The sequence below is a fragment of the Bufo bufo genome, chromosome 6 (assembly GCF_905171765.1).
Source record: "Bufo bufo chromosome 6, aBufBuf1.1, whole genome shotgun sequence".
Taxonomy (NCBI): domain Eukaryota; kingdom Metazoa; phylum Chordata; class Amphibia; order Anura; family Bufonidae; genus Bufo; species Bufo bufo.
The window spans coordinates 162,576,224-162,720,402 of NC_053394.1; the positions used below are offsets into that span (position 1 = coordinate 162,576,224).

A 144,179-nucleotide genomic window follows, 5' to 3' on the forward strand; every position below is an offset into this window, starting at 1 on the left:
TTTAGGTGTTGCACAAGAGTTAATGGCAAATGGAGATAAAATTTCAGAATTTCGATTTTTTGGGCAAATTTTCAATTTTTTCAAGTAACAAAGCAAGGGTTAACAGCCAAACAAAACTCAATATTTATTGCCCTGATTCTGTAGCTTATAGAAACACCCCATATGTGGTCATAAACTACTGTACGGGCATATGGCAGGGCGTAGAAGGAAAGGAGCGCCATGTGGTTTTTGGAAGGCAGATTTTGCTGGACTGGTTTATTTACACCATGTCCCATTTAAAGCACCCCTTATGCACCCCTAGAGTAGAAACTCCATAAAAGTGACCCCATCTAAGAAACTACACCCCTCAAGGTATTCAAAACTGATTTTACATACTTTGTTAACCCTTTAGGTGTTCCACAAGAGTTATTGGCAAATGGAGATGAAATTTCAGAATTTAGATTTTTGGGCAAATTTTCAATTTTAATCCATTTTTTCAAGTAACAAAGCAAGGGTTAACAGCCAAACAAAACTCAATATTTATTGCCCTGATTCTGTAGTTTATAGAAATGCCCCATATGTGGTCGTAAACTACTGTACAGGCACACGGCAGGGCGTAGAGGGAAAGGAGCGCCATGTGGTTTTTGGAAGGCAGATTTTGCTGGACTGGTTTATTTACACCATGTCCCATTTGAAGCCCCCCTGATGCTCCCCTAGAGTAGAAACTCCATAAAAGTGACCCCATTTTGGAAACTACAGGATAAGGTGGCAGTTTTGTTGGCACTATTTTTAGGGTACATATGATTTTTGGTTGCTCTATATTTTTATATTACATTTTATGAGGCAAGGTTACAAAAAAAAGAAATTTAGAAATTTCATCTCCATTTGCCAATAACTCGTGGAACACCTAAAGGGTTAACAAAGTTTGTAAAATCAGTTTTGAATATCTTGAGGGGTGTAGTTTCTTAGATGGGGTCACTTTTCTGGAGATTCTACTATAGGGGGGGGGGGGGGGGGGAACAACCGGGGGGCTTCAAATGGAAAACGGTGTAAATAAACCAGTCCAGCAAAATCTGCCTTTCAAAAACCATATGGCGTTCCTTTCCTTCTGCGCCCTGCTGTTTAGTCATACAGCAGTTTACGACCACATATGGGGTGTTTCTGTAAACTGCAGAATAAGGGCAATAAATATTAAGTTTTGTTTGGCTGTTAACCCTTGCTTTGTTACTTGAAAAAATGGATAAAATGGAAAATTTTCGAAATTCTGAAATTTTATCTCCATTTGCCATTAACTCTTGTGGAATACCTAAAGGGTTAACAAAGTTTGCAAAATCAGCTTTTACTAGAAAAGATGGATTAAAATGGAAAATTTGCCAAAAAATAGCTGTTTTGGCACCGTTTTTATTTTATTTTTTTGACTGTGTTCATTTGAGGGGTTAGGTCATGGGGTATTTTTATAGAGCAGATTCTTACGGACGCGGCAATACCTAATATGTCTAGTTTTTTTTATTTATTTAGGTTTTACGCTATAATATCCTTTTTTAAACAAAAAACAAACATTTTAGTATCTCCATAGTCTGAGAGTCAGTTTTTTTTGGCCGATTGTCTTAGGTAGGGGCTCATTTTTTGCGGGATAAGAGGACGGTTTTATAGGCACTATTTTGGGGGTGCATATGACTTTTTGATCGCTTGCTATTACACTTTTTGTGATGTAAGGTGCCAAAAAAAGGCTTTTTTTTTACACCGTTTTTATTTTATTTTTTTGACTGTGTTCATTTGAGGGGTTAGATCATGGGGTATTTTTATAGTTCAGGTTTTTACGGACGCGACGATACCTAATATGTCTACTTTATTTATTTATTTTAGTTTCACAAAATAATATCATTTTTGAAAAATAATAATTTTTGTTTTAGTGTCTCCAAAGTTGGAGATATACATACTGTATATATTTTTTTGGGTGATTAAAAATTGAGTACTCCATGGAAGTGTGGTACTCCCTGAAGCAACCGTCAATGCAGAGGCCCGGATGATCGGGGCATGTGTCACACTGAGTGGTGGTATCCTTCTGTATCCCCTTCCTGTGACACCCTCTGCACCTTTTTTGGATCCGTCCCTTCTTTCTAGTATGGGGGACCACACCTGGAAAGTGTTGGCCAGGGACGATCCGGGCACCTCCAGTTCCCGAGGTACTCCGGCCTGCTCTTTCCTGGTCAGAAAAGATCAGGTCTTTGAGGACTGCCTCATAGAACTGCAGGAATCTCCCTGTGTTGCCAGCGCTCTGGGACAGCACAAAAGAGTTGTACAAGGCAACCTGTACCAAGTAGACTGCAACTTTTTTTGTACCATACCCGGGTTTTGCGCATGGCGTTATATGGCTTGAGGACTTGATCAGAGATCAACTCCTCCCATATACCAATTGTAGTCAACGATACAATCGGGCTTGAGGACCGTTGCCACGATACCTCGCACAGGGACAGGGGTGATGCAGTTACCGTAAATTGTGGACAGTACAAGGACATCCCTCTTGTCTTTACATCTGACCAGCAACAGGTTTCCACTGGTAAGGGCATGGGTATCACCCCTGGGGATAGATACCTGGAGGGGGTAGGTAGGGAGGCAGCGTTAATTTTTCCGCACGGTCCCGCAAGCAGACGTGGATCTGGCGGCGAGGGACTGGAACAAGGAGATACTAGTATAAAAGTTATCCACGTACAGGTGGTAACCCTTATCTAGCAGTGGGTGCATAAGGTCCCACACAAGTTTCCCGCTAACACCCAGAGTGGGGGGACATTCTGGGGGTTAGATACGGGAATCTCGCCCCTCGTACAAACGAAACTTGTAAGTGTACCCTGAGGTACTCTCACAAAGTTTGTACAGCTTCACGCCATACCTCGACGGAGCTTAGAGGGAAAATACAGGCGGAAAATGAGTCTCCCCTTGAAAGCAATGAGAGACTCATCAACAGCGACCTCCCTTCCAGGTACATAGGCCTCCAAAAATTTGGCCCCGAAGTGATCGATGACCGGCCTGATTTTGTACAGGCGGTCATAGGCAGGATCACCTCGGGGGGGGGACATGCTGCATTATCTGCATAATGCAGGCATTTCCGAATGGCCTCGAAACGGGAACGTGTCATGGCCATACAGTAGATTGGGGTCTGGTAGAGGACTTCCCCACTCCAGTACTGCCTGACACTGGGTTTTTTGACTAGGCCCATGTGCAGCACAAGGCCCCAAAACGTCCTCATCTCGGCTGCACTGACCGGAGTCCAGCCACCGGACCTATCCAAAAAGGAGCCCGGGTGTTGAGCAATGAACTGTTGGGCGTACAAGTTCGTTTGCTCCACCATCAGATTCACAAAGTGGTCACTGAAAAAAAAACTAAAATAGTCATATTCAGTGAAGCCCACTGTGGGAATCTGGATTCCTGGTTGGCCAACAAAATCAGGAATCACGGGCTCAAAATCCTCTGGGGTACACCATGCAAGTTCACTGGTAGGGGGCTCAGGTGGACTTATCTGGTGAAGTGGGGTCATCCTCGTCCTCACTGGGGCTCTCGGATTCGGAGACAAGCAGGGCGTATGCCTCCTTGGCCGAGAACGTCCGGCGGGCCATAGGGGAGTGTGTGTGGAAAACTTTATTTAGTGTGCATGTGTGTGGGGGGACGGCCCAAAAAAATTCAAACTCGCTGATCAGCGGTGGGGTGGGCGATGCGCTAACAGTGGCTGGACGCTAAGAGTGCCGGACACAGTCAGCGTACGCACACAAAAAAAAAAACCGCTTGCGCCCCAAAAAATTTGTGTGGGGGGGAAGTGGGGCAAGCTGCAGCACTCCTGGGGGGGTCTAGGGTCACACAGCTAAGTGTGGACCCCAGACACCCGATCAGGGTGATGCTGAAAAAAATATATTTTTTCCCCTAAACTTTCCCTAAGTCTCCCTGCTTAATCTAAGCTGTCCCTAAACCTGTCCCTAGGTACCTTTTTAGTGCCAGATGGCACTGTGGTGGCTCAGATGGGGGGTGCTGGGCACAGATGAGGGGTGCTGGGCTCAAAGATCCACGAGGCTCCTCTCTCCACGGCTCCAGGACGCAGTGTGGAGAAGAGCAGAGCTGGGGGAAGTTAACCCCCGCCCACCCGTGCAGCCAATAGGAAGCGATCCTGGGAGGTGATGTCACCGCCACCTCCCAGGATCTAAGGATGGTGATTGGTGGTGTATTATCACACCACCGATCACCATCCTATTCCGGGTTATCGGAGACCCGAATAACCCGGAAACGCAGCAAACCGCAGGTCTGAATTGACCTGCGGTTTGCTGCGATCGCCAATACGGGGGGGGGGGGGGGTCTGAATGATTTCAGCAGGCACTCTGTTCTGGTCACTGCCCGCTGCGCAGCTGTGATTGGAAATACACAGGGCGTACCTGTACGCCCTGTGTCCTTAAGTACCGGGACATCAGGGCATACGCCCTGTCTCCCCAAGAGGTTAAAGAAAATCTGTCACCAGGATAATCGCAATTGAAGTAAAGCCTAATAGCACTTAGTACCTTATTTCAAGATGTGCCTTTGTTCCAGCAATAGATGTTTTTATCCTCTGAAAATTCAGTTTATTTGGTATGCAAATGAGGCAGTAAAGGTGCCCAGAGGGGTGTCACTCTTGCAGGAAGGTGCCCAGACACGCCCCCTGCCACAATGTGTCCACCCTCAAAAGACGAACTTAAAACCCGCCCCCAGGTCCTGGTAAGCCACACCCCTGATCCGGTTAAGCCACCCCCTTCACACCCCTGAGCCAACGGGGATTAAAAAAATGAAGGTAAAAATCAACTTCTGTCAGCTGCAGGGGTGGGAGGAAGGGTGACTTTCTCCCTGCAGCTCATACATAGACAGCACATTGAAAAATGGAAATACGGAAACGGAAGGCATACGGAGTACCTTCAATTTTTTTTGCGGATCCATTGAAATTAATGCTTCTGTATATGGAACGCAAAAAATGGAACATAAACGGAAAAAAAAATGTTAGTGTGAAAGAGGCCTTAGAGTAAGCTGTTCAAAAGGCCACGCCCCCTCCCACTCCTTAGCCGACAGGGATTGAAAAAATGAAGTTAAAAATCAACTTCTAGGTCCCACTAAGCCACTCCCCAGACCCAGTTAAGCCACGCCCCCTCCCACTCCTTGGCCGACAGGGATTGAAAAAATGAAGTTAAAAATCAACTTCTAGGTCCTGCTGAGCCACACTCCTGATTTGTGTAAGCCATGCCCCCTCCCACTTCTCAGCCGACAGGGATTGAAAAAAATGAAGTTAAAAATCAACTTCAGCTGCAGAGATGGGAGTGAGGGTGTCTTTCTCCCTGCAGCTCACACTCAGACAGCACAGTGCTGCTGTCTTAGAGTGAGCCGTTTAAAAGGCTAGGCCCCCGCTCCAGTAAAGGCCACTGTTAAGGGGGCCTGTCCCTGTGGAAGTCACTATCAAGGGGGTGGTATGCTGTGAAACTCACTGTTAAAAGGTAAGGCTGCTGTAAAGGCCAAAGTTAAGAGGATGGGCTGCTGTGGAAGTCCAATTTTAAGGAACGAGGCAGTGTTAAGGGGTGGGGGGCTGTGGAGGTCACTGTTAAGGGGGCGGGGTGCTGTAGATGTCACTGTTATAGTGGATAGTGTTGATATCTTAACGACACACACAAACATTAAATGAAATAGATTAAATATACCCGAGTGAAGCCGCTAGTAGATAATAAAATCACAAATGTAAATAATTGTTATACGTTTTTATTTCCTCTGAGAATTCAAGACACAATCATCTTGCCAGCTTCAAGCGCAGGATATAAGACTGTTAGTAGTCATTATATGCTACCCTTTCAAACAGGTCATCATAGTTTCATCTTCTAGTATCGGATTCCATAATACATGACAGAGTTGTCCCATAGAATACTATAGGTAAAGCCTTGCATGTTGGAGTATGGTTAAAGTGGACAGTCTTATGACACTTTGACATGGCAGTCGTCTGGGCAGCATTTTTCATCAGGAGTGGATAAACATAAACAGGAACAAAGTTTAAAGGGTAACTGTCATATTTTTTTATATTTGCTAGTTTATTAGAGCTAGATACCTGAGTTAGTCTGTCAATGATTGTCAAAAGATCCGTAATTACCTTATAATAACAGCTTTTATTAATGTCCTCTGTCCCTTTCCACTGCTCCCTTAAAAGACCGTTGCTATGCCTTGTCTGTCTTCCCTTTAGTGTAAACAGAAGACAGAGGGGCGGTCCTTCACACTGCATGCCTGCATTAGGCTTCAGAGTGAGGAGGCGTGTCTTTCAGTAATCCAATCTGATTGGCTGGAAGGAAGCTGTTGGCTACAGCAAGTGTGTATGGGAAGTGAGGGAAAGCAGTTTTGGCCTCAGAGAACTGGCAGAGGAGCCATCTTGAGAAGGTCATCATATTGTAAATGTTTAAACAGCCGTAACTAAGGGAAAAACTCAAGGAAAACAGTGGTATGTGAAGAAACTAAAGATTGCTTTATGCATAATGCTGCTGCAGCAGTAACATATGCTAAAATAGATTTTTTTTATGAAAACATGACAGTTACCCTTTAATGGAAAGATTTGCGTTTTGGAGCCACTTCTGATTTTGGATTACAAATGCTGAAGCAAAATACTGACCAGGATACTGCCGTGTGAGGGTGGACTTAGATACACATTAGTATCAAAATTATGTTAAAGGAAACCTGTGAGGTCATTTTACAACCCTAGATCGCCAATATATGTCTTATTTTACTACTTGACCCGATAAGCTTTCCAGCCGTGCCACAGGGAGCAAAACAGATAACTTAAATTTTTAAAACAGCACACAACGTAAGCTAATGAACTGTAAAGAGGCAAGAAGGCATTCACACTGTATGGAAGAGTCATAATGTCCAATGTCCAACCCTGCCCCTCCAGTTTTGATTGACATCCTCCTAGTTGCTGTAGCCACCACTATGTGCCTTCAAATCTTGTACTGTAGCATTGTACTTCCTGTGCATGTGCAGAGCAGCGAGATGTACTGTGATGAAGCTGGGCACTGTTCACATTGCTGGTCTGCGCATGCCTGGGCAGTACAAGGCAAAAGATTTGAAGCCTGGAGGAAAGATTGTGATGTCAAATAATAAGGCAAAGAGGTGTTTTCAGGTGGTAAAATGACCTGATAAGTTTCCTTTAACATAAGGCAGACACTGGTGGGTAATGTTTTAACACTATAATATAACAGACAATACTGTGGTACAATAAATATATATATTACTTTATAATCAGCAGCTTGGCCATGAGCATACTGCCATTTATATACCCACCTATAGCATATTCCGAGTGCAAGTTAGTCCACAGCTCTACTGAAAAGATGATGACATCTTTTCAGTTAGCCATTAAAAGGTATCAACTTAGTTCTGAGGACTTCCAATTTTTAAATCTCTTCTCATTTCTGACTTAACATGGCACAAAGATTTTTTTTCCCTTATATAAATAGCACTAATTTGCGTTCATAATGCCTTATAGCAAGCACCATATTCACATTTGGTGACTCTTCCACCAAGCTAGGAGGCTTTCATTTCCGCTTACTGCTATATGATGCTATATGATGGGAGGATAGTGACCTTTTCCTACTTTTTTGACCTTCGACAACAATCACCTGATCGGTCTACTGCAGTTAAGTACTATAGACCAAAGGACATGAAAAAGTGCTACAGGAGGGACAGGGCAAGCCAGAGGAGAACCAAGAGGCTCACCTGCACAGCAGTTTTGAACACCACTATTGCATTTCATCTACCCATTACAAAGTGGCAGATCATTACTTTCACTAGATCAAAGTTATGCTCTTCAATAGACATTATGGTATCTGATCTGGTTGATAACCATGCTTAGTGGTCAAACACCCTATTTCAGATACTGGGGTAGCCCCATGTTCCATTAAATTTCCCCCGGCACACTCATCATCACCCAAGAGGCCCTGGAACATTTGACATTTACGTGTCAAAAGGGTTTTCCAAGATGTTCTAACTGACGACCTATCCTCTGGATAGATCATCAGTATCTGATTGGTGGGGATCTGACACCCAGGAGCCCCGCCAATCAGCTGGTTGAGAAGGCACTGGAGCTCCTGTGAGTGCCGCTGTCTTCTCGGTACTCACCAAGCTTGGCATCACAGCTCAGCCTCATTCACTTCAATGTGGCTGAGCTGCTCCTAGGCCATGTGACTGATGAACATGTTGTCATTGGCCTAAGAAAAGAGAAGGCCACAACACTACTGTGAGCACTGGTGCCTTCTCAAACAGCTGATCGGCGGGAGTCCCTGGTGTCGGAACCCCACTGATCAGATACTGATGACCTATCCTGAGGATAGGTCATCAGTTTTAAGGTCTTGGAAAACCCCTGTATAAAGCTTTATAGACCTTTAGCAGGGTTATACAGGTTAGGTCATTCTCCCATTGAAAGCTGAAGTAAATAAATGGCTTAGACCATTTCCTGCAAGGAAGACTACCTGTGGGCACTGTGGACATGGCTGTTTTAGTAAATATTTGCATTCTCCATGAAATTATCCAGGAGCATCTTTTTTTACAACTGGGTTATGACATTCTTCGGTTATTCCTCCTGGACATTTATGAATTAACACCTGGGTGTTACCATTTAACTTGACAATGGGGTGTCTCTACAAAGTCTGGATAGTCAGTGTGTAGAGGGTGCTCTAAGGGTGTTATACTTCATGAGCAATACATGTATTCACTACAACAAATAATGTAAGGGGAGGTGACAATTCGTCTGTAAGTTATAGTATTTTCTACTGAAGGCGTACTTTTCCCTGAGTGCTCTTACACAGAGCTTGGAGGCATCTCCAGCTGCTATTAGCGTTAAAGGTGTTATGTAGAAGCTGCCGGCTCATCTCAGTGTCATGTTTTGGAGGTTAGTGTGGCTCATACACCTCGTCGCCCTTTAGTTTTCCGTCCTTTTGATGAAATTGGAAGTGGCTGAGAGGATTCTTGGGACTTCATCTCATTCTGCGGAATGGAAGGATGACTTCCTGGACTGTAATAAATAAAAATAAAAAATCACATATTATTCTTCATGATGTACAGCATACAGTGTACTAGCACATGACTTCTGTATCCTTTTTTCATCTTTTCGAACCAAACCTAAGCTGGTTTTTTATGCGTTTCTGGTCCAGAAAATGTGTAAGGCTCTGTTCACTTTTTATAGAACTTATGACTAATCTAGAGAGAGGCCATTAATGTAAGATCTCCTTTTGAAAAAAATGTAAAACCTTTGCGTTGTGTTGCTATATTCTGACACCAGTAATGTTTTTAATTTTCAGTCGAGCTGTGTGAGGGCTTGCTTGTTTTTTGTTAGGCGAGCTGTAAATTTATTGGTATCATTTTGGAGAACATGTAACTTTATGATAATCTTATTCAATTTTTTGTGAAGGTGAGGTGACTAAAAATGGCAATTCTAGCAATGTTTTTTCTACCACGTTCACTGTGTGCGGTGAATAACATGATATTTTAGTAAACTGGACATTTTTGGATGTGCCAATACCAATTATGTGTATTTTTTTCTTCTTCAATTTTTAATATGATAAACGTGATTTTTTTTGTTTTAAATTTGATAATTTTTTTCTTTAACTTTTTAGAAACTATTCAACTGTTTTTTTTTATGTCCCTTTGAACCAGTTACCTCTGGGTGCTCTTAAGTGTTAAAAAAAAATATCTACTGTACCTGAATAAAAATTACCCCCTTAACCATCTAGCTGTTGTGCCGGAGCTGAGCTCGGGCTGTGGGAAGAGTACTTAACTTTTCTACCCGAGTGGAAGGGGGGAGAAAGGGGCTGCTTTAGTTGTTGATATTTCCTTATTCCAGGCTTTCATACAAGCCCAAAATATCACTGTTAGAAATCGAGTCAGGAATAATTCTGGTAAAACCTGCTTTTACTTTCAGCTGCATTCACTGCATCCTGATTTCTAACAGTGATATCTTCCCATGTACTGAAGATAATGCTGATATTCTGTAATTGCTTGGAATGCTAGCTTTCAAACAATACAAAGCCCATATCTCTAGCTGCTACCAAACCAGAGATATGGGCAGCTAAAGCAGCTGCCCCTTCCCTTCAGTCTGGATGAGGAGGGGGAGCGGAGCTGACACCCTGCAGGAGGAAGGAAAAAATATTAAAAAAAATATATAGAAATGTGGCATTATGATTATTGTAGTGACCCACATAAAAAAGTTATGTTATTTTTACCACAAGGTGAATGCCGTAAATAAAATTCCACAAAATAATGTAAAAATTGCAGTTTCTTTTATCTTTCCCCCTAAAAATAAAATAATAAGTTATTTAAGACACTATATATACCCCCATAATGGTTCCTAAAAAACCTGTAACTTTATCCAGCAAAGAAAAAAAAAGAAAGAAAAAAATTTGAAGAAAAAATGTAAAAGTTATGACTGCTGGAACACAAAGGGCTGAAAATATTTAAAAAGTTACATTTTGGGAGGGTTTTTCCAATTTTAATGTGACTGTTAGGAGATCCACGTCTATACTATTTATGGCCTACCCACAAGAGCTTGTAACTGCAGAGCTGCTCCCATCAACTTCAAAGAGAGCAGTGCTGCAGTGACCAGCTCTGTCTACTACACAGAGCTGTATGGTTCCAGTGGTGACTTCCAGTGCCAGAAAGCAATTGCAACACAAGAGGGACATGTAGTAGTGAAGCCTCTCTTCACACCGTTCCCAAATGAAATGGCAGCATGCAGAGAGGCTTCACTATTCTACATGTCCCTATTGTCATGGCTTGCTGGGATTTCTGGTGGACCAGTGTTGTCCTTGGCAACTGCTGCCATGATATTAGTATTACATTGGTCATCCCTTGCAGCAGTTCCAGGATCCCTGAACCTATCTCCTAAGTCCTAATCTCTGTCCCTACCCTTCTCCCCACCCTCCCCCTGTGCGGTTTTCCCAGACGCCAAGCCATCCATGAATGCTTTTAGTCCCAATTTTTTTTTCTTCCTCCACCCCTGCACAAATGTTTTGTGTGTGCACTGACCAGCATCTGTGCTCAGTTTTGGGCGCAGGGGGTATTTTTTTTCCATCAGTGCTCATTTTCTGGCAGTCTTTTTTTGTTTTTCTGTACCCTGCACCAACTTTCCTGTGTGCATCACGCAGCCACTGAGCACTGACCAGTACATTTGCAAATCTCATAGACCCATATTTTATTTCAAACTTGATGCCAGTAACACATCTTAAAGAAGCAGAGTCTCTCAAAAGCAAAGATCTGCAAAACTGCATTTTAAAATTGTGGAATATCTCTTCATCTACAGTACATAATATCAGCAAAAGACTCAGAGAATATGTGCACAAGAGACGAGGCTGACAATCAATACTGAATGCTTGTGATCTACGGGCCCTCAGGCAGCACTGCATTAAAACAAGGCATGATTCTGTATTGGAAATTACTGCATGGGCTCAGGACCATTCCAGAAAACACTGTCTGTGAACACAGTTCATGCAATCCACAAATGCAAGTTAAAGATGTATCATGCAAAGAAGAAGCCACGTTACCACAATCCAGAAACTCTGCCATCTTCTCTGGGCCAAAGCTCATTTAAAATGGACTAAGGCAAAATGGAAAACTGTTCTGTGGTCAGATAAATCAAAATGTTATATTCTTTTTGGAAACTATGGACGCAGTATCCTGCAGACTCAAGAGGAGAGGGACCATCCAGCTTGTTATCAGAGCAAAGTTCAAAAAAACAGAATTTCTGATGGGATGGGGATGCAGATGCATTAGTGCCTATGGCATGGGCAGTTTACACATCTGGAAAGGCATTATCAATGCAGCCAGACAGTGGGGGGAATTTTTCATGATGGAAATATTTAAAGTCAGTTTTGCTTGAGCCTGTGTTAATGTACTTTATGACACATTTATCAAATGTCACAAGTTGTTTGATAAAATTTGTCTTATCCTTGAACGTAACTATTTTGTCTAGAAAAGCTATTCAAGTTTTCCTACTCCACCCTCCTACTGGATTGAGATTGCGACTTTTTAAATAAGTGGCAGTAATAATCTGGAGTGAAAGTCATTAACAGTTAACCACACCCACTTCCCCACCCATATTTCAAAACTGGAGGGAGTGGTATAAACATGTAAAAATTATACTTACCTATACTTAAATGGATTATCCCAAGAGTAATGTAAAAAATTAAAATCAGACATCATGTAATATATAATCTCTTTCTAACAAAACTAGAAGCAGCCCTGTACCTCACATGAATCCTGAGATCTCCCCAGTCATTGCTCTGCTAGATTTATATCAAACTGACATCTCAAGGGGAGTGTCTTTTCTGTCACAGCTCAGGGGGTGTGTCCATTCTCTCCCCATCACAACTCAGGAGGCAGATAAAGGATGAAACTGAGCATGTGCGGCCATCTCAGTGAGCAGGACAAAGAAATAAGAAAAAAACAGTAGGGGGTGCTACACAAATCCATTTTATTGAGTAACTTGGTGGCTATTCCATATTTTTAATTACATACAATTACAAAAGTATTCAGATCCAGGTGCTGGTTTGAAAACTGTAGAATATTTTTCGTGGGACAACCCCTTTGAGTCTTCCCCAGGAAGGCAGTTTCTCCCCTTCCTGTGCAGATGGAAACTACTAGCAGATTCTGAAGGAAGATCATCTCCATCCCCCAGTTTTCTTTCCTCCCACTACCTCCTCCTCTTCCACATCACCATAGAATGCTTAGAATCACTAAGCTGCAAGGTCATATGAGCAGATCAAGTCACATGGGTTACACTTAGCAGATAAATGAAACAACCAGCAAATGCATAGATCTATGTAAGCTATTTTATAAGCCCTTTTATATTAGGAAATTAAACATAATTTGAAATTTGGACGGCTGAAAACCAGGACAGAATAACCAGAAGGCAGAAAGAAAACTTGTAGCAGTGATAAAGCAACAATAAGAACGGTTTTGACTTGGAGATATCTTTAGGTTTTTCTTTTTTTATACTTCCATAATAAAAACACTTGTTTTTACAAAATAATCTTTTTTTGTGTCGCCACATTCCAAGAAGCAGAACATTTTTATCTTTCTGACAACATAACTGTGTGAGGGCTAATATATTAGATATTCTTCTCAAGTGGTAATCATTATCGCTATTACTATAGCACGTAACTCATATCACTAGTGAAACTACATTGTGTGGTATATTGGTGTGACTTATTTGACCCAGTGATCCGAACACTGGTAAACGTCTGGGTCATGGAATCAATAAAATGGCAAGCGTTCATCTTCTCACTCAATTGTTGGAAAAAAGATCCCATATGTAACAATCAGAGATCAAGTATGTCTCTGATTGACGGAGGAGAGGGGGATAGGTAACATGCACAGATATACCCCTTCACCTGAGGACAGGAGAACAGAATTTTTTCTCTCCTCCCTGCAACCTGTCAGCTCCCGCACTGCCACTTCTTCAAAGTGGCTGATTACAGCCAGCTGAATGGGGAGGACTGCTTTAATCCCTCATATCTCAGGCTGTAAAGCAGCTATAGATGTGCGCCTGCTTGAAAGGTGAGCTTCAAAACCTGCTTTCAGCTGCTATCACTCCCAACCCGATTTGTAATGGCTATATCTCCTGATGTGAGAGGAGATAATTCTGCAATCCTAGTCTTGTTTTAAAGCTTAGATTGACAGCTTTTAAACAAGACTCACAAGCTCAACAAGGCTCATACCTCTACCTTTTGCAGAGCCAGAGATATTAAGGATTAAATAGAGACCTCACTCTGCTGCCTGTTGGGCTGAACGGTTAGTTCCTTTTTTCAAAGCCCGAGCATTACTCAGGCAAAACTGTTAGAGGGTTAAAGGGTCAAACAGAAGGTGGCCCAGCAAAGCACAAGAGATGCCCCCAACTCATATGAGAAAGTTATAGTCTTGGGGAAAAAAATGATAGAACCTTTTTTATTATGTGATAGTTTCTATGATGTTGTTCCCATACATCAGTAACATACACATTTTAAACATTTTATACCTACAACGATCAGCCATATCATAAAACCATTGATTATCTCATAGCAAAATTATCTATCAATGGGTGGGATATATTAGGCGGCAAGTGAATGGTGAGTTCTTGAAGTTACTGGAAGCAGGAAAAATGGCAATCATAAGGATCTCAGCTACTTTGACAAGGGCTAGTCGACTGGGTCAGTGCAGTTCCAAAACATGTCTTGTGGGGTATTCCTGGTATGTTGTGGTTAGTACCTACTGAAAGTGACCAAAAAAAAAAAGGGACATCTGATGATGTGGCAAACAGGGTCACGAGCATATAAGGCTCACTGATGCATGTGTCAGAACACATAGTCCATTGCAGCTAGGTTTTGTACTGGGCTGCATAGCCGCTGACTGGTCAAGGTGACCATGCTGACACCTGTCCACTGTTGAAAGCACCTAGAATGAACATATGAACTGGACCATGAAGCAATGGAAGAAGGTGACCTGGTCTGACGAATCATGTTTTTTTTTTATATGATATCGATAGCCAGATACATGCGTGCCACTTACCTGGAGAAGAGAAGTCACCAGGACACACTTTGGGAGGAATATAACCTGATAGAGGCAGTGCGATGTTCTGGACAATATTCTGTATGGAAATCTTGGGTCCTGGCATTCATGTCCATTTTACTTTACTCCTTCATGACAATATATCTTAAAGGAAGTGGCTTCTCATAGCAGGGTAATGCCCCTGCCACAGCAAATATTGTTCAGGAATGGTTTGAGGAAATGGTTTGATGATGACATTGAGTTCGATGTGTTGATTTGGCATTCAAATTCCTCTGATCTCAATCCAACTGAGCATTTTGCCTCACCTTGGACTTTCAGACTTGTTTTCCCACTAAACCAACTTGTAAAAATCAAATGTCCGCTACATGCAGAATCTAACTGACTAATAAAGTACCATTTTTCAAGTAGATAACTTTTCATCTCCCCATGTGATCTGTTCCTGGTATTTATTAAGAATTGTGGGCAGACTGTGCACTGTACGACATGCAGCCACTGTTCCACAATCCATCTTGCCTGTCGGTCATAGATTTACCTTTGTGCCAATTGACTGGAGCGGAACAAGAACAAAGGAACACTAGAGGGTCTGATGCTCTCTGCTGCTCTTGCACAGTGGTCTGCAAAGTGTCAGTGGTGCTTGCCCGCGAGCAAAGGCACAAAGACGATGCCGACAGTTCTGGGACTGACACCAGGAAACTGTGATGAAACAGTTCAAGTGTGACCAGCTCAGTGGGCTGCATAAGGTGGACATAACCAAGTGCAACAGATTTTCAAAACAAAGGAGGCACATGAGGGTATAGTAAGTACATACGTCTTATTTTCAAAAATGCTCAATTTAATATTATGCATCAAATTAGCCCAATTTAACACACTTGGAAAACCCCATTTAAAGGACCTGCTGTTAACATCTAGTTACCAGATACCACAAGGCATCTTCAGAGGTCATGTGGGGTACATACATGGGCAGGTCACAGCTCCTTTGATGGCATTATGGGGACCTACACGATACTAGGCAGGTTCTTTTAATGTTGTGACTGATCTGTATATTTCAAGTAAAGACACAAAAACATTATTCAATGAGAAAAATAAGAACCAAAAAAAGACTAATATTTTAGTCGGTTGCAGGAAGGCTTAACAACAAGCAGTGCAGGAAACTGCATACCACCACTAATACCACACAGAGGCCTGAAGAAAGCAAAGGCACACAGGGGAGGCGACTGGAAACTTGCTAACTGTAGAACAAAACAAATAGAAATATACTGAAGGTGAAGTCTACGCTATTACCAGCAATTCCAGGAAGGAAATAACACACTGCTGTGCAGCCAAAAATAATTAATGTTCAGTCACTTAACTCCTTAAAGGGGTTGTCTCAGAACAGATGTTGATAGCATATCATTAGGATTTGCCACCGATGTTCAGACCCTGGCAAAAATCTGTAACCTTCTTCCATTACTCAACTGACATTCTGAGCCTCTGTGACAGATTAACCTTTTATGCCACATCTACAGAACAGAGATCACCCTTCATGACCTTATCTTTATTTAGAAAAAAACAGGTTTCATTTTGTGGGTATAGCAACTATGCATACCCATGTGTCTCCGTGGAAACAGACTACAAAAAAATCCTGTGTAGTCTGATCCTGTTAACGTACTCTGTCCTCCTCTTCCCACAAACATACAGTGCCTTGCAAAAGTATTCACCCCCCTTGACTTTTTTCGTATTTTGTTACATTACAGACTTAAGTTCAATGTTTTGTTAATCTGAATTTTATGTGATGGATCAGATCACAATAGTCTAAGTTGGTGAAGTGAAATGAGAAAAATATATAAATAAAACTATTGTTTAGAAATAGAAAACAGAAAATTGGCATGTGCGTATGTATTCACCCCCTTTGTTAGGAAGCCAATAAAAAGCTCTGGTGCAACCAATTACCTTCAGAAGTCACATAATTAGTGAAATGATATCTACCTGTGTGCAATCTAAGTGTCACATGATCTGTCATTACATATACATACCTTTTTTGAAAGGCCCCAGAGGCTGCAACAGCTAAGCAAGTGGCATCACTAACCAAACACTGCCTTGAAGACCAAGGAACTCTCCAAACGAGTAAGGGACAATGTTGTTGAGAAGTACAAGTCAGGGTTAGATTATAAAAAAATATCCAAATCTTTGATGATCCCCGGGAGCACCATCAAATCTATCATAACCAAATGGAAAGAACATGGATGTGACGAATACCACCCCTAATGCCCGTTGGACGTCACCTACGTCAAGCTCACGAGGTGCGGTATGGTCACGGGTTACCAAAGCGTGACGTTGCGCCCTCCAGAGAAGCAGGTAAGGTCAGCTTGGTACAGTTTACACAGACACCTCCTGTCTACGCGGGCACAGAGAGGCAACAAGCTCAGGGAGCCTTTTCACTGCCGCAGTGAAAACAGCGCCTTCTCAGCCCGGGTAACTGCCACCAGCTTCTCGTTTGATATAAGCCCGGTCCGATAACGGGATTATATAGGGTGAGAAATCAACCCGCGGTAGCTTATAACTAGGCTGAAACACGGACGTGGTGATTCGTGATCGAGATACAAGATAGCACAAGATTAAATTATATATTTAATCGCCTTAAGGGCACACTAGAAGAAACACAATATACACAGAGAATATATACAGTAGTCTGAGGTTACAGATACAGGTGATATAGGTACAACAGGGTTAAGCAGAACAAAAGTCAGTTTACCAGATGGATGAGTCCTTTTGGGCTGTGATGAGTTCTAAGCTGTATTCACATGGAGGGCAGTGATGTCAGCAGGTTGCAGGTCCCTCTAAACACATGGCACGTTGTGACCCTCCTTCAGAGAAAAGGCACGCCCGCTTGCTGGCACAAGCCTTTTAACCTGTAGCTGGTCCCTCCCCTCCCGGCCTTTGGGAGGGGTCCACCCCCTCTTGCTGAGCTGGCGACAAATGACCCACAAAATTCTTTAGGGTTCATAGCTCCAGGCCAGGTCACAGGGAGATGGATCTGGGACCACAAACGGATCCGCCTGGGTTCCGGCTACAAGTAGAGTCCAAACATGGTACCGTTATTGGGTTTCTGTGGGGAGATATGGATATCTCCCTTCCCTGGCATCCCACCATCAAACCAAGAACATGGGGCACGTTCCTCGTTGCCACCGGGGCACAAATATGTATCCGGTTTGCGCCTGCGATGGCCGGGTGATTCATAATTCCTTATGAAATGTAGGTGCCAACATGTCTGGGAGGTATCATTGATCCTGGCAAGGGCTGATACCTCCTGCTGGGGGTTTTCCTGCAGGATCCGTGCTGTCTAACCGGAGGTGTGAAATGTAACAAAATGTGACCTGCTAGGAGTTTTCTGCTATCTGGCTGTGGCTTTGAAGCAGGGCCCCCCTGTGGAGCTTGATTTCCTCTGCCATCTTTCAGCAAATGGTGGGTGTGAGGACATGGCTGACCATAAATATTAATCTATATTCCTCACAATGGCACAACAGCACACTTACCAAGAGATGGCAGCCCACCAAAACTCACAGACCGGGAAAGGAGTGCATTAATTTGAGAGGCAGCAGAGAGACCTAAGGACCTAAGGTAACCCTGGGGGAGCTGCAGAGTTCCCCAGCATAGACTGGAGTATCTGTACATAGGACGACAATAAGTGTTGTGCCTTTTCATAGGTAAATGCATTGATATCCAATTCATTCTACTCAAGATGGATGTTCATTACCTTTAAGAGCCATACTCTACTATATTTACAATTTTGTAGAAAAAATATGGATGGGCACTCGTATATGGAAATATAGGACACAATTTATTCATAAAACTTACAATAAAATCACAATAAATCACAATATAAAAATAAGCAATATAATAAAAAACTGTGGAATAAAATACAATGGAAAAATTAATAGATATACCGTTTTGGGCTGAGGCTGATAGCTCAAAAATCCTCACTATTTCCTATCCATATTTTTTCTACATTTTTATCCAATTTTGAGGGGTGTTCTCAAATTTTGGTTGGTGCACCTGCTTTGAGGGAACAGAGGTGAGCGGATCTCTCAACTTTCTTTATATTTACAATTTTGTTTGTCTTGAGTAGGCCAAAAGTAAGGTCGCACAAAGGTTTCTGTGTAAAAAGGTTTCTACTCTTCAGTGTTATTCTTCTCATTAATATACCGATCTGAGAAGTCTCCTTGTCTACTTATAAATTTATGACGGGAGATAAAGATAAGGTCTATGCAGCTGGTGATAATTACCTATACAATTAGGTATTTATTAATGAAGCAAAATATATAATATTCATGTATTCATTTAATGAGCCTTAGTTAGTCTTTAGCATAAGACAATCAGTAGGACATATATTATATATTACTTTATATTATATTGTTATATGGTATGAAGACAACATGTATCCAGTATATTATATATATTTCTCATTAGGAGAATATTCGTCTCTAAAAGAGTGTCTGTAAAGATGTGTGTTTTGTAACAATTAATCACATCTTTGGTATGACAGGAGGTACTGATATCTCTGTGAGAAAACAAGGCCATTCATATCATTACGGTCCATAAATCAACAGTGTTAGAAACATTTAAAGAGACGCCTAGAGGTCTGTCTCTAATTGCTACAAGTGTCAGAATTAACCCTATAGCTTTGAATTAAAGCTTCTAAGGTCAAATGTATAGAATACGTTTTAGTCAGACTTACATAAGTTAACCCTTTATACTATCATACCTAGGTGGCAGACAGTGCCACCTAGGTATGAGTACGTGACATTACAACAGTAGCAAAAGTGCATTCTGGGTAAGGTTATAATGTCACATTTTTAATCAATAGTCACGCCCATCCGACAATGATTGGAAAGTTCCAAACTAGGAAGGTGTGTATAACTGATAAGTTTGTGATCATAAACCACACAAAGAGTTTAGAGAGAGAGGGGGGAAGTTGAGCTCTCTAGAGGGGTCTATCAAGATTAAAGCCATGATGAGATGCGCTATGATGGACCACCCAGCTTTCCTAGGAGCAGAAGTGAGATTCCTACTAGGACTTGGTAAGACACACAGAAAATGATATTTCATTTTATTAAGACTAATTTGATACTGTGGGTGAAATTATACCATCTAGATTGGCGAATAAATAAATAAATAAATTAATTGATCATCTCCATATTGAGATGTAGTCTTAGGATATTGTGAGACTTTATTCTACCTGCAGAAGAATCAAGACTCATAATCTAGTAAAGCATAATATGATTTTATATATTATATATATATATATATATATATATATATACACATATATACAAAAAAGGAAGAATATATATATATATATTATATATTTTTTTTGATAGAACATTCTTCACCAAGCTAAATGATGGGTTCCCACAGGAAAGACTTATTTCAAGTCCTTCCCATTTAAGATATGATCTAGCAAAGATCCTAGATGCCTGTTATTTGTCTTAATATTCTTACCAAAGTTATATGTGTGAAAATAGTCCAGGAGGATGGGGCGGAAGGATACAGTTATCTCTTCTAAGTTATATCCTTGAATGGATTTGCCCATTCTGGAAGTCATGTGATGTGTAGTTGGTTAGGGGGGGCGGAATGTATTTAGCATTCTATATTGATGTCTAGGATTAGACATGCTCATCTTGATATTATGAGGTTTTCTCTGAACAGAAGTAATGTATATAACTTATGTTCCTACTTTGATATCCTAACCTAATAATAGCTTGGTTATAATGTGACAAGTTATTTCCACTCATGTATTGTTAAGCTTGTAATGCTTTATATTAACGCTATATATATTCATTTGCATGTATCATTGTGTTTATTTATTTATATATGTTTATAACCTTGTAACCAATAAATCTGCATATTTTTACACCTGTGTATTATTGTATAATGCAGAACTACACCTTTAATCATTAATGCGTCTCACGTCAAAAATAACTTATTTATCTGAGGAAATAGTCGGACTCAGATGTGAATTGTATCAATTAGGTTGTCTACAATTCACCAGGTCATGATTTTAAGAATTTATGACAATTTTTTTTTTTTTTTTTTATGGTTAATTATTTTTAGGACTATAATTAATAATTCTTAATTGAATTATTACTTCCCGACATAAGCCGTAGGCTCCATAGAATTGGGCTTTATGACAGAGTGGCCAGAAGAAAGCCATTACTTTCAGCTAAAAACAAAAAGGCACGTTGTGAGTTTGCGAAAAGGCATGTGGGAAACTCCCAAAATGTATGGAGGAAGGTGCTGTGGACTGATAAAACTAAAATTGAACTTTTCGCCCATAAAGAAAAACCGCTATGTCTGGTGCAAACCCAACACATCACATCACCCAAAGAACACCACAAACATGGTGGTGGCAGCATCATGCTGTGGGGATGTTTTCCAGCATCTGGGACTGGGAAACTGGTCAGAGTTGAGGCAAAGATGGATGGTGCTAAATACAGGGATATTCTTGAGCAAAACCTGTACCACACTGTGTGTGATTTGAGGCTAGGACGGAGGTTCACCTTCCAGCAGGACAATGACCCCAAACACACTGCTAAAGCAATACTTGTGGGGAAACATGTAGATGTGTTGGAAAGGCCTAGTCAAAGCCCAGATCTCAATCAAACAGGAAATCTGTGTTCAGACTTAAAGATTGCTGTTCACAAGTGCAAACCATCCAACTTGAAGGCGCAGGAGAAGTTTTGCAAGGAGGAATAGGCAAAAATCCCAGTGGTAAGATGTGGCAAGCTCATAGAGACTTATCCAAAGCGACTTGGAGCTGTGATTGCCGCAAAAGGTGGCTCTACAAAGTATTGACTTAAAGAGGACCTTTCACTTGTAAAAACTATGTGAATTAAGTATGCTGCCATGTAGAGCTGCGCCCAGGGATCTCACTGCACTTACTATTATCCCCGGGCACCGCTCCGTTCTCCCGTTATGCCCTCCGGTACCTTTGCTCCTTAAGTTATAGTAGGCGGGTCTTCCCTTGTCCTGTGGGCGTCTCCTTCTCCTAGGCTGCAGCGCTGACCAATCGCAGCGCACAGCTCACAGCCTGGGAGGTTTTTTTCTCCCAGGCTGTGAGCTGTGCGCTGCGATTGGCCAGCGCTACAGTCTAGGAGAAGGAGATTAAATGATGCAAATCCTCAAACAATCCATGTTAATTTCAGGTTGTGAGGCACCAAAATATGAAAAAAGTCAAGGGGGTGAATACTTTTGCAAGGCACTGTAGATTTGCTAGGTTACAAGAAGTAGGGTGGCAGATGGAAGTGAGTATGGGTGCATAGTTTCACTACACAGGTGCTGTCTTTAGAGTTACTACGGAGATGCATAGGAGCCGTACACGTAAAACAGAAGGGCATTTTTCACAAGACTAATCAACTGGTTCTGTCCATCCTTCCACTATGAGAAGGCAATTCAAAACTAGGTGCTGTAAAGGATGTGCTGTTCTTAGGAAGCCATTACTGAGAAGAGATTAAAGGGGATCTGTCATCATAATTCTTAATAAATGAGTAGTACTTCAGATAAGGAGTATAGATCTCAATTTTTTTCATATTGGGGGTAGAGGGGGGTAGGAAAATAAAAAATTTGATCTGGACTCCTTATCTGCAGTACTACGACAGATTCCCTTTAAGAAAAAAAGCTGCACTAGAACATAGGAACTGTATATGAGATGTGGAGTAAGGATTTCATTGAACTGATGTGTCTAAGGCCTCATGCACATGGCCATTTTAAAGCTCCGTACAGACTCAGAATGACTACTTTTGTGTGTGACTGTGTTCACAAAGAGGTTCTATTGCCAAGTCCGCCCCTTACTTCTTCCTTCTAGCCATATGGCGGAGACTTGGTTGGGACAAGTGGGACAGCTCCTTTCTTACAAATAGTTTTACTGGGATGTTGTCTGATAGTCCAAATGGATGGACTTAAGTCTGACTTATGGACCCAAGGATATCCAAAAACTCATCATAGCCAATCAGTATGAGTCACTTTCTGAGCTCCCTGATGCCACTATGGAGAATGTATGGACTAATCTAGCCTGTAGCAGGATAATGAATGAGCATAAGAACTGGTCATGGATGGTAGATCAATGGAGTCTTCCTCTGAGGTTGTTCATACATTCCCGCAACATATGCAAAACTCTGTACTGCCTGAGCAGCTCAGGCAGAAATTAACTTTGAACCTCTTGCGGGAGTGTACTGTAAAACGAATCAAAGACTTTGCACCCATGAACAGCCTATAGTTCTATTCAGGACTTTATGGACAATTTCCTGGGACCCAAACTGGACAGCCCAGGAAGGCTTATGATCTGCTTGAAGGATGCTTTGTGGTATGCCAGAAACCATAAAAAGGAGGGTATGTAAAGCCATTATGGACAGTACAGAATTTCAAGAAGCGAATTAACATCCTATGCTTCTTGTGCATGGAGGGGGTGGAGAGAGCAGGAAGTCTATGAGGTGCACCTTCAGAAGACAGCTGCGGGGCAGTAAGTGATGTCTGGAAAGAGGGTGTTTTGGCAACTGCTGGCGTTCCATCCAGGAACACACAGCCATTTTTAAATTGCCTATGGTGTTAAGGACCTACTGTGTAAAAAGACCATGAAAACTTGTATTTAACCACCTCCCATCCGCACGTTGACTATAAACGTCCGGGAGGTGGTTCTCTATTTCTGAATGGATGTTCCAGAACGTCCGTTCAGAAACTGCAGCTGCACGCTAATCGTGCAGCTCGTGATCGGGTTGCCCGCTGTCAGGGACAGCAGGGCAACCCAGAGAGAAGGCAGGGACAGTGCCCAGGTGTCCCTGCCTTCTAGATCGATGTATACACAGCGCTCACCGAGAGTGCAGGAGCTGTGTGAGGTCTTTGACAGACCTCGATCAGCCCTCCACTGAGGCTGTACAACGCTGTACAGCCTCTCTGGGGGGTGTATTTCTCCTGTAACTGGGGCTACTATGTCAGCCCCAGTTACAGGAGAAATCAACAGTGAAAAACAGACGAAAAGTGTAAAATAAAAAAATAAATAAAGTGTTAAAAAAATCAAAAAGTTTCACATGTAAAAAAAATAATTCCCCAAGTAAGGAATAAAAAAAAATGTTAAAAATAGAAAAATAAATAAATAAAATAGACTAAGGCTACTTTCACACTAGCGTTCGGAGCGGGTCCGTCTGATGTTTCATCAGACGGATCCGCTCCTATAATGCAGAAGTTTGCATCCGTTCAGAACGGATCCGTCTGCATTATAACTTAGAAAAATTTCTAAGTGTGAAAGTAGCCTGAACGGATCCGTCCAGACTTTACATTGAAAGTCAATGGGGGCGGATCCGTTTGAAGATTGAGCCATATTGTGTCATCTTCAAATGGATCCGTCCCCATTGACTTACATTGTAAGTCTGGACGGATCCGCTCGCCTCCGCACGGCCAGGCAGACACCCGAACGCTGCAAGCAGCGTTCAGGTGTCCGCCTGCTGAGCGGAGCGGAGGCTGAACGCCGCCAGACTGATGCATTCTGAGCTGATCCGCGTCCACTCAGAATGCATTAGGGCTGGACGGATGCGTTCGGGGCCGCTTGTGAGACCCTTCAAACGGAGCTCACAAGCGGAGCCCCGAACGCTAGTGTGAAAGTAGCCATATTTGGTATTGCCGCGTCCGTGACGGTCGGCTCTATAAATATATCACATAATCGACCCAGTCCGATAAACACCATTAAAAAAAAATTAATAACTATCAAAAAAAGCCATTTTTGTCACCTTACATCACAAAAAGTGCAACACCAAGTGATCAAAAAGGTGTATGTCCCACAAAATGGTACCAATAATACAGTCACCTCATCCCGCAAAAAATGAGCCCCTACATAAGAAAATCTCTCAAAAAATAAAAAAAAATATAGCTCTTAGAACATGGAGACACTAAAACATAATTTTTTTGGTTTCAAAAATGCTATTATTGTGTTAAAGTGAAATAATTTCCAAAATGATGCCAACATAAAGTAGACATATGGGGAATGTTAAGTAATAAATATTTTATGAGGTATCACTTTCTGTTTTAAAAGCAGAGAAATTGAAATTTAGAAAATTGCGAATTTTTCAAAATTTTGGGTAAATTTGGGATTTTTTAATAAATAAAGGTGAAATTTATTGACTCAAATTTATGACTATCATGAAGTACAATGTGTCACGAGAAAACAATCTCTGAATGACTTGGATAAGTAAAGGCGTTCCAAAGTTATTACCACATAAATTGAGATATGCCAGTTTTGCAAAATTAGGCCTGGTCAGGAAAGGGGTAAATGGCCCAGATGGGAAGTGGTTAAAGAACCATAATAATGAAAATATGGTCCTGGCTACATGACCCTAGAAGATTTATTTTACTAATTAGAAAAAATTGCTACATGTTTTGCTTCAAAGCTGGAATTACACAACTCATATTACAAAACAGTAAAAAAAGAGGGAAATACTTGCCTGTGTGGTTGAGGGTGGGGTGATTGATGCCAAGACTGGAAGCTGAAGACGTCTCGAAGACTGTCCAAAACAGATGGAGCTATGTATGTGAAACCCTACAGCAATAGAAATTAAACAGGAAATAATAAGAATACCTACAGAAAAGGGCAACTTGGCCAATTCTAAGTCAATTACATACCAAGAATGCCTGGTTTGCGCTCTCACTGATGATTGCATCAGGACTGTCTATAGGTGTCTGCCTGGTGAAGTGAGCACCAAAGTGACTTGCATCATCCTCAGAAATCTGCAAGAAAACAAAAGATTATTTTTCACCTTTCCCATCCGTGCAAAAAATAGTATCCCTCTTTACTTTTTGAGATCAGTATAGCTCTTGAGCATGTTGTGCACTGATTATAAGAGAGACACACCACTTCCATCATTTATACACCATAGCAAACCGATAACATTAGCAGACATTACAGGGTTTAATCCCACAATTAAGAAAACACCCAAAGTCCCATATTGTATTACTGACTGCTCTGATCTACACATATTGAGATTCATCACCCATTAAAGGCTATGTACACCTTTGGGGGCATTTTTTTTTATAAGTGCATTGTACTCATTATGAGCTAAAACAAAATTGTTTTCAATTAGTCATTAAAAATATGGACTCCTTTTCTCTGTACAGAACGGAGATGCTTTACTAGCAGGATCTGAATTTTCTCTCTGCTCCGTCAGATAGGGAGCTGAAGGGTTCCTTATCTCTGCTCTCAGACCTTATAAACATTTATCAAAGTTCAATCTTTATCTTACTGGTAAGAATGTGGCTTAAAGGGAACCTGTCATGTGGATATTTGATTATAATCTAACTAATTATATACAATCATTAACTACTAAAAAGTGCCTTAGATGTATTCACTTACTGGTGTGACAGATGGTTACATCATAATATACACACAAATATGCCACATGCTGCATGCTAATGAGCTGATTTGAGTCTAGCATGATGTCAGTGAGTCCAGCGTTTTTTTAATTCAGAGCTATAGCCACTCCCCTGCCCACCTGCTGCTGATTCATATGGAAAATAACTGTCAATCAGCAGCAGGTAGGCGGGAAGAGTCAGGAGCTCATGAATATTCAGGACTCATCATTATGAGATGGAGCTTTTCAATACAAGATGTTGGCAAATTGACTGGGTCAATTAAATAAAGTGACCCAGCATTTTGCTAAGAGAATCAGTCACTTATTTATATTGCCCATAGTTAGGACACCATAAAACTGGTGACAGGTTCCCTTTAAATAACAGTTTATGACCCTTAGAGACAGGGTGGATTTGATTTAAATCACAATTTAAATCACTAGTCAGTAAGGCTTGATTTAAATCATATTTTTCTACATAAAGACTAATTCTTGCTGGTATAACTTATAATATGCAAGTAGATGAAGATTTTTAGAATAACAAACTTATCATATTAGTTTGATTATGTTGATTCTGTATTCATAGGTTTGTAGAAGTTAGGATTAAGGTCTTTTTCTCAACTCTGTTCATGTTATAACATTTTTGCTGTGAAAAAGAGGCATGTGATCTCTGCTGAGTCAAATTCAGTTTTGAGAACTGCAAAAGTAAACCAAGCATCTGTGATAATATCTTGTAGGCAGAGAAACTGCCTAATAATCTTACAAAAACCTCTGGAAGAGCATGACATTGTGAATGGATTAATGGAATTTATTTACCAAAAAAATTTAACATATACAGCCTTATTCTACATAATTAAAAGACTAATCTTTATTTCATGATGGAATAACCTTTGGTTGGTAATATATTTTCCTCAAAAAGCATTTTATATAAAAAAAATCCGATTTAAATAAAAAAAAATCCGATTTAAATAAAAAAAATCTAATTTTTTAGATAAAAAAATAAATAAATCATAGATTTTTATCCACCCTGCTTAGAGATAAGGGTTATTAGATGACCAGCATCAAGTGACAGTAGGATTCACACAGATAGAAAAATAGTTAACCCTTTGTGACAGAACAGCTCAATATTTTCAATAAAGACCAATTGAAAAAAAGGTTTTTTTTAGCCCCAATTGAGTAAAATGCAATCATAAAAAAACTATCCCAGAAGGTGTACATAGCCTCTAAGTAAAGGGCTACAGACAGCTCTTGTTACGGTTCCATTACAGTACAGTAATCACACCTAGTCATACACTGCAAGTTGTGCACTTATTAAAAAAGGGGCTGTTTCATGGAGACAACCCCTGTCCATATGAACATCATGGTTGGGGCTCCCCTCTGTAACAATGGCTCCCACTCTGATGGACTTTAAAAGGGCTTTCCAAGATTCAAATTCTGATGACCTATCCTCCTAATAGGTCATCAGTATCTGATCAGTGGGGCTCTGACACCCAGGACCCTCACAAATCAGCTGTTTGAGAAGGCACCGCTGCTCCTCTGAGCACCACAGCCTTCTCCATGCTCACCAAGCACAGCGCCAAACATTGATGGAAGCTGTGCTTGGTATTGTACAGTCCTGATCAAAAGTTTAAGACCACTTGAAAAAAGGCAAAAAATCATATTTAGCACGGATCTGGATCTTAACAAGGTTCCAAGTAGAGCTTCAACATGCAACAAGAAGAAATGGGAGTGAGACAAAACATTTTTTGAGCATTCAATTTAATGAAAACAATGAATAAACTGAAACAGGCTGTTTTTCAGCTGATCAAAAGTTTAGGACCACACCTCCAAAAAAATAAAATAAACCCCCCCAAAACAGAAATCCAACTTCCAAACATGAACTCAGTAACGAGTAGCTCTGCCGTTATTGTTTATCACTTCAAAAATTCATTTCAGCATGCTTGATGCAAGCGTTTCCAGTGGGAACATTTCTCCAAGTGGTGAAGACGGCCGCATGAAGGCCATCTACTGTCTGGAACTGTTGTCCATTTTTGTAAACTTCTCTTGCCATCCATCCCCAAAGGTTCTCAATTGGATTTAGATCAGGGGAACACGCAGGATGGGTCAAAAGAGTGTTATTCTCCTGGAAGAAGTCCCTTGTCCTGCGGGCATTATGTACTGTAGCGTTGTCCTGTTGAAAAACCCAGTTGTTACCACACAGACGAGGGCCCTCAGTCATGAGGAATGCTCTCTGCAACATCTGGACATAGCCAGCGGCCCGTTTGACGCCCCTGCACTTCCTGAAGCTCCATTGTTCCACTGAAGGAAAAAGCACCCCAGACCATTATGGCGCCCCCTCCACTGTGGCGCGTAGAAAACATCTCAGGTGGGATCTGCTTGTCATGCCATTAACGTTGGAAACCATCAGGACCATCAAGGTTAAAAAAAATTCTCATCAGAGAATAAAACTTTCTTCCACCTTTGAATGTCCCACGTTTGGTGCTCTCTTGCAAAGTCCAAACGAGCAGTTCTGTGGCGTTCAAGGAGACGAGGTCTTTGAAGACTTTTTAGTTTTTGGAGCCCTTCAGTCTGTCTGATGGTTATGGGGTTGCAGTCAGCACCAGTAAGGGCCTTAATATGGGTCGAGGATCGTCCAGTGTCTTGACGGACAGCCAATTGGATCCTCCGGCTCAGTGCTGATGACATTTTTTTGGGTCTTCCACTTGACTTTTTTGTTCCATAACCCTCAGGATCATTTAAGAAATTCCAAATGACTGTCTTACTGCGTCCCACCTCAGCAGCGATGGCGCGCTGTGAGAGACCCTGCTTATGCAGTTCAACAACCCGACCACGTTCAAAAAGGGAGAGTTTTTTTGCCTTTGCCATCACAACGTGTGACTACCTGACAGAAAATGACAATGAATCCACATCTTTGCACAGATTTGGCCTTTTAAAGGCTTGTAGTCCTAAAATTTGGATCAGCTGAAAAACAGCCTGTTTCAGTTTAATCGTTATTTTTTATTAATTGAATGGTCATCAGTATTTAAGTCTCAGAAAGCCCCTTTAAGCTGTCCATGTAGACTGCCATTCACCTGAATGGCTGCCATGTAAGGCCTCTTTCACACGAATGATATGGATAGGCTGAGGACGCGTTCAGGGTGCGTTCAGTGAAACTCGCACCATTTGGCAAGCAAGTTCCGTCAGTTTTGTCTGCGACTGCGTTCAGCTTTTTCCGCACGAGTGCAATGCGTTTTGATGCTTTTTTCACATGTGAAAAAAAAATTAAGGTTTACAAACAACAGATCCTAGCAGCCATCAGTGAAAAACACATTGCACCTGGACTGCATCCAGATGCAATGCGTTTTTCACTGAAGCCCCATTCACTTCTATGGGGCCAGGACTGCGTGAAAAAACGCAGAAAATAGAACATGCTGCGATTCTCACGTAATGCAGAACTTATGCATGAAAAAAAAACGCTCATGTGCACAGACCCTTTGAAATTAAAGGGTCAGGATTCAGTGCGGGTGCTATGCGTTCACTTCATGCATCGTACCTGGGCAGAAAACTCGCTCGTGTGAAAGGGGCCTGATACTACCTTTTCTTGCAGTCTATACAGCTGATTGTAGTTTACCTTACAAATTTGAAATTCTTTGGCAGGTCAGATTTGGACAGCCATGAAGAATGATGGGGAATAAAAAATTACTTCCTATTGGGATACAGTAGGCTTTAGTCCATCCATCCGATGGGCACCCCTGGCTCTTTCAGTGGGCAGCCAAGGCAGACTTGCTCACCTGTAGGGAGTTCGGTGGCACAATCATTCATGTCCCCCAACTAACAGTAAGTGTGGCTTATGCCACTAAATGTTTGCCATACTTCAGTTGGAGGGGTAGGTTGTTTAACATACATACCTTAAACAGGTGGTATCCATGGCACCACTCTATTTTCACCAAACTGCCTCACTCTACCCCTCTAAACTTACCAGGTTAGGGTTATATGGTGGTTCTATTTTACACTGTAGAAGATCCTCCCAATGGATATGTCTGAAAAACGGGTGTTTCTGCACATTAAAAGGAATAGAAAAAAACAACATGAAGTAACATCTCCAAAGTCAAGCAGCCTAAAAAGTAACATCATGGCACCTGAATGTCCGCCACATCAGCTTGTCCAGATCCCAGCCTTTGAGATGGATTTTTCTTCAGAAGCTGAAAAAAGTCACTATTGAGTAAAGAGAAGAATCAATAGCATAGAAACAGTCAAGAGTAAAGGTTGATAGGACCTGTTACCTTCTTCAAGAGATCGCAGGCATCTGGTGTAAGATAAGGCGGGAATGATGGTTTTCCTTTCAGAATCTTGTCGATGATCTTCTTCCTGTTGTTTCCAGTAAAGGGGGGCTGGAATTAGGGGAAAGGTGGGGAGACAAAAAAGGACATAACATGTAAGAGTTGTACCATATCACACACCAGAGACAAGGCTTGGTGGATTCCACCATACAATCAGTCTGGAGGTCATGTATAGACTTACGTGGGATTCAAACAACAGGTTCCCTATTCTTTCAGCAGTGGTACTACAGTAAAATTATTCATATTCCAATAAATCAAAAACTTTCATTAAAACACTTCAAATATATCAGAGTAATGGGGTAGCCAATCATGCCACCCCACGATCATACCTTTGAGGGACTAGTAAAAAATTTTTTAAAGCCACTATTGTCTATACATGGCTACCAGACTGAACATATGAGCTCCCTTCATTGCTATGGGAGTTTCAAAAAAGAGCCAAGCTCCCGGACACCTATAGAAGTGAATGAAGAACGCACCGTGCAACCAATCACTGGGAATTCCAATGATTGGCTGCAGTGGTACAGTTTAGCGATGGAAGCGGTGGAGAGAAAATGGGTGAGAATTGATTATTTTGTTATTTTACCACATTCACTGGGGCTGCCCAAGTTTTTGTTTAACTCTGGTAACCCTTTTAATGGGCCTCATTCTACTGCTTTGTAGAATAAGGCTTGCACAGGTACCTGTGCCATCGTAGAACAACAGCTTCACTATCTAATGACAGCCTAAATCCTGTTATAATGACTGGTATTAAAAAAGATTTAAAGGGTTTGTCTCATCTCGCCGTTAGTAAGGCGAGATGAGGCACAGTCCTGACCACTTCCTGGCCGGGAAACAGCAGAGTGCTCCGGCACTCTGCTGTTTCAGTAGCTCTCACTACCATGCATAGTTTTCTGTGCTACGCTGTTTCCGTAGCTCTCAAGTGCTCTGCTGTTTCCTGGTCGGGAGTTGGTCTGGACTGTGTCTCATTTCACCTTAGAAATAGCGAGATGAGATAAACCCTTTAATCACTCTTGACTGTGGCCTGATCAAAGGTGGCTCCCCTTCGATCAAGTTATTGGGTTTTCCAGTGACACCATTTAGGATTGGAGAACCCCTGTGCAATAAGCCTTGAAAGGGACTGTCTGTGTAATAAGCGTGCTGTTAAAAAAGACTGTGTCACAGTAACACAGATCACAATGTATTAGCATACAGACTATAAGAAACTTTCTAATATATCTTATTAAAGAATTATTAAAAATGCTTTGCTCTTCGCTAGATGACACACAAACTGCAGTTCCTTAGCTCTGCTACACTTAGCAATTTTAACTCTACTTTTTCTAGTAAGATAAGGCTCTGCTACTGTTGGCTGGCAGCAACCTCCTCAGCCCTCCATAAACTTTTGTGTGTGAGGCTGAAGATGGAGAGTTAATTGATATAAGAGGCTGAGTGAAGGGAAACAGTAAAACCAGCCTGAGAAGCCCATGAGTAAGGATCATTTTTTAATAAGGTATATTGCAAAGTTACTTATATTCACCTGTACTATTAATTTCTGAAAACTTGTTTATAACTCGAGGTACATGTTAATAGGTAAAAACAAAAGGTAATAAAAAAAAGCCCACAATAATTCATATGTACACCCAAATAGTGCCAAAAAAGACAATTTCTCTGACATAAAAAAAGGCCCGATACAGCCATGTCTATGAAACAAAAAAAATCATATGGTTGCTGCAGGAGAAGCAATAAAATGTAAGTGGGTATTTAGGTCCAAACAAACTTGGGTCTTTAAAGGTAACTTGTCAAGAAAATGCACATTAAACCGCCACCATTACCTTATAGAAGTCTGTAGTTCACAACGGCAGAGTGCAATACGGGAATGACAAGGGCAAGCCGTATGTGCGAGTATGCTTCAAGACTCTAATTTACATATCACAAGCAGGGGAATAAAAGTATTTTTTGCGGCATTAGGCGCATCTGACACCAAGAACAAAAACAACTGTAGAATCAATCTACTGGCTTCTATAATGTAATGTTGGCAGTTTAATATGCATTTTCCAGGTGACAGGTTCTGTTTAAGGGGTTAGTCAAAAACCTGAAACAAAAACTAGAAAATGACACAATGTGAGACAACACTGGACACTCACTGAACCAGTCAGCATATCGTACAACAGAATCCCTAGACTCCACCAGTCCACTGCCCGGTTGTGTCCTTTGCGAGCAAAAATTTCAGGGGCCCTGGAAGACAGAAAAGGCAAGACTTTGATAAATGATACTATGTTCAATGTTTCGCCTTAAATCCTTATGTGTAATATGTCTCTTGTGAGCTCAGACGTTTCTGCTCCAGACGACATTACCTGCCTTTAATTTATTCGATGAGAAGTAGTTGTCTAACAGCTACCCTTGTCAGCTACTTCAAATCTCATACGGCGACTTTTTCTGTAAGGCAGAGTCACAACACGCAACAGATTTCCCTTGTTCTACTCCTTTAGAGGAGAACAATAGAAATGACAGAAGTGCAGGATAAGGCACATACCTGACCTGAACAGACTACAATGGAGTCCGTTCGGTTTTTCGTTCGGAATCCTGTTTTTTTTACCGGCCAAAAAAGTCCTGCATGCAGGAATTTTTTGTCCAGTGTTTTTGACGGAATCTGCGACAGAGGCCTTGAATGGAGCCTCTCCCTTCTGGTCCACTGAGGCACATTGAAACCTTCTTCTTTGACTACAACTTACTCTACAAAGTCATGCCTTACTGAATCTATGTGTGAACATTTCCTGGCATCAGTGACAAATGTTCAACCAACAAGTTTAATGCTGGGAAATGGAGCTCAAAAGTGATATACATACTCTTGAGTATAGTAGAAACACCTATGCAAGTCTGTATTATATGCACACAGGAGTTTATATATCCCTGAGCTCCATTTTCGAAGAGACAGCATGTTTTACAGGGAGCATCCACTGAGCGCAGAGCTTGCAGCTCCAGAAGCAGCAAATCCAAGAACGCACATAACACGCTTTAAGACATTGCACGTTTAGTCTGCACATTTTGCAATTGTGACTAAAAATTTCAGAGAAAGAGAAAGCCTACCGTTTATATTTTTGGTTTGTGTATGTTCAACAGTTTTATGCCAAAGTTCAGACATATCTTGTCAAATACCTTTTCTTTGTTGATTCTCTAAGTGAAATTGATTCCCTAAGTGCAGACGATGGAGGTGGTTACTCCAGCGGTGGTTCCATTTATTTCAATAGGAGCAGCACGGCAGTAACCAGCTCAGTCCACTAGACAATAGACGGAGCTACTGCAGAACAGTTGTGGGGTGTCGGACCCCCACTGATCAGATAGTGATGGCCTATCCTGAAGATAGGTCATCACTTGTAAGATCTTTAAGATCTTAGAGTTGTCTAAGAAGCTGAAAATAAAAGATAAATGACTCAAATCCCCCTTATGCTACATAGCGCTTGGTTATTAATGAGATGGGACTGACACGGTGTCAGCCTGGTCCTCCAGAAGTGACAGGGACCAGAAATGATCAACTTCCTGTCTTAAAAAAATCCTAAACATAGTGTCTAAGCATTAGGACCCCAAAGCAGGTAACATCTTTGCAATGGAAACCAGTGACATTGTGATGACACCACAGGCCTTCAAATGTCACAAAGGAAAGGGAGGATGGTGAGAGAACATAATCTAATGTCTAGCAGCCTTGTCCTCTATCTTCTACTAAAGCTACAATAAAAACGTCTGTACATGGGTGTGGTGTTTCTGTTCACAGATCCTGCATACCTCCTAAAGGCTGAAAGTTCACTAAAAGAAAAATGGAGGCCTAAGACATAACCACTGTGTTATTGGATGAATGGTATATGTTGTGGCACTCATTTGATTAAACTAATTACATGAAATTTAAAAAAGAAATTGGCCTTTTTTTCACTAGTTTTATCCATGCAAAACTTAAAGGGTTATTTCCATTTCAAACATTGGGGACCCACACCTGTGCCAGCAAAGTCCCAGAGGGTGCACCAGGCATTCGCGGCCACCTTCCATTCATTTCCATAAGAGAGCACCAAAAATAGCCAAGCACTGGCTCAGGTATTTCTGTCAGCCCTATAGAAGTGAATGGAGCGGGGGCCATGCTTGCAGGGTGCGCCGCCCATTCATTTCAATGGGACCTTCGAAAATAGCATGTGTCCTGCTCGACTATTTTCGGCGCTCACATACGAATGAAAATCATATTTCTGTTTATTTTCTTAAGAGGGGTTTTCTGGGATCAGAATATTGATGGCCTATCCTACGGCCTATTCAATATTCACTTCGAGCAATCTACATACAGATAGGAGGTAATGAGGCTTCTGTCCCATTCAATACCCTGCACTGACGCAGTAGACAGCATTCAGGTCAATGGTCTGAAGTAAACCTTGAAGAGACTAGCACAAGCACACTGGCCCCTTCAAACAACTGATCAGCAGTACCAAGAGATGAGAAGCCACCAACCTGATACTGATGCTAGGATAGACTATGAATATGCTAATTCTCCCTTAATATCTTTTCATTTAGAATGAGGGGGAACACAAACTTTTGTATAAAGACTATACAGTCTTTTACTCTTGCAAGAACAGGACATACATATACTCTACGGTTCCACAGAAGGTGTGTGTCATGCTGTCTCCATGAATTGACTCCTTGCACAGTCCAAAGTCAGTGAGTTTGATGTGACCTAATGAATAAAACAGAAGAGTCAGGTTGTAAGCCACAATGCTGCTACTGTATACATAAAGGATAACTAAAAACAACTGTATCCTTCACCACTGCATACAGATTGACATACACGACAGCAAAAACAGAACGCACACAGATGTCCAACTGTCACTCACTTACCATGGGCGCCAAGCATGACATTTTCTGGTTTCAGATCCCTGTATATGATCCCCAGAGAATGCAGGTGTCCTAGAGCAAGGGTAATCTCCGCCAAGTAGAAGCTATGTGACAAAATACATACCAGGAATCAAACAGAAATAAAGCCACACTACTGCACCCACAGCCAGCAGGACATACCAGGCTGTATCCTCCATGAAGATCCCTTCTCTTTCCAAGTGCAGGAACAATTCCCCACCTATAGCAGAAAGCAAATTTGTGGAAGTTATAATTCAAGCTTTGGCCAAATGTGACATGTTAGGGAACTGAAATAGTGTAACTATTAGTGCTTATGGATGTACAGGTAGATGCAAATGATCCTGTGGGCATCGCTGCTGTGCCTACGGGAGGATTAGCTGGGGTTGTCAACTATAACCCCCGGGTAACAACCAGCTGCCCTGATTGCAGCTGTTAAATTTCTGTGATGTTTCAATCACTAATGAATGTGACACCCACAGGAAAAAAATAAAAAAATGCGACAATCACTAGGGCGGTCAGCTCTATATGGCAACCTGGGATAAAAGGTATACTCTAGGTATGTCCAAGAAGATTCCTGTGAGTATTATTTATGCACACGTAAGTATTCCAATGCATTACAATAAAAAAAAAAAATTGTTAAAAGTTTAATAAATTACCATAAAAGAAAAAAAAAATTAAATAAAACATAAAAACAGACACAGAAATCAGAACAATGCATGTCATTTACAAACATAAACAGGGTTTTGTTGCAAAGGAGTCAGCTTAGAAAGTGTTGCAAAAAACAAGCACTCATGCATCTGCTTTAGCCTAAAAAAAAAAAAAAAGCATAATTGCTCGAAGGAGGGAAAGCAAAAAAACAAAACAAATTGCTCAACTTCAATTCCTCAATAGTGTATATTCTTTTCTGCCTAGGGAAAAAAAAATGCGATATCATGGACAACTTTGTCACATTGTCTGATAGGATCTTTACATGACGAGATTTTACAGTCTCCTCAAGAGCAGTTAGGGCCTGAAATACTACCGACAATTCTCTCTGATTGGAAGAGGTTAGGCTTCAGCTCTGATCCCAAACCCCCTGGACCATGTTGTGTGTCTAGTGTGTGATCCCCAACCAGCTGATAACCACAGCTGGTGTCTGTGGTTATCACTTTCTGATTTTCAAGGCACCAGGGAACACCTTATTGCAGATTTCTCTTAATCATCCGCCAACTGAGAGTGCATTTTACTAGATCAGGGATTAAAAAAAATTTTGTCTAAAGAGGATTGACTTTTGTCCCAGGAGGATAACAGGAAATTTTAGCGGATTCCTGTATGGGCTTGAACCCACCTGACTGAAAGAATAGAGGATGTAAGTAGTCCTGGAATGGTTATAACATCTCTTCTTGAGGTCGTAGAGACCACGAAAGAAGGAATATTTTTAAATTACATTTTTAATGAGGGAGATAAGATGTCAACTGATGAGAATCCAGGAGGACTCCCAAATAGACTTTTTGTTGCCGTGGAGATAGATATGATTTTTCCACCAGCCATCCCAGGGAGGAGAAGGTCTAGAGGACTATTTGCAAGTGGAGAAGTACCTCTTTTAAAGATACAGGAAGTCGTCGAGATACAGGACCACCAGGATCTCTTTAAGATGAAGAGTATTTGAGACTTACGCCATCATTTCTGAGAAGATCCTGGGGGTTGAAGACAAACCAAATGGCAGAGCCTGGAACTGAAAATGTAGTAGTTTCTTACAAAAAAAAAAAAAAAAGGGCAATTATCAGATACTTCTGATAATCTTGAAAAATTGGAACATGATAATATGCATCAAAGAGATAAAGAGTTATCATATCGCAGACTAGAGAAAGCAAATTTATTGTAGTTTTTAAGCAATTAATTTTTTGTAATGTTTGTACCGATTCAGGAATCTGACATCTATAATTAATCTATAAGTCCCATTCGGTTTTTGAACTAAAAATACTGGAGAGTAAAAGCCTTGACCTTTTTGTTCTAAAGGGATGGGGACCAGAACCTGTTTTTGCAGAATGATTGACTGTATGTTAGTTGACTGTATGTGTGTAACAGACATTTGATTAACAAAAACCTGTTGAGAGGGACAAATTGCAGTTTGTAACCTGCCTTTATGGCACTAATAATACAGGGAGAAGAAGTTATCTCTCCCCTGGTTTGATGGAAGAATTCTTATCGCAACAGGAAGGATGGCATCATTGCGGCTGACAGGTGGAGTTATCAGGATTGAAGAGGAAGCCTTTGTATATATTCTTCTGAAACTGCCATTTCCCATATGCCTTTTTCTTTTGGTCTGTTTTACTTCTCTTTTGGTTACAAAAGGAACATTTCTGATGAAATAACCTTGATTAATAAGGAAATAATTTTTTTCTCATCTGAGGCATTATCCAAGATGTCATCTAGGATGGACCCAAAAAGTCTATCTCCTTCACATGGTATGGAGCAGAGCTGACTGTTTGATCTAGCCAGACAGTCCTATGAGTGGCATTGGCTAAAGCGGCTGACCCGACTGATAGCTTAACCACATCAGTGGAGACTTCTGCTAAAAAGTTAAAGCTTGCAAGGAGGAGAGAATCTCTTCTCTAAAAGTTCCTGCTGCTAGATGGTCCTCCAGCTCATTCAGCCATACTGATAGAGATCTAGCAGTACAAGTGGCTGCAATACTAAGCCAAAACATAGCTGTATTTGTCTCCCAAAAGACATTCACACTTTTTATCCATCAGATCTCTGAATAGACCCATTTCTTCAAGCTGTAGGGCAGATTTTTTTTTAGAAATTTGGGCTACCAGAGCATCAATTTTTAGGGTTTTATCCCAGAGCTCAGTATCCTCTTCAGCAAAGGGATATTTTATTTTACTGTAAGTGCTCTAGAAGTTCCTGTTCTTTTCTCCAATTCCCTCCATTCTTTAGAAATTAGTTTACCATTATTATAGATGGGAAGAACACCTCTCCTAGGACATGGAGATGCTGGTCTTGAATTGATTGGGGTTCTTTAATGTCCTCAATCTTCATAGTTTCTCTTATGGTTTAAGGGGACAATCAGTGTCCCCGGTAAAACAAAACAGATGGTCTGACCCATCCTCAGAAGAATCAGGATCACCCTCTAAGAGAACTTCACCCTCATCTAAATCAATGTGGAAACTGGACAGATCAAGGTTGTTTTTTTAACCAGAAGGCTGAGGAGATGAAGGAGTCAATGACCGAATTTATTTCCTATTTAATAAGACTGTATATCTTAAAATAGTCCTAAAAGAAGGGGGCCTCTTTAATCACTATATTTCAACAAAGCACATACAGTATGTGAAAAAATGTCAGGTGCAAAATAAACTCCTCACCCCCCGTTAACCAACCCACAGAATACAGGAGGGATGGATCTCTCCAGAATTCGCCATGGCGGGAAGTAGAATACGCTGCATGCTGAGCCAACAGTTCCATGGATCCACTACCTGCATCTTATGCCGAATATCTGGTTCTGCCCCAAGCCACATGAAGCTCGGAAAAACTGGAAGTCCTGAACCAGAAGTGCATCCCCGGAAGACCAGACCGCTCACTACCTGTGCCAGCCCTCCCATAGAACCCAGGGAAAAGAACAGGCTGGACAAGGAAATAATAATTGTCCAATGATGAAATTGACAGAAGCACTCCTACACCTTCCCGTCGGACAGGAAACAATTGAAGCATGTAAAGGCTTTTATCAGCTGCTCTTATGTTGTTTCCTATCCTTGGGGAAGAGGGGAAACCCTCCTGTGAGTGCCATTGAGGAGACACTTGGGAAAAATGTCTGAATGTTCTGTGAAATCTTAAAGGATAACTGTCATATTTTCACTCAAAATTCAATTTTCATATATGTTGTTGCTGCTGTGGTGATAATCCATAATCACTAATTATTGTGTTCACATACCACTTGTTTAATAAGATTCCGTCCATAACAACCGCTCCTCACAAGACTTCTTTCTGACTATCTTCTCAAGATGGCCACCGATGCCCTTACCCTGAGGCTAAGACCTCCCTCCCTAACTACCCAGAATTAATTCGGCTCATCTCGGGAACACGCAGCCTCACCCCAACCAATCGGCTTTCTCCAGACCTAAACACGCCCTCTTCCTCCTGAGTAGTTGATCGCGAATATTCTAATCGCGTATTTTTATTATGAATATTGGCACTATCCCGATCCGACGGGAGCGCGCACGCAGCGTTCGGGACTGCCCACTACTACGTCCTCCGTCTTCTGTATATAGAAGATAGGAGACGGAGGACACCTAGCAACGCTGTAGCCGCACCACTGAAATGCCTGGGGGAGGAAAGAACATGCTGCAATTACTAGGTAATTCAATACCTATACAAAAGTATTACTATGGAACTAAGGTAAACTTAGTCAGACCAATCCAATGACATTAAAAAAAATAATAGGACAGTTACCCTTTAATAGAAATCTGTATCAGTTATCGCTAGAGAAGTCGTCTGCATACCTAAAAATTAGGTATGGACAGGATAGGGGAAGTGTAAAATGGAAAGTTTATTGATGTTTGTGTGTGCGGGGTGCAAGTGTTTAGTTTGGCTTATTTGATGCAGTGATTCAGATGCTGGTAAACACCTAGATTGTTACATCAAAGAGTATCTAGTTAGATGCAGGGGTTACAATCATCTAGATTCCCTATCAGTATGTCTTTAGGCGTTTCATACGAAATCAAAATACCCAGAGGAAACCCCTGCAAACACGGGGAGGACATATAAACTCCAAGCAGATGTTTCTCTTGGGTTTGAACTGAAGACCCCAGCCCAGTACTAACCACTGGGCCACCATGTCATCCCAGCCCAATACTAACCACTGAGCTACCATGTCACCCCTTTTCTAGGGAGGGAAAAAAACTTTTAAAAAAGTGACATTCATAGAGCAAGTATCTTCTGTAATTAATAGGGGGAAGGGGTTGATAACATGCATAGAAGTTCATGTGATTCTCTCCCTGGGGTCTTTGACAGTTATAAAGGGAGATGGTGATTTATTCTCTCATCTTCTGCCTGCAGCCTGTCTCCCACTGCCCCTCTCTTGCTCCAGGCTGAATGAGATCATACCAGGTTGAATAGGAGGCTGTTTTAACCTGGAATATCTCAGGCTACAGTTGAGCTACAACTGTAAATGTTAAATTTTTGCTTTAAAACAAGACCAAGATCAAGCCGCCATAAAACTGGAGATACAACCTGTGGGTTTATTCAGTTCTCACTGGGACCTGTTTTTACAGGTTGTATATACAGTTTATGGAAGCTAGAAACAAGTCTTGTCCAATGCTTAGATTGTCAGCTTTAAAACAAGACCAAGAACGCGGTTTTAGCTCACTTAATTGTAGCATAAGGATGACCAAGGCTCCCCTGACCCAAACTGACCACATCATAATGATTTATGATACAATCAGTTCCTATGTGATTGCGGATCTAATTTACTGTACTCACATCATTATGTGAGTACAGTATAATAGACCAACAGTCAGACAGGAACAGACTGCACCATAAATCACTATAATGCACTCAGTTCGGTTCAGACTGAGGAGCTGCGGTTGGTCCGGGAGATGCAGCCGACACATGGGCGATGTTTACCAGGCCTTTCACGGTTGTGTAAATCACCCCTGAGATGCGTCCCTCCTCCTCCTCCTGCAGCCACATATCCTAAACTTCGTTAGTTCAAAACCGTATTATCCTTTTCTGATTGAACAAGCGGTGTTCAGGCTAATCAGTAGAGGAGTTAAAGGAGTATTCCAGGATTTTTATACTGATGGCCTAGCCTCAGGACAGGCCATCATTATCTGAAAGAAGGTGATCTGACATCCAGCACAGGAACTGAATGGTGAAGTGAATGGGAACAGCACTGCAGTAACCACCTCCATGGCAGTTCTTGCGCAGACTTCTGTCACTGGAGCTACTTCGGAACAGCTGCAATGGGCAGAGGTGTGGTTGTCAGACCCCTGCCGATCAGAAGTTGATGGGTTATCCTGAGAGGCGCTCAGTATAAAAATCCTGGACAACCCCCAGGTGTATTGAGCTATTTTGAGGAAGGAAAAATAGGGCTACAATAAAAACAGCCTTTGCTTTTTAGGGTGTTGTTTTTACAGTGTTGCTGTGGTAGTACGTGGGACAGTACATCATTATGCCGATAAGAATTTCTATATTTTTTTAATGCTTTGCTACTTTTGCACAATAAAAACACTTTTTACAAATCTTTTTTCTGCCACATTCAAAAGCTATAACAGGTTTTTTTTGTTGACCAAGTAGTGTGAGGGCTTTTTTTTATTTTTTTAGGACGAGCTATAGTTTTTATTGCCACCATTTGACACTTCATAAAATGCATTAATTTTTTGTACTGTTTTCTGTGGGATTAACAAAACAGCAGTTATGGCATTTTTTACCATTTCACCATGCACGTTGTTACAGATGTAGCAATACGAATTATGTATTGGCATCAGCAGTGCAAGGTCTGTTTTTTTTTTTGCCAGTGACATACCGGGCTTTACATCACCATGCTAGGCAGAGACTTCCGCCTAGCAGTGAGCCCGGTGATGTCACAGATGAGTTGGCTATGGGCGTGTTCACTGCTAGGACAGTCGACAAGAAGGTTGGCTATGCAACTGCAACGCCAGGATGGCCGACCGGAGCCTACCCAGGGAACACAGGTCACAGTGACTTTTTTTTACTATGTATATGAGTTATTTGTTTTATCTTTTATGTATTTAATCGCACTTACTAAACTTTTTAATTCAACTAGGCTGTGTAATCTTATTCCCAGATGTCAGAATTCACAGTAAAACAGGGGCTAAAATCTTAAAGGGGTTCTGCAGTTTGTTTAAACTGATGATCTATCCTCTGGATAGATTATCAGCATCTGATCGGCAGGGGTCCGACACCCAGGACCCCCGCCGATCAGCTGTTTGAGAAGGCAGCGGCGCTCCAGCAGCGCTGCGGCCTTCTCACTGTTTACTGCCTGCACAGTTACGTCACGACTACTATCAACTGGCCTGGGCGCGGCTAAGCTCCGTTCACTTAAAGGGAACCTGTCACTGGGATTTTGGGTATAGAGCTGAGGACATGGGTTGCTAGATGGCCGCTAGCACATCCGCAATATCTAGTCCCCATAGCTCTCTGTGCTTTTATTGTGTAAAAAAAACGATTTGATACATATGCAAATTAACATAAAAGAGTCATATCTTACTTGTGTGACCAGAGAAGAGTCATATTATCAAGCGCTGACTCATCTCAGGTTAATTTGCATATGTATCAAATCGGTTTTTATACACAATAAAAGCACACAGAGCTTTGGGGACTGGCTATTGCGGATGTGCTAGCAGCCATCTAGCAACCTATGTCCTCAGCTCTATGCCCAAAATCCTGGTGACAGGTTCCCTTTAAAATGGAGCTTAGCCCCGCCCCCAGCCCAGTTGATACTAGTCGTTACGTCACTGTGCCAGCGGTGAATGGTGAGAAGGCCTTGGCGCTGCTGGAGCGCCGCTGCCTTCTCAAACAGCTGATTGGCGGCGGTCCGGGGTGTCTATCCAGAGGATAGATCATCAGTTTAAACAAAGTGCAGAACCCCTTTAACCTTAATAAAGGCATAAAACTGAATGTTATGGAGATTTCTTTACAGGCAGTTATACAAAGCACTGAATGGGCCGTTGTTTAGCATGTTGTTTCAGGTTTTCAGAAACCTCTCTGTGCAGTTCATGGGCCATGATGGGCTAGTAGCGCTCCAAGACTCCGGATCCATGACATATCGGAAGATTAGAATTTTGAGTGAACTCACCACTCAGACACTCCAGAATCAGGTAGAGTTTTCCGTGGGTTTGAAACGCATACACCAAGTCGACAATGAAGGGGTGTCGGACGGCCTCCAGGACACTGCGCTCTGCTGTTGCGTGCTCAGTATCTTTAGCATGACAAATTAGCAGCGCCTAAAGAAAGACCAAGTCACAGTTCAATGCAGGAGGTGTCTGGAAAAAACTCATGTTACAAGATCTAAAGGACAGAAACACGTCAGATCTAGGGCCATCTGTCCAACTCCCTGATCATCTAGAGAAGTGTTCCTCAACTCCAGTCCTCAGGGCCCACCTGCTGGTCATGTTTTTAGGACTTCCTTAGTATTGAGCAGGTGATATAATTAGTGTCAGTGCATCAGGACTTACCGCAGGTATTCATTCTGTGGGATATTCTCAAATCATGACCGGCAGGTGAACCCTGAGGACTGAAGTTGAGAAACCCTGATCTAGAGTATTTGTACCCTTATAACAGTAATTTACTTCACTAGTTTAATTTGGAATCAGAGTCAGATGGGGGTTTCTTGGGCCAATCAGATGACAGGAATGGTTTAATCGGCTGGCGAGCTGGGCCCAGGGCCCCGTTTCCCAGGAGAACGCTAAGCATTGAGCCTTCAGGAGCAAACTGAGAATGGAACATGTAAACCTTCACTGCCCTGAAATACCAGGGACAGTAACATTAATCCCTCCACAGCCCTATCCAATCAGGAAATCTGCAAGTAGTTCCTTTACTATTTAGACATTCTATGGCAGCATTATTTGTTTTATTTAAAAGCAGCCAGTCACATCTTATATGCAGTCCTGTCTGCAGGCACCATGTTAGAGAGCAAAGCAGACCGCTATAAAATTTCAGTAGAACATGTAATGTATTCTTGAAATTCCTGTTCATTCTTGGCTTGGGAGAACAGTGAGAGGTCCCGTCAGTGACAGACAGACTTTCCTGTTTAAAGGGGTTGTCTGAGATGAATACTATCTGTGTGAGATGCCCGTGCTTATGGGGGAGCATTATAGGTCTCATCTCAGGGACAGGACTCCTCTCAGGTTAATTTGCATATGTATCAAATAGTTTTTTTACACAGAGCTATGGGGACTGGGTATTGCGGATGTGCTAGCGGCAATCTAGCAACCCATGTCCTCAGCTCTATACACAAAATCCCGGTGACAGGTTCCCTTTAAGTTCACGTATAGAGATTGTTGTTAATCACGGACAGACCGCCCACCAGACTCCTAAGTCGAGAATGAGCGGGAATTCCAATTTAAGCACTGAATGGCACTATTGTGAGAAATATAAGGCAGTGTTATGTGTGCACTATATAGTAGTTTTATTTGTATATTGTATGTACAGTTGCAAGAAAAAGTATGTGAACCCTGTGTAATGATATTGATTTCTGCACAAATTGGTCATAAAATGTGATCTGATCTTCATCTAAGTCACAACAATAGACAATCACATTCTGCTTAATCTAATAACACACAAAGAATTAAATGTTACCATGTTTTTATTGAACACACCATGTACACATTCACAGTGCAGGTGGAAAAAGTATGTGAACCCTTGGATTTAATAACTGGTTGAACCTCCTTTGGCAGCAATAACGTCAACCAAACGTTTCCTGTAGTTGCAGATCAGACGTGCACAACGGTCAGGAGTAATTCTTCACCATTCCTCTTTACAGAACTGTTTCAGTTCAGCAATATTCTTGGGATGTCTGGTGTGAATCGCTTTCTTGAGGTCATGCCACAGCATCTCAATCGGGTTGAGGTCAGGACTCTGACTGGGCCACTCCAGAAGGCGTATTTTCTTCTGTTTAAGCTATTCTGTTGTTGATTTTCTTCTATGCTTTGGGTCGTTGTCCTGTTGCAACACCCATCTTCTGTTGAGCTTCAGCTGGTGGACAGATGGCCTTAGGTTCTCCTGGAAAATGTCTTGATAAACTTGGGAATTCATTTTTCCTTCGATGATAGCAATCCGTCCAGGCCCTGACGCAGCAAAGCAGCCCCAAACCATGATGCCCCCACCACCATACTTCACAGTTGGGATGAGGTTTTTGATGTTGGTGTGCTGTGCCTCTTTTTCTCCACACATATTGTTGTGTGTTTCTTCCAAACAACTCAACTTTGGTTTCATCTGTCCACAGAATATTTTTGCCAGTACTGCTGTGGAACATCCAGGTGCTCTTGTGCAAACTGTAAACGTGTAGCAATGTTGTTTTTTTGGACAGCAGTGGCTTCCTCTGTGGTATCCTGCCATGAAATCCATTCTTGTTTAGTGTTTTACGTATCGTAGATTCGCTAACAGGGATGTTAGCATATGCCAGAGACTTTTGTAAGTCTTTAGCTGACACTCTAGGATTCTTCTTCACCTCATTGAGCAGTCTGCGCTGTGCTCTTGCAGTCATCTCTACAGGACGGCCACTCCTAGGGAGAGAAGCAGCAGTGCTGAACTTTCTCCATTTATAGACAATTTGTCTTACCGTGGACTGATGAACAGCAAGGCTTTTGGAGATACTTTTATAACCCTTTCCAGCTTTACGCAAGTAAACAATTCTTAATCGTACGTCTTCTAAAAGCTCTTTTGTGCGAGGCATCATTCACATCAGGTAATGCTTCTTGTGAAAAGCAAACCCAGAACTGGTGTGTGTTTTTTTTATAGGGCAGGGCAGCTGTAACCAACACCTCCAATCTCATCTCATTGACTGGACTCCAGTTGGCTGACACCTCACTCCAATTAGCTCTTGGAGATGTCATTAGTCTAGGGGTTCACATACTTTTTCCACCTGCACTCTGAATATTTACATGGTGTGTTCAATAAAAACATGGTAACATTTAATTCTTTGTGTGTTATTAGTTTAAGCAGACTGTGATTGTCTATTGTTGTGACTTAGATGAAGATCAGATCACATTTTATGACCAATTTGTGCAGAAATGCATATCATTCCAAAGGGTTCACATACGTTTTCTTACAACTGTAAATACTTTTTATAACATTTCTATATTTTTTTCCAGTTTCAATGGCAGTATTTTTTGGGGTATTATATGGATGTATTGTAAAATGGGTGTAATGTGTAATATCTGTAAAAATATGCGATTTGCGTGTATATATATGCAGGCACATACAGTATGTTACAAATGGGAAGAGTGGGGTGGCGGTGACTAGTTTCATTGTTGCCCAAGTGCCCATTTTCTGTAAAACCGATCATACCAGAGAAAATGACCTCTCCATCTAGACGTGCAGGTCCACTTACGATAGGAATGTAATTTTTGTTAGGCTACTTTCACACTAGCGTTAAAGTTTTCTGGTATTAAGTTCCGTCATAGGGGCACAATACCGAAAGAAAACGCTTCAGTTTTGTCCCCATTCATTGTCAATGGGGACAAAACTGAACTGTGAAGAAAGGAATGCTCCAAAATGCATTCCGTTCCGTTTAGTTGCGTTCCCAGACCGGAGAGCAAGCCGCAACATGCTGCGGTTTGCTTTCCGTCTTGGGATGTGGAGCAAGGGAATGACCCCCAATGAAAGTCAATGGGGACGGATCAGTTTTCTCTGTCACAATAAAAAATGGATCTGTCCCCCATTGACTTTTAATGGAGTTCATGACGGATCCGTCTTGGCAATGTTAAAGATAATACAACCGGATCCGTTTATAACAGATGCAGATGATTGTATTATCAGTAACGGAAGAGTTTTTGCTGAACCCTGCTGCAAAAACACTAGTGTGAAAGTAGCCTTACTATTGTACACACTGTCTACATCACCACTAAGGTCTATAGGTAGTGGCAAGTGACTGGCTCCAAAGTCATCTGTCTTCTGCTGGACCTTGGGGGCCCTTTTGTATGAGGGGCCTACTATTGGGTTAGCGCCTGGGCAGAACAATCCTGTCTGCAACATTTTACAGAATATTCATACATCCAATAAGCTCACCTTTTGCAAAACCTTCATAGCAAAAATTCTTCCCGAATTTGAGCCGGTCACCTTCCTCACCTGAAAGACCTTAAGAGAAAGAGTTAATAAGGAGAGAACAGCCAGATAAACTGTACCTGCTGTTATTTTCTATTCACATGAGCACTATTTTCTTACACTGATCCCAGGTCCTACTGCACTGTCCTGCTGCCACCACTAGGTGGGGCCTAATCTGTTCCTATTCCAGTCAATAGGAGATTTACACAAGGGCATATGGATTTCACTCACTAGTGATGGGAGTGTACCGAAAATACTTTTTTTTTTTTTTTTCCCAGTAGGGTGTCAGCTCTGATTGGAAGGTGTCATCCTACTGACAATAGAGATGGGAGAACCTAGTTGTCTATTTATTACTTCATCCTAGGAGTGATAACAGAGGAATCATTATTACCTCCAGGGCATGTTGAACATTTTGAACATATTCGCGTAACTACCTCATTACAACCACATCCTTTGGTGTATCAGCTGCACTTTATATATAGGAGAGGAGTATGTGACATGATGATCTTCCCATACCAGTTTGACAGGAATGCGACAACTGGTAGTTATAACTCCATAGTGGCTACACGTCATATACTGGAGCAGCTGAGTCATAAGATACAGTGGAGGTGATGAACTGTAGCTCAGGTCTCATTACCAGTAACTGTGCTACATAGTGATTTCATTCTTAATCTATTCTGGACGCCCCAAGCCTTACTGAATGGAACAAATATGGGTTGTCACTTTTAAGCTTCTAGACCTAGTGGAGGCTTTGAGGGCGGGTAAAAATCTAAAAAGTTATCCGCAGCATTAAAGGGCAAAGGATGTGCACGGGTATTAGAATTAGCATAGTTACCTTTCCATAACTGCCTCGTCCCAGTACCCGGAGTATGTGAAAGCATTGTGGGGAGAGGGTCTCCTGCCCCGGGCAGATTCTGCTGTCCGCAAGATCATACTCAGTACAAGAAGAGTCAGACCTAGGAGACAGTTCTACAGTGAGGACCAGTATAGCAGTATCAAGTGACAATGGGAGTAATAGAAGGACGCTCATACTAACCCAACACCACAAAATCCCACTATCTCAGAGTCGTCATCCTGGAAAACACAGAAGCACAGTTCATTAAAGTCTGAATCGTTGGATTTATTGATCTCCAAACCCTGTGGCCAAGAATGTACATGAGACAGTTATCAGTTGTGCGCGGTGCCCACGGCCGGAGATTACCTCTTTTACCTGTAGTCGCATCCTCAGGTTTGCAGATACGTGTGGATACCACCTGTCAATTCAAAGTATGGCCTCATTCACATATCTGTGATGACCTCCGTGACAGGATGGTCAGTGGTTCATCCATGTTTGGTCCGTGTCTGTTTATTGCTCTCCGTGTATCATCCGTATTCCATGTGCACTGCTTGTCTAAAAATGAATTTCGCGAGCATATTCTTCCAACACGGATGCCACAGACCCATAGAATATAATGTGTGTGAGGTATCCGTAATCGGGCATGCTTTTGTCGTGTGGCCACGGACCTACTATCCCTGGAAAACCACTGAAGTGTGAATATGCAGTGGTAGGAATGCTGTCTGTGAAGCCCATCTCCACAATGAAATATCTAGTGCAGGGGGCACAGCAGCTGGCATATACCTCCCATGAATCACAGCATGCCCACTGGTGTCACTGATAACGCAGCCAATGGTACCAACTACTAGAGCAGGGATCAGCAATCTCTGGCACGCCAGCTGTTCAGAAACTACAACTCCCAGAATGCTTCATTCACTTCTGTAGGAATTAGAACAGCCAAGCATGTTTTCATGCTGGGAGTTGTAGTTTCACAGCAGCTGGAGTGCCGAAGGTTGCTGATCACTGCACTAGAGCATATGGAGAGGGCCTGTCTTCATGGTAGGTCAAATGGTCACCAACAGACCTATCTATCACGATCAATGGCGGCACACTCACCCCGGTCAACCAATCCGCTGCCTTGGAGTGACCTTGGATTTTGCCCTCTCCTTCCGACCGCACATCCAAGCCCTTTCCACCACCTGCAGCTTCCAACTCAAAAACATCTCCCGCATCCGCGCTTTCCTCAACTTTGAGTCTGCGAAAATGGTTATACATGCCCTCATCATCTCCCGCCTAGACTACTGCAACATCCTCCTCTGTGGCCTTCCATCTAGCACTCTTGCACCCCTCCAATCTATCTTTAACTCTGCTGCCCGACTAATCCACCTCTCACCCTGTTACTCCTCTGCCTCTCCCCTCTGCCAATCCCTTCACTGGCTCCCCATTGCCCAGAGAATTCACTTCAAAGTACTAACAAATACATACAAGGCCGTCCATAACCTGTCCCCTCCCTACATCTCTGAGCTACTTTCCCGATACATCCCCACACGCAATCTCCGATCCTCACAAGGCCTCCTTCTCTCCTCTCATCGCCTCTTCCCACAATCGCCTCCAAGATTTCTCCCGCGCATCCCCCATACTCTGGAACTCGCTACCCCAACATATCAGACTCTCCCCTACAGTGGAATCCTTCAAAAGAAACCTGAAAACCCACCTCTTCAGACAAGCCTACAACCAGTGACCCTGCTGCCTCTATACCGCCATGACCAACTTCACCCGCACCTACTGTGTCCTTCACCCATACCACGTAGATTGTAAGCCCTCACAGGCAGGGCCCTCTCTCCTTCTGTACCAGTTTGTAACTCGTCTTGTTTATGATTAGTGCAATTGTCTGTATTATGTATATGCACCGCTCATCATATGTACAGCGCTATGGAATGAATGGCGCTTTAATCATAAATAATAATAACATAACCAATATTCATGTGGGGAGCGCTAGCCCCCTCACCATAGAGAAGCGCCCTGTATATTAGGTTGTAAACTACATGTAGTAAGCGCTACAACCAATGGACAATGCAGTCAGTTTAACCCCTTCATACAACGTCCACGTCAACCAGCAGTAGTAGTAGTAGTAGTAGTAGTTACACGCAGCCCACCAATGACCACCAGGACTGCATTGCTTAGCCCCGCCCCATTCCTCAGAAAACCCACGCGCGCCCCTCCTCACCGGCTCGTTCTCTTCACTCTTCTCCTCCGTTTCCAGGTCCAAGTCAAAAACAGCTGCCATCGCAGCAGCACCCGGAACAAAAAGAAAGTAACTTCCGGGAACCTGTAAACAGTCGGAATGCACCTGAGCTGCTGTAAGTTTCCTTCCTGTTCCCGTGCAGTCGAGTAGTACAACTGCTGGACTACAACAAAATGGCGGCTGCCTATAGAGAATAATGTCAGCCTAGAATATATGGGCTTCTAGGAAGAACTGGCAGCTGCCCTGCTTCTGGTGCGCGGCGTTAGACGCGTTTGTGCGCATGCGTATTCCGTGCTACCGATTTTGTTGTGGGTTAGAAGTACATTATTTGTCATAGTCTCTTTACGTAGACGGGATGATTTAGGAAATTGCTCAGTGCTTTACTACTTTTGCTGCAGCTCTGAAGTCTTGTGTGAACGAAAATGGGTGCAGCAGTAAAGTGCGTGATTACTGGAGCCAACATTAAAGGTAAGTTAGAATGGAGGTGGTGATGAGTTTGCCATTTGGTCATATGGCTTTCCATAGGGGTTATAAGGACTATTATTAGGGTGCACATATAATGCAAACTCCAGAAGCTGAAAACACACTTGTGGTACCGCATGTCAATGCTGGGGGTCATTTATTAAGAGGCTTGCGACTATTTCAGTCATAAAAGTAGTCGCACGTCCCCTTTTTGACCGGCTGTGGGACAATATTAAGTCCTACAGCTGGTGTCAAAAAGTTTTTGACAGGTGGGTGGGGCGGGGGCGTGTCAGGGGCCGGCAAATTTACTAATATGTACGCCTGGAAACTGGCGTACATGTTGGCGAAAAACGACCCCATCTCTTAGGCGCATGGCTGCTGGAGGATTCGCCAAATGTATGATAAGGGGAAATGAAGACCAGCGTGAAAACGGTTTCCCTATTAAAACCGCTGGTTACAAAATGGTGGCAAAACCACCATGAATAGGACATGTATAAATATAGCATTTAGAACAAACGCCATATGTGTAAATCCCCTTTCCCAATCCGGGCGTCTGGTGTTTTAGGCCTGAGCGTCCATGCTGAGTACTGTAGTGCTCTCATTTGTAAATCTCCCCCAGTAAGTGTGAACATGACCTAATTCAACTCTGCTACATCTGTGTAGTGCACCTGACATGTCTTTTTTTTTAGCTCTTGGACGCGCTATTCACTCCTTGTCCCGAATTGGAGAAGAGCTTTACTTTGAACCCTTAGGGGATGGGGTAAGAAACTAATACTGTTCATCCATTTACTTTGGTAAAAAAAAAGTTGTCACATCAGGACAATTCCTAACAAAATGACCTTTTAGAACAGGCATCCTCAAACTGCGGCCCTCCAGCTGTTGTAAAACTACAACTCCCACAATGCCCTGCTGTAGGCTGATACCTGTAGGCTGTTCGGGCATGCTGGGAGTTGTAGTTTTGCAACAGCTGGAGGGCCGCAGTTTGAGGATACCTGTTTTAGAACATAAGGGGGTCATGTGGAGTCCCCCTCTTTGACCCAGAGCAGGGGGGGGGGGGGGGGGGGGGAGTTAAAAAGCAACAGCTCTCAGTCCGAGCCATCCATGTATAACATGATCGCCAAGTGATCCGTATCAAGTAATACTACTCTTCCCCAGCATAGGTGATGAGTATCTGATCGGTGGGGTCTGATCTTCACCAGTCACATGAATAGGGTCTCCTAGAGTCCTTGGAGTGATGGTCGCACATTCATTCTCTATGGGACTGATGGAGATAGCTGAGGGCAGTGTTCGCGTACCTGGGACTTAGGGACCCTGTTCTTGTATTCATTCTGGTCCCTGTGGTTGGACCCCCACCTGTCATGTGGATAGGTGATATATTCTCATGGTCAGGAACAACACTTTAATAGAGTTGAGCTGGAATACCAAACACAGCCTGTGGACTGGTGTGGTGCTGTTTTTGAAGAAATAATCGTGGACAGCTCCTTTAAGTAGAACACATGATGGCACTTTCTACTTAGTGAAGTGAAAGGTCCTGTCGGTGTATGTTACCCTCCTGTCTAACAGCCCTTTCATCCTCTTCTCAGCTCTGCCTGCGCTCGGTGAACTCCTCGAGGTCAGCCTATGCCTGTTTTACTCTCGCTCCACTCTTCTTCTACTCCTATGAGGCAACTGGAGGAACCTGCCATTGCAAGATCTTCATGAAGGTAGCCAGAGTTCCTGCAGGTCCCTAAACTGGCCCTCGTGTATGGAAGCTAGTGGAGACAACGTGGAACCAATCAGATCCCTTTTTTAAACTGTGCTAGAAAAATGAAACCTGGAACCTGATTGGCTGCTGCAGGCGACTTGCGGACTTTGTCTCTCCTCTAGTTTTCATGCATGAGGTGCATTGTCTATGGGGGATGTACTTTGTCAGATAACTTTGTCTTTCCCCGTTCCTAGTCAGTGATGAGCGTCTTCCGCTCCCTCCCTTCTCTGGAGAAGACAGTAGAGAAATGTTTGATCAAGCTGAATACGGCCAGCAATCGTCTAGTTATCCAGCTGTTTTGCAAGTATGGTCAGTATGTATATCAGTGTATGCTCACTATCTCTAACTCTCTCTATCTATATATATATATACAGTGGGGGAAATAATTATTTGACCCCTCACTGATTTTGTAAGTTTGTCCAATGACAAAGAAATGAAAAGTCTCAGAACAGTATCATTTCAATGGTAGGTTTATTGTAACAGTGGCAGATAGCACATCAAAAGGAAAATCGAAAAAATAACTTTAAATAAAAGATAGCAACTGATTTGCATTTCATTGAGTGAAATAAGTATTTGAACCCTATAACAAAAAAAGACTTAATACTTGGTGGAAAAACCCTTGTTTGCAAGCACAGAGGTCAAACGTTTCTTGTAATTGATGACCAAGTTTGCGCACATTTTAGGAGGAATGTTGGTCCACTCCTCTTTGCAGATCATCTCTAAATCCCTAAGGTTTCGAGGCTGTCTCTGTGCAACTCTGAGCTTGAGCTCCCTCCATAGGTTTTCGATTGGATTAAGGTCCGGAGACTGACTAGGCCACTCCATGACCTTAATGTGCTTCTTCTTGAGCCACTCCTTTGTTGCCTTTGCTGTATGTTTTGGGTCATTGTCGTGCTGGAACACCCATCCACGACCCATTTTCAGTTTCCTGGCAGAGGGAAGGAGGTTGTCGCTCAGGATTTCACGATACATGGCTCCGTCCATTTTCCCGTTTATGCGAATAAGTTGTCCTGTGCCCTTAGCAGAAAAACACCCCCAAAGCAAAATGTTTCCACCCCCATGCTTGACGGTGGGGACGGTGTTTTGGGGGTCATAGGCAGCATTTTTCTTCCTCCAAACACAGCGAGTTGAGTTAATGCCAAAGAGCTCTATTTTGGTCTCATCAGACCACAGCACCTTCTCCCAGTCACTCTCTGAATCATTCAGGTGTTCATTGGCAAACTTCAGACGGGCCTGCACATGTGCCTTCCTGAGCAGGGGGACCTTGCGAGCCCTGCAGGATTATAATCCATTGCGGTGTAATGTGTTTCCAATGGTTTTCTTGGTGACTGTGGTCCCTGCTAATTTGAGGTCATTAACTAACTCCTCCCGTGTAGTTCTAGGATGCTTTTTCACCTTTCTCAGAACCATTGACACCCCACGAGGTGAGATCTTGCGTGGAGCCCCAGAGCGAGGTCGATTGATGTTCATTTTGTGCTCCTTCCATTTTCGAACAATCGCACCAACAGTTGTCACCTTCTCTCCCAGCTTCTTGCTAATGGTTTTGTAGCCCATTCCAGCCTTGTGCAGGTCTACAATTTTGTCTCTGACATCCTTGGACAGCTCTTTGGTCTTTCCCATGTTGGAGAGTTTGGAGTCTGCTTGATTGATTGATTCTGTGGACAGGTGTCTTTTATACAGGTGACTAGTTAAGACAGGTGTCCTTAATGAGGGTGACTAATTGAGTAGAAGTGTCTAACCACTCTGTGGGAGCCAGAACTCTTAATGGTTGGTAGGGGTTCAAACTTTTCATTTCTTTGTCATTGGACAAACTTACAAAATCAGTGAGGGGTCAAATAATTATTTCCCCCACTGTATATATATATATATATATATATATATATATATTACTGTGCAAAAGTGACAGGCAGGTATAAAGTAAGTAAAGTAAGAATGCGTTAAAAAATAAAAGTGCTAATAGTTAATTTTTATCATTTAATAAAATGTAAAGTGAATGAACAAAACAGAAATCTAAATCAGATCAGTATTTGGTGTGACCCCCCCACCCATTGCAGGTACACTTACACACAGTTTTTGAAGGACTTTGGCAGATCTTCTATGGATGCAGGCTTGTTCAGATCCTTCTGTCCCTTCATGTAATCCCAGACAGACTGGATGATGAGATCAGGGCTCTATGTCGGCCATATCATCACCTCCAGGACTCCTTGTTCTTCTTTACACTGGAGATAGTTGTTAATGACATTGGATGCATGTTTGGGGTCGTTGTCCTGCTGCAGAGTACATTTGGAGCCAATTGGATGCCTCCCTGATGGTATTGCATGAAGGATAAGTATCTGCCTCTACTTCTCATAATTGAGGACATCTTTAATCCTGATCAAATCCCCAACTCCATTTGCTGATATGCAGCCCCAAACTTGTAAGGATCCCCCACCATGCATCACTGTTGCCTGCAGACACTCATTATTTTTGCACAGTACTGTATGAGTGTGTATTTATATAATAGTGTATAGTCAATTTGTTCTGTATATTGTTAAAAATACTGTATGTTTTGGAGCACCAGTAGGTGGGCTGTAGCTGTTTGAGCACTACTACAGCGACTCCCCTGGGGCTTAGTACACACGCCTCTGGAGCTCTAAACAACCCCCCCCCCCCTCAGATTGACAGGACTAGACATTACGCCTAGAGCTGAGTTCTTGCACCTGCGCAATTGGTTAACAGGTGCTTTTTCTCCTGTTAATTTTGAGCTAAAACTAAATATTATTGTTAATATGTAAGTTTTGATTTTTATGCCCCAATTCTAATAAATTCTATGAAACACTTGTGGGGTCAAAATGTTCACTGCACCCCTATATTAATTCCTTGATAGATGTAGTTTCCAAAATGGGGCCTTTGGTGGGGGGTTTCTTATGTTTTAACACCTAAAGCCCTGTGCAACCAAAATTCATGTGGCATGTGACCGTGTGACGTACCACATGGATGATAGGTCACAGCTAAAGCCAATTGCGCGACCTCCATCAACAGGATTTTGATTCAGAAAGATCCAGGGCCTGTGGAGGCTGTCACGAAGCGATGGAGCTGGAACCTAGCGGCGTGGACCAAACATGATCACCATGAGTGTTGAGCGAAGTGAGCTTCGGATGCTTCATCCAAAGTTGCTTCGTTCAAAACTTAGGAATAATAATGTATGGAGATCCGTCTCTGTACAGTATTAGAATGTATGGGCTCCGATGAGCCGAAATAAGTTACCGGTATTCGCAAAGTTGCGTGTGACTTCTGACTAGTAGCTCGGAACCAAAGCAGAGTTCGGTTTCAAGTTTTAAAGTGGTTTTCCACTTTAAAAATCAACTACCGAAGTTATTTAACAAAGTCACGCTCGACTTCATGAATAACTAACTTCGGCTCATCGGAGCCCATACATTCTAATACTATATGGAGACTGATCTCCGTACAGTATTATTCCGAAGTTTTGAATAAAGCGAATTCAGATGAAGCACCCGAAGCTCTGCTCGCTCAACACTAATCACCATCATGGGTCTGGCCACTGTGTGAGGTCTGTTTACAAAAAAGTTAAAAGTTGCACAACCCTGATTATGGTAAAACAAGCTATTATACTATGGTCCAAGTTCCATTTATCGCAAGGTTCAGCTAATCTCAACATTTTACCGCATGTATCGATGAATACCCTAAGTTTATGCATAAATAATATTGATCTTACAACCTGGACCACAGCCGGCATTTTATCCGCTGCCCAACTGGTGGAAAATTCAGCCATGATCTCCTTTGACAAATTACGCCAATTATATTGCTTACCTCCCTCCCAATTTCTCTCCTATATGAGAATAGAACACTGCCTCAGCAATTTCCTCATTTCCCCGCCTAGGTCTCATACAGGGGTGATGAGGATTTTCAAGGCACCTTCTTTATTTAGGTGTCATACCACTCATCACTTATACAATATTTTAAACGATAAAGCTAATTTTAGTAAATCTCCCCCCTTATTGAAATGGGAAAGAGAACTAAAGTTATCTTTTTCAGAGGAGAAATGGGTTGCGGCTATCCGTTTTATTGGAACTACGTTTAAATGTGTTACACATTATGAAGCTGGGATAAAAACCCTCCTAAGGTGGTACTATACGCCTCATCACCTAATCATCATTTATCCTGGTACCTCGGCTTGTTGCTGGCGTGAGTGTGGTAATACCGGTTCTCTCCTACACATTCTTTGGGCGTGTCCAAAACTCACTCCCTTTTGGAGCGCAACATTTGATCTAATAGCTCATACCACGGGTATACGATTGCCTCCTTCCTCGACGTTAGCTCTTCTATTTCTCAACATAGAGGATTTACCGTTTGATAACAGACGTATAATAGGACATATCCTGCTTAGTGCCAAATTGGTCATCACTAGACACTGGAAAGCAGTAACTCCACCAGCAATCTCTGAAGTAATCCAAACTATAAAATTACAGCGCCACCCACAGATACCCCTCTCCATAACAGCGCCACCCACAGATCCCCCTCTCCATAACAGCGCCACCCACAGATCCCCCTCTCGATAACAGCGCCACCCACAGATCCCCCTCTCCATAACAGAGCCACCCACAGATCCCCCTCTCCATAACAGAGCCACCCACAGATCCCCCTCTCCATAACAGAGCCACCCACAGATCCCCCTCTCCATAACAGAGCCACCCACAGATCCCCCTCTCCATAACAGCGCCACCCACAGATCCCCCTCTCCATAACAGCGCCACCCACAGATCCCCCTCTCCATAACAGAGCCACCCACAGATCCCCCTCTCCATAACAGCGCCACCCACAGATCCCCCTCTCCATAACAGAGCCACCCACAGATCCCCCTCTCCATAACAGCGCCACCCACAGATCCCCCTCTCCATAACAGAGCCACCCACAGATCCCCCTCTCCATAACAGAGCCACCCACAGATCCCCCTCTCCATAACAGAGCCACCCACAGCTCCCCCTCTCCATAACAGAGCCACCCACAGATCCCCCTCTCCATAACAGAGCCACCCACAGATCCCCCTCTCCATAACAGCGCCACCCACAGATCCCCCTCTCCATAACAGAGCCACCCACAGATCCCCCTCTCCATAACAGAGCCACCCACAGATCCCCCTCTCCATAACAGAGCCACCCACAGATCCCCCTCTCCATAACAGAGCCACCCACAGATCCCCCTCTCCATATATAATATGATTTATTAAATTCATGAAAAAGAATTATTAATAAAATCATTAAAAAAAAGTATTTGGGCAAAAAGGCAGTTTCGGTTTCGGTTTTCGGTCAAGGGCATCCAGAATTTTCGGTTTCGGACCAGAATTTTCATTTCGGTGCACCCCTACTATAAATACTACATGTAGACTTGAGAGTCTTCTCCCAGACTCAATGTTAAATCAGACTTTAAAGAAAAAGACCTGGTCCCCCTGGAGGTTGAGCTCCTACTACTCACCTTGAATCATATATTATTTACTGAATTGGCTGCCGCATTGTTCAGGAGACCTTAAATGTTTCAGTATTAATTTTATTTTACTTTATCTTTACTTTTTTTTATTTTCTTGCTAAAGTGAAGCACTCAGAATTCAGTTCTTCAGTCAAATGATCTCAAACTCAATGACAATTTTACTACCTGTATTGTTCCTAACTTTCTGTCATTACTATGAGGCAAATAGAGGGTTTGCGCCTCACCCTCAACTGTATTGTTTCACAATGTTATTGGTGTAATACCAATTGTTCTTTATATAATAATCCTTTGCATAATATACACTGTCTGTATACATGTGCTATGCAAAATCAATAAAAACGATAAATCATAAAGTTGCACAACCCCTTTTAAGGACGAAATAGGCTTTGTCTGTAAGGGGTTAAAGGGGATGTCTCATCTCAGACAATGGGGCATATCGCTAGGACATCGAGAACGGAGCCCCGCAAGGTGGTGGCTGAAAGACTCCGGTCCGGCCACCACCAAGCACTCTCCCCATAGAAGTGAATAGGAGCACATCGCACTTGACCGCCCACCGATCCTATTCACTTCTATGGGCTCGATGAAAATAGCCGAGCCAGCGCTCAGCAATTTTTCGGCCTCAGAGAAATTAATGGAGGGACTGGTACAGCTGGGAGCTCTTGAATATGAGGACTCATTGGTATGCGCTTGAGCTGTTAGGATTTGGCAGTTAGGACAACATAAACCTAGTGATGGGTTCCCTTTAGGGTCCATTCAGACGTCCGTAGAACGGGTCTGGATCCGTTCCGCAATTATGCGCAACGGGTGCGGACCCATTCATTTTCAATGGGGCCGGAAAAGATGCGGACAGCACAGTGTGCTGTCCGCATTTCCAGTCTGTGGCCCTGCACTTCCGGTCCATGGCTCTAGAAAAAAATAGAGCGTGTCCTATTCTTGTCCGCAGCCGCGGACAAGAATAGGAATCCTCTATTAAGTGCCGGCGATGTGCGGCGTCAGTGTTTTGTGGACCGCAAAATACTACGGACGTCTGAATGAACCATTAAACTCACACTATTCACTCACAGCGAAGTCAGTTTATAATGGAGGACCATGCGGGGTGTGGTTTTAAACAGGTTAAATTTATTAGTTTTATTAATGTTGCATTTTTGGGGCACAGATTAGCAGGGAACTCAAGGGCTATATGTTCCCTGCAGTTCGCATATGCTGGTAACATGATATAGCGTTATATTTGGTCTATTACCACTATGTATAATATCACATTTAGAATATACCATTGAATAGTCCATTCTTTGTTCAGGAGTTACAAAGACCCATAACTTGTCATATCAAGACTGTGAGTCCCTACAGGCCGTGTATAATCCAAGCAGCTGTCCCAATGTCCTCAGAGCACAAGCCAGGTAAGCACATGTGACTTCCCTTATTACAATAAAGTGATGCCTTCTCCGAAATGTACCTTAACCCCTTAGTAACGAGCCTGTTTTGGGCAATACTGACCAAGCGTTTTTCTTTTATTCATTGTCGTCTCCCGAGACCTATAACTTTCGTATTGTTCAATCTATGTAGCAGTATGAGGGCTTGTGTGTTTTTTTTTTTTTTTACTGGACAAGTTGTAGTTTTTAATGGTGTCATTTTGGGGTGACCATAACTTTCTGATTAACTTTTATTAGCTCTTTCTGGGAGGGAGATCGGGGGAAAAAACAGCAATACTGCCACAGAGTTTTTATGTTATAAATTTTATGGTATAAATAACAGAATATCTTTTATTCTTTGGGTCACCAAGAATATGTGTGTGTGTGTGTGTGTGTGTGTGTATATATACACTCACCTAAAGAATTATTAGGAACACCATACTAATACGGTGTTGGACCCCCTTTTGCCTTCAGAACTGCCTTAATTCTACGTGGCATTGATTCAACAAGTTGCTGATAGCATTCTTTAGAAATGTTGGCCCATATTGATAGGATAGCATCTTGCAGTGGATGGAGATTTGAGGGATGCACATCCAGGGCACGAAGCTCCCGTTCCACCACATCCCAAAGATGCTCTATTGGGTTGAGATCTGGTGACTGTGAGGGCCATTTTAGTACAGTGAACTCATTGTCATGTTCAAGAAACCAATTTGAAATGATTCGAGCTTTGTGATATGGTGCATTATCCTGCTGGAAGTAGCCATCAGAGGATGGATACATGTTCTCATTCTGTTTACGCCAAATTCGGACTCTACCATTTGAATGTCTCAACAGAAATCGAGACTCATCAGACCAGGCAACATTTTTCCAGTCTTCAACAGTCCAATTTTGGTGAGCTCGTGCAAATTGTATCCTCTTTTTCCTATTTGTAGTGGAGATGAGTGGTACCCGGTGGGGTCTTCTGCTGTTGTAGCCCATCCGCCTCAAGGTTGTGCGTGTTGTGGCTTCACAAATGCTTTGCTGCATACCTCGGTTGTAACGAGTGGTTATTTCAGTCAACGTTGCTCTTCTATCAGCTTGAATCAATCGGCCCATTCTCCTCTGACCTCTAGCATCCACAAGGCATTTTTGCCCACAGGACTGCCGCATACTGGATGTTTTTCCCTTTTCACACCATTCTTTGTAAACCCTAGAAATGGTTGTGCGTGAAAATCCCAGTAACTGAGCAGATTGTGAAATACTCAGACCGGCCCGTCTGGCACCAACAACCATGCCACTCTCAAAATTGCTTAAATCACCTTTATTTCCCATTCTGACATTCAGTTTGGAGTTCACGAGATTGTCTTGACCAGGACCACCCCCCTAAATGCATTGAAGCAACTGCCATGTGATTGGTTGACTAGATAATTGCATTAATGAGAAATACAACAGATGTTCCTAATAATTCTTTAGGTGTGTGTGTGTGTGTATATATATATATATATAATCTCTATCTCTATCAAACGAATGATGAGGCAGCACTTCTAGTATAAAGTGAACGGGTGAGGACCCCAAAATTTATTAAAGCGACGTTTCGGCCTGCTCAATGAGGCCTTTCTCAAGCTTGAGAAAGGCCTCATTGAGCAGGCCGAAACGTCGCTTTAATAAATTTTGGGGTCCTCACCCGTTCACTTTATACTAGAAGTGCTGCCTCATCATTCGTTTGATATATTTCGTGGAGGAAGAGCCGACCTCTGTGGGGATTTTGCACCTGGTACCTTGCATCTGACTGTGCTGCTGCACTATTTGTGTTTTTATTTATATATATATATATATATATATATATATATATATATATATATATATATAATTTATTACTTTTTTTTTTTTTTTTTTTTCCTCAGAGAAAAGGTGGTAGAACTCGCCCCTACCCACCCCTAGGACCGCCCCTTTAGAGAACAGGGATGCAAGTAAAATTGCCAGTGACGGTCGTGACAGCCAGGCTGCCAGTGCCCGCGGCAGTGGCGACTCTAGGAACAATATATAGGGGGGACATAAAGATACCAAAAATGGGGGGGGGGGGCAAAAACAAAATAAGTATATATAAATAAGATTACAAAATACAAGAGAATTGCGGTATGCAGGGATACATTTATAATAAAACAATTTACTTACAAAAGAAGCTATTCAGTCGTCTGCTGTGCCGTCCTCTGCTTGCTTCCGCGGATTCTTACCCCTTCTTTCTGTCTCTCGTCAGTGCGCAGGCGTACTGTTATGGTGGATCTATGGAAGACACACTGTTATGGGGGCATCTGTGGATGACACATTATGCCTCTCATTAGCCCTCATTATGCCTCTCATTACTCCCATATCAGCCCCCATGCCTCTCATTAGCCCCCATTATAAGCAATTATGCCTCCAATTAGCCCCCATTATGCCTCCAATTAGCCCCCATTATGCCCCCAGCAGCCACATTTTTTATAAAATAAAAAAACACTTACCTCTCTTGCTCCTGGACGGACGCTGCTTGGAATTTTCTTTCTCCTCAGTCGACTGTGCTCTGAACTGGCGCGCACAACGTGAGGTCACAGAGCGCCCTCACGCTGCACAGCCAAGGACCAGGAAGTGGTAAGTACAGAGCGTTCACCACTTCCTGGTCCTTCGGTACACTAATGAGCGCTTCCATAATGGAAGTGCTCATTAGTATTCACCTGGGAGAATCAGTGGGGGGGAGGAACAACATAGGGGGGGCAATCGCCCCCCTTCGCCCCCATCTAGCGACGCCACTAGCAGCGGGCCGGCTGGGCCCAGTAACGAAAGGGGGGCGGGGCAAGTCGGCGAAAATAGGTGGCGGAAAAAAGCGCTATATATATCTGATTCTGGTGCGGGAGCGTCACTTATGGGTATAGCATTCTGCCAAGGTATAGGAATCTGGCAGAACAGGAGCTGCCGGAAAACACTTGGGGCCTATACCAGGTCCTAGCCAGCCTTTACACACATCGGCACCCCACGATCGCAATTGCGGGTGCCAATGGGAGACAGAGATTATATAGTACAGACCAAAAGTTTGGACACACCATCTCATTCAAAGAGTTTTCTTTATTTTCATGACTATGTACAATTTTCATTCACACTGAAGGCATCAGAACTATGAATTAACACATGTGGAATTATATACATAAGAAACAAGTGTGAAACCACTGAAAATATGTCATATTCTAGGTTCTTCAAAGTAGCCACCTTTTGCTTTGATTACTGCTTTGCACACTCTTGGCATTCTCTTGATGAGCTTCAAGAGGTAGTCCCCTGAAATGGTTTTCACTTCACAGGTGTGCCCTGTCAGGTTTAATAAGTGGGATTTCTTGCCTTATAAATGGGGTTGGGACCATCAGTTGCGTTGAGGAGAAGTCAGGTGGATACACAGCTGATAGTCCTACTGAATAGACTGTTAGCTGCTTTTTTCTTGCCATAATACAAATTCTAAGTAAAGAAAAACGAGTGGCCATCATTACTTTAAGAAATGAAGGTCAGTCAGTCAGCTGAAATATTGGGAAAACTTTGAAAGTAAGGGCTATTTGACCATGAAGGAGAGTGATGGGGTGCTGCGCCAGATGACCTGGCCTCCACAGTCACCGGACCTGAACCCAATCGAGATGGTTTGGGGTGAGCTGGACGGCAGAGTGAAGGCAAAAGGGCCAACAAGTGCTAAGCATCTCTGGGAACTCCTTCAAGACTGTTGGAAGACCATTTCAGGGGACTACCTCTTGGAGCTCATCAAGAGAATGTGCAAAGCAGTAATCAAAGCAAAAGGTGGCTACTTTGAAGAACCTAGAATATGACATATTTTCAGTTGTTTCACACTTGTTTGTTATGTATATAATTCCACATGTGTTAATTCATAGTTCTGATGCCTTCATAGTCATGAAAATAAAGAAAACTCTTTGAATGAGAAGGTGTGTCCAAACTTTTGGTCTGTACTGTGTATATATGTGTGTGTGTGTATGTATGTGTGTATATACACTGCTCAAAAAAATAAAGGGAACACTTAAACAACACAATGTAACTCCAAGTCAATCACACTTCTGTGAAATCAAACTGTCCACTAAGGAAGCAACACTGAGTGACAATCAATTTCACATGCTGTTGTGCAAATGGGATAGACAACATGTGGAAATTATAGGCAATTAGCAAGACACCCCCAATAAAGGAGTGGTTCTGCAGGTGGTAACCACAGACCACTTCTCAGTTCCTATGCTTCCTGGCTGATGTTTTGGTCACTTTTGAATGCTGGCGGTGCTTTCACTCTAGTGGTAGCATGAGACGGAGTCTACAACCCACACAAATAGCTCAGGTAGTGCAGCTTATCCAGGATGGCACATCAATGCGAGCTGGGGCAAGAAGGTTTGCTGTGTCTGTCAGCGTAGTGTCCAGAGCATGGAGGCGCTACCAGGAGACAGGCCAGTACATCAGGAGACGTGGAGGAGGCCGTAGGAGGGCAACAACCCAGCAGCAGGACCGCTACCTCCGCCTTTGTGCAAGGAGGAACAGGAGGAGCACTGCCAGATCCCTGCAAAATGACCTCCAGCAGGCCACAAATGTGCATGTGTCTGCTCAAACGGTCAGAATCAGACTCCATGAGGGTGATATGAGGGCCCGATGTCCACAGGTGGGGGTTGTGCTTACAGCCCAACACCGTGCAGGACGTTTGGCATTTGCCAGAGAACACCAAGATTGGCAAAATCGCCACTGGCGCCCTGTGCTCTTTACAGATGAAAGCAGGTTCACACTGAGCACATGTGACAGAGTCTGGAGACGCCGTGGAGAACGTTCTGCTGCCTGCAACATCCTCCAGCATGACCGGTTTGGCATTGGGTCAGTAATGGTGTGGGGTGGCATTTCTTTGGAGGGCCGCACAGCCCTCCATGTGCTCACCAGAGGTAGCCTGACTGCCATTAGGTACCGAGATGAGATCCTCAGACCCCTTGTGAGACCATATGCTGGTGCGGTTGGCCCTGGGTTCCTCCTAATGCAAGACAGTGCTAGACCTCATGTGGCTGGAGTGTGTCAGCAGTTCCTGCAAGACGAAGGTATTGATGCTATGGACTGGCCCGCCCGTTCCCCAGACCTGAATCCAATTGAGCACATCTGGGACATCATGTCTCGCTCTATCCACCAATGTCACGTTGCACCACAGACTGTCCAGGAGTTGGCAGATGCTTTAGTCCAGGTCTGGGAGGAGATCCCTCAGGAGACCGTCCGCCACCTCATCAGGAGCATGCACAGGCGTTGTAGGGAGGTCATACAGGCACGTGGAGGCCACACACACTACTGAGCCTCATTTTGACTTGTTTTAAGGACATTACATCAAAGTTGGATCAGCCTGTAGTGTGTTTTTCCACTTTAATTTTGAGTGTGACTCCAAATCCAGACCTCCATGGGTTAAAATATTTGATTTCCATTTTTAAATTTTTGTGTGATTTTTGTTGTCAGCACATTCAACTATGTAAAGAACAAAGTATTTCAGAAAAATATTTAATTAATTCAGATCTAGGATGTGTTATTTTTGTGTTCCCTTTATTTTTTTGAGCAGTGTGTGTGTGTGTGTGTGTGTGTGTGTGTTTGTATATGTATGTGTGTGTGTATATATATGTGTGTGTGTGTGTATGTATGTATGTATGTATGTATGTATGTATGTATATGTATATATATATATATATATATATATATATATATATATTTTTTTTTTTATTTATTTTTTTCCGTTTTACTACATTTATGAAAAAAAAAAATTTTTTTTTAAAAGGAAGACAATTTTTCCATCACTGCTTCCCAATACCTATATATACACTCACCTAAAGAATTATTAGGAACACCTGTTGTATTTCTCATTAATGCAATTATCTAGTCAACCAATCACATGGCAGTTGCTTCAATGCATTTAGGGGGGTGGTCCTGGTCAAGACAATCTCCTGAACTCCAAACTGAATGTCAGAATGGGAAAGAAAGGTGATTTAAGCAATTTTGAGCGTGGCATGGTTGTTGGTGCCAGACGGGCCGGTCTGAGTATTTCACAATCTGCTCAGTTACTGGGATTTTCACGCACAACCATTTCTAGGGTTTACAAAGAATGGTGTGAAAAGGGAAAAACATCCAGTATGCGGTAGTCCTGTGGGCAAAAATGCCTTGTGGATGCTAGAGGTCAGAGGAGAATGGGCCGACTGATTCAAGCTGATAGAAGAGCAACGTTGACTGAAATAACCACTCGTTACAACCGAGGTATGCAGCAAAGCATTTGTGAAGCCACAACACGCACAACCTTGAGACGGATGGGCTACAACAGCAGAAGACCCCACCGGGTACCACTCATCTCCACTACAAATAGGAAAAAGAGGCTTCAATTTGCACGAGCTCACCAAAATTGGACTGTTGAAGACTGGAAAAATGTTGCCTGGTCTGATGAGTCTCGATTTCTGTTGAGACATTCAAATGGTAGAGTCCGAATTTGGCGTAAACAGAATGAGAACATGTATCCATCCTCTGATGGCTACTTCCAGCAGGATAATGCACCATGTCACAAAGCTCGAATCATTTCAAATTGGTTTCTTGTACATGACAATGAGTTCACTGTACTAAAATGGCCCCCACAGTCACCAGATCTCAACCCAATAGAGCATCTTTGGGATGTGGTGGAACGGGAGCTTCGTGCCCTGGATGTGCATCCCTCAAATCTCCATCAACTGCAAGATGCTATCCTATCAATATGGGCCAACATTTCTAAAGAATGCTATCAGCACCTTGTTGAATCAATGCCACGTAGAATTAAGGCTGTTCTGAAGGCAAAAGGGTGTCCAACACCGTATTAGTATGGTGTTCCTAATAATTCTTTAGGTGAGTGTATATGTGTGTATGTATGTGTATATGTGTGTGTGTGTGTGTGTGTGTATATATATATATATATATATATATATATATATATATATATATAATCTTTTTTTCTACTATGTAGTTGTGTGAGGGCTTGATTTTTGCCAGACGGCTAGTAGTTTTCCTTGGTATCATTTTAGGGTAAATTACGCTTTTTGATTGCTTGTTGTTAAGACTTTTCAGTGGCAACTAAGAATAAATTAGCAGTTCTGCCATTATTTATTTATATTTTTTAACAGCATTCACCATAGGGAATAATTTACATGGTATTTGTGTAGTGCGGTAGATAAAGCGATACCAAATGTGGGGGAGATTTTATTTTTGCAGTTTTGTTTTCATTGAAAAGCTCATTTTCAATGGGGGAAAAAAGCATATATTTTTATTTATTTATTTAATAATTGTTTTTTTCACCACTTAATAGTCCCGCAAGGGGACTATAACAGGCAATATTTTGATTGCTTTTATAATACAGTGCACTCTCCCTATAGTGCATTGCATTTTAATGTCAGTGCTATACTGACATTGACCAGCAGCTTTTATGCCAGATTCCTATACCTGGCAGAATGCTATACCCGGAAGTGACGCGGCCGCACCCGACTCAGCTGGAGGAGGGTGTTTGTGGATCTGCGCAAGCGCAGATCCACTGGATTAGTAAAAAAAATTGCACCGCTGCAAGGAGAAGCACCTACTTAATTTGCATGCGTGAAACTGTACACCGCGCGTGCGCACTCAGGGGTAGGTAGATTTTTCAGTGCAAAATGTTCCTTCAGATCTCCCTACCCCTGAGTGCGCACGCGTGGACACATCATCTGGAGCAGTTTAGCCTCATCACATAGCAGAGCTCAGTGCGGTCCCTGAGTACGCACGCGCAGCGTATGGTTTTGCGCATGCAAATGAAGTAGGTGCTTCTCCCGTGGCGGTGCAATTATTTTTACGAATCCAGTGGATCTGCGCTTGCGCAGATCCACACAAACTCTCCTCCAGCTGATTCTGGTGCGGCCGTGTCACTTCTGGGTATAGCATTCTGCCAAGGTATAGGAGTCTGGCAGAACAGGAGCTGCCGGAAAACACTTGGGGCCTATACCAGGTCCCAGCCAGCCTTTACACACATCGGCACCCCATGATCGCAATTGCGGGTGCCAATGGGAGACAGAGGGAGTCCTCTGCCTCTGTCACCGCTTTCATGCAGCGGGCGCCATTGCGCAGCATGTAAGGGGTTAAACAGCCAGGATCGGCACTCCTGCTGGTCCATGCTGTTAGAGCAGGAGCACAACTCTAATGTGAGAGCCGAACCCTGCTGCACGGGGGACCCGTGCAGCGCGTAGACCGGGGCGCTGTGAACCCAGCTGCAGCAATGATCTCATGTCAACAGCACCTAACAGCTGCAGCCAATCACTGGCCTCAGTGGTACACCGAAGAGGCCAATGATTGACTATAACAGTCATGTGATGTCATCGCTGCAGCTGGAAAAATGAAGCCTGGCCAGGTAAGTACTGCTCTATTCGTTATTGCAGTCTGTTTCCTAGAGTTAAACACATCAATGGAGAGTAGCACTCGCCGGATCTTACGGTCGTCCGGAATGCAGCAGCCCACCTGGAGCCCTAGATCCACAAAGGCTCCTGAATACACAGTCCAATAAGCGATGACGGAGGCAGCATGTCCGGTGAATATCCCTTTATTGGGAACTGCTTACATGAAAAACCTGGTTACAAAAATTGCTACGTTTCGGCTATAACGTAGCCTTTATCAAGTGCTTGATAAAGGCTATGTTATAGCCGAAACGTAGCAATTTTTGTAACCACGTTTTTCTTGTAAGCAGTTCCCAATAAAGGGATATTCATCGGACATGCTGCCTCCGTCATCGCTTATTGGACTGTTTCCTAGAGTTGACTGCTTTCTTATTGAAACCGGACAACCCCTTAAAGGGTAATTATTTTTTTTTTTTTTTTTTTGTAAAGTGTTCATTTGAGGACAACCCATTCTTTTAATTAATCTGATTTGGGGGTCCAGCTTAAAAAATCCTGCAAAAATAACAACATGCCATTGCACATCTGTCGTACTGATTCAGAGAATAAAGTTAACATGTCATTTATGCCACACAGGACACCCCCTTCCCCTATTCCCCCACTCCAAACAGAAATAAAGTATAAAAATACAGTATACAGATGTAGCAATCCTTAACTGTACAGCCGCCGTGCTATGATACTAATATAGTAATAGTAAGCGCCATTCTAGTCCATAGACTGTGTTTGGTATAGTACCATTCACAGCATGTGGTGGAGCTGCAATACCAGTCTCAGCCTAGGTGACCGAAAAGCCATGCCCTTGTTTATAATCTCGGACTACCCCTTTAACAAGTGATTTAGATAAGTTGTTCTTCTGACAATTCTGTTTCTTTAGGCTTCTTTCAGATGCTGTGGTGCACTTCCCACCGACACTTGCAGAGGTGACGCTAAGAGCAGGTCTCTGTGGAAAAGTCACACTCAGGAATTACGTGGAAGAAGAGACGGGTAAGAGGAAATTTGACAGATTAGTGTAACATAGTTTATAAGGCCTAAAAAAGACTTCTGTCCACCCAGTTCGGCCTGTTATCCTGCAAGTTGATCCAGAGGAAGGCAAAAAAAAAACTGTGGTAGAAGCCAATTTTCCCCACTTAAGGGGAAAAAAGATCCTTCCCGACTCCAATCAGGCAATCAGAATAACTCCCTGGATCAACAACCCCATTCTAGTAGCTATAACCTGTAATATTACACTCCAGAAATATATCCAGGCCCCTCTTGAATTCTTTTAGTGAACTCACCATCACCACCTCCTCAGGCAGAGAGTTCCATAGTCTCACTGCTTTTACCGTAAAGAATCATCCTCTTTCCTCCAGACGCAGAGGATGTCCCCTCGTGACAGTCACGGTCCTGGGGATAAATAGATGATGGGAGAGATCTCTGTACTGACCCCTGATCTATTTATACATAGTTATTAGATCTCCCCTCAGTTGTCTTTTTTCTAAAGTGAATAACCCTAATTTTTATAATCTTTCAAGGTACTGTAGTCGCCCCCCCCATTCTAATTATTACTTTAGTTGCCCTCCTCTGAACCTTCTCCAGCTCTGCTATGTCTGCCATGTTGACAGGAGCCCAGAAATGTACACATTACTCCATGTGTGGTCTGACTAGTGATTTGTAAAGTGGCAGGACTATGTTCTCATCACGGGCATCTATGCCCCTTTTGATGCAACCCATTATCTTATTGGCCTTGGCAGCAGCTGCCTGACACTGGTTTCTACAGCTTAGTTTGCTGTTCACTAAAATTCCTAGGTCCCTTTCCATGTCAGTGTTACCCAGTGTTTTACCATTTTTAGTATGTACGGGTGACTTGCATTATTCCTTCCCATGTGGATAACCTTACATTTGTTAGTGTTAAACCTTATCTGCCCAAGCCTCGACTCTATCTAGATCCCTCTGTAGCAGTATACTGTCCTCTTCTGTGTCAACTACTTTACAAAGTTTAGTGTCATCTGCAAAAATGTATATTTTACTGTGCAAGCCTTCTACAAGATCATTAATAAATATATTTAAGAGAATAGGGCCCAATACTGACCCCTGAGGTACCCCACTAGTGACAGTGACCCAATCTGAGTGTGTACCGTTAATGACCAGCCTCTGTTTTCTATCACGGAGCCAGTTACTTACCCACATACAGACATTTTCTCCCAGTCCAAGCATTCTCATTTTATATACTAACCTTTCATGCGGTACAGTGTCAAATGCTTTGGAGAAGTCCACATATAAGTCATCCATTAATTCGCCGCTGTCAAGTCAAGAACTTGCCTCCTCATAGAAGCTGATTTAATTAGTTTGACATGACCGATCCCTCATGAAGCCATGCTGATATGCGTGATTTGCTTATTTTCATTGAGGTACTCCAAGATAGCATCTCTTAGAAAACCTTCAAACAGTTTACCCGCGTCAGATGTTAAACTTACCGGCCTATAGTTTCTGGGCTCTGTTTTTGGACCCTTTTTAAATATTGGCACCACATTTGCTATGCGTCAATCTTGTGAACACTCCCTGTCAGTATAGAGTCTGCAAATATCAGAAATAAAGGGCTGGCTATGACATTACTTAGGATACGGGGGTGTATGCCATCTGGTCCTGGCGATTTGACTATTTTAATCTTTTTAAGACGCTGCTGTACTTCTTCCTGGGTCAGACAGGGCACTTCTAATAGGGAATTTATTTTCCTCAGTGGATAAAAAAATATTTAATAGCTTTGCTTTCTCATCATCATCACTCTCTGCAACTCCCCCTCATTACTCTGTAGAGGGCCGACACTTTCATATTTATACTTTTTACCATTTATATAATTGAAGAACATTTTAGGGTTAGTTTTGCTCTCTTCGGCAATTAATTTCTTGGTCTCTTGTTTGGCTGCTTTTATTTGTTTTTTTACATATTCTATTTTTTTCTTCCTTATAGTTTTTCATTGCTTCCTTTCTACCCTCCCTCCTGTTTTAGTGATTGAAATGCTTTCTTTTTGTCATTTATTGCTTTCTTTACAGTTCTATTTATCCACATTGTTTTTTTCTTGTTCCTTAACCTTTTATTCCCATAAGGAATGTACCGTGTTTTTCGCCCTATAAGACACACCGGCCCATAAGACGCACCTAGGTTTTTGAGGAGGAAAATAAGAAAAAAAATATTTTGAACCAAAAGGTGTGCTGGGGGATCTGTGGATGGCGCACTGTTATGGGGGAGCTGTGGGTGACACTTATGGGGGATCTGTGGGTGGCTCTTATTGGGCTCTCGGGATGGCACTGTTATGGGGATCTGATTGAGGTGCAGCCCATCCCTACGATAGAGCCTGTGGCCAACAGAGAAGTCGGCCCCGTTCTCCAGGAACCCAAACCCCTCCATCCTACATCAGTTCTTGAGCCACTTGTTGAGCCCTAATCTCCCGCTGCTTTTCTTGTGTGCCTCTTGGTACAGGTAGTATTTCGGAAAACACTTTGAGCTCCTTGCCCTAAGCTTGTGACCTAAATCCCTAAAATCATTTTTAAGGACGCTCTACCTACCTCTAACTTTGTCATTGGTTCCGATATGGACCATGGCTGCTGGATCTTCTCCAGCCCCTCCCAGTAATCTGTCGACGCAATGTGTCAAACTCAAGCGCCAGGAAGACAACACACCGTTCGATGATCCCGGTCTTTGTGACAGATCGCCATGTCTGTACCCCTAATAATTGAGTTTCCCGCTACCAGCACCTGTCTGGCCTGCCCTGCTCTCCTGTTCCCCTGCTTAATAGAGCTCACATTCCCCTGACTGGTGGAGGAAGTGTCCGGCTGCAGCAGTGCCATCTCTGAACTGACATTCCCCTCATCTGCAAACCGTGCAAACTTGTTGGGGTGTGTCAGATCAGGGCTAGCCTCCCTGGCACTCTTCCCCTTACCCCGCTTTCTGTTATCCAGTGTTTTTTTTTTTTTTTTTTTTTTTGTTTCTTTCGCAGTCGCTTTCAGTGTTTTCCGGTAATTTCGGGTTGATCTGGGTTCACCTCAGTGCTCTCTGTGTTGGTAGATTAATCTCCCTTGGTAATTTAGTGTAAGGCTTTTCTTTTTGTAAGTTCATGTTTTATTTTCCAAAATCATCAGGTTTAACCCTTTCCGGACTTCTGGTGTACATGTATAGTGGAAGTCCGGTCTTTAAAAATGATGCCCATTTGCGAGCCCAGTGTGATTTTAAACAGGAGACAACTGGGGCTAATGTAGTCTGTGATCTGGGATATTGCAGACATTTAACCCTTCAGATGGCGTGGTCAGTTGTTACCTCGCCATCTAAAGTGTCTTTCCCCCAGAGCATTGTGCTCCTGGGGCTTTAACAGCTTCCCCGTGCAGAGATCGCAGAAGCTGTTACTTATATACAAAAAGCACTGGTCTCTCTGAAGAAACCAAGGCTTTAATAGCTGTAGTTCCTGTGAAGCTCTGCAGGTGGCAGGGCTCCATAAAAACATAGCGAATCTGCAATGCATTGCAGTGGTAATACATTGCAATGTATTGGGGAAGCAATCTAATAATTGCTTGTAATAGCCACCTAGGGTGACGTAAAAAAAAAAAAAAAAAATGTAAAAAATCCCCATAATAAAATAAACAATAATAATAAAAAATAAAATAAAACTCATGGACATTACTGTGTCCCAAAATGGCTGCACGATCAAACTGTAAACTTATTTATCCTGTATGGTGAACACTGTAACGGAACAAAATCGCCGATTTGCCTTAATCATTATTAAAACACAAGAGTTGTAAATGTGGAATTGTTCTAATTGTACTGACCCAGAGACTGGTCAGTTTTACCACATGGGGAAAGCCATAGAAACTAAACTGGTACCTAATTTTTTTCCCCAATTCCTTTGGAATTTTTTTCCCCAGCTTCTCACTACATTGTATGCAATAGTAAATGTATGTAAATGCCATTAGAAAGTACAAGTTGTCCAGTAAAAGACAACGTGAACGGAAATATACAAAAGTTATGGCTCCGGGGGAAGTACAAAACGGAAACTGCGAGGTGCTGATGGGGTCTTTTTTTTTTTTTTTTTTTTTTTTTTTTTTTTTTTCTAGATCCTAGTAAAGCTATGCTGACTGAACTATCCCTGAGCAGGGAAGAATTCCTGGAATACCACCTGCAGGACGAGAGAGAGATTACTTTTTGTCTGCGTGAATTCAGGGTGAGCAATATTCCCCTTACACTCAAACACTGGTGAATAGGGGTAAGGGTTTACCTAAGCCAAGAGTTGCAGTACCTGGTCTCTCCCAGTACCCATTCACTTGACTAGATACTGAGTCATGCCAACGTGCAGGTGCTAACCTGCATTAGGAAACCTCCTATTTTTACCTTGTCATTTCTCAGTGACTTTATTTTTGGTTTCTGCCCTTCAGGGTCTACTGGCGTTTGCAGAGTCCTGCAGCCTACCAATCTCGGTACATTTTGACAGCGCTGGCTGGTGAGTCCCTGGATATTATATTGTGTACAGTAACCACTTGTAGTGACTGAATGCTACCTGCGTCACTTGGCTTTTCACTTTGTTTATAGGTCTGGAGGGAGTTAAAGATTAAATGGTGATTGAATGTTATTGTTTGGCTTATAAAGGTTAATGAGTTTATTTCCTTGTTTGCTGTAGAGCTTTTACATTGAAACACATATCTAATTTTACATAATTTTTACATTACGTGTTTCTGGACAACTGCTTTCCATATGCTCTGTTAGTGTGTTTGGACTCATCGAGGTGGGATGAGACCCATCTGTAAGCAACAGCAGAGTGCAGCTATCAAATAGCTATTACATGGACTGCAATTCATTTTATTGGCTCCATGTAATACAACATTAGCCTTCTAGTAACAAGCGAAGCTTGAGAGTCAGATTCTTTACTTGGAGCATCTGCTCTCGATTATCCTATTAAAGGGGTTTTCCGAGGTTTTGATACTGGTGACCTATCCTCAGGATAGGTTACCAGTATCTGATCGTTGGGGGTCTGACACCCAGGACCCCTGCTAATCAACTGTTTTGAGAAGGCACCAGCGCGTGCAGTAGCCAAGCACAGTGCCGTACATTGTATAGCGGCTGTTCTTGGTATCTTGCCTAGTGAGTGAGCACAGCTACTATACAATATACGGCGCTGTGCTTGTTGAGCTGCGTAAAAGCTGATCGACTGGGATCCCAGGTGTCAGACCCCACCAGGATAGGTCATCAGTATCAAAACCTTGGAAAACCCATTTAACGCTATAGACCTAGGTTGGACAACTTGTAGTAGACCTTTCGAACACTGTGAGCCACTATGATTTCTTAGTAACCAAGCAGAAAGAACTTCAGCCCAAAAAGATGGAGGAGAAGCAGCAAATATTTACACAAATTGTCTACCTGGCTATTCAGTATAAAGTACAGCTTTTTGGCATATATGAGGGAGGCAGTGAGTGAGGAACATATTAACTATTCTATACTGCGCTAAACCGTGAAGACTGTCAGCTTACTGCCAAAAGTAAAATTCGGGGGTCAGTTTTTACATAAAAAAATGCAAAATCGATAAATAATAATTTTTTCCCTTGCTCTGATAGGAGGATGATCCCACCTCCCGAGGACAGGAAACAAAACAGAGCCTCAATAAAATGATACCTCCTCCTACCTGCTCCAGTTGAATGTTTCCTGTCCCTCAGGACGCACGGATGCCTCTCCAGTGTCGGAACCATCAGGAAAATGCTCAGCCTGGATCTTCCCCTTCTAAGGGAGGGCTGAGCAGGGAATGGAGGCTCCGGATGGGCCCCCCTTCTCCGTCTCTATGTGTAAGTCCTCATCCTGAGGTAGCCCGGGCTATGTGCAGCAGCACGGGAGATCGGCGCAGGATAGCTACAGAAGGCAGAAATCCTCTGTGGGCAGGAGGATTCCTTTTCTTGGTGCACAGGAAGTGACGCAGGGGTGAAACACTTCCGACCTGCGTGCCTCTCACCGAAACTGGGAGAGCATCGGCCGGGGAGCGTGCAGGGGTGGAATGCCCTTACCTTGCTGACCATAAAGAGGAGAAGCGAAGAACAGCAGTAGTTTCAGAGGGAGTGCACAGAGAAAGTGGTAGCGGAGGAATCTCCATCCTTTATGGAGAATCTAAGAACCCTGATTAGGGACGAAGTAAACTCTGCAATAGAGTCACGCAGAACCCCAGCCTCTCCTCTTCCTTCCACGTCAAAATCTTTGGACCCTTCTACAGATGCATTTGAATTAGATGAAAGGGAGCTTTTTTCGGATGGAGACTCTCTGATTCTTCTGACAATGGATCAGGCCATCCGTTATGTTTGCCAGGAGAGAGAGAGAGAGTCTCTCTTAAAAACAGTCAGAGCCACTATGAAATTGGAAGACATTAAAGAACCTCAGTCAGTCCAGGACCAGATGTTTCAGGGTCTAGGAGAAAAAAAGGAAGATAGTTTTCCCTATACAGCAGAATATTAAAAAGCTCATTCCTGGGGAATGGCGGATCCAGAAAAAAAGAAAACAGCAACGTCTAGGGCTTTAAAACGAAAATACCCGTTTGCTGATACAGAAATAGAATTTTGGGAAAAGACTTCGAAAATAGATGCACCGGTAGCCAGAATTTCTAAAAAGTCCTCTCTCCCGTTTGAAGATATGGGTCTGCTAAAAGACCCTATGGACAAAAAATGTGAGGGTTTATTAAAGCATTCTTGGGAGACGGGTGCTGCAATGTTTAGACCTGCAATAGCCACAACCTGCACTGCTAGATCTTTGTCTGTTTGCATTACTCAGTTAGAAAGTCACTTATCCGCTGGTACGCCTAGGGAAGAGAATATGTCTTCCCTCCTGGTTTTAAAACTGGCATAAATTTTTCTTGCTGATACCTCAGCAGACATGGTCAGATTGTCGGCTAGATCTACAGCCCTTTCTAATGCTGCATGTAGGGCTAATTGGTCTTGGTCTGGGGACTCTGGGTCAAAGAGTCATCTCTGTTCTATTCCTTGTGAGGGAGATAGACTTTTTGGCTCTGCTTTAGATGACATCTTGGACAAGACCTCCAGATAAAAAGATGGGATTTTCATCTGAGTCCCGTGTTTTTTTTTTCAACAAAAAATACATTTTCATGCCCAGAACTGTTTCAGGCAGGACCAGAGGATTAAAGAACCTTCGGGGAGATGGCAGTCTTCTGAAAGGGCTTTCTCTTCAATTCTGATATGTACTCTAAAAAATTCCAATGATGCCAGAAGCACGGTGGAAGGCAGATAAAAAAAATTTCAGGGGGCCTGGACAAAAATAAATGCCTATCCTTGGGTGATAGAAACAATAAGGTCTGGGCTTAATAAAATCTGTAAAAAGGAGATAAAATTAGCAAAAATATAAAACAAACAGCAGGTGGCAAAAGAGAGCAAAGCAAATCCCCAAAAACTCTTTAAATATATAAAAATGCTAAAAAACCAAGGTCTGTGCAGGTAGTTTCCCTAAATAATGGTAAAGGGGGGGGTAGTCACTGAAGATAAGGAAAAGGTAGTGTACTGTGTTACTAAATGTTTTTTTTTAGCTCTGTTTCTACAAAAGAAGAGAAAGGAGCTGATATCTGTGGCGCCGTGGTTGTTAGTACATCCAGTAATATACTCAATTGGATAACTGTAGATATGGTCCAAGATAAGTTAAATAAGGTAAATATGAACAAGGTTCCGGGTCCAGATAGATTACACCCAAGAGTGCTTAAAGAGCTCAGTTCAGTCATTGCTGTGCCCCTGTTTATAATATTTAAAGATTCTCTAGGTACTGGTACAGGACCAAGTGATTGGCGCAAGGCAAATGTGCCCATATTCAAAAAAGGATCTAGGTCCTTCACAGGTAATTATAGTCCAGTTAGTTTAACTTCTGTTGTGGGAAATGTTTGAAGGACACTTATGGGACTATATACAGGAGTATGTGACAATAATTAATATTATAAGTGATAACCAACATGGTTTACCAAGGACAGATGTTGTCAGACTAACCTTATTTTGTTTTTATGTGGAGGTGAGTGGTAGCCTGGACAGGGGGGCGGCTGTGGATGTAGTGTTTCTGGATTTTGCAAAGGCTTTTGATACTGTCCCTTATAGATGTTTAATAGGTAAAATAAGGTCTATAGGCTTGGAAAGTATAGTTTGTAATGGATTGAAAACTGGCTGAAGGACCGTGTCCGGAGAGTTGTGGTCAATGATTCCTATTCAGGATGGTCGCGGGTTATAAGTGGTGTACCTCAAGTTCAGTGCTTGGTCCTCTATTATTTTAATTTTATTTATTAATGATATCAAGGACTGGATTAATATCACTGTTTCTATTTTTGCAGATGACACTAAGCTATTTAGTACTGTACAGTCTATGGAAGATGTCCATAAAATACAAGCTGACTTGAACACTCTGAGTGATTGGGCATCAACTTGGCAAATGAGGTTCAATATGGATAAATGTAAAGTTCTGCATCTTGGTAGTAATAATCTCTGTGCTTCATATGTCCTAGGGTATATAACACTGGGGGAGTCACTTATAGAGAAGGATTTGAGTGTTCTTGTAGATAGCCTGTCCACCGCTCCTCACGTATTTTCAAAAATAATGGCAGATGTGGAGTTCTTACTTCTAAGTGGAATACAGATGGTGCCCTACCTACAGGACCTGCTAATTGCTGTGGACTCAAGTCACAATCTTCTCGCTCAGATCCAGGTGGTAAGACTCTATATACGCTAGGCTGATTAATGAATATAGAAAAATCAAGTTTAGTACCCAGCCAGCAGAAGGTGTTTTTAGGAGTACTACTGGACTCAGTTCACCTCTCCTCTTTTCTTCCTGCTCAAAAAGAAGCATTAATAAGTGCAGTAAGGGGGGGACGTGGCCAGCAGCGCATGGAGTGAGTCGCGCCTCTGCACAGCTCCGGCGCTACGGGTCTGACGGCGGCTCACAGCACTCTTTATCCACCCAAAACCCACCTATACAGAAGGAAGACCATCCTGATTTACCCAGAGATGACCAAAACCCGAAAAAAGGCAGCTACAGGTAAATTAACTGAGTTTTTCTCAACAACAATTGCTACATGGCAACGGTGGCGCACTGCGAACCTCTGAAGAAGCAGCATGAACAGCACGACCTCCTGCAGGTACTCAGTCTAATTCATCCCCTGCACAAGGGCCCTCAATACATTACCCCACCTCATCCCCCACTAGCTCCAGGGGTGCATATGTCTGGCAACCTGCTGGGAACAAATATAGCAACAACACACATCAGCCATGAATCTTCTCCGGGACAGCATTATGTGAACACCGGGAGGCCCCAAGCACAAGTTGTGTCACTGGATCGTCATTATAGGGACTGCTCCACTGTAATTTATCCACAACAATATACCAATATTAATAACACTGGTACTGATAGACCAGTTACAGAATCATTGCTTAAAGCTTTAATGAGTGACCTGAGGGTTGTCTTTCCAAGCAGATCTTTGTGCTATGTTAACCCCTCTACAGAATGAGATATCAGAAGTGGGGAACCGCACATCTCATTGAGAGAATAAAATGTCTGAATTTGCAAAAGCTCATAATGAGTTGGTGGATGCTACAAATGAAAAAGAACAGGAGACCGGCTTCTACGCGATCAATTGGAGGAGGTGAGTTAATTTTATTTTTTTACCCTCATTGGCACTGCCCACTGCGCCACCAATGTTTATTATACTGGGGGAGGCGGGTGCACTGCACTACCAATGTTTATTATACTGGGGGGGGTGCACTGCGCTACCAATGTTTATTATACTGGGGGGGGGGTGCACTGCGCTACCAATGTTTATTATACTGGGGGGGGGTGCACTGCGCCACCAATGTTTATCATACTGGGGCGGGCGCACTGCGCCACCAATGTTTATTATACTGGGGTGTATATAATGGTATTCTTTAATACAGAATGCTTAGTAGAAGGTCAATATAATAAAATATTGACCTTCTACTAAGCATTCTGTATTAAAGAATACTATTATTTTCCCTTATAACCATGTTATAAGGGAAAATAACACAGTGAATAGACTTTCATCCTAGCAACCATGCATGAAAAATTAACTTCTATGGGGCCTGCGTTGCATGAAAACACACAACATAGAGCATGCTGCGATTTTCACGCAACGCACAAGTGATGCGTGAAAATCACCGCTCATGTGCACAGCCCCATAGAAGTGAATGGGTCCGGATTCAGTGCGGGTGCAATGCGTTCACCTCACGCATTGCAGCCGCGCAGAAATCTCGCCCATGTGAAAGGGGCCTAAGGGTGAATAGGACAAGGGTTCCAGCCCCTAAGGGGGCTAATAGTAAAAAAAAAACAAAAAAAACACAAACACTAAGGCTACTTTCACACTTGCGGCAGTGTGATCCGGAAGGACGGATCCTGCATTCTGGTATTTTGAATGCCGGATCTGGCACTAATACATTCCTATGGGGAAAAATGCCGGATCCGGCATTCAGGCAAGTCTTCAGTTTTTTTTCCGGCGGAGATAAAACCGTAGCATGCTGCGGTTTTATCTTTTGCCTGATCAGTCAAAACGACTGAACTGAAGACATCCTGATGCATCCTGAGCGGATTGCTCTCCATTCAGAATGCATATAAAATATATAAACAATAAATAAATAAACATATTACATAGCGCTGCGTCCGAAAAGTCCAAACTATTAAATTATTTAAAAATATCTCTTTTATGCGGTGAGCATTCGCCATTTTTTTGTCAACCCAAAAAATAGGATAGGAGTGTTCTATTATGGGCCGAACGTTTCATAAAATGCGAAATGCATGCATTTTTTTTAATTTTTTTGTTTATTTATTTTTTTGCGCGGTATTGAGTATCGCAATACTTTTTTATAGTGACGAAAGCGAATCAAAATTTTGGTATCGAAACAACCCTACGCCGATCTGATCAACAGACAACATAATATCTTGGTTTACATCGAGGCTTACCTATACAATAGGCTTGCTCATACAATGACAATATATATGGGTTGTTTTGCATAGTAGAAATAGGGTGATACAAGACCCTTAACGTGTAAGCAATAACAATAATGAGGTAAAGGGGGGGAGGAAGGAGGGGTGAGGAGGTAGTAATGGTCCTAGTCAAATGGGACTGGTGAGCGAGTATCCTCTGGATCCCAACGTTCCCACTCCTATCTCTGATTAGTTGAACATCTGTGAAAGTTAGGGAGAGTAGTTAGAGTCAAGGAGCCATGGACTCCAGGTGAGTTGCCTAGATTTGAGAGAGATAATCGTGGGCGGTAGTAAATGTTCATATCTACATGATGCATTAACCTCCTGTATAACTTCTGAAATGGTCGGTGGAGCCAGTTCTTTCCAGTGGTGAGTAATTATCAGCTTAGCGCTAAGAAGAATATACCCTACTATGTTTGTGTATGGGGGGGTATGTTATGTATGCCTAAGAACAGAAGAGGTAGTTCCGGGAGTGGTTCCATTAGTTGAGCTGTTAGACCAGATAGTAAGCCAAAGACACTTTGCCAGTAAGGAGCAAGTATGGGGCATGACCATAAAATGTGGAGTAAGGAGCCCTTGTTACCGCAACCTCTCCAGCAATAAGGGGAGGATGAAGGGTAGATCGTGTGTAGTCTTTGTGGAGTAAAATACCAATGTAGGAGGGTTTTCAGCCCAGCTTCATAGTGAGTGACGCATTTGAAGTTAGGGACTAGGAATCTAATAGCTAAGGCCCAGGTTTCATCAAGAAAGGACTTTCCCAACTCTAGTTCCCATTTTTTGATGGGTAAGGATTTAATGAAAGTGGCTTTATCTCCCAATATGTCGTATACATGTCGTGTGGTGTGTCTTTTAAAAAGGGATGGAAACTGGAACAGTCTCATAATGTCAGAATTTATTGGAGGTGGAGATTGCGTAATTTTTGTAAGAAAATGGCGAATTCTCAGGTAGTTGTAGAATTCCGTGTGCGGCAATGTGAATAAGGGTTGGAGTGAATCAAAGGGAAGAAGTAAGCCATCTGGCATAATTTGGGATATGTTAAAGGGGTTATCCCATCTTAGACAATGGGGGCATATCGCTAGGATATGCCCCCATTGTCTGATAGGTGCGGGTCCCACCTCTGGAACCCGCACCTACAAGGAGAACGGAGCCGGGGAGAGTTGTGGCTGGAGGACCCCGGATTTCCCGGGGTCCGTCCACCACTAGGCGAAGCTCCCCGCCTCTCCCATTGAAGTGAATGGGAGTGCACCGCGCATGCGCGGCCACCGCTCCTATTCATTTCTATGGGGTCAACGGAAATAGCCGAGCCAGCGCTCGGCTATTTTCGGCGGCTCCATAGAAATGAATGCAGGGCGGCTGCGCAAGCGCAGTGCGCCCTCCAAGTTTCTCCGCTCCATTCTCCTTGTAGGTGCAGGTCCCAGAGGTAGGACCCGCACCTATCAGACAATGGGGGCATATTCTAGCGATATGTCCCCATTGTCTAAGATGGGATAACCCCTTTATTGATCCCTTTTCCTCGCCACATTGTTAAGTTAATATCAGGGATATTTTGTTCTAATGTGCGTATAGTGGCGTGTTGAAGGAGGGATGAGTTCGAGTCACTCTGCGCCTCATGGATTTTAGACCAGAGGTTACTAACATGTGTTATTGTTAGTAGGTTGTTATTCGGCAGGGTCGGGTTCCATAACAAATGGATTAAGTAGTCTTTTAGAGTAGCGTGTTTTATGACGTGTGATTCAATCTGGAGGCAGGCTTTCGTGCCATCTGAGGACCACCATTCCCGAGCGAAAGAAAGTGCTATTGCTGTGAAATAGTCCTTGATATCAGGAAGGCCCAATTCACCGGCATGTTTTTTCTTGGACATTAATGCCCGAGCTACTCTGGGTTTGGATGGTCCCCAGATGTACCCACCTAGAATAGCTTGCGCCTTCTTGAAGAATATAGCAGGGACCGGGATTGGGAGGGCCCAAAATATGTAAATAAGCTTGGGAAGGGTCATCATTTGAGAGGATGCTACTCTTCCCACCCATGATACTGCTTTCATTGAGAAGCTTTTGAAGTCGTTCAACATGGTGGTACGGAGTGGGTCATATAATAGGGAGCAAGGTGAAGTAATCTTGACTCCCAGGTATGAAAGTTCAGATGATTGCCAATCTAGATCATGGAAGGATTTTAGTGAGGTTAATTCTGCTGATGGGATGTTAATGGGAAGAGCTTGAGATTTAGTGTTGTTGATCTTCTAGTAGGAGAGGGATCCGTAATGGGAAATCACCCTGAGGGCGTTGTCGACTGAGTTCATAGCGTCAGTTAATGTGAAAATGATATCATCTGCGTAGAGCGCAAGGATAAATAATAAGGGTGACAGGGGACATCCCTGTCTAGATCCGTTGGTTATATCAAATGGATCTGAAACTACTTCATTAACCCAAACTTTCGCGGAGGGAAATGAGTAGAGGCTGTGGATGGCCTGTAATATTTGTCCCCGAGAAGCTCATTTGGCGAAGGGTGGAGAATGCATAATCCCAATGCAATCGGTCAAACGCTTTTTCTGCATCCAATGTGATCGCAAGCATTGGGAGGTTCTGCAGTTCAACGTAATTAAACAGGTCTACAATTCGTCTGCTGTTATCAGATGCTTGTCTTCCAGCCACAAAACCTGTTTGGTCAGGGTGGATCAGAGAAGGGAGTAATGGGGATAATCTATTAGCAATAAGTTTGGCAAAAATTTTAATATCCGAGTTGAGTAATAAAATAGGCCGAAAATTCGGGGGTGTATCTGGTGTTTTGCCGGGTTTTGGAATCAGGGCTGTGGAGTCGGTAGATTAATGCTCCGACTCCTCAGTTTTTGGTACTTCCGACTCCTCTGTATTTAATATGCGAATGTATTTTATACATTCCTTGAAGGAAAGAAAGACAACATACATGTCATTACCACAGAACTACTGGCTAGGAAGCTGCTGCCTTCTCCTTTGTGTGCTGATCTTCTGCTGAAGATAGGGCAGTGGGAGGATCCAGGAAGAGGCAGGGGAAGGGGCCTTTATTTTAAAACATGATTTCCCTAGTAGAATCCCATAGTCATGTTTAAAGTTCAAGCTAACAATCTGAGTTTACAAGTTTTTATAGCCTTAGCTGAATGACGGCAGTTTTTCAAATGGTTTACAGCTTCAGTCTTGAACTATTGACTATCCATTTCCTTCACTTATACAAGTGTCTCTAGTCCTGCAAAAAAACATATTCACTTAATCAGTTATCAGTGAGAGGCTAGGTTAACCATGGGCGTTGCGTTCCCCGTAACAGCGGAACACAACACAATGGAAAGTATAAGTATTGCCGCTCTTTAACTGTGCGTTGCGTGCTATTATAGTGAAGCATATGAAAAGCATGCTTCTTCATGGTCACTTAACGCGTTCGTTTTGCGGTAACGTGACGCACTGCATGCATTGGCCTTTATTCTTACAGTAGAAGAAGTACCGTATTTTTTGCAAAAGTGGGGGGAAAAATAGCAGTGCGTCTTATGGGGCGACTGCTGCAACCGTCTGGTGAATAGGCTGTGAGGGAGGAGGGGCTGGGGGCCGGCATCTGTTTCTGTAATGGCAGCGGGGCCCGGTGCAGTCACTGTATTCTACTACACCGGGCCCCGCTCACTGTAGTATACGGTAATCATATCTAACTTGTGGGTATTGTTAAAGTATTCCAATCATCTTAAATCTAGCTCTGTACTAATTACTACTAACTTCTTGGCAGTCAGGAGGCCGGGTGGGCGCTCGTAGCGTAGCTCACTACGTCACATGCCTGCTCCGCCCACTATGTCACACACCTGCTCCGCCCCCGCTGCTATTACAGAAACAGATGCCGGCCCCCATTCACTACACAGGGACACTGTTATGGGGGGAATCTGTGGATGACACATAAGATAAAATGCTATTTATGTATCATCCACAGATGCCCCCACAATGATCCTCCATAACAGTGCCGTCCACAGATGCCCCCATAACAGTGCCGTCCACAGATGCCCCCATAACAGTGCCGTCCACAGATGCCCCCATAACAGTGCCGTCCACAGATGCCCCCATAACAGTGCCGTCCACAGATGCCCCCATAACCCACCAAAAGCACACCTTTTGGTTCAATTTTTTTTTTTATTATTTTCCTCCTCAAAAACCTAGGTGTGTCTTATGGGCAGGTGCGTCTTATAGGGCGAAAAATACGGTAATTAATTATAACTTTTTGTGAATTGGGACATTTAAACTTTTTTTTATATTATTATTTTTTTTTTATTCCAATTTAAATCTAGTAGGAGTCGGAGTCGGTTAATTTTTTGCCGACTCCAGGTACCCAAAATTGCCTCAGACTCTGACTCCAACTCCACAGCCCTGTTTGGAATAGTGACGATTAATGCTTCTAGCATGTCCGGGGGAAAGGAATGTCCCTCCTGTACCTCATTGAACATGTCTAGCATGTAAGGTGTAAGAATGGGTTGGAATTGGCAGGAATATTCATTAGAGAGCCCATCCAATCCTGGGGATTTGCCCAAAGGGAGTGATGCAGTTATCTTGTTAATTTCTGAGATTGAGAATGGGGTATTAAGAGTTTGTAGTTGCGAGTGGGTGAGGGTAGGGAGGGATGCATGTGAGAGGAATTCTTCAACCAGGGTAGAGTACTTTTCTGGCAGTGGGGTGCTGTCTTTTAGGTTATAAAGTGCTTGATAATTCAATTTAAATAGGTTAGCGATGTCTCGGGGGTCTATTAATTTTGCCTTAGTTGTGGGGTGCAATAGATGTGGTATTTTGGACTTGGATTGTTGAGTTTTTAGTTGTTGCGCCAGGAGTCGACCCGCCTTGTTTCCTTGGGAGTAATATTTAGATTTAAGTCTGAGGAGAGATTTGTGGTAATTTTGGAGCAGTAAGCTACTAAGTTTATTTCGTGCTAACCTAAGTTTGTTGGAGCACTGGGGAGTGGGAGTGGTTTTGTTTATGTTCTCTAAGCTAGCTATTTGCTCTAAAATTTGCGTAATGTCTCGCTCTCTAAGTTTCTTTACTATAACATTCAGCTTGATCAGAGAGCCTCTTATGTACGCTTTGTGAACTTGCCACAGAACAAATTTGTTTGAGACTGATAGACTGTTAAAGTGAAAGTACTCTTTTAAGTGTGTTGAAAGTTCCGCTATATGTTTCGGATTGTTAAAGAGAAATGTATTATTCCTCCAAACTGGAGCTCTATGCGATTGAAATTGTTCTTTAAGGGTAATGGTAATCGGGGCGTGATCTGACCATTTAATGAGGCCAATGTCAGTGGAGAGGGTATGGAGTAGGGAGGAATGGTCAATTATAAACATGTCTATTCTTGAGTACGATACATGCGCTGGGGAGAAAAAGGTAAAGTCTTTTTCCAGGCTATGCTGGGCTCTCCACGCGTCTGTAAGACATTGAGTGCAAGAAAGTGGCGACCCCTGTGGCAGTTCTTCATGTGAGGGACGTAGAATCTATAGAAGGTTGTAAGACGGTATTGAAGTTACTGCAGAAGATCACTTTCCCTTGTTTGAGTTTGTTCACATTGTGCATAAGCTCATGTAGGAAAGCTAGCTGCAGTTGGGTGCATAAAGGTTAACTAGCGTGTATGTAATGTTATTGATGGAGCAAACTAGGAGAATGTAGCGACCATTTGGGTCAATTTTGGTCTTAATAGGGGTGTAGGCAACAGTGTTCCTGACGGCAATTAGGGTACCTCTTTTTTTCTTGTTAAAATGCGAATGCAGGATATTGGGGAATAAACGGTGATGCACTCTATTGGCGTCAGCTTGTAGTAAGTGAGTTTCCTGTATACACAAAACATCAACAGCAGTTAAAGCTTCTTTCCACATATAAGACCTTTTCTGAGGACAATTGAGACTTTTAACATTAAGGGACATGATCTTAAGTCTCATGATGTTGAAGGGAAGTAGCTATCTAGACTTTAGAGAGACAATGAGAACACAATACTGGTATACTATATCAAGGTGATGAGACTGTGTACAATTTAAGGCTATGGGGTGGATGGGAAAGGGAAGGAAAGAGGGAGGATGGCAAGAGTAAGGGAAAAGATAAGTAACGGCAACAAATGAGACGGAAGCAACAATCTAAAACCTGGTAGGCAATGAACAGGACGGTAATGACCGTCTAAATTCTGGTAGGGCGAAAGTTCAGTGCTAGGGCTAGAAGGACCAGGGAAGGTAAGTAGTTGGTGTCAGAGGACCTGCACCAAATTTGAGTAAGGTATTGTTAAGATGCCCAAATAAGACACAGCAGAGAGTCCCAACATGGTAGGAATAAGCAGTATAACGCAACTGCGGGAGTTATGATTTTTGGAATGTCATCCATAGGGGACAGTTCCAGGACGTCAGTCCCTTGATGTGAACGGTATTGAAGGAGCCATTGAGGTGGGATTAACTTCCGTGCTTCCTGGCGACATTGGGATTTGCCATAGGTGGAGTAGTTGTTTCCCTTCCTCAAGCGTTTTGATGGCATGGGTCTGTCCGTTTCTGCGGATGAGGATCTTCAAGGGTTAACCCCACTTATAGGGGTCATCTTGATCACGGAGGGTAGTCGTGATTGGCAGCAATGCTCTGCGTCGGCGGAGGGTGACCATAGATAGGTCAGTAAAAAGCTTACCTTTTTGATAGGGAGCGGGATCTTGTTTCTTGCCGCAGCCATGAATGCCTCCTTGGTGTGAAAGAAGTGAATGCGCGCAAGGGATATTCTGACATGGCGCTGCGATCCCCGGCAATTAACCCCTGAGGGGTTAATTGCCGGGGATCGCAGCGCCATGTCAGAGAGGGCGGGTGCCGGGTATGTGATACCGCTGCCAGCACCCGCTGCCTACACTTAAATTAATGTGTTAATTATATTCATTGGTGGCGCAGTGGCCACAGTCCCTCCCCTCCTACTCCCTGCTATCAGTCCATTGGTGGTCTTCTGTGACTGGTGTAGGTATTTGGAGGAATGTAAAATTCTGCTGTTAATTCTCCAAGGGATTCTAGGGGGAGATTTGTATTGCTCAGAAATCAAGACAGAAATAGGGGCATGGTCAGACCATTCTATGTGATACCGCTCTAGACATTAAATTAGTAACATAGTATATAAGGCCGAAAAAAGACATTTGTCCATCCAGTTCGGCCTGTTACCCTGCAAGTTTATCCAGAGGAAGGCAAAAAAAAAAAACTGAGGTAGAAGCCAATTTTCCCCACTTAAGGGGAAAAAAAATCCTTCCAGACTCCATTCAGGCAATCAGAATAACTTCCTGGATCAACGACCCCTCTCTAGTAGCTATAGCCTGTAATATTACACTCCAGAAATACATCCAGGCCCCTCTTGAACCCTTTTAGTGAATTTACCATCACCACCTCCTCAGGCAGAGAGTTCCATAGTCTCGCTGCTCTTACCGTAAAGAATCCTCTTCTATGTTTGTGTACAAACCTTCTTTCCTCAAGGTGCAGAGGATGTCCCCTCGTCACAGTCACAGTCCTGGGGATAAATAGCTGATGGGAGAGATCTCTGTACTGACCCCTGATAGAGTGGTCGTCGTCTTTTTTTTTTTTTTCTAAAGTGAATAACCCTAATTTTGATAATCTTTCAGTGTACTGTAATTCCCTCATTCCCGTAATTGCTTTAGTTGCCCTCCTCTGAACCCTCTTCAGCTCTGTCTGCCTTGCTCACAGGAGCCCAGAACTGTACACAGTACTCCCATGTGTGGTCTGACCGGTGATTTGTAAAGTGGTAGGATTATGTTCTCATCACTGGCATCTGTGCCCCTTTTGATGCAACCCATTATCTTATTGGCCTTGGCAGCAGCTGCCTGACACTGGTTTTTACAGCTTAGTTTGTTGTTCACTAAAATCCCTAGGTCCTTTTTCATGTCGTGGTTACCCAGTGTTTTACCATTTTTAGTATGTATGGGTGACTTGTATTATTCCTACCCATGTGCCTAACCTTACATTTATCAGTGTTAAACCTCATCTGCCACTTCTCTGCCCAAGCCTCCAATCTATCCAGATCCCTTTGTAGTAGTATACTGTCCCCTTCAGTGTAAATTACTTTACACAGTTTAGTGTCATCTGCAAAAAATGATATTTTGCTGTGCAAGCCTTCTACAAGATCATTAATAAATATATTGAAGAGGATAGGGCCCAATACTGACCCCTGAGGTACTCCACTAGTGACAGTGACCCAATCTGAGTATATACCATTAATACCCACCCTCTGTTTTCTATTACTGAGCCAGTTACTTACCCACATACAGACATTTTCTCCCAGTCCGAGCATTCTCATTTTATATACTAACCTGTTTATGCGGTACAGTGTCAAATGCTTTTGCAGAAGTCCAGATATACGACATCCATTGATTCGCTGCTGTCAAGTCTAGAACTTACCTTCTCATAGAAACTGATTAAATTAGTTTGGCATGACCGATCCCTCATGAAGCAATGCTGATATGGCGTTATTTGCTTATTTTCATTGAGGTGCTCCAAGATGGCATCTCTTAGAAAACCTTCAGTTTACCCACGACAGATGTTAAACTTACCGGCCTATAGTTTCCAGGCTCTGTTTTTGGACCCTTTTTGAATATTGGCACCACATTTGCTATGTGCCAATCCTGTGGGACATTCCCTGTCAGTATAGTCCTTAAATATCAGAAATAAGGGCCTGGCTATGACATGACTTAATTCTCAGGATACAGGGGGGTGTGCCATAGGGTCCTGGCGTTTTGTCTATTTTACTATTTTTAAGACGCCGCTGTACTTCTTCCTGGGTCAGACAGGACACTTTTTTAATGGGGAATTTACTTTTACATTCTGCATTTCATCTGACAGTTTATTTTCTTCAGTGAATACAGTGGAGAACAAAATATTTAATAGCTTTGCTTTCTCCTCATCGCCCTCTCTGCAACTCCCCCCTCATCACTCTTTAAAGGGCCAACACCTTCAGATTTATACTTTTTACCATTTATAGAATTGAAGAACATTTTCGTTTTACTCTTTGGCAATTAATCTCTCGGCCTCTAGTTTGGCCGCTTTTATTTGTTTTTTACATATTCTATTTTTTTCCTTTTATAATTTCATTGCTTCCTCACTACCCTCCTGTTTTAGTGATTTAGTGTTTTAGTTTCTTTTTGTCATTTATTGCCTCCTTTACAGTTCTATTTATCCACATTGGTTTCTTCTTGTTCTTTAACCTTTTATTCCCATACGGTATGTACCTCTCACAATTAGATTTTAGGATGCTTTTAAAAAATATCCCATTTTGTGGCTGTATTTTTATTTTTGAGGACTTTGTCCCAGTTAGTTAGGCCTATGGCCTCTCTTAGTTAGCCAATTGTAGCTTTTTTTTTAAGTTTGGTATTTTTGTTCCTCCCTGAAGAAACACTCTTTTAAATGATAATTGGAAGGTTATTACTTTATGGTCACTATTTCCCAGGTATCCCCCAACCTGCACATCTGTTGTTCTGTGAGGTCTATTGGTTAATACTATGTCCAGTATGGCCGTCCCTCTAGTCTGGTCCTGAACCAGTCGGGAAGGGTAATTGTCTTTGGTTATTGCCAAAACCTGTTTCCTTTATGAGATGTACAGGTTTCATTATCCCAGTCTATATCTGGGTAGTTGAAGTCCCCCATAATAATGCCCTTATTATGATTTGCCGCCTCGTCTATCTCGTTTAGTAGTAGACTTTCTGTGGACTCTGGTATATTAGCATAGCTTATAATAAACTCCTATTAATATCTTATTATTGTTTTTGCCTCCATGTATTTCTACCCACAGTGACTCCACATGTTCATGTCATTCACTTATATCTTCCCGGAGTGTGGGCTTTAGACAGGACTTTACATAAAGGCAGACCCCTCTCCGGTTTTGAGGATCCTTTCTAAACAGACTGTAACCTTGTACATTAACTGCCCAGTCATAGCTATCATCCAGCCATGTCTCAGTTATTCCCACTATGTCATAGTCCTCCTCACACATCACTAATTCCAGTTCCCCAGTTTTATTAGTCAGACTTCTGGCATTAGTATACATACATTTAAGAGGTTTATGTATATTTTTTACCCTACACATTTCCTTCTGAACTGTTCTAGTCCCTCCATCCATTCCTCCCCTAGTCCCATTACCTTGCCCCCAGTCTCTATCTCCACTATCTTCCCCCTCCTATAACGTAATTACCCTCCACCCCCAGTCCCTAGTTTAAACACTCCTCAAATCTTCTAGCCATCTTCTCCCCCCAAATTGGCAGAAGTTCCCTTGGTTAAGAGGCTTATTAAGGGAACAGACAGGCTCTGTCTGGCCCACTTTGTCAGGGTGCCCCTCTGGGGTTTAAATTTTTGTTCTTTCTGCTTTTTTCAAGGAGCTCTTTGAGCCTTTAGAAAATATTTCTTAAAGATTATTAATAAAAACAGCCTCTTTGGTGGCTATCACCACAGCAAGAAGGATTGGGGAGATACAGACTTTCTTGTAGACCTCCTTAACCCCTTAAGGACCCTTCCATTTTTCACCTTAAGGACCAGGCCATTTTTAGCAAATCTGACATGTCACTTTGTGTGAATAAAGCCTCATGCACACATCTGTGGACGGATAGATCATACGAGTGTATTACTTTACATCAGCGGCGTCACGAAGCGCACGGCGTCATAGCAACCAATGACTCCGTGCGCTCCTGCACTCAGCAGGAATCCAGGCCGGTATCTCACGGTCCGTGTTCCACAGACGTGTGCGTGAGGCTTAACTTTAAAACGCTTTTACTTATCCAGGCCATTCTGGGGTTGTTTTCTCGTCACATGACAGTTTCTTGTACTTCATGACAGTGGTAAAGCTGAGTCAAATAAAATTTATTTTTATTTCTAAAATAATTTCTACATTTACCCAAAATTTTGAAAAATTATCAAATTTCAAAATTTCAATTTATCTACTTTTATAATAATACCTCCAAAAATAGTTATTACTTTACATTCCCCATATGTCTACTTCATGTTTGGATCATTTTGTGAATGCCATTTTATTTTTTGGGGACGTTAGAAAGCTTAGAAGTTTAGAAGCAAATCTTGACATTTTAAAACCCACTTTTCAGGACCAGTTCAGGTCGGAAGTCACTTTATGAGGCTTACATGATAGAAACCACCCAATAAGGACCCCATTTTACAAACCAAACCCCTCAAGGTATTCAAAACTGATTTTACAAACTTTGTTAACCCTTTAGGTGTTCCACAAGAATTAATGGAAAACAGAGAGAAAATTTCACTTTTTTGGCAGATTTTCCATTTTTCCAGTTACAAAGCAAGGGTTAACAGCCAAACAAAACTCAGTATTTATGGCCCCGATTCTGTAGTTTACAGAAACACCCCAAATGTGGTTGTAAACTGCTGTACGGGCACACGGCAGGGCGCAGAAGGAAAGGAATGCCATACGGTTTTTGGAAGGCAGATTTTGCTGGACTGGTTTTTTGACACCATGTCCCATTTGAAGCCCCCCTGATGCACCCCTAGAGTAGAAACTCCCAAAAAAGTTACCCCATTTTGGAAACTATGGGATAAGGTGGCAGTTTTGTTGGTACTATTTTAGGGTACATATGATTTTTGGTTACTCTATTACACTTTTTGTGAGGCAAGATAACAAGAAATAGCTGTTTTGGCACTGTTTTTTTTTTTTTTTTATTATTTACAACATTCATCTGACCGGTTAGATCATGTGGTATTTTTATAGAGCAGCTTGTCACAGACGAGACGATACCAAATATGACAACTTTTTCTTTTATTTATGTAAGTTTTACACAATGATTTAATTTTTGAAACAAAAAAAATGTTTTAGTGTCTCCATAGTTTGAGAAGCATAGTTTTTTCAGTTTTTGGGTGATTATCTTAGGTAGGGTATGATTTTTGCGGGATGAGATGACTGTTAGTGCCAATCAAACAATTTTGGGGTGCATATGACTTTTTGATCGCTTGCTATTACACCTTTTTGTGATGTAAGGTGACAAAAAAAATTGGCTTTTTTTTTTTTTTTTACAGCGTTTTATTTTATTAATTTTTTTACGGTGTTCACCTGAGGGGTTAGGTCATGTGATATTTTTATAGAGCAGGTTATTACGGATGCGGCGATATTTAACATGTATACTTTTTTATTTACTGAAGTTTTACACAGTAACAGCATTTAGAACCCAAAAAAATTATGTTTTAGTGTCTCCATATTCTGAGCCATAGTTTTTTTATTTTTTGGGCGATTGTCTTAGGTAGGGGCTAATTTTTTGCGGGATGAGATTACTTAGATTGGTACTATTTTGGCGGGCATACGCCTTTTAGATCTCTTGGTGTTGTACTTTTAGTGATGTAAGGTGCCAAAAAATTGTTTATTTAGCACAGTTTTTATTTTTTTATTTTTACGGTGTTCATCTGAGGGGCTAGGTCATGTGATATGTTTATGGAGCCGGTCGATACGGACGCGGCGATACCTAATATTTCTACTTTTCTTTTTTTCCCTATTAAAATATATATGGATCTCCTGGGCTTCCGTAGCTGGCAGTCATAGGGGCTGCCATAGCAACCCTCGGTTCCCCGTCACCGCAGCACGGGGACCCGATGGGGATGTACAAGCTGCCGCAAACCCCCTGTATGCTGCGGTCAGCGTGACCGCGGCATACAGGGTTTTAATCCGCCAGCATCTGTGTTTTCACCGATGCTGACAGATACTGCAGGGGCCCGGCTGTCAGTATCAGCCGGGCCTTTGCTGCTGATCGCGATAGCAGTTGTGGGGCAGCGCGTTAATCCTAGGACGAGAATGCTCGTCCTAGTGCGTTAAGTACCTGCAAGTTAGGCCTCATGCACACGACCGTGCCGTTTTTTGTGGTACGCAATCCGCGGATCCGCAAAAAACGGAAGCTGCCCGTGTGCCTTCCGCAATTTGCGGAACGGGCGGCCCATTGTAGACATGCCTATTCTTGTCCGCAAAACGGACAAGAATAGGACATGCGCTATATATATATATATATATATATAAAGACAAAAAAGTTCAGTGGCAGCACCGTCGATGTAACAAATGCGGGTGCAGCAGGCCCAATGCGGATATATGCCAATCCAGATAGATAAAAAATAACAAAAAGGGCAGCACTCCAGGAAGTAAAAAATGAAAAAATACTTTATTTACCCATATGGGACAAGCGACGTTTCGGCTCAGTATACGAGCCTTTCTCAAGCAGTGAGTACAGACAAAATGCTGGATATATATACCAGTGGGGTGAAGACAATCAATAAGTGATACATGTGTAATCAATTCATAATAAACACATTAATTAGGTTAAAAATACACTACATGTGTCACATTTACAGTGCATCTCATGGTGAGCCTCAGTGCATAATCATATAATAAACAATCAATTATAAAAATGGATATATCATCCTGTGAAATACACAAATGTATACAAAGATTCATAATTATCAATCATCTAGTGAGGAATGTCAGCTGTGCGTGCTGATAAAGTGCTTAATGCTTACTGCGTAGGTCAAGCAGACGGAGGGTGAAGGAGGATGTATAGCGTGGACGGCTGTCATAATCCATGCGGTTCGGCGTTCCTGTAGCGCAACTGCGCATGTCTCCATGACGTATATTGCGTACTTCCGGGTTACGATATCCCTGTAATACCGCAACTGCGTGTTGATCTTCTGATGTATCTTACGCCATCTTGTTTAAGGGCAACGTCCCTTTGTTGCCAGATACTTCTGATATAAACAGCCGGTGTGTAACAAAGTAAGGTAATGGCACATATTAGTGCTCTATGGCCTATACTGGTGACTGGGTGAGTTCGGATCCGGGATGCCGCAATATCAAAGCTGCAGCCCACATCCATGGCCAAAGATCACTTGCGCACCAACACGTTAGTGTAGGGTCACACTGTATCCATGGTCAAAGTCCACCCATTGTCATCTAATAGGGAGGGATCTCCTCGTGGATACCTGCCATTGTACACAACGGACTGTAATTACAAAAGTACCAAATTCATACAGAAGCAAACAAAAATAAAAAGATTTGTGCTGTGGATAGAAGACAATCCTTATATGAACATGCCGTCCATAAATGTAACTCCATATTTCCTCACTTCATACTCCGTGGCCCACCTACTGCAGGAAAGAAAAAACAAAAAAGAAAAGAAAGGAAAAGAAAAAAAAGTTACTATATTATATAAAACATGAAAATTAGTAGAGAACATATTTTTTTTGTCCTGTACATAAAATCCACATAGTACACAAGGATGCAGTCGACAACACAATACGCAACAAGGAGGCAAACCACAGACCTATCCCACCCCGATTTTGTAATCCACATTTAAACCATGTGGTTTAAGTGAATTAAGTGTGTGGATCCATTTCAACTCCCGTTTTTTTAAAAGATTGGCTCTATTGCCACCTCTCCTGGGCATTGGTATGAAATCAATAATGCAACACCTAAGGTCCCTTTCTGTGTGTTTGTGGTCCGTAAAGTGTTTAGACACTGGTAAATCAAGCCGCTTTTTGCGTATACTCAACCTGTGATTATTGAGCCGTGACTTAAAGTCAGTGGTTGTCTCACCCACGTAGATTAAATTACAAGGGCATGTAAGTGCATAGATGATATAGCTAGAGTCGCAGGTTAAGTAATGTCGTATTGGGTATGTCACCCTGGTCTGTGGATGCACAAAATTTCTACCTTTCAAGATGTATTTACAATTCACGCATGATAGGCATGGGAAACACCCTGTACTGTTTGTTGTCAATGTTGTCTGTCTTGATTTTTTTAAAGTACCAACATCTGCCTTGACCAATTGGTCTTTTATGCTTTTAGATCTGCGGTAGGACATTAAGGGTGGAGAGTGAAATTCCTTGACAGCACTATGGCATCCACCCAGTATACTCCAATGGCGTCGGATAATATTCCCTATGGCTATACTCTGTTCTGAGTGCATGGAAATAAAAGGAATCCTGGCTGATTTTGTTTGCTGTACTTTGATTTTAAGCGTATCATCCCTATTGAGTTTCCTGACCAGTTCTTTTTTGTCCTGAAGTAATTTAGAGGGATATCCTCGTTTTTTGAACTTATTAATCAGTGAATCCAGTGTGTCATCAAACACATCTGGATCTGAGACTATGCGTCTTGCCCTTAAAAACTGAGAGTAGGGCAAGGATTTGATCATATTTTTAGGGTGATTACTGCTATACGTCAATAATGTGTTCCTGTCGGTTGGTTTCGTGAAAAGTGCAGTATGCAATTTACCGTCCGTCAGGAGCACACGTGTGTCAAGAAACTGCATTTCACTGTGAGAATGCACTAAGGTGAACTGAAGTGCATCATCAATTCCATTAAGGAATTCGTGGAAGTCACAAAGTTGTTCGACAGTACCAGTCCAGATGAGGAAGATGTCATCTATGTACCGCCACCACGCCCTGGCATGCTTGAAATGGTGGCTTCCATAGATGACATCTTCCTCAAATCACCCTCCGTCTGCTTGACCTACGCAGTAAGCATTAAGCACTTTATCAGCACGCACAGCTGACATTCCTCACTAGATGATTGATAATTATGAATCTTTGTATACATTTGTGTATTTCACAGGATGATATATCCATTTTTATAATTGATTGTTTATTATATGATTATGCACTGAGGCTCACCATGAGATGTACTGTAAATGTGACACATGTAGTGTATTTTTAACCTAATTAATGTGTTTATTATGAATTGATCACACCTGTATCACATTGATTGTATTCACCCCACTGGTATATATATCCAGCACTTTGTTATTTTTTTATTTATATATATATATATACATATATACAGTTGCAAGAGAAAGTATGTGAACCCTTTGGAATGATATGGATTTCTGCACAAATTGGTCAGAAAATGTGATCTGATCTTCATCTAAGTCACAACAATAGACAATCACAGTCTGCTTAAACTAATAACACACAAAGAATTAAATGTTACCATGTTTTTATTCAACACACCATGTAAACATTCACAGTGCAGGTGGAAAAAGTATGTGAACCCTTGGATTTAATAACTGGTTGAACCTCCTTTGGCAGCAATAACTTCAACCAAACGTTTCCTGTAGTTGCAGATCAGACGTGCACAACGGTCAGGAGTAATTCTTGACCATTCCTCTTTACACAACTGTTTCAGTTCAGCAATATTCTTGGGATGTCTGGTGGGAATCGCTTTCTTGAGGTCATGCCACAGCATCTCAATCGGGTTGAGGTCAGGACTCTGACAGGGCCACTCCAGAAGGCATATTTTCTTCTATTTAAGCCATTCTGTTGTTTATTTACTTCTATGCTTTGGGTCGTTGTCCTGTTGCAACACCCATCTGTTGCGCTTCAGCTGGTGGACAGATGGCCTTAAGTTCTCCTGCAAAATGTCTTGATAAACTTGGGAATTCATTTTTCCTTCGATGATAGCAATCCGTCCAGGCCCTGACGCAGCAAAGCAGCCCCAAACCATGATGCTCCCACCACCATACTTCACAGTTGGGATAAGGTTTTGATGTTGGTGTGCTGTGCCTCTTTTTCTCCACACATAGTGTTGTGTGTTTCTTCCAAACAACTCAAATTTGGTTTCATCTGTCCACAGAAAATTTTGCCAGTACTGCTGTGGAACATCCAGGTGCTCTTGTGCAAACTGTAAACGTGCAGCAATGTTTTTTTTTGGACAGCAATGGCTTCCTCTGTGGTATCCTCCCATGAAATCCATTCTTGTTTAGTGTTTTACGTATCGTAGATTCGCTAACAGGGATGTTAGCATATGCCAGAGACTTTTGTAAGTCTTTAGCTGACACTCTAGGATTCTTCTTCACCTCATTGAGCAGTCTGCGCTGTGCTCTTGCAGTCATCTTTACAGGACGGCCACTCCTAGGGAGAGTAGCAGCAGTGCTGAACTTTCTCCATTTATAGACCATTTGTCTTACCGTGGACTGATGAACAGCAAGGCTTTCGGAGATACTTTTATAACCCTTTCCAGCTTTATGCAAGTCAACAATTCTTAATCGTAGGTCTTCTGAGAGCTCTTTTGTGCGAGGCATCATTCACATCAGGCAATGCTTCTTGTGAAAAGCAAACCCAGAACTGGCGTGTTTTTTTTTTTTTATAGGGCAGGACAGCTGTAACCAACACCTCCAATCTCATCTCATTGATTGGACTCCAGTTGGCTGAGACCTCACTCCAATTAGCTCTTGGAGATGTCATTAATCTAGGGGTTCACATACTTTTTCCACCTGCACTGTAAATGTTTACATGGTGTGTTCAATAAAAACATGGTAACATTTAATTCTTTGTGTGTTATTAGTTTAAGCAGACTGTGATTGTCTATTTTTGTGACTTAGGCTACTTTCACACTAGCGTTCGGGGCTCCGCTTGTGAGTTCCGTTTGAAGGGGCTCACAAGCGGCCCCGAACGGATCCGTCCAGCCCTAATGCATTCTGAATGGATGCGGATCCGCTCAGAATGCATCAGTCTGGCTCCGTTTGTCCTCCGCTCCGCTCAGCAGGCGGACACCTGAACGCAGCTTGCAGCGTTCAGTTGTCCGCCTGGCCGTGCGGAGGCAAACGGATCCGTCCAGACTTACAATGTAAGTCAATGGGGACAGATCCGTTTGAAGTTGACACAGTATGGCTCAATTTTCAAACGGATCCGTCTCCCATTGACTTTCAATGTAAAGTCAAAACGGATCCGTTTGCATTATCATGAACAAAAAAAAAATTTTTTTTTTTTTTTTTTGTTCATGGTAATGCAAACGGATCCGTTCTGAACGGATCTAAGCGTTTGCATTATAGGTGCGGATCCGTCTGGGCACATACCAGACGGATCCGACCTAAACGCAGGTGTGAAAGTAGCCTTAGATGAAGATCAGATCACATTTTATGACCAATTTGTGCAGAAATCCATATCATTCCAAAGGGTTCACATACTTTCTCTTGCAACTGTGTGTGTATATATATATATATATATATATATATATATAATATATTTTTTTTTTTTGCGTGCCCACGGAACGGTGCAATGGATGCCTACAGCACACGGAGTGCTGTCCGCTTCTTTTCCGGCCCCATTGAAGTGAATGGGTACGCACCCGAGCCGCAAAAACTGCGGCTCGGATGCGGACGAAAACAACGGGCGTATGCATGTAGCCTTAGAACGAGCATTCTCGTCCAAGGTCCTGAATGGGTTAATTGACAGTCCTAGATGAATTATTTTGAAACATTCTCCATCCTTCCTTCCAAAGGTTTTTTCAACGGAGCCTGTAGGAGCAGGAGCAACGCACCCTCCCCCCCCCCCCCCCCCCTGCTCCTAGAGGCTAAAAGTATGATTTCTGCAGTAACGGGGGCATGAATAATCACAAGAATAGCATAGTTAGGTGCAGCTCATATTAGCACATCACTAATGTCAGCCAGTTTAATAGTGAAAATTCTAGGGACAGAAACCCTTTAAACATTATAAGTTACATGTCTTGACAAATCAGGATTTAGCATTTGGGCGAAAAGTCCTTTCAGCTATAGTCCCTCCCTAGTTTACTTTCTCAGAAAATTCTCCCATCAGTGCCGTTGGGGAGGCGCAAGGGAAAGATGATAATTACTTACCGGTAATTGGATTTCCCGTAGCCTCCACTATAGCACTGGGGGTTTTCCCTCCCTCTTTTTTCATTTTTTGACCAATTCAAGTAATTGTTGTCTTTTCTTTTTCTTGTTAAACAGTATAGATCATATCAGGGTGGATAAAAATCAATGATTAAAAAAAAAAAAAAAAAAAAGGATTTTTTTTACATTTAAATTGGATTTATTTTTTATTTTTTATCTGATTTTTTTTTTTTTTATTTAAATCAGATTTATTTTTTTATATAAAGTGCTTTTTTAGGAAAATATATTACCATCCAAAGGTTATTCCATCATGAAATAAAGATTAGTTTTTTAATTATGTAGAATAAGGCTGTACGTGGACTCCCATATTGTTGAATGGATTAGGCAGTGGCTGAGGGACAGACAACAGAGGGTTGTAGTCAATGGAGTATATTCAGGCGATGGTCTTGTTACCAGTGGGGTACCTCAGGGATCTGTTCTGGGACCTATATTGTTTAATATCTTTATCAGCTAAATTGCAGAAGGCCTCGATTGTAAGGTGTGTCTTTTTGCTGATGACACAAAGATTTGTAACAGGGTTGATGTTCCTGGAGGGATACACCAAATGGAAAAGGATTTAGGAAAACTAGAGGAATGGTCAAAAATCTGACAACTAAAATTTTATGTTGCTAAGTGCAAGATAATGCACCTGGGGCGTAAAAACCCAAGAGCAGACTATAAAATCGGTGATACAGTCCTAACCTCAGTATCTGGGGAAAGAGATTTAGGGGTCATTATTTCAGAAGACTTAAAGGTAGGCAGACAATGTCATAGAGCAGCAGGAAATGCTAGCAGAATGCTTGGGTGTATAGGGAGAGGCATTACCAGTAGAAAGAGGGAGGTGCTCATGCCGCTCTACACAGCACTAGTGAGACCTCATTTGGAGTATTGTGCTCAGTACTGGAGACCATATCTCCAGAAGGATATTGATACCTTGGAGAGAGTTCAGATAAGAGCTACTAAACTGGTACATGGATTGCAGGATAAAACTTACCAGGAAAGAGTAAAGGACCTTAACATGTATAGCTTGGAAGAAAGACGAGACAGAGGGGATATGATAGAAACTTTTAAATACATAAAGGGAATCAACAAGGTAAAAGAGGAGAGAATATTTAAAAGAAGAAAAACTGCTACAAGAGGACATAGTTTTAAATTAGAGGGGCAAAGGTTTAAAAGTAATATCAGGAAGTATTACTTTACTGAGAGAGTAGTGGATACATGGAATAGCCTTCCTGCAGAAGTGGTAGCTGCAAATACAGTGAAGGAGTTTAAGCATGCATGGGATAGGCATAAGGCCATCCTTCATATAAGATAGGGCCAGGGGCTATTCATAGTATTCAGTATATTGGGCAGACTAGATGGGCCAAATGGTTCTTATCTGCCGACACATTCTATGTTTCTATATGTGTAATTTGTTTGGTAAATAAATTCCATGAATCCATTCACAATGTCATGCTCTTCCAGAGGTTTTTGTAAGATTATTGGGCAGTTTCTCTGCCTACAAGATATTATCACAGATGCTTAGTTTACTTTAGCAGTTCTCAAAACTGAATTTGACTCAGCAGAGATCACATGCCTCTTCTTCACAGCAAAAATGTTATAACATGAACAGAGTTGAGAAAAATACCTTAAGGCTGCATTCACACGTCCGTGTGTGTGGCTCCGCAAAAAACGGACATCGGCGATGTGCGTTCCGCATTTTTCGGTCCGCACATCGCCAGCACTTAATAGAAAATGCCTATTCTTGTCCGCAAATGCGGACAAGAATAGGACATGTTCTATATTTTTCGGGATCGGAATTGCGGACCCGGAAGTGCGGATCCGCAATTCCAGGTCCCATAGAAATGAATGGGTCCGCAATTCCGTTCCGCAAAAATCGGAACGAAAATGCGGACGTGTGAATGGAGCCTAATCCTAACTTCTACAAACCTATAAATGCAGAATCAACCTAATCAAACTAATATGAAAAGTTGTTATTCTAAAAATCTTCATCTACTTGCATATTATAAGTTATACCAGCAAGAATTAGTCTTTGTCGAAAACTGTGATTTAAATCAAGCCTTACTGACTAGTGATTTAAATCACAATGGAATTAGTAGAACTGTTTTTCTTTCCTAGTGATTTTAAATCGTGATTTAAATCATTTTGATTTAAATCAATTCCACCCTGGATCATATTATATCTTGTTCGAAGCACTCCTACTGGAGCAGGTAGGAGGAGGTTTCTTTTAATTGGGGCTCTGTTTTGTTTCCTGTCCTCGGGAGGCGGGATCATTGCCTTTGTGGAGGCTACAGGAAATCCAATTACTGGTAAGTAATTATCATCTTCAGTATTCTTTTTCAAGTGCCCTACAAAAAAAAAAGCAGTTACACTTTCAGTTTGACATAATATTTTTTTATTAAGTTGTTATAAGGATGGATGGAAATAATTACGTAAAGGTGTTCTTTACTGAGGGCTGCTGATTTCTCTTCTTGTTTTCTTTCCCTTAGTCCAGTTGTATTCAGTGTAGATGATACCGTGCTCGAAGCCCATTTTGTGCTTGCCACACTCTCAGATACCGATCATGCCTCACAGTCCCAGAACCACAGGTACGTTATCCATATGTTATCCATATAAGCATATAATGCCATAGAACTCCTCTTCTTCTTTTTTTTTTTTTTTTGTGACATTTTTCTTCATGTTAGTGGTAAATTTGGGTCTATCTTTCACCTTTTATTAAAAAAAAACAAAAAAAAACCACTCATGGTGACATGAGTCTTCAGGGCTTCCAGTCCCTCACCGTCTTCTTCTTTTTCTTTCTAAAGCAGGAGACAGCTCGTCAACACTGACGTCACCCCCTCCTACTTGCCTTCCTTGTTCCTGATGCCTGCACAATAGGATAACACTATTTCTCAGCTGTCTTGTCAGTGTAAAGGCTTCTGTAGGAAGCCTGTACTTCACTGACCCAATCATGCACAGTATGATAAGTACTGTGCATGAGTCAAAACATAGCGATCAGCCTTTGTGCTGTCTGTATGCTGTGGATGCTGTCACTGGGGGCGAGGGCAGTGGGGGATGCTGTCACTGGGGGCGAGGGCAGTGGGGGATGCTGTCACTGGGGGCGAGGGCATTATGACAGTTATAGTGCTCATACACACGACAGTGATTAGCCCAGGAAACAGTCCATGTGTCTGCTGCACATCCTAGGCGGCTCCCCTGAGTAGAACTGACTGTATCTTTAGTCATTTAGAATACAGCCATTCTTTAAACTGACTATATCATAAATTGCATCCAACGCACGGACCGTATTTACCAGGTTGATCATGGTCGTGTGCATGAGAAGAAGTTCATCGATAGTATCACACATGATAGGCCTAGTTAACCCTTCAGCAAGTAGTAGCAAAAAAGATGATGATTAGGCCTCATGCACACAGCCGTATCATTTTTTTGCTCTGCTGATTGCAGATCTGCACCATTCGTGTGCTTTCTACATCTGTATGTCCTATTTGGGTCATCAAAATGTGGACCACAAACTCTCGGAAGTCAATGACTGGATACTTATTTTGTGGATCCGTGATTTGCAGGTACAGTCATGTTCATCAGGCCTTAAATACACAGCTCAGCAGGCGGTATTATACATGCAAATCTTTGATATAGGAACCGAAGACTGTATGGCAGATGATAGACTTTTGATAGCGAGGCACAGTGAACCAGGCTTGTTTAGAAATAAAGCTAGGTTGTGAAGAAATCAGGAAGCAATGTAAACAGATCTGCCTAGGGAGTTTGATGCCCAGACAAGGGGAAGGAAAGCGCTGGCATGAAAAACGGGTATTAAGGGCATATATACAGTATGCATGGTGAGGGGTTGTTAGAAGCACATTTTGGGACCAGACAACTTGTTTAATATTCACCATAAGTCTACAGTACTTTATGTTGGCATCATCTTGTAAATGTCATTATTTTCTTTAGGACGATGGAAGGCTTAGGCCAGTTGCACACTGGCGTTTACTCGTTCCAACAGGGAAACGGCCTCCCAGATCCGTATTACAGTGTACACCCGTGTGTGGCCGGAAGTCTGCCCAGCCCCATGCACTATAATGGGGAGCGGCGTAGATGTAGATCAGGTCGCAGCACTGCAAATATGCCAAAAGGCGGACAGACAAATACCGCTGCACGCAGCAGGAACAGCCTGCCGGAACAAGATGAACTCCAGTGTGAAAGAAGCCTTAGAATTGTATAGTCCTTGTTTTTTCATTTTCCAAAACCGATTTTAAGGACCAATTCAGTTCTGAAATGACTGAGTGGCTTACAAAATAGCAACCACCCATAAATGACCTTATTTTACAAACTACACCCCTCAAATTATTCAAGACTTAACCTCACGAAAAAAGACAGACCTATTTATAACTCCTTAGAGAAACTCTGGAAAAAATACCCTATAGCTGAGGTACGTCTTCCCCAAAATTTGTCTGATTTTATAAAATCCAAACCATAATATCTCTACTGCAAAAAGTTTGAAATCGCTTTATGAACTCCCCAACTGCGATGCGACCCCAGATTTGCTCCCGCACCACAAGAAATGGGAAATCGATCTGAACAAGACATTAACTCTGAACAATTGGCACAAAGCACAATACATATTTAAAAAGGCCACTATATGCACCAACCACAGGGAACAATTATATAGGATGACAACAAGATGGTACTATACACCTGTAAAATTACACTGCTATTATGAAACTTGTGTGGCCAGAGAGGGACATTAATACATATTTTCTGGAACTGTCCTAAGTTGAGAAAGTTAAGAAACGACTTAAACACATTAGTCTGTATGATAGTAGAAAACCAATAGTGGTTCTTCCCGAATCAGCATTACTAAATATAGGAATAGATAGATTGAACTTATTGGCCCAATTCCCGATAACCCATATCCTTATTGCATACAGGACTTTGATAGCGAAACTCTGGAAGACCGCAAACGTCCCGGATATTAAAGATATCATAAACATTGTATCTAAAAACTACGTCAATGAACAGATTTATGCAAGGAGCTCAGGCAGGAACTATAAGATACTCTTAATGTGGAGCTCTCATGGTTGTCACATTTCCCCAAACAGTAGAATGGAGGGTTGTGTGTGTCAGGGACTGGTCGGGAGACGAGGGCAGTCCAACTAAAGGAGACCCTCGTCACACTCTCTTTATTTTCCTTTGTTATTAATTAGTTTATGTTACATTTCTGAGTTTTAAACAATGAACATACGCATACAAACATAGTAATCACGTGATTCTCCTTTATTCATTAGCACTGATAACAATAATGATTGCTCATATGTTTGTGATATAATCACTAACACCCATATATGTAACATTTCTTATTTCATGTTTGACTACTTTACTTTACATCATATAAGATCGCATATTTGTAATATGGTTTGTATTAACCTTATGTGTAAAATTCCTTACGTTAAATTTAGAAAATTCTATAAAAATTGCTTTAGGTGTTCCACAGGAATTAAAGGGGTATTCTGGTTATATAATAGTGGCACATAACCACTGAACCTTTGCAGTCAGGTTTATTGGTCTCAACCTCTTTAAAGGTGTATTTCAATTATATGAAGTTATCCCCTATCCACAGCACAGGGGATAACTTTTAGACCAGTGGGGGTCCTACCACTGGGAACCCCACCAATCATGAGAACAGGAGCCCGTACCCTGCTGAGCTCCCAGAGATTAATGGAGCGGATGGTACTCGTCTGTCTCTGGAACCCCCATAGAAATGAATGGAGCTCCTGAGTGTATGCCCGACTGTCCGTTCCGTTCATTTCGGGGGGCTCCATGGTGTACAGGGCCCCCATTCTCGTGATCGTGGGGGGGGGCCCCACCGATCTACTAGTTATCCTCTATACCGGATAAAGGATAACTCCATATAATCTAAATATCCCTTTTAAAGGGGTTATGAGACCACTAAACCTGACTGCAGAGGCTCAGTGGTTGTGGCCCGGGACATGTGAATGCTGAGGCCAGTGAATGGCTGCAGCGGTGGATGTGACCACAAATGGAACGTCACACTTCCATTCCCTGCCCTGAAAAAGAGCTGCTTTCAGGAAGGGAGTTGTTTTTTTTTCTCTGCTGCCGGGAATCTGTGGACAATTTAATTTTGCTTTGAGCATCAAACAACCCCTTTAAGCATGAAGATAAACATTTGTAGGGTAAACAATAGTCAACAAAAGGTATTCTTGATGTTAGCAGAAAAACATATATGCCAAATTAACATCTTTTTCATTTACATTTGGCCCTATAGACAATAGTGGGATAATCCTGGGATATATAGATATCTACCCAGATCATGCCCCAGAGGAGACATGATCTTGGTAGAACTATCCAGCCCCTGATATTTTATGTAGTAGCCTTCCACCCGTAATGGCTGGAGTTGTTTAAAAGGGACACTCCCGTCAGAAAGGGTTATTTTTTTTACCTTGGCATTCACAGAAAACAACTTTTTAAGGAATGTTTAACTTTTTTCATTCAGCAGTATTATATCATTAAAAATTAAATACAAAATATAATCCTCCTATATAGATAATTAAGCAACTATTAGTTTACTACTGCTGTGAGGGGAATGTGTCATCTGTTAGTTTTAATAGTAGCCTGATAGAATTAGGATAGCAGTATGATGCCTATTTTATTCTCTTGATATGCCTAGATAAAGATGCCCACAGAGAAGCATTGCACTTATTCGTGTAATGTGTGATGCTCTAATTGAGTCACTCACTCCCTTCCCTCTCTGACCGTAGTGAATGGTCTGAGAAAGTCAAACGAGATGTTTGCTGTGATAAATGTCCAAACAAAGGAGAAGGTTAAGAGCCAGTAGAGTACATAGTGTGACTTCAACAAATTATATCCCGAAAACCACCCGTATTTTGTTAAAAAAATGACATTGGATATTCACATATAGGCTGTTAATATGATGGTGGGGTAATGAAGGGAATTGTTCAGCAACTCTAATGGACTTCTTTTAATGCCCATATCAGACCTTGCTTACCAAATGATGATGATGACTTTCTGGGTGATGACCTAGACTACATGATCGCCATGGAAACGACCCTTGCAGGAGCTTCCTCACCACCACGTAGTCCAACATTCAGTCATCCGGTTCCTGTACATGAAGAACAAGCTTTAACTTCAGGAAGTGAAGATGAACAGGAGAGGGAGATCCCTGGTACACCTCCTAATAAGAAGGTAAAACGTTTTAGTTTTTTCTTTCCCCCTTTCCTCTCCCAGGCAGAATAATGAATAAATACCATTACAATACAGTATCCCACCCTCTACCAGCTCATCTCCATCTTATTAAGGACTAAGCATTTGAATATATGCACAGTGACATAGTTGACAAGATTGAAAAAAGACAGCGCTCCATAATTTTCAACTTATAATTCTGTGTTGATTCAGAAGAAGGCTAGAAAAATCTATGAGGTGTAATCTAAATGCTCCATATTAGGGATACAGTCCTAGTGATATTCCACCAGTGTCTCAGATGAGACAACCCCTGTACGCTGCATTTTACATAGTTCCCCTGGTATAAAACTCACTGTGTGCTTTCTTACTCATTCCTTCTAGTTCCGTTCTTTATTCTTCGACTCAGTTATCCACAATTCTGGGCAAACAAACCAAGAAGTTCTTGCAGAAGACAGCGATGGATAGTGCTCCGAATGAAACCTGACCAAATATTCCTATCTGACATGACAGCAGGAATGTAGACCTGTCCAGAATCATGACTGCAGTACTGTCCACTGCCTGGCCTCTACAGCTGGAAACGGCAATGTTCATATTTGACCTTGACGTAGAAACTGTTGAAGCAGTGAAGAGGCGTCTAACTGTGCAACACAGTCACAATGCTTGGAGACGTTGCGTACTGTACTTAGAACTTCATGAAGAACTGCATGAGAATGTACAAATGTTACAGGATTAGAGGAAATGTATGAAAATCTGTTTTATATTTCATAATTTTATTTTTGGAATAAAAAAACCCACTGTGGTGAAGATGCTTTATCCTGTAGTTCTTTTTTTTATTATATTGTACAGGTTCATCTCAATAAATTTAGAATATAATCAAAAAGTTAATTCATTTCAGTAATTCAATTCAAAAAGTGAAACATGCCTCATCATAAATTAGGCACATCCAACAACAGTCTGTGCAGCTGCCGTAGATTTCTGTCTTCACTTGCAGCAGAAAACTGGCTTAAATAAAGATAAATTTGTCTTGTTTTTTGGCTACGCCCCTCTTCTGCCCTTGCCATGCCCCTTTTGGAAAATTGTCATAGATGGTGTCACGATCCCTACTCATTAGGTCACAGCACTGGGGTGAATTATACTAGTGAGCTCAAGTTACCACAGAAATTCCCACCCACCTATTCTAGATGACTGAATTATGCTAACTTACTCCCCTAGATTCTAACACTGCAATATTTTCTATCACAATAGCTGCCACTACCTATACTATAAGGCAATAGGGGCCTATACTCGGATATTCTCTCAACCCAAATTTAACACAGTAACCCAGGTTATCTATATGGGACCTAAAATCCTCTGAAACACTACTGGTAACGTTATTCCCTCCGAAAGAGCCAGTTCTTTAAGACCACAAGGAAGGGACTTATTAATGTTTAAATTTAATACACAATAGTGCAGTGCAATACAAAAAGAAAGTGTCAGATAAAAGATAAAGACAAAATATACATACAATAACAATGCAGTGAACAGATAAAATAAACGGGATAAAATACAGAATATTGGCTTACTGAGATGCAGCAGTTATATTCCGGGTGTGGGGCCAGCTGAAGATATGGACAGTCACTCCAAACGATGTGGATCCCCAAAATGTCTGACAATTACCTGTTCCCAAACATCTATTTTTATCTCCCCTCAGCCGAGGGGTGGGCTGTGAGGGAACCTCCCTCCTTTTGTTCCGGCCTTCTGGGACGTCTGATATTATTCAGGTTTCTGCCCCACCTTCTCAGAAGACTGACTGAGGTGGCAATATGATTCACGGCGATTCCCCGCTGTATGACAGGGACTGCGGGTACAGGTGTGATCCCATATGATCCCATAATCTGAGTCTCTTCGTCCCGGTCATACAGACACCAAATGTGATTGAGTTATGAATTCCAGAAGGCCAGATCCTGAATACAGAGAAATGCCTCCTGTCCAGTATGGCGCACATAGACTCTGCCCGAAGCCCATGTCTGGCTGAACACAATTATTAGGGTTCTGAGGCTGTGGGTGCCATGAGGTCGAAGTTATGGCTTCTGAAATTTCATTCATCTACTGAATGGGTTAGACCACCCACTGGTCTAGCAGCCAACATGTCTAGGGTGGCTGTGCATTTTAAGTATCCCCCTCCCAGGTCTTCATTAAGATGCCCAAATGGTTTTCAATTTGCGGGCCCGTGCTAAATGGGGGCTTCCTCTGAGAATGTGGAGGGTCTCACCTAGTCTTCAGACGGGCTGGCATCTAGAGGCACAATTTGCATTTGCTTAATCGATCAATTAGCCACTGCTATACAATTCGCTATTGATAATGTAAGTTTAGGAGAATATGAGATCTATCTATCTGTCTATTTACCTCAGATTTCGTTAAACCTACCCCCTACAAGAGATGGCATGGGATCATTGATTTATCAATCAATATCGCAAGCCATGCTCAGCCGCCTCTCCCTGACGCGATAACCCATCTGTGTTACCATGCTCACTGCCTTTTTTGTGCTGGATAGTAAAGTCATAGTGTTGCAGGGCCAGACTCCATCTTAGCAGCTTTTTGTTGTCACCTGCCACCCGATGTAACCAACTGAGGTGGTTGTGATCGGTCACCACGGTAAACTTTCGCCCATAAAGGTATGGCTGCAATTTATGTAAAGCCCATACAATGGCCAGACATTCTTTCTCTATAGTGGTATAGGCCACTTCCCTTGCTAGGAGTTTCCTGCTCAAATACATTATGGGGTGCTCATCCCCTTCAGGATTCACTTGGCTGAGCACTGCGCATAGGCCATATGCACTAGCATCAGTCTGAACCACAAACGTAAAATCTGGGCTTTTGGAGAGACTGGAGAGCTAGCAAGAGCAGATTTCAACGCTGACAGAGACCTCTCCCAGTCTGCAGTCCAGTTAACTATTTGCGGTAGCTTCTTTGTGAGGTCTGTCAAGGGTTTTGCTAGGGTGCTATAGTTGGGGACAAATTTCCTATAGTACTCCGCTGTCCCTAAGAAGGACATAACCTGCTTCTTAGTCTTAGGGATAGGCCAATTACAGATGGCATCTACTTTCCCTGGCTCTGGCTTAAGCCTCCCTCCACCTACCTGGTGCCCAAGGTACTGCACCTCAGACATGCCAATTTGGCACTTTCCAGGCTTGATGGTCAGTCCTGCATCCTGGATTCGCTTGAGCACCTGTGACAGGTGGGTCAAGTTATCCTCCCAGCTCTGACTGAAAACAGCGATATCATCCAGGTAAGCAACGGCAAACCCTTCAAACTTGTCCAACAGCTGGTTCACAAAGCGCTAGAATGTGGCAGGGGTATTCTTCATGCCAAAGGGCATTACCTTGAACTCATAGAGCCCAAAAGGATCTCTCCTGGGCCCCAGGGGACATGAGAATCTGTGAATACCCCCTACTAAAGTCCATAATGGTTATGTACTGGGCACTGGCTAGCTGGTCCAACAGCTCATCTATGCGGGCCATTGCGTACACATAAACGGTGATGGTATTTAGCTTCCTGTAGTCCAGATGAGATTCCTGGATCACGCCCAGCCCTAAAATTTCCTCTACCTCTCTCTTCATGTCTGCTCTCACCTCTATGGAAACTTGATAGGCCATTTGTCTAGTCGGCAGATGATCCCCAGTGTCCACGTGGTGAGTGGCCAGGGGAGTCCTTCCAGGTCTCCCTGTAAAAATGTCAAGAAAGGGGTTAAGTACCCCCCACAGCTGGGATCTCTGAAACTCGGACAGCTGTATGCTAACCACGGCATCCTCAAGGGAACCTACCTCCTGTGCTGCAGCCACTAAATCCGGCAGGGTGTCACTTTCCCCCTCCTCTGGTAAATTGCAGACCGGCAGGACGGACGTATCCCTGTCATGATGTGCCTTGATCATATTCACATTAAAGACTTTGTGCTTCTTGCGAACAAGATCGATCGTGACTACATAGTCCACGTCATTTAAGTGTTCATGAATGGGATACGGGCCCTCCCATGCCGCCTGGAGTTTGTTCTGGGTCATAGGGACCAGAACCCATACCTTCTGACCCACTTCATACACCCTCTCCCTGGCATTTCTATCGTACCACCTCTTTTGATTCGCCTGTGCCTGAACCATGTTCTCATGTACAATACCGGTCAGTTCCTGCATTCTTTCCCTGAATTTTAGGACATAGTCGATTACAGAGACTTCAGGTGAAACCAATTCTCCCTCCCAAGATTCCTTCAGGAGATCTAGGGGCCCCCGTACCCTCCTCCCATATAGGAGCTCAAAGGGTGAGAAACCCGTTGAGGTCTGAGGTACCTCTCTGTAGGCAAAAAGCAGGTGCGGTAGATAACGCTCCCAGTCTCGCCCATGGGTAACCACAAGCATTTTGAGCATCTGCTTGAGGGTCCCATTAAATCGCTCGCAGAGACTGCTTGTCTGCGGGTGATACGGACTGGCTACCAGGTGTTGCACCTGTATTTTCTTACAGAGGCTCTGCAGAAGGTTGGACATAAACTGGGTACCCTGATCCATGAGCATCTCTCTGGGGAATTCTACACAGGAAAAGATGGTGAGAAGTGCATCTGCCACTTTGTCAGCCCTGACGGACGATAATGCGTCGGCCTCTGGGTAACGTGTGGCATAATCCACGACCATCAAGATGAAGCGTTTTCCTGAGCTGCTGGGTACGATCAAGGGCCCCACAATATCCACAGCAATCCTTTGGAAAGGCTCCTCAATGATGGGCAAAGGGATGAGGGGGGCACAATGCACAGGTCCTGCCTTCCCCATCCTTTGGCACACAATACAGGAACGGCAGTAATCTGCCACATCATTCCCCAAACTAGGCCTGTAAAAGTTATGTTATAAACGGCGTTTCGTTTTACTTATCCCTAGGTGACCAGCTAGTGGTATCTCGTGGGCAATCCGTAGGAGTTGCTCCCGGAACTGCCGAGGTACCACTAGTTGCCTATCTTTAAAGATATGCTGCTGGGGGCCAGTGAGAATACTTTGCCTATACAGCCTCCCTTGGTCCCAAGTTATGATTTCTTTGTCTTCCTCCTCAGGGGTCCGACCAGCCATCTCCCGCAGCTTCTGCAGACTGTCATCAGTGTGTAGGGCAGTCAGAAACAAGCGATGGTCTGCGTCTGTGCTGGTGGATAACACCACATTCTGACTAATCCCAGCCCCTGGCTGTGGACTGCCATCTCGCTCCGTTTCTTCTATAGCCCAGAAAGTACGGGGCCCAGAACCCAGACCTGAGTTGGCCTCCTGGGCACTCTGACTGCGGGTTACAGAAGAAATGGACACATCCTTCTCCCCCTCTCGGTGCAGGAGGGTGGATGTGACAGGAACTTCATGCATCACTATGACATTTCCTGCCACTAAACTGCTACACAAGCAATAATCTTTTGATGAACACATATCACCTTCTACATTATTGTTAGTTATGCAAACTTCACCTAATGCATTGGTTACTACGTTCAGGTTATCACTAGGCACAGTACATTATGCAATTCTAACACATTGGTAAACACAGAGTTATCACATTTCATAGTAGGCACGGTCTCAATATCACCATATGCGACTGGTGCCAACTCACATGGGGCTGCACGCTCGCCGGCGTCCTCCAATGTCTGAGGGAATATACCTGGAGACTAAACGTCCCAGATCAGTTCCTAGTAGCACATTAGGGAATCTTATCTGTCACCCCCACTTCCATCATCCCTCTTCCCGCCCCCCCAATACAGGTAAATTCGGGCCATGGGTAAAGCAGGGGTTAGACCTCCAACTCCAGCAACAGTTAGAGTTCTGCCGGGGATCAGGTCTTCTGGGTGCACGAGGGTCATCTCGGCACCAGTGTCCCTCAGTCCCATGGTGACTGTGTTGCCCACAGTGACCGCTTGTAAATTGTCACAAGATTCTCTCTGTTTCCCACCCACAAACAAAACGGCTGGGGATGAAATAGATGGTTTGGGCAAAGGGGTGGTTTTCCTCTTTTCTGTGCAAGCAGTGCTGATATGCCCGACTTGGTTGCACACATAACACCTGCGGTTATCCACAGCAGGCCTGGGGACTTGGGCAGGGGTGACTCCTGGAGATCTGCGAGTAGGGGTAAAGGTGTTAGCAGGGTTTTTTCCCCCCTTCCAGCCTGGCACAGCAGGCTTCCGTTCCTCTGGCACTCGACTGGCAGCATATACATCTTAAAACTGGGCAGCTTTATCCAGGGTCCTGGGCTCCCGTTCCAGAATAAACTGTCTCACTTCCATAGAACAGGTGTGGAGGAAATGGTCCAGAAAAATCAGATCCTCCAGGTCTTCAAAAGTGGTAACACCCTACCCCTGGGTCCACTGCCTGAAACGGTTCCTTAGTCCAACAGCCAGGTCTGAGTAGCAGTCAGGACCTGTGCGCTGCAAAGTCCTAAACTGTTTTCGGTATACCTCTAGGGTGAGGTTAAACCGTTGGATTAAGGCCTTTTTAATAGCCTCATAATCTTGATCCATAGTCTGACGGGACGTCTGATATTATTCAGGTTTCTGCCCCACCTTCCCAGAAGACTGACTGAGGTGGCAATATGAATCACGGCGATTCCTCGCTGTATGACAGGGACCGCGGGTACAGGTATGATCCCATATGATCCTATAATCTGAGTCGCTTCGTCCCGGTCATACAGACACCAAATGTGATTGAGTTATGAATTCCAGAAGGCCAGATCCTGAATACAGAGAAATGCCTCCTGTCCAGTATAGCGCGCATAGACTCTGCCCAAAGCCCAAGGCTGAACACAATTATTAGGGTTCTGAGGCTGTGGGTGCCATGAGGTCGGAGTTATGGCTTCTGATATTATTTCATTCATCTACTGAATGGGTTAGACCACCCACTGGTCTAGCAGCCAACATGTTGGAGGCAGATTTGGTTGCCTCAAAACTGGCTGGTTGAGGTGTGACATTATCCACCTGAGGCCTCCTTGAAGCCTGGACCCCTGGGGCTTTCTCCCTGGCTAGCTGACAATCAGATGGCTGGGGGGTGGGAACATATTTTGAATGTACACTGACCGTGTACAAGCCAAAAGGTGAATCAACTGACAATCAGGACTGCCAGTAAATTATAATCCATATTCCTCACAGGGGGTCATTTATCAAACTGGTGTAAAGTAGAACTGGCTTAGTTGCCCATAGCAACCAATCAGATTCCATCTTTCATTTTGGACAGCTCCTTTGGAAAATGAAACGAGGAAGCCAGTTCTACTTTACACCAGTTTGATAAATGACCCCCATAGTGCTTGAAAAGAGCTGAAAGTTTGTGTGTGTAAGTTCAACATGTAAAGGCACAGTTAAAAGTACATAGTTATGTATGTATTAGGCCTTATTCACACGTCCGTGTTTGATCAGTGATTTCCATCAGTGATTGTGAGCCAAAACCAGGATTGGAGCCTCCACAGACATAAGGATTAAAGGGGTTGTCAGAGTTATATCTAGATATGTTATGGTGGATTATAACATTATTAAAAATACATTTGTAATTTACTCACATTATTTATTCTGCAGTGTTTCTGAACGGCCTATGCAGGTCACCTGACCCCTGACGTCATCCACCAGGCTCCGGTGGTGACGTCTCGTGTACAGGCTTCTCCCTGCCTTAGGGATTGGCCCGGCTCTGTACACGAAACGTCAGAGCCTTGCCCGCCCCCTCTCTCTCCTCTGGCTTCCGCTGCTCCTTTGAGGGATCGTGCATGTGCGATCCTTACCAGTGTCGGCAGCGGGGCGGAAAGATTCAATGTTGTGCCCGCTCCCTCCCTGTGATCCACTAGTGTGCCCGTTCCCCTGCCTCTGCATCTGGCATCCTCAGCAAGTTACGATTGCCATACTCCACACTCGCCATCAAAAAAAATAAACAGGAACATCACAAAGTAAATCATTGTCCCTCATATAGATATAGGTGTCATATAGATGTAGGTGTCATATAGCTTAGATACATATAGCTGTCATATAGCTTAGATAGATATAGCTGTCATATAGCTTAGATACATAGAGCTGTCAAATAGCTTAGATACATAGAGCTTAGATACATATAGATGGCATATAGCTTAGATACATATAGCTTGGATACATATGGTTGTCATATAGCTTAGATAGATATAGCTTAGATACATATAGCTGTCATATAGCTTAGATACATATAGATGTCATATAGCTTAGATACATATAGATGTCATATAGCTTAGCAAATATGGAAGTTCAGGGCAGCACACCTTGTAAAACAACTTGTAATAGCGGGTGCCAGCGGTGTTGCACTTTACCAAAGTGGTATTGAATAGAAATAAATACACCGCAGCACTTCCAGTAGGTAAAAATAGTGGGATCCTTTTATTCACCCATGCAACGTTTCGATCCACTTGCTGGGACCATTTTCAAGCAATACAACTCAGTACACGATGCGTATTTATGAGGTCACATCATATTAGCATACATAAGTGTCAATCAACTTTACATAGAAAAATATACTAGAGCAAACATGTGTGTGCATATAAAAACATAGTGCTGTGTAGCAAATATCATTTTACATATAGATCAATACAAAAAGACTGTCCATATGCATTAGTATCGAAAAAAAACACAATATTTTACATAAGTGGTAATTAATAGTGATTGGTAGTCACCTCTGTGTGCAAAAAAGTAGGAGGGCCAGGCATGGAGTTGGGCGCGCTCAGCGGTCGGTGGATTCCATATCGTAGGACTAAAACTCGTGGATACAGCGTTCCGGAACTCGAACTGCGCATGTCCGTGTTGTCACTCAGAGCAGTCACGTGATCATGAGCATCAAGTCACGCGGCCGATCATATGATCAGTCACACGAGCGTCAGGTCAAACGACGGTAAACAAGTAATAATAAGTAAGTAAGCCAACCTGAATCAGGACAATTCACCCTAGGTAATATAATAGAGGATGTGCTGTCCTTCGACGCACTATCCTCCAGTATATGTAGGTGAAAGTAGCAAGGATAAGCGTCAGCTACTCCCCGCATGTCTCACCCACACTTGACTAACCTGTGGCAGGCGATAATGTCCAAGGTGGCCGCAATGAGCATTATAGAAGCAAGACCATTAATAGAATGCACAAGGTGGAAGCCCACCAAATACATGCCTAAATGTCACGGATTGCATCGCTAGTATCCTAGAGATCGTCCATCCAACTGGTGAGCTAAGCCTCTCCATCCGTTGGTCCTGAAAAGGTGAATGTTAAAAAATATATTATTAATAAAATATATTATTAAAAAAGAACAGTTTTTTCTAGGGATGTCCCGATACCAGTATCGGTATCGGGACCGATACCGGACATTTGCACGAGTACTTGTACTCGTGCAAATGTCTCCGATACCACTGCCGATACCTGTGTGTCACGACTGTGACTGATCCAGACAGGTCTGGGAGGAGAAGGTCGCAGCGACTTGCTACTCGCGATAGCTTGTGAGTTTGCTCCGTGGTTCAGGGTATGTCATCTGGGTTTTGCCTTGTGAACCTTTTTGTCCTGACTGGGAGTTTGTAGGCATCCTTCTCAGGTGAGTCCTGTCTGCCACTCCCAGCTACTATATTAGTTTCACTTTCACTTGCAGTCATTGCCAGATATAGTCCTTACTTCCAGTTCTATTCTGACCTTTGAAGGAGATCGTTTGATGGTGTTGCTGTGGAGCTCTTGTCCGGCGTGGACTGTCGTGATTGGGATCGCCTTCTCTGCTCGTGACTGGATAAGTCTATCTCTGTTATAGTTTGTTTGTTGCTGTCTTCCCCTGCTGTTCTCCTAGACAAGAGTGATGGTGACTAGTGCTCCCATCGGCCTTTCCCCACTCTAGGCTTTAGGGTGACTGAGGGTTTAGGCATCCTGCTCGCCGCACGGGTTCACACCCCGTCCAGGGTATCAGGGCAGACAGGTGCCAGCTTAGGGTTAGTCAGGGGTGGCCATTCTATTTCCCATCCGTAGATAAGGGTCCCCCTTCCCCTCCGTCTGGTGCGACACGACTGCTGCTGGGGTAGCGGTCGTGACAGTATATCTGGCCTTTTAAAAAAAAAAAAAAAAAGTGACATTTCTTATTTTTTTTGCTTGCTGTTTTGCTTTGTATTTTTCTGTTCCACTATGGATCCGGTTATGGTTTTGGTGAAACAATTACAGGGATTATCCCTTGAAGTGGCAGGATTAAAAGCAACAGTGCTGCAGCAGCTGCAGCCATCCTTGGGTTCCACCGTTGCTACGGGAAACCAAGGAACTCCTGAGCCAAAAGTGGCTTTACCTGATAGGTTCTCAGGAGGGAGAGACCAATTTGTAACCTTCAGAGAAGCTTGCAAATTGTTCTTCAGGTTACGCCCTAGATCCTCCGGCGGTGAGGAACAATGGGTGGGCATTGTAATTTCTCTCCTGCAAGGAGATCCGCAGGCTTGGGCTTTCTCCCTACCATCAGACTCTCTGGCCTTACGATCAGTGGAGGAGTTTTTTGAAGCCCTGGGTCTCGTATATGATGACCCGGACAGGGTCTCACTGGCTGAGTCTAAGCTACGTGGACTTCGGCAGGAGAACTGGTCTGCTGAACTATATTGTTCCGAATTCCGTAGGTGGGCTACTGATACGTTATGGAACGACTCGGCCCTTAGGAGTCAGTTCTGCCAGGGGTTGTCTGAAAAATTAAAAGACGCGCTGGCGGTATACGAGGTCCCTGGGTCTCTGGAGGCTGCTATGTCTCTGTCCATAAGAATAGACAGACGACTCAGGGAGAGACTATTAAATTTTACGGAGGCCTCTATAGGGCAGGGATCGGTTTGTTATGATCCAGTCGAACCAATGCAAATAGGGGACGCCACTAGATGGGTGAATCCTCCTAAGTTCCGCTGTAGGTCAGAGGTTTGTTTTCGTTGTGGGGGGAGGGGTCATTTTGTAAAGGTTTGTCCCTCAGAACCCAAGAGACCACAAACAAAGGAGCCGCCGGGAAAACTAGAGTCCCCAGATTGTGCGGAGGATAACAGTCTGGGCGTATTCGTTTCCTCCATACGCATGTCTCAGTTTTTGTTGTCCGCTACCGTTGAGGCGGGCAATAAGACTGAGATCTGTTCCGTCTTTTTGGACAGTGGGGCGGGGGTCAACTTGGTGGATTCACGGTTTGCTCAGGCTCTGGGTTTTACTCCAGAACCGATACGCAGAACTATTCCTGTTTTTGCCATCGACTCCTCCCCTCTTACTCAGAAAGAGTTAACTCAGATCATTCATAATATCCATCTGCAGGTAGGGGACCTCCATAAAGAGCATATCTCGTGTTATGTCCTGGACGGTCTTCCGGCTCCTATGGTATTGGGGCTTCCCTGGCTGGTGACTCACAATCCAGTGGTGGATTGGCAGGCCGGGGAGATTGTGGAGTGGAGTGAACATTGTAAGGACAACTGCTTGAGTAGTAGGTGCTCTACACTCTCTGTAACATCTTTACCTGCCTTTCTGTCAGATTTTATGGATGTGTTCTCTGAGAAGGGTTGTCAGGGGTTACCACCTCATCGTCCATATGATTGCCCGATTAATCTATTACCTGGGGCAAAACTACCTAAAACCCGGTTATACAATCTTTCCGGCCCGGAGAGGAAGGCTATGAAAGATTATATTTCGGAGAGTTTGGCTAAGGGACACATCAGACCCTCTTCTTCACCTGTGGCTGCAGGGTTCTTTTTAGTTAAAAAGAAAGATGGGGGCCTACGTCCTTGCCTGGATTTCCGGGAATTAAACCGGATAACTATCCGAGATCCCTATCCTCTTCCTCTCATTCCCGACCTCTTTAATCAGGTTGCTGGTGCTAAATGGTTCTCCAAAATGGATCTCAGAGGAGCCTATAACCTGGTTCGCATCAAAGAGGGGGATGAGTGGAAGACGGCTTTTAATACTCCGGAAGGGCATTATGAAAATCTGGTCATGCCATTTGGTCTTACTAATGCGCCTGCGGTATTCCAACATTTTGTCAACGAAATTTTTAATCACCTTATCGGGAGATTTGTTGTGATATATCTTGATGACATCCTGGTCTATTCCCCGGATCTGGATACACATAAGATCCATGTGAGACAAGTGCTGCAGATATTAAGGGCCAACAAATTGTTTGCTAAGTTAGAAAAATGTGTGTTCGCCGTAAAAGAACTGCCATTTCTGGGGTATGTGTTGTCAGATTCAGGTTTCCGCATGGATCCAGAGAAAGTCCGGGCGATTATAGACTGAGATCTGCCTGAGAACCTGAAGGCATTGCAACGCTTCCTGGGGTTTGCCAATTTTTATAGAAAGTTTATAAAAAACTATTCCTTGGTGGTCAAACCACTGACGGACATGACCCGAAAGGGATCCGATTTTTCCAAATGGTCACATGCAGCCAAAACTGCCTTTGCATCTCTAAAGGAGAGATTCACCTCGGCCCCTATTCTCGTACAGCCAGATGTCTCGCTTCCTTTTATTGTAGAGGTTGACGCATCAGAGGTGGGGGTGGGAGCGGTACTATCTCAGGGCCAGTCCCCTGGTGAATGGCGTCCGTGTGCTTTCTTTTCGTAGAAATTGTCTACTGCAGAAAGGAACTATGATATTGGCAACAGGGAACTTTTGGCTATTAAGTTGGCTTTTGAGGAGTGGCGTCATTTTTTGGAGGGGGCGGTTCATCCCGTCACGGTGATTACTGATCACAAAAACTTATTATATCTGGAGTCTGCTAAACGTCTCACCCCTAGACAGGCTCGGTGGTCGTTATTTTTTACTAGGTTTAATTTTGTAATAACCTATCGCCCGGGGGCAAAAAATACTAAGGCGGATGCATTGTCTCGAAGTTTTCCTGGAGGGGGTGATGTTGAGGTACCAGAGCCCATTTTGCAAAAGGGGGTGGTGGTCTCTGCATTACACTCAGGTTTGGAGGGGAGAGTGTTGGAAGCTCAGGGGGACGCCCCGGCCTCCTGCCCCTCGGGTAAACTGTTTGTGCCAGAAAATTTACGACTGGAGATACTAAAAGAACACCATAACTCCACACTGGCAGGACACCCAGGTAGTAGGGCAACCTCTGAGTTAGTGTCTCGTCGGTTCTGGTGGCCTAAATGGCGCCAGGAGGTGTTGAATTTTGTGTCTGCATGTGCTACCTGTGCTCGTTCTAAGGTAGATCATACTCGTCCGGCAGGGCATCTTTTACCTCTGGCCATCCCCAACAGGCCTTGTCAATGGATTTCATTACGGATCTACCAGTATCAGCGGGGAAGACTGTTATCCTTGTAGTTGTTGACAGATTCAGTAAAATGGTGCACTTTATTGCTCTTGCCGCATTGCCTAATGCTAACACACTGGCTCAGGTTTTTATTGACCACATAGTGAAGCTTCACGGGGTCCCTTCCGATATTGTTTTGGATCGTGGTACCCAATTCGTTTCTAATTTTTGGAAAGCTTTTTGTTCTCGTTTAGGGGTTCATCTGTCGTTTTCTTCATCTTTCCATCCACAGTCCAACGGTCAGACTGAACGTACCAATCAAAACCTAGAGACATATTTGAGATGCTTTGTTTCCGAAAATCAGGAGGAATGGTCATCTTATTTACCGTTAGCCGAGTTTGCCGATAATAATCGTCGTCAAGAATCCACCGATAAGTCACCATTTTTTGGTGCGTATGGTTTCCATCCTCAGTTTTGTACGTTTAGTGAGGGGGGGGGCCGTCTGGGATTCCCGAGGAGGAACGATTTGCGTCTTCACTTTCTTCAGTGTGGCAGAGTGTGCAAGAAAGTTTGAAGAGAATGGGTGGTAGATACAAACGTGCGGCTGATAGGAAGCGTTCTGAAGGTCCGGACCTTGGGGTGAATGACTTGGTGTGGTTGTCTACCAGAAATATCAAGTTGAAGGTTCCCTCGTGGAAATAAGGTCCGAGATTTATTGGTCCTTATAGGGTAATTAAGATCATTAACCCGGTGGCTTTTCGTCTAGAGCTACCTCAAACTCTAAGGATCCATAATGTCTTCCACAGATCTCTGCTTAAGAGATATGTAGAACCTCCTGAACCATTGCCACTACCGCCTCCACCGGTGGTTGTTGATGGCAGTCTTCAGTTTCAGGTAGAAAAGATTGTTGATTCACGATATGTTCGCCGCTCTCTTCAGTACCTGGTGCACTGGAAAGGTTATGGTTCCGAAGAGAGAATGTGGGTTCCAGCATCAGAGATAAAAGCGGACAGACTCATTCGGGCTTTTCATAGCTCCCATCCGGAGAGGCCTGGTCTTGAGGGTCCAGGGGCCCCTCGTAGAAAGGGGGGTATTGTCACGACTGTGACTGATCCAGACAGGTCTGGGAGGAGAAGGTCGCAGCGACTTGCTACTCGCGATAGCTTGTGAGTTTGCTCCGTGGTTCAGGGTATGTCATCTGGGTTTTGCCTTGTGAACCTTTTTGTCGTGACTGGGAGTTTGTAGGCATCCTTCTCAGGTGAGTCCTGTCTGCCACTCCCAGCTACTATATTAGTTTCACTTTCACTTGCAGTCATTGCCAGATATAGTCCTTACTTCCAGTTCTATTCTGACCTTTGAAGGAGATCGTTTGATGGTGTTGCTGTGGAGCTCTTGTCCGGCGTGGACTGTCGTGATTGGGATCGCCTTCTCTGCTCGTGACTGGATAAGTCTATCTCTGTTATAGTTTGTTTGTTGCTGTCTTCCCCTGCTGTTCTCCTAGACATGAGTGATGGTGACTAGTGCTCCCATTGGCCTTTCCCCACTCTAGGCTTTAGGGTGACTTAGGGTTTAGGCATCCTGCTCGCCGCACGGGTTCACACCCCGTCTAGGGTATCAGGGCAGACAGGTGCCAGCTTAGGGTTAGTCAGGGGTGGCCATTCTATTTCTCATCCGTAGATAAGGGTCCCCCTTCCCCTCCGTCTGGTGCTACACGACTGCTGCTGGGGTAGCGGTGGTGACACTGTGTGCCGCTTCTAAATGTGTCTGTGTCCGTCCGTGGCCTGCCCCTGCATCTCGCACAGCATGCACAGTTTAAGACTCCGCCCACAGCCATCCGACGTGACTAGTTCTGCATGTGGTGTTAGGAGGTTGTCTGGAAAGAGACTTTTCCCGCGGCTGCTCTGATTAACACTTTCCGCAGCGGCTGCCACCGTCCCTGGCTCCTCCCCCCACAGACATCTGATCTCCGAATCGGAGCACAGGAGCAAGCCAGCCGCGGGAAAAGCCTCTCCAGAGTCCAGACACCCTCCGGCCTCCTCAAACAGAGTTCGCCTGCCAGTAGTTTTAAAAGTTATAGGAACCGACCCTAGTAAGTGTATAAAGCTTAGTTAGAAGATTATAACCAGCCAAAGTGGTCACAGACAGAAATAAATAAAGGTGTTGTGTCTGTCTTCTATGGCCCTGGTCCTTCCCTTCCTGCCTGCAAGCTGCACATTGATCTCTAAAAGCAGGTATTAGGGCAAGAAGAAATATACATTACTGTATGATGGCCACAAGACTATTATACTGAGGAGGGAGGGGCTTAAAAAATTGTTGTCCTGACTCCTTACAGTATGTCTCCTTGTGGCCCCCATACAGTCTCCTTGTGGCTGCCCCATACAGTATAACGTCTCCTTGTGGCTGCCCCCATACAGTATAACATCTCCTTGTGGCTGCCTCCATACAGTGTTACGTCTCCTTGTGGCTGCCCCCATACAGTATAATGTCTCCTTGTGGCCCCCATACAGTGTAACATCTCTTTGTGGCTGCCTCCATACAGTATAGCGTCTCCTTGTGGCTGCCTCCATACAGTATAACATCTCCTTGTGGCTGCCCCCATACAGTATAACGTCTCCTTGTGGCTGCCCCCATACAGTATAACATCTCCTTGTGGCTGCCTCCATACAGTGTTACGTCTCCTTGTGGCTGCCCCCATATAGTATAATGTCTCCTTGTGGCCCCCATACAGTGTAACATCTCTTTGTGGCTGCCTCCATACAGTATAGCGTCTCCTTGTGGCTGCCTCCATACAGTATAACATCTCCTTGTGGCTGCCCTCATACAGTATAACGTCTCCTTGTAGCTGCCCCCATACAGTATAACATCTCCTTGTGGCTGCCCCCATACAGTATAACGTCTCCTTGTGGCTGCCCCCATACAGTATAACGTCTCCTTGTGGCTGCCTCCATACAGTATAACATCTCCTTGTGGCTGCCCTCATACAGTATAACGTCTCCTTGTAGCTGCCCCCATACAGTATAACATCTCCTTGTGCCTGCCCCCATACAGTATAACATCTCCTTGTGGCTGCCCCCATACAGTATAACGCCTCCTTGTGGCTGCCCCCATACAGTATAACGTCTCCTTGTGGCTGCCCCCATACAGTATAACGTCTCCTTGTGGCTGCCCCCATACAGTATAACGTCTCCTTGTGGCTGCCCCCATACAGTATAACATCTTTTTGTGGCTGCCCCATACAGTATAACGTCTCCTTGTGGCTGCCCCCATACAGTATAACGTCTCCTTGTGGCTGCCCCCATACAGTATAACGTCTCCTTGTGGCTGCCCCCATACAGTATAACATCTTTTTGTGGCTGCCCCATACAGTATAACGTCTCCTTGTGGCTGCCCCCATACAGTATAACATCTTTTTGTGGCTGCCCCATACAGTATAACGTCTCCTTGTGGCTGCCCCCATACAGTATAACGTCTCCTTGTGGCTGCCCCCATACAGTATAACATCTTTTTGTGGCTGCCCCATACAGTATAACGTCTCCTTGTGGCTGCCCCCATACAGTATAACATCTTTTTGTGGCTGCCCCCATACAGTATAACGTCTCCTTGTGGCTGGGATTTTCACGCACAACCATTTTTAGGGTTTACAAAGAATGGTGTGAAAAGGGAAAAACATCCAGTATGCGGCAGTCCTGTGGGCAAAAATGCCTTGTGGATGCTAGAGGTCAGAGGAGAATGGGCCGACTTATTCAAGCTGATAGAAGAGCAACGTTGACTGAAATAACCACTCGTTACAACCGAGGTATGCAGCAAAGCATTTGTGAAGCCACAACATGCACAACCTTGAGGCGGATGGGCTACAACAGCAGAAGACCCCACCGGGTACCACTCATCTCCACTACAAATAGGAAAAAGAGGCTACATTTTGCACGAGCTCACCAAAATTGGACTGTTGAAGACTGGAAAAATGTTGCCTGGTCTGATGAGTCTCGATTTCTGTTGAGACATTCAAATGGTAGAGTCCGAATTTGGCGTAAACAGAATGAGAACATGTATCCATCCTCTGATGGCTACTTCCAGCAGGATAATGCACCATGTCACAAAGCTCGAATCATTTCAAATTGGTTTCTTGAACATGACAATGAGTTCACTGTACTAAAATGGCCCCCACAGTCATCAGATCTCAATCCAATAGAGCATGGAGCTTCGTGCCCTGGATGTGCATCCCTCAAATCTCCATCAACTGCAAGATGCTATCCTATCAATATGGGCCAACATTTCTAAAGAATGCTATCAGCACCTTGTTGAATCAATGCCACGTAGAATTAAGGCAGTTCTGAAGGCAAAAGGGGGTCCAACACCGTATTAGTATGGTGTTCCTAATAATTCTTTAGGTGAGTGTATATATTCATTTTTTTTTTCTAGGTATAAAGATCGATTCTTTTCCAATGCTGACAGTGCCAGGCAGGTCAAAGAAATGTTTGTTGTTGAACTTCAAAAGCTTTCGGAAGACACAGCCATGCTTGAGGAAAAAACCACACCATGACAAGCCTAGTACCAGCCTGGACTGTGTTTTTCAGGAAATAGCAGATGAACATCCCTCTACATCTGTGAGCATCACTCCAAAAGCTGCTACTGTGCAACTGTTAAGGTACCTAGAGGAGAACACTGTACCATGCTCAGATAGTCCACTTAAATACTGGGCATTAAATAAAATACGTTTTCCAACTTTGGCTGTAATGGTGCAAAAGTATCTTTCAGCCCCATGCAGTAGTGTGGAAAGTGAAAGACTGTTCAGCTCAGTGTCACACGTTCTGACCGAATGCAGAAACAGACTTCTAGCTGACCATGCAGAAATGCTTCTGTTCCTTAAAAAAAAACTTATATTACCACTTATATTACATAAATAGTTGATACACTGCCTCTTGTCCTTAAACAATGTTATAGTTCTGTTTTTGGGCCTTTTGGTTGGTCAGTGGTCACAAAATACATGTCTGTGTATTTTATTGTTAAAATTGGTATCGGTAATTGGTATCGGTGAGTACTTAAATAAAAGTATCGGTACTCGTACTCAGTCTTAAAAAAATGGTATCGGGACATCCCTAGTTTTTTCAATACCTCAGCTGACAAGGACAAGGTTAACATGAAATCATATAAATAGCCAGGGTTTGTATTCAACGTTTAACCCCCCCTGGTTTAACTGTTTGCAGTTTGAAAATCCACTCGGATTCACGCTTTTTTAGCATTTTAATGCGATGGCCTCCAATACGTGGTAATGGGATGTGGTCGAGAATCATAAATCTAAGATCACTCTCCCCAGGTCCCTTGTCTGCAAAGTGGTGGGAAACCGGCAGATCTTTCCGTTTTTTTTCTAATGGAATAACGGTGTTGATTTATGCGAGTTTTTAAATCGCATGTAGTCTCGCCCACATAAAGTAAATTGCATGGGCACCACAAAACATAAATAACAACATGAATCACAGGTCAGATAAAACTTCAGAGTATAAGAGGTCCCACTGCTTGGATGTGTGAATTCTCGTCCCGTCACCATGTATTTGCAATTTACACAGTGAAGGCACGGGTAACTGCCACATTTTTTGGCGGCCAAATATGATTGTTGTATACCTCTATGTGAACCAATATCGTTTTTTACCAGCTTATCCTTTAGGTTATGTGCCCTTCTATATGACATTATAGGTCTTTTTGAAAATTCTATAATGTTCTTGTGCCCACTATTTAGAATCGGCCAGTGTTTGTTAATGATTTTATTAACATATGGACTAGCTTCACAGAAAATGCATACAAAGGGTATTTTATTAGAGTTATCTCCCCTGGTACCTTGAAACAATTGGCGTCTATCTCTTTGGTCAATTCGTGTACGTTGCTGTTGTAGTATAGAAGTTGGATAGCGTCTCTGTCTAAAAGATTGTGTCATTTTTTCCAGAGTTCTATCAAGTGTAGATGTATCACTAACAATCCTCTTCGCTCTAATAAATTGGCTATAGGGAAGTGATTGAACCATCATCTGCGGATGAGCACTGTCATATCTGAGGATTGTGTTACGATCAGTGGGTTTTGTGTAAACTGGAGTGAGTCAGTAGAAGATTCCAAACTAAATTGTATGTCAGGGATAAGGCTGTTTAACCACCTCAGCCCCCAGTGCTTAAACACCCTGAAAGACCAGGCCACTTTTTACACTTCTGACCTACACTACTTTCACCGTTTATTGATCGGTCATGCAACTTACCACCCAAATGAATTTTACCTCCTTTTCTTCTCACTAATAGAGCTTTCATTTGGTGGTATTTCATTGCTGCTGACATTTTTACTTTTTTTGTTATTAATCGAAATTTAACGATTTTTTTGCAAAAAAATGACATTTTTCACTTTCAGTTGTAAAATTTTGCAAAAAAAACGAGATCCATATATAAATTATGCTCTAAATTTATTGTTCTACATGTCTTTGATAAAAAAAAAATGTTTGGGTAAAAAAAAAATGGTTTGGGTAAAAGTTATAGCGTTTACAAACTATGGTACAAAAATGTGAATTTCCGCTTTTTGAAGCAGCTCTGACTTTCTGAGCACCTGTCATGTTTCCTGAGGTTCTACAATGCCCAGACAGTACAAACACCCCACAAATGACCCCATTTCGGAAAGTAGACACCCTAAGGTATTCGCTGATGGGCATAGTGAGTTCATAGAACTTTTTATTTTTTGTCACAAGTTAGCGGAAAATGATGATTTTTTTTATTTTTATTTTTTTCTTACAAAGACTCATATTCCACTAACTTGTGACAAAAAATAAAAAATTCTATGAACTCACTATGCCCATCACGAAATACCTTGGGGTCTCTTCTTTCCAAAATGGGGTCACTTGTGGGGTAGTTATACTGCCCTGGCATTCTAGGAGCCGAAAGGTGTGGTAAGGAGTTTGAAATCAAATTCTGTAAAAAATGACCAGTGAAATCCGAAAGGTGCTCTTTGGAATATGGGCCCCTTTGCCCACCTAGGCTGCAAAAAAGTGTCACACATCTGGTATCTCTGTATTCAGGAGAAGTTGAGGAATGTGTTTTGGGGTGTCTTTTTACATATACCCATGCTGGGTGAGATAAATATCTTGGTCAAATGCCAACTTTGTATAAAAAAATGGGAAAAGTTGTCTTTTGCCAAGATATTTCTCTCACCCAGCATGGGTATATGTAAAATGACACCCCAAAACACATTCCCCAACTTCTCCTGAGTACGGAGATACCAGATGTGTGACACTTTTTTGCAGCCTAAGTGGGCAAAGGGGCCCATATTCCAAAGAGCACCTTTCGGATTTCACTGGTCATTTTTTACAGAATTTGATTTCAAACTCCTTACCACACATTTGGGCCCCTAGAATGCCAGGGCAGTATAACTACCCCACAAGTGACCCCATTTTGGAAAGAAGACACCCCAATGTATTCGCTGATGGGCATAGTGAGTTCATGGAAGTTTTTTTTTTTTGTCACAAGTTAGTGGAATATGAGACTTTGTAAGAAAAAATTAAATAAAAAAAAAAATCATCATTTTCCACTAACTTGTGACAAAAAATAAAAAATTCTAGGAACTCGCCATGCCCCTCACGGAATACCTTGGGGTGTCTTCTTTCCAAAATGGGGTCACTTGTGGGGTAGTTATACTGCCCTGGCATTTTCCAGGGGCCCTAATGTGTGGTAAGTAGGTAAATGACCTGTGAAATCCGAAAGGTGCTCTTTGGAATGTGGGCCCCTTTGCCCACCTAGGCTGCAAAAAAGTGTCACACATGTGGTATCTCCGTACTCGGGAGAAGTTGGGGAATGTGTTTTGGGGTGTCATTTTACATATACCCATGCTGGGTGAGATAAATATCTTGGTCAAATGCCAACTTTGTATAAAAAAATGGGAAAAGTTGTCTTTTGCCAAGATATTTCTCTCACCCAGCATGGGTATATGTAAAATGACACCCCAAAACACATTCTCCAACTTCTCCTGAGTACGGCGATACCAGATGTGTGACACTTTTTTGCAGCCTAAATGCGCAAAGGGGCCCACATTCCTTTTATGAGGGCATTTTTAGACATTTGGATCCCAGACTTCTTCTCACGCTTTGGGGCCCCTAGAATGCCAGGGCAGTATAAATACCCCACATGTGACCCCATTTTGGAAAGAAGACACCCCAAGGTATTCAATGAGGGGCTTGGCGAGTTCATAGAAATTTTTTTTTTTTTGGCACAAGTTAGCAGAAATTGATTTTATTTATTTTTTTCTCACAAAGTCTCCCTTTCCGCTAACTTGGGACAAAAATTTCAATCTTTCATGGACTCAATATGCCCCTCACGGAATACCTGGGGGTGTCTTCTTTCCGAAATGGGGTCACATGTGGGGTATTTATACTGCCCTGGCATTCTAGGGGCCCTAAAGCGTGAGAAGAAGTCTGGAATATAAATGTCTAAAAAAATTTACGCATTTGGATTCCGTGAGGGGTATGGTGAGTTCATGTGAGATTTAATTTTTTGACACAAGTTAGTGGAATATGAGACTTTGTAAGAAAAAAAAAAAAATTTCCGCTAACTTGGGCCAAAAAAATGTCTGAATGGAGCCTTACAGAGGGGTGATCAATGACAGGGGGGGTGATCAATGACAGGGGGGTGATCAGGGAGTCTATATGGGGTGATCACCACAGTCATTGATCACGCCCCTGTAAGGCTACATTCAGACGTCCGTGTGCGTTTTGCGGATCCGATCCATCTATCAGTGGATCCGTAAAAATCATGCGGACATCTGAATGGAGCTTTACAGGGGGTTGATCCATAACAGGGGGGAAATCAATGACAGGGGGGTGATCAGGGAGTCTATATGGGGTGATCACCACAGTCATTGATCACTCCCCTGTAAGGTTCCATTCAGACGTCCGTATGCGTTTTGCGGATCTGATCCATCTATCAGTGGATCCGTAAAAATCATGCGGACATCTGAATGGAGCTTTACAGGGGGGTGATCAATGACAGGGGGGTAATCAATGACAGGGGGGTTATCAGGGAGTCTATATGGGGTGATCACCACAGTCATTGATCATGCCCCTGTAAGGCTCCATTCAGACGTCCGTGTGCGTTTTGCGGATCCGATCCATCTATCAGTGGATCCGTAAAAATCATGCGGACGTCTGAATGGAGCTTTACAGGGGGGTGATCAATGACAGGGGGGTAATCAATGACAGGGGGGTGATCAGGGAGTCTATATGGGGTGATCACCACAGTCATTGATCATGCCCCTGTAAGGCTCCATTCAGACGTCCGTGTGCGTTTTGCGGATCCGATCCATCTATCAGTGGATCCGTAAAAATCATGCGGACGTCTGAATGGAGCTTTACAGGGGGGTGATCAATGACAGGGGGGTAATCAATGACAGGGGGGTGATCAGGGAGTCTATATGGGGTGATCACCACAGTCATTGATCATGCCCCTGTAAGGCTCCATTCAGACGTCCGTGTGCGTTTTGCGGATCCGATCCATCTATCAGTGGATCCGTAAAAATCATGCGGACGTCTGAATGGAGCTTTACAGGGGGGTGATCAATGACAGGGGTGTAATCAATGACAGGGGGGTGATCAGGGAGTCTATATGGGGTGATCACCACAGTCATTGATCATGCCCCTGTAAGGCTCCATTCAGACGTCCGTGTGCGTTTTGCGGATCCGATCCATCTATCAGTGGATCCGTAAAAATCATGCGGACATCTGAATGGAGCTTTACAGGGGTGTGATCAATGACAGGGGGGTAATCAATGACAGGGGGGTGATCAGGGAGTCTATATGGGGTGATCAGGGGTGATCAAGGGTGAATAAGGGGTTAATAAGTGACGGGGGGGGGGGGTGTAGTGTAGTGTGGTGCTTGGTGCAACATATTACTGAGCTACCTGTGTCCTCTGGTGGTCGATCCAAACAAAGGGGACCACCAGAGGACCAGGTAGCAGGTATATTAGACGCTGTTATCATAACAGCGTCTAATATACCTGTTAGGGGTTAAAAAAATCACATCTCCAGCCTGCCAGCGAACGATCGCCGCTGGCAGGCTGGAGATCCACTTTCTTACCTTCCGTTCCTGTGAGCGCGCGCGCCTGTGTGCGCGCGTTCACAGGAAATCTCGGCCATCGCGAGAGGACGCGCCGGCGCGTCCACTCGGAATGAATCAACCACCTCCAGGACGCGTCTGTGCGTACAGCGGTCCGGAGGTGGTTAAGTAGGTATGAAACTGTTTAAATTCAAGGACCGAACCGGTCCATATGACAAAAATATCGTCTATGTATCTCCACCACCTCAGCACATGGCTGAAGTGGTGGGATACATACAGGGAGTGCAGAATTATTGGGCAAGTTGTATTTTTGAGGATTAATTTTATTATTGAACAACAACCATGTTCTCAATGAACCCAAAAAACTCATTAATATCAAAGCTGAATATTTTTGGAAGTAGTTTTTAGTTTGTTTTTAGTTTTAGCTATTTTAGGGGGATATCTGTGTGTGCAGGTGACTATTACTGTGCATAATTATTAGGCAACTTAACAAAAAACAAATATATACCCATTTCAATTATTTATTTTTACCAGTGAAACCAATATAACATCTCAACATTCACAAATATACATTTCTGACATTCAAAAACAAAACAAAAACAAATCAGTGACCAATATAGCCACCTTTCTTTGCAAGGACACTCAAAAGCCTGCCATCCATGGATTCTGTCAGTGTTTTGATCTGTTCACCATCAGCATTGCGTGCAGCAGCAACCACAGCCTCCCAGACACTGTTCAGAGAGGTGTACTGTTTTCCCTCCTTGTAAATCTCACATTTGATGATGGACCACAGGTTCTCAATGGGGTTCAGATCAGGTGAACAAGGAGGCCATGTCATTAGATTTTCTTCTTTTATACCCTTTCTTGCCAGCCACTCTGTGGAGTACTTGGACGCGTGTGATGGAGCATTGTCCTGCATGAAAATCATGTTTTTCTTGAAGGATGCAGACTTCTTCCTGTACCACTGCTTGAAAAAGGTGTCTTCCAGAAACTGGCAGTAGGACTGGGAGTTGAGCTTGACTCCATCCTCAACCCGAAAAGGCCCCACAAGCTCATCTTTGATGATACCAGCCCAAACCAGTACTCCACCTCCACCTTGCTGGCGTCTGAGTCGGACTGGAGCTCTCTGCCCTTTACCAATCCAGCCACGGGCCCATCCATCTGGCCCATCAAGACTTACTCTCATTTCATCAGTCCATAAAACCTTAGAAAAATCAGTCTTGAGATATTTCTTGGCCCAGTCTTGACGTTTCAGCTTGTGTGTCTTGTTCAGTGGTGGTCGTCTTTCAGCCTTTCTTACCTTGGCCATGTCTCTGAGTATTGCACACCTTGTGCTTTTGGGCACTCCAGTGATGTTGCAGCTCTGAAATATGGGCAAACTGGTGGCAAGTGGCATCTTGGCAGCTGCACGCTAGACTTTTCTCAGTTCATGGGCAGTTATTTTGCGCCTTGGTTTTTCCACACGCTTCTTGCGACCCTGTTGACTATTTTGAATGAAACGCTTGATTGTTCGATGATCACACTTCAGAAGCTTTGCAATTTTAAGAGTGCTGCATCCCTCTGCAAGATATCTCACTATTTTTGACTTTTCTGAGCCTGTCAAGTCCTTCTTTTGACCCATTTTGCCAAAGGAAAGGAAGTTGCCTAATAATTATGCACACCTAATATAGGGTGTTGATGTCATTAGACCACACCCCTTCTCATTACAGAGATGCACATCACCTAATATGCTTAATTGGTAGTAGGCTTTCGAGCCTATACAGCTTGGAGTAAGACAACATGCATAAAGAGGATGATGTGGTCAAAATACTCAAATAATTCTGCACTCCCTGTAGATATATTGTTCCTCCAAATGAGAGACGACCATGTTGGCATAAGTGGGGGACACATTCGTCCCCATGGCGGTCCCCCTAATTTGCATATAATAATCATCGCCGAAAAGGAAATAATTATTATATAAAATCAAACGTAGCAAAGCCAGTAGAAAAGTTTTGGCCTCCATGGTGTATTCCCAGTCCGTCAGAGCCGATTCTACAACAGAGATGCCAATATTATGCTTTATTGAAGTATACAGACTGACAATGTCGAAGGAGGCCAAAATGGCTCCCTCCGGCATCGACAGATCTGTCAACTTCCCTAAAAAATCTGTTGTGTCTTGTATATACGATTTAGATCTGACAACATGCACTCACCTAAAGAATTATTAGGAACACCTGTTCTATTTCTCATTAATGCAATTATCTAGTCAACCAATCACATGGCAGTTGCTTCAATGCATTTAGGGATGTGGTCCTGTCAAGACAATCTCCTGAACTCCAAAGTGAATGTCAGAATGGGAAAGAAAGGTGATTTAAGCAATTTTGAGCGTGGTATGGTTGTTGGTGCCAGACGGGCCAGTCTGAGTGTTTCACAATCTGCTCAGTTACTGGGATTTTCACGCACAACCATTTTTAGGGTTTACAAAGAATGGTGTGAAAAGGGAAAAACATCCAGTATGCGGCAGTCCTGTGGGCAAAAATGCCTTGTGGATGCTAGAGGTCAGAGGAGAATGGGCCGACTGATTCAAGCTGATAGAAGAGCAACGTTGACTGAAATAACCACTCGTTACAACCGAGGTATGCAGCAAAGCATTTGTGAAGCCACAACACGCACAAACTTGAGGCGGATGGGCTACAACAGCAGAAGACCCCACCGGGTACCACTCATCTCCACTACAAATAGGAAAAAGAGGCTACAATTTGCACGAGCTCACCAAAATTGGACTGTTGAAGACTGGAAAAATGTTGCCTGGTCTGATGAGTCTCGATTTCTGTTGAGACATTCAAATGGTAGAGTCCGAATTTGGCGTAAACAGAATGAGAACATGTATCCATCATGCCTTGTTACCACTGTGCAGGCTGGTGGTGGTGGTGTAATGGTGTGGGGGATGTTTTCTGGACACACATTAGGCCCCTTAGTGCCAATTGGGCATCGTTTAAATGCCACGGGCTACCTGAGTATTGTTTCTGACCATGTCCATCCCTTCATGACAACCATGTACCCATCCTCTGATGGCTACTTCCAGCAGGATAATGCACCATGTCACAAAGCTCGAATCATTTCAAATTTGTTTCTTGAACATGACAATGAGTTCACTGTACTAAAATGGCCCCCACAGTCACCAGATCTCAACCCAATAGAGCATCTTTGGGATTTGGTGGAATGGGAGCTTCGTGCCCTGGATGTGCATCCCTCAAATCTCCATCAACTGCAAGATGCTATCCTATCAATATGGGCCAACATTTCTAAAGAATGCTATCAGCACCTTGTTGAATCAATGCCACGTAGAATTAAGGCAGTTCTGAAGGCAAAAGGTGGTCCAACACCGTATTAGTATGGTGTTCCTAATAATTCTTCAGGTGAGTGTATGTGTGCAGTATTTTTTCCAACAGGATAGACGCATTGCTCAGCAAGGAACCCCGGCCAGAAACAATCGGTCTACCTGGAGGACACTGTAAATTTTTGTGGATTTTAGGTAATAAATAAAATAAAGGGGTCACTGGAAAATCTATTAACAGAAACTCACTGAGTTGATCATCAATCAGGCCTGCCTGAGCATACTGATTCACAAGAGACTTAAAGAGGACCTTTCACTAGATTAAAAAATCTAAACTAACTATACAGACATGGAGAGCGGCGCCCAGGATCCCCCTGCACTTACTGTTATACCTGGGCGCCGCTCCGTTCGCCCGGTATAGCCTCCGGTATCTTCTCATGTTAGGCTCCACCCAGTGGAACCTGCCGGCGTCTCCTTCTCCCATGCTGTAGCGCTGGCCAATCGCAGCGCTCAGCTCATAGCCTGAGAGGTTTTTTTTTCTCTCAGGCTATGAGCTGAGCGCTGCGATTGGCCAGCGCTACAGCATGGGAGAAAGAGACGCCGGCAGGCTCAACTGGGTGGAGCCTAACATGTGAAGATACCGGAGGCTATACCGGGAGAACGGAGCGGCGCCCAGGTATAACAGTAAGTGCAGGGGGATCCCTGGGCGCCGCTCTCCATGTCTGTATAGTTAGTTTAGATTTTTTTAATCTAGTGAAAGGTCCTCTTTAAGTTTGCGTTGTATGTCAAATTTGGGGTCTCTTTGGAGTTTAACATAAACAGCTGTATCCGATAATTGACGTGAAGCCTCCCCCAAATACATAGAAGTGTCCATGACCACTACCGCACCACCCTTATCAGCTGATTTGATGGTGAGGGAGTGGTCATGGACTAACTGATTCAAAGCCTGTAATTCCTGATTTGTCATATTAGGGGGCTGTATATGATCACATAGACCCGATTGTTTTAATTCCTGTATATCCCTCATTACGGCATCCGAAAATACTTCAAACGTCATATAGCTTAAAATGTCATATAGCTTAGATAGATATAGCTGTCATATAGCTTAGATACATAGAGCTGTCAAATAGCTTAGATACATAGAGCTTAGATACATATAGATGGCATATAGCTTAGATACATATAGCTTGGATACATATGGTTGTCATATAGCTTAGATAGATATAGCTTAGATACATATAGCTGTCATATAGCTTAGATACATAGAGCTGTCAAATAGCTTAGATACATAGAGCTTAGATACATATAGATGGCATATAGCTTAGATACATATAGCTTGGATACATATGGTTGTCATATAGCTTAGATAGATATAGCTTAGATACATATAGCTGTCATATAGCTTAGATACATATAGATGTCATATAGCTTAGATAGATATATCTGTCATATAGCTTAGATATACATAGCTGTCATATAGCTTACACAAAAAGAGTTGAAGAGCAGCGCACAAACAAATTGGCGGTGCAATACCTTAAAAAGACCAAGGACCAAGGTCTTGCTACATATACAGTCCTGATCAAAATTTTAAGACCACTTGAAAAATGGCAAAAAATCATATTTAGTATGGCTGGATCTTAACAAGGTTCCAAAGTAGAGCTTCAACATGCAACAAGAAGAAATGGGAGTGAGACAAAACATTTTTTGAGCATTCAATTTAATGAAAACAACAAATAAACTGAAACAGGCTGTTTTTCAGCTGATCAAAAGTTTAGGACCACACCTCCAAAAAAAAACTAAACCCCCCCAAAACAGAAATCCAACTTCCAAACATGAACTCAGTAATCAGTAGCTCCGCCGTTATTGTTTATCACTTCCAAAATTCGTTTCAGCATGCTTGATGCAAGCGTTTCCATGAGGTGAGTGGGAACATTTCTCCAAGTGGTGAAGACGGCCGCACGAAGGCCATCTACTGTCTGGAACTGTTGTCCATTTTTGTAAACTTCCCTTGCCATCCATCCCCAAAGGTTCTCAATTGGATTTAGATCAGGGGAACACCCAGGATGGGCCAAAAGAGTGATGTTATTCTCCTGGAAGAAGTCCCTTGTCCTGCGGGCATTTTGTACTGTAGCGTTGTCCTGTTGAAAAACCCAGTCGTTACCACACAGACGAGGGCCCTCAGTCATGAGGAATGTTCTCTGCAACATCTGGACATAGCCAGCGGCCGTTTGACGCCCCTGCACTTCCTGAAGCTCCATTGTTCCACTGAAGGAAAAAGCACCCCAGACCATTATGGCGCCCCCTCCACTGTGGCGCGTAGAAAACATCTCAGGTGGGATCTGCTTGTCATGCCATTAAGGTTGGAAACCATCAGGACCATCAAGGTTAAATTCTTTCTCTTCAGATAATAAAACTTTCTTCCACCTTTGAATGCCCCATGTTTGGTGCTCTCTTGCAAAGTCCAAACGAGCAGTTCTGTGGCGTTCAAGGAGATGAGGTCTTTGAAGACGTTTTTTGTTTTTGAAGCCCTTCAATCTCAGATGCCGTCTGATGGTTATAGGGCTGCAGTCAGCACCAGTAAGGGCCTTAATTTGGGTCGAGGATCGTCCAGTGTCTTGGCGGACAGCCAAATGGATCCTCCAGCTCAGTGCTGATGAAATTTTTTTGGGTCTTCCACTTGACTTTTTTGTTCCATAACCCTCTGGATCATTTAATAAATTCCAAATGACTGTCTTACTGCGTCCCACCTCAGCAGCGATGGCGCGCTGTGAGAGACTCTGCTTATGCAGTTCAACAACCCGACAACGTTCAAAAAGGGAGAGTTTTTTTTACTTTGCCTTCACAACGTGTGACTACCTGACAGAAAATGACAATGAATCCACATCTTTGCACAGATTTGGCCTTTTAAAGGCATGTGGTCCTAAAATTTGGATCAGCTGAAAAACTGCCTGTTTCAGTTTAATCGTTATTTTCAATTAACTGAATGCTCAAAAAATGTTTTGTCTCACTCTCATGTATGTGGGAATATATATAGTGATCTATATCTCTATATACATACATTTGCGAGAAAAAGTATGTGAACCCTTTGGAATTATATGGGTTTCTGCACAAATTGTTCATAAAATGTGATCTGATCTTCATCTAAGTCACAACAATAGACAATCACAGTCTGCTTAAACTAATAACACACAAAGAATTAAATGTTACCATGTTTTTATTGAACACACCATGTAAACATTCACAGTGCAGGTGGAAAAAGTATGTGAACCCTTGGATTTAATAACTGGTTGAACCTCCTTTGGCAGCAATAACTTCAACCAAACTTTTCCTGTAGTTGCAGATCAGACGTGCACAACGGTCAGGAGTAATTCTTGACCATTCCTCTTTACAGAACTGTTTCAGTTCAGCAATATTCTTGGGCTGTCTGGTGTGAATCGCTTCCTTGAGGTCATGCCACAGCATCTCAATTGGGTTGAGGTCAGGACTCTGACTGGGCCACTCCAGAAGGCATATTTTCTTCTGTTTAAGCCATTCTGTTGTTGATTTACTTCTATGCTTTGGGTCGTTGTCCTGTTGCAACACCCATCTTCTGTTGAGCTTCAGCTGGTGGACAGATGGCCTTAAGTTCTCCTGCAAAATGTCTTGATAAACTTGGGAATTCATTTTTCCTTCGATGATAGCAATCCGTCCAGGCCCTGACGCAGCAAAGCAGCCTCAAACCATGATGCTCTCACCACACTTCACAGTTGGGATGAGGTTTTGATATTGGTGTGCTGTGCCTCTTTTTCTCCACACATAGTGTTGTGTGTTTCTTCCAAACAACTCAACTTTGGTTTCATCTGTCCACAGAATATTTTGCCAGTACTGCTGTGGAACATCCAGGTGCTCTGTGCAAACTGTAAACTGTTTTTTTTGGACAGCAGTGGCTTCCTCTGTGGTATCCTCCCATGAAATCCATTCTTGTTTAATGTTTCACGTATCGTAGATTCGCTATGCCAGATACCTTTGTAAGTCTTTAGCTGAAACTCTAGAATTCTTCTTCTAGACTAATGACATCTCAAGAGCTAATTGGAGTGAGGTGTCAGCCAACTGGAGTCCAATCAATGAGATGAGATTGGAGGTTTTTGTTACAGTTGCCCTGCCCTATAAAAAACACACACCAGTTCTGGGTTTGCTTTTCACAAGAAGCATTGCCTGATGTGAATGATGCCTTGCACAAAAGAGCTCTCAGAAGACCTACGATTAAGAATTGTTGACTTGCATAAAGCTGGAAAGGGTTATAAATGTATCTCCAAAAGCCTTGCTGTTCATCGGTCCACGGTAAGACAAATTGTCTATAAATTGAGAAAGTTCAGCACTGCTGCTGCTCTCCCTAGGAGTGGCCATCCTGTAAAGATGATTGCAAGAGACTGACTGCTCAATGAGGTGAAGAAGAATCCTAGAGTTTCAGCTACAGACTTACAAAAGTATCTGGCATAGCGAATCTACGATACGTGAAACACTAAACAAGAATGGATTTCATGGGAGGATACCACAGAGGAAGCCACTGCTGTCCAAAAAAAACATTGCTGCACGTTTACAGTTTGCACAAGAGCACCTGGATGTTCCACAGCAGTACTGGCAAAATATTCTGTGGACAGATGAAGCCAAAGTTGAGTTGTTTAGAAGAAACACACAACACTATGTGTGGAGAAAAAGAGGCACAGCACACCAACATCAAAACCTCATCCCAACTGGGAAGTGTGGTGGGGGCATCATGGTTTGAGGCTGCTTTGCTGCGTCAGGGCCTGGACGGATTGCTATCATCGAAGGAAAAATGAATTCCCAAGTTTATCAAGACATTTTGCAGGAGAACTTAAGGCCATCTGTCCACCAGCTGAAGCTCAACAGAAGATGGGTGTTGCAACAGGACAACGACCCAAAGCATAGAAGTAAATCAACAACAGAATGTGTAAAGAGGAATGGTCAAGAATTACTCCTGACCGTTGTGCACGTCTGATCTGCAACTACAGGAAAAGTTTGGTTGAAGTTATTGCTGCCAAAGGAGGTTCAACCAGTTATTAAATCCAAGGGTTCACATACTTTTTCCACCTGCACTGTGAATGTTTACATGGTGTGTTCAATAAAAACATGGTAACATTTAATTCTTTGTGTGTTATTAGTTTAAGCAGACTGTGATTGTCTATTGTTGTGAATTAGATGAAGATCAGATCACATTTTATGACCAATTTGTGCAGAAATCCATATCATTCCAAAGGGTTCACGAACTTTTTCTTGCAACTGTATATAGCTACAGTGCTGCCCATAATTATTCATACCCCTGGCAAATTTTGACTTAAAGTTACTTTTATTCAACCAGCAAGTAATTTTTTGACGGGCAATGACATAGGTGTCTCCCAAAAAATAATAAGACGATGTACAAGAGGCATTATTGTGGGGAAAAAAACATTTCTCAGCTTTTATTTACATTTGAGCAAAAAGTGTTCAGTCCAAAATTATTCATACCCTTCTCAATAATCAATAGAAAAGCCTTTATTGGCTATTACAGCAATCAAACGCTTCCTATAATTGCAGACCAGCTTTTTGCATGTCTCCTCAGGTATTTTTGCCCATTCATCTTTAGCAATGAGCTCCAAATCTTTCTTCTTGCCATCACCCTGATCTTTAGCTCCCTCCACAGATTCTCAATTGTATTCAAGTCTGGACTGTGGCTGGGCCACTCCAAAATGTTAATGTTGTCTGCTAACCATTTCTTCACCACTTTTGCTCTGTGTTTTGGGTCATTGTCATGCTGAAATGTCCACTGGTGTCCAAGGCCAAGTTTCTCTGCAGACTGCCTGATGTTGTCGTTGAGAATCCTCATGTATTGCTCTTTTTTATCGTGCCGTTTACTGTGATTAGGTTCCCTGGTCCATTGGCTGAAAAACACCCCCAAAGCATTAGGTTCCCACCACCATGTTTGACAGTGGGGATGGTGTTCTTTGGGTTGAAGGCTTCTCCTTTTTTACGCCAAATGAAGGAAACATCATTGTGACCAAACAATTAAATTTTTGTTTCATCTGACCATAACACAGAAGACTAGAAGTCTTCTTCTTTGTCCAGATAAGCTTTTGCAAAGGCCAAGCGAGCTTTTGTGTGCCTTATCTGGAGAAGTGGAGCCCAGCAGTGTGCAGTGTCCGTCGGATTGTCTGCCTTGAGACATTGCCAACAGCAGAGCCCAGATTCACCAGGATGGCCTTGGTGGTGATCCTTGGATTCTTTTTCACCTCTCTAACTATCCTCCTGGCCAGCACAGGTGTCACTTTTGGCTTCCAACCACATCCTCTGAGATTTTCCACAGTGCGGAACATCTTGTATTTTTTGCTCAAATGTAAATAAAAGCTGAGAAATGTTTTTTTTTTACAATAATGTATTATCTTTTGGGAGACACCTATGTCATTTCCCATGAAAAAATTGGTTGAATAAAAGTAACTTTAAGTCAATATGTATATATATATATATATATATATACACACACACACACAATCTACACTCACCTAAAGAATTATTAGGAACACCTGTTCTATTTCTCATTAATGCAATTATCTAGTCAACCAATCACATGGCAGTTGCTTCAATGCATTTAGGGGTGTGGTCCTGGTCAAGACAATCTCCTTAACTCCAAACTGAATGTCAGAATGGGAAAGAAAGGTGATTTAAGCAATTTTGAGCGTGGCATGGTTGTTGGTGCCAGACGGGCCGGTCTGAGTATTTCACAATCTTCTCAGTTATTGGGATTTTCACTCACAACCATTTCTAGGGTTTACAAAGAATGGTGTGAAAAGGGAAAAACATCCAGTATGCGGCAGTCCTGTGGGCAAAAATGCCTTGTGGATGCTAGAGGTCAGAGGAGAATGGGCCGACTGATTCAAGCTGATAGAAGAGCAACGTTGACTGAAATAACCACTCGTTACAACCGAGGTATGCAGCAAAGCATTTGTGAAGCCACAACATGCACAACCTTGAGGCGGAATGGCTACAACAGCAGAAGACCCCACCGGGTACCACTCATCTCCACTACAAATAGGAAAAAGAGGCTACAATTTGCACGAGCTCACCAAATTTGGACTGTTGAAGACTGGAAAAATGTTGCCTGGTCTGATGAGTCTCGATTTCTGTTGAGACATTCAAATGGTAGAGTCCGAATTTGGCGTAAACAGAATGAGAACATGTATCCATCCTCTGATGGCTACTTCCAGCAGGATAATGCACCATGTCACAAAGCTCGAATCATTTCAAATTGGTTTCTTGAACATGACAATGAGTTCACTGTACTAAAATGGCCCCCACAGTCATCAGATCTCAATCCAATAGAGCATGGAGCTTCGTGCCCTGGATGTGCATCCCTCAAATCTCCATCAACTGAAAGATGCTATCCTATCAATATGGGCTAACATTTCTAAAGAATGCTATCAGCACCTTGTTGAATCAATGCCACGTAGAATTAAGGCAGTTCTGAAGGCAAAAGGGGGTCCAACACCGTATTAGTATGGTGTTCCTAATAATTCTTTAGGTGAGTGTATATATATGTATATGGTGATATATATTTACAGTTCAATATCTCTATATAGATATATACATGCATACTTGCATTACGGATTTTTAACGCTGGAATAAAGGTCATTCATAATTTCACCTGAATTGAGGTGGATACTCTTTCTTCTAATTTTCTGGACTTTACCGCATCCAGGTGCGGCATCCGTGCACAAAGGGTGTTTGCAATCAACGCAGGTGAGAGCTGCCTTACTATATTATCTAATATCTCTATATACATATATATCTATATACAGTGGATATGCAAAGTCTACACACCCCTGTTAAAATGTCAGGTTTCTGTCATGTAAAAAAATTAGACAAAGATAAATCATTTCAGAACTTTTTACACCTTTAATGTGACCTATAAACTGTACAACTCATTTGAAAAATAAACTGAAATCTTTTTAGGTAGAGGGAAGAAAAAAATATAAAAATAATATAGTTGCATAAGTGTGCACACCCTTAAACTAATACTTTGTTGAAGCACCTTTTGATTTTATTACAGCACTCTTTTGGGTATGAGTCTATCAGCATGGCACATTTTGCAAAAACACTCCTAATCTGTCAGATTGCGAGGGCATCTCCTGTGCACAGCCCTCTTCAGATTACCCCACAGATTTTCAATCGGATTCAGGTCTGGGCTCTGGCTGGGCCATTCCAAAACTTTAATCTTCTTCTGGTGAAGCCATTCCTTTGTTGATTTGGATGTATGCTTTGGGTCGTTGTCATGCTGAAAGATGAAGTTCCTCTTCATGTTCAGCTTTCTAGCAGAAGCCTGAAGGTTTTGTGCCAATATTGACTGGTATTTGTAACTGTTCATAATTCCCACTAGCTTAACTAAGGCTTCCAGCTGAAGAAAAACAGCCCCAAAGCATGATGCTGCCACCTCCATGCTTAACTGTGGGTATGGTGTTCTTTTGGTGATGTGCAGTGTTGTTTTTTAGCCAATCATGGAATTATGGCCAAAAAGTTCAACCTTGGTTTCATCAGACCATAACACCTTTACCCACATGCTTTTGGGAGACTTCAATGGTGTTTTTGATAAATGTAGCCTGGCTTGGATGTTTTTCTTTGTAAGAAAAGGCTTTCGTCTTGCCACTCTACCCCATAGCCCAGACATATGAAGAATACGGGAGATTGTTGTCACATGTGCCACACAGCCAGTACTTGCCAGATATTCCTACAGCTCCTTTAATGTTGATGTAGGCCTGGCTCTTGGTAGCCTCACCGGCCAGTTTTCTTCTCGTCTTTTCATCAATTTTGAAGGGGACGTCCAGTTCTTGGTAATATCAGTGTTGTGCCATATTTTCTCCACTTGATGATGACTGTCTTCACTGTGTTCCATGGTATATCTAATGCCTTGGAAATTCCCTTCTTCTGACTGATACCTTTTAACAATGAGATCCCTCTGATGCGTTGGAAGATCTCTGTGGACCGTGGCTTTTGCTGTGGGATGTGACTAAGAAAATTTCAGGAAAGACCAAGTAGAGCAGCTGAACTTTATTTGGGGTAATCAGAGGCACTTTAAACGATGGCAGGTGTATGCTGACTCCTATTTAACATGATTTTGAATGTGATTGCTTAACCTCCTCAGGACCGCCGTGCACAGGATTGCGTCTTTGCGGCGGTCCTGTTACTCTGGGTGGACGCGCCGGTGCGTCCTCTTGCGAGACGCGAGATTTCGGGCAAAGCCGGCCCACGAATGCGCATCGCGGGCCGGCAAAATTTAAAAGACAAGTTCGTCATCAACCTGCCAGCCAATGATCATCGCTGGCAGGTTGATGATTTTCAAAAAATCGAATCAGAAGCCATCTAACACATTATATTTATAAATATAATGTGTTAAATGGCTTCTGTGCTCCTCTGCTGGTCCTTTTCGTCGGTTGGTCCCAGCAGAGGAGCACACATCACAGTGAGTACCCACCAACACCACACTTAGCCCCCAGATCACCCTCCATCACCCCAATTAACCCCTTGATCACCCCTTGATCGCCCCTGTCAATCATCTAGTGAAAGGGAAAAAAGTGATCAGTGTAAACTGTCACTTTTTTTTCCCACTGGTATTAACTGATAGTTTTAGGATAGTTTAGGCCCCTTGGTTAGGTAGTTAGCGATCATTTAGCGCCCAGCCCACCGCACCGCAGTCACTTATTTGCTGATTAGTGTATCGCTAATCAGCATTTGTACTTTTATAGTATCTGTAAGTGATCAGAACTGATCACAGTCAGATCTATAATAGTATTAGTGTCACCTTAGTTCACCCTCCGCCCAAAACGCAGTGTTTGCCCGATCAGGCCTGATCGGTCGCCCACACGTGCGTTCACCCATGCCCGCCCCGCCCCAGTGACAAAAATAAAAAAAAAATTTGATCACTGCACAATCACTTTACAAGTGCTGCGGCGATAAAAAAAAAATCTGTTTTGATATTTTTTATCAATCGCAGCGGCCTCCGGTACTTGGCTAGCCTCCCATTTGTAAAACAAGCTTGCTTTTTTTCTTGGGTAGTCTCAGGGAATACCCCCTAAATTTAGTTGACCAAATGGCAAACAAGGGGTATTCTTCTGAAGAGGCCTACAGGATTCTGACCCAGTCGGATGAGGAATGGGAACCCTCATCTGATGAATCTAGCGGGTCAGAATATGAACCTGTAGAAAGCAGTGGCAGTCTGACCCAAAGTTCGGACGAGGAGGTTGAGGTCCCTGATAGCACCAGGCGTACCCGGCCCCATGTTGCTACACCACAGGTTGCGCAGGATCCGTTTCAAGGGCAGCAGAGTGGGGCTGGCACTGTCGGATTACGTGGTGAGGCATACACCAGCAGCGCAGCCCATCCTGGACCTAGTACCAGCACTGCCGTACAACATCGTGAAGTGGCGAGCACCAGAAGGGCAGTTAAAGCTGGTACGGTGGCACGTGCAGTAGTTACCCCGTCGCAGCCACCGCACAGACAGGCCCGTAGAGCCCCTAGAGTCCCTGAGGTGCTGGCAAACCCTGATTGGCAGCTCCCAACTTCAGCCGCACCATTAGTTCCCCCTTTCACCGCCCAGTCTGGAGTTTGGGTTGAGACAGCTCAGATCGGTTCGGTACTGGGGTTTTTTGAGCTGTTCTTGACTGCGGAGCTCTTGGACTTAGTTGTGGCAGAAACAAACCGATATGCCACTGAATTTATAGCCGCCAACCCGGGAAGCTCTTATGCCCAGTCTTTCTGGTGGAAACCCGTCCAAGTTTCTGAATTTAAAATTTTTCTTGGCCTTCTCCTCAACATGGGTCTAACCAAAAAGCATGAATTGCGGTCATATTGGTCGACGAACCCAATTCATCACATGCCCATGTTCTCTGCTGCTATGTCCAGGACACGATTTGAGACCATCCTGCGTTTCCTGCACTTTAGCGACAACAGCACCTCTCGTCCCAGAGGCCACCCAGCTTTTGACCGGCTCCACACAATTTGGCCCCTCATAGACCACTTCAACACCAAATTTTGAGATTTGTATACCCCTGAGCAAAACATCTGCGTAGACAAGTCCCTTATACATTTTACCGGGCGCCTTGGCTTCAAACAATACATCCCAAGCAAGCGCAGCCGGTATGGGGTCAAATTGTATAAGCTCTGTGAAAGGGCCACAGGCTATACCCACAAATTTCGGATCTATGAGGGTAAAGATCAGACCCTGGAGCCGGTCGGTTGCCCTGACTACCTGGGGAGCAGTGGGAAGACTGTCTGGGACTTGGTCTCATCCTTATTTGGCAAGGGGTACCATCTTTATGTGGACAATTTCTACACAAGTGTGCCCCTCTTCAGGCATTTGTTCCTAGAACAGATTGGCTGCTGTGGCACCGCACGACCTAGTCGCCGGGGCTTCCCCCAACGGCTCGTTACCACCCGTCTTGCAAGGGGGGAGAGGGCTGCCTTGTGTAACGAAGAACTGCTCACGGTGAAATGGAGAGACAAGCGTGACGTTTACATGCTCTCCTCCATTCACGCAGATACGACAATCCAAATTGAACGAGCAACCAGTGTCATTGAAAAGCCCCTCTCAGTCCACGACTATAACCTTCACATGGGAGGGGTGGACTTCAATGACCAGATTTTGGCTCCTTATCTACTTTCCCGCAGGACCAGACGCTGGTATAAGATGGTGTCTGTATATTTAATTCAATTGGCTGTATATAATAGTTTTGTTCTCTACAGTAAGGCTGGGAGAACAAGATCCTTCCTCAAATTTCAGGAAGAGATCATCGAGAACCTCCTGTATCCAGGAGGTTCCGTGGCCCCATCCACCAGTGTAGTGAGCCGTCTACACGAGCGACATTTCCCCAGTGTCGTTGCTAGTACCTCAAACTGACCGCCACCCCGAAAAAAATGTTGTGTCTGTAGCAGGAGTGGAATAAGGCGTGACACAGGTACACTTAGCATAGGGATTGGATCTCACAGGACAGGCACACAGGGCTATTAGGGCCCTTTCACTCACAGCTGCTGAAAACCTCTCCTTTCACCTGGGACAAAGTGCATAATGTACTTCGCCACATCTTTGGGCGATTTGCGCTTTGCACATTGTCCCATGGGGAAGGAGAGGTTTGTCCTATAAAGGTAAAAAAAAATAAAAAAATCACCGGTAAGCAAAAAAGTTAACGTTCTGTTCAAAAAGTTAAATAAAGTTTATATGTTCCGTTCAAATGTTATTATAAAGTTGTGAACTTTAAATAATAGGAATAGCTCACTCCTATGTGATAGG

General features: G+C 43.1%; 2 protein-coding genes across 2 annotated transcripts; one reads left to right on the forward strand and one right to left on the reverse strand.

Annotated features, from left to right (window-relative positions):
• Window positions 1–8,557: 8,557 nt before the first annotated feature.
• On the reverse strand, window positions 8,558–49,991 carry RPS6KB2 (ribosomal protein S6 kinase B2). The gene is made up of 15 exons (XM_040434639.1): window positions 49,900–49,991; window positions 47,895–47,932; window positions 47,694–47,814; window positions 46,823–46,891; window positions 42,891–43,038; window positions 35,255–35,312; window positions 35,078–35,178; window positions 34,826–34,916; window positions 32,353–32,443; window positions 30,176–30,283; window positions 30,032–30,094; window positions 29,872–29,949; window positions 25,192–25,296; window positions 25,014–25,108; window positions 8,558–9,022 (listed from the first exon to the last, which is right to left on the reverse strand). The coding sequence occupies exons 1-15, from the start codon at window positions 49,957–49,959 to the stop codon at window positions 8,911–8,913; spliced, it is 1,338 nt and encodes a 445-aa protein (XP_040290573.1). The 5' UTR covers window positions 49,960–49,991; the 3' UTR covers window positions 8,558–8,910.
• Window positions 49,895–106,083, forward strand: RAD9A (RAD9 checkpoint clamp component A). Its single transcript, XM_040434640.1, has 12 exons — window positions 49,895–50,032; window positions 50,316–50,385; window positions 51,069–51,139; window positions 51,963–52,082; window positions 52,318–52,432; window positions 58,905–59,004; window positions 68,320–68,429; window positions 72,527–72,633; window positions 72,845–72,909; window positions 100,559–100,657; window positions 105,080–105,287; window positions 105,666–106,083. The coding sequence occupies exons 2-12, from the start codon at window positions 50,340–50,342 to the stop codon at window positions 105,747–105,749; spliced, it is 1,125 nt and encodes a 374-aa protein (XP_040290574.1). The 5' UTR covers window positions 49,895–50,032; window positions 50,316–50,339; the 3' UTR covers window positions 105,750–106,083.
• Window positions 106,084–144,179: the final 38,096 nt, after the last annotated feature.

Bases quoted from the DNA above. Each gene is read 5' to 3' on its own strand.
- RAD9A (XM_040434640.1), top strand. From the start codon at position 50,340: ATGGGTGCAGCAGTAAAGTGCGTGATTACTGGAGCCAACATTAAAG. The intron at 59,005-68,319 runs GTAAGCACATGT...CTGTTTCTTTAG, and splicing joins GTCCTCAGAGCACAAGCCAG to GCTTCTTTCAGATGCTGTGG. The intron at 100,658-105,079 runs GTACGTTATCCA...TGCCCATATCAG, and splicing joins TCACAGTCCCAGAACCACAG to ACCTTGCTTACCAAATGATG.
- RPS6KB2 (XM_040434639.1), bottom strand. From the start codon at position 49,959: ATGGCAGCTGTTTTTGACTTGGACCTGGAAACGGAGGAGAAGAGTGAA. The intron at 35,179-35,254 runs GTATGTCCTGCT...TTTGTCACATAG, and splicing joins TTCATGGAGGATACAGCCTG to CTTCTACTTGGCGGAGATTA. The intron at 30,095-30,175 runs GTAACAGGTCCT...GACTTTTTTCAG, and splicing joins CCTGCGATCTCTTGAAGAAG to CTTCTGAAGAAAAATCCATC.